The 120008-nt window shown below is 40.8% G+C and overlaps 2 protein-coding genes and 1 long non-coding RNA gene across 5 annotated transcripts; all 3 read right to left on the reverse strand.

The window, feature by feature from the left end:
* Positions 1–20964: 20964 nt before the first annotated feature.
* On the reverse strand, positions 20965–26606 carry LOC131495905 (ankyrin repeat domain-containing protein 26-like). Its single transcript, XM_058701084.1, has 3 exons — positions 26182–26606; positions 21335–21449; positions 20965–21173 (listed from the first exon to the last, which is right to left on the reverse strand). The coding sequence occupies exons 1-3, from the start codon at positions 26430–26432 to the stop codon at positions 20988–20990; spliced, it is 552 nt and encodes a 183-aa protein (XP_058557067.1). The 5' UTR covers positions 26433–26606; the 3' UTR covers positions 20965–20987.
* Positions 26607–50469: 23863 nt separating this feature from the next.
* On the reverse strand, positions 50470–58403 carry LOC131495950 (uncharacterized). The gene is made up of 3 exons (XR_009254196.1): positions 58050–58403; positions 51948–51992; positions 50470–50570 (listed from the first exon to the last, which is right to left on the reverse strand). It is a non-coding gene; the product is annotated as an uncharacterized LOC131495950 (long non-coding RNA).
* A 1053-nt stretch (positions 58404–59456) lies between these two features.
* On the reverse strand, positions 59457–95609 carry LOC131495893 (ankyrin repeat domain-containing protein 26-like). 3 transcript variants are annotated; one of them, XM_058701064.1, is made up of 8 exons: positions 88467–88867; positions 84223–84293; positions 83799–83892; positions 79640–79692; positions 79202–79295; positions 74940–74992; positions 74500–74593; positions 59468–59980 (listed from the first exon to the last, which is right to left on the reverse strand). In XM_058701064.1, exons 1-8 carry the CDS (start codon positions 88539–88541, stop codon positions 59681–59683), a joined length of 834 nt encoding a protein of 277 aa, XP_058557047.1. In that variant the 5' UTR covers positions 88542–88867; the 3' UTR covers positions 59468–59680. The 3 variants fall into 3 exon arrangements, with proteins under 3 accessions (XP_058557049.1, XP_058557047.1, XP_058557048.1); XM_058701066.1 differs by lacking the exons at positions 74500–74593; positions 74940–74992 and having other exon boundaries at positions 59457–59980; XM_058701065.1 differs by lacking the exons at positions 74500–74593; positions 74940–74992; positions 79202–79295; ... (2 more) ...; positions 84223–84293; positions 88467–88867 and adding exons at positions 92880–93002; positions 95082–95219; positions 95452–95609 and having other exon boundaries at positions 59471–59980.
* Between the last annotated feature and the right edge of the window lie 24399 nt (positions 95610–120008).

Genomic DNA, 120008 nt, shown 5'->3' on the forward strand with positions numbered 1-120008 from the left:
CTTCAATTTCCTTCATCAGTGTTTTACGGTTTCCAGAGTACAGGTCTTTCACAATTTGGACCCTGTTTTAAAAAAAGCTTTCTGTTCTCTATTTGGCCTCGACCTCTCCTAACCTGTGAAATCTCCAGGAAAGACCCAGTCTCAGTTTCCATAACCAAATATGACAGGCAGGGAATGCTCTGAAATGGTTGAAAATTAAATGTGTAAACGTTACCACAATGACTTCTCACCTCACATCTGTCAGAATGGCTCAGTTTCCACACACAGGAAACAACAAGGGTGGCTCAGGGTGTGGAGAAAAAACAACCCTTGTGCACCGGTCATGGGATGTAAATTGGTATCACCGCAGTGAAAGCCAGTATGGAGGGGCCTCAACAAATTAAAAACACAAATACCATAGGATCCAGTGATTCCACTACTGGCTATTTATTTACCCAAGGGAAATGGAAATACTAATTTGAAAAGATATACGCACCCCTATCTTTATTATAGCATTATTTACAATAGACAAGATATGGAAGCAACCCAAGTGTCCACCAATACATGAAGAGACCACACACACACACACACACACACACACACACACATACACACACACACACAATGAAATATTATGCAGCTCTAAATGGGAATGAGATCCTGCCATCTGCAACATCATGGATGTACCTAGATGGCATGAGGGTAAGTGAAATAAGTCAGACAGAGAAACACAAATTCTATATGATTTCACTTCTGTGCAGAATGTAAAAAGGGGAATAAATGAACAAACAGAGCAAAAGCAGAAACAGACCCATAAATGCAGAGATTTGACTCTTGCCAGAAGGGAGGGGAGGTGGGGGGATGGACAAAATGGGGGAAGGGGAGAGGGAAGTTCAGGGTTCCAGTTATAGAATGAATAAATCACAAGGCTCAAAGGTACAGCATAGGGAATCTAGTCAGTGGTATCCTAATAGCCTCATACATTGACAGATGGGAGCTACGCTTATGGCGATCACGGTGAAACATCCAGAGTTGTTGCATCACATATTACATTGTGTGTCACGTAGACCTCCGTTTTAGTAAACGTATCAAAGTTTAGGTTTCTATGTTATGAGTGGTAGTACTAACTAGAGATTGACAGACTCAAAGTTCCCAAGGCCAACTTTGTTCCCACACTGGTCTTGCCTTATTTAGGTCCATAATAACTAGCAAGACACTCCAAGCCTTCAGGGGCATTCAGCTACCCAAGGAGGGAGATTGTGATCAAAATGGTCCCGGTAGTTGTGCCTCTATTTCTCTATACGCTGCCTGAATATTTTCTTCCCTATGAGCTCCCACTCCTACATCACTCTTCGGCACGGTTCTGTGGCATTCCCCAACCTTTCAATCTTTAGCCTATGAAGCCATACACTCCTACAACAAGGATGGGCTCCAATGACCGAGGGTAGGAACCATGTCCTGCTCCTGGAGAACAAGCGAATTGGGAGTCTCACTCATCCACACAGTCACCTCAACATAGGCATGTTATCACCGATCCAGATGAAGCTCCCTTACTGATTTGACAAGTCAGACCTACCCCTGCCCAGCCCTACAAGTACATGGGAAGGGCATCACAGATTGAGGAAAAGAGGTGGAGTGAGGAGACAGCTTGCCTTGGGCCATACATCTCTGACGTTCGGAATCTCCACCCCCACCCCCAATTCCTTGAGAGGATCTAAGCTATCCTCCCTCAGTTGGGGTGGAAGTAGGGGATATCATATTTCTATCTGCTATAAACAGACTCTGCCCAGAAGCTCAAATGATTTTTAATCTCTCTCATCAGAAAATCTGAGGTATGCTCGCACCTTCAATGAAACCAACACACACAAAAGCAGAAACCTGGTCACGACCCTCTTGAACTCTCTATTTGAATATGTCTTTCTAAACAACTCCCCTAATCCTGGGTCCTTCATTCCTGTCATTCACCTTTATCTCACTTGGCATAACCCCCCATATTCTGACATCTTTTCTCAAACTCGTATTCCTAACCAACTCAGTGTTGTTCTCCTTGAAACCTGGTCTCCTCTGCTAATTCGATTCTTACCCTCCTTCATTGTATTCATTAGACCCACTCCCCAGGCTTCTATTATTAAAACAGTTGCCTGCAAGATCAAGACAAAAAAAGAAGGAAGAAAGGAAAGAAAGAAAGAAAGAAAGAAAGAAAGAAAGAAAGAAAGAAAGAAAGAAAGAAAACCAGAATTTAAGTCGCATTTCTGTCACTTATCATATCCCAATAGGTCACTTCAATCTCTTTTGAGTTTCAAATTCTCCAGGGAAACAACCATTGGGCAAGGAGGTTAAACATAGGTTGACACACCAGAGGGTGTTTTGAAGAATTAATCTCTGAGGTTCCCTAAATCTGGAGACTCTAAGTGCTTTTGATTTGGCCTCTGGAAAAATGGAGAGTCTTTAGTTGGAAGAAGTGGGGAAATTATTGGAAAAAAAAAAGAAGAAGAAATACCAAGGAAAAAAGAGAAGAAAGTCAAAAGGCAAAAACACAGTACAAAAAGTCATTGGAAAAAAAAAAAAAACAACTCCAAAAAACCAAAAAGCTTCCTAGAACTAGACAAGGATACTAGCCCAAAGGGAAACCAGCCTGGGAACTTAGGCAACAGAGAATCATAATGCAATATCCTCGAAATAGAGAGTGAGTTTAATTAATGTAACATGGTCTACAACTAGATATCCTTCCCTTACAGAAAACTCATTTGTCTCAAGAAGAGGGGATATCACTGCATCTAAGGAGTTGCCTGACGACATCTTGCTTTTTATGTAAAAGCCTTGACACCATGGCCATAGCTGACATCCACCCTAAAATCTCGGATGGTAAAAACAAGGGACTAGTTACCACTGCACTAATGACTTTTGTTGGCACTAGTGGTCAAATATATGAGGCCAAATGCTTGGACTAACCTGGGTTCTTAAGCAAACCCTAAATTAGTGTTCCGACATCATTACCTTTGACATTCTGAGTTGATCTGCCCTAGGATCTGTATCTTCATCTCGGTGCTGCTGAGGAACCAGGGCATGGATGTGGAAGCTTCACGGGCTGATGGGCAAAGCCCCTCAGCAACCCGTGAACTATGGAATCATGGTCGAGTCATCAACCTCCATGAACCACAGTTGACAAAGTAATAAAACGTAGGCTACAATAGCACAGCTACTTGGCAAAGCTATGCAATGACTATATAACGGAACAGATGTTACCCATAGGATATAGTGTCTGGTCCAGTGTAGAACACGCAACAACTGCTTTTGTTCTCTGCGTTCCCTTAGGAGACACATAATTTTCAGTTCATTCATTCCCTTTCCTTTCCTTTCATTATCCGTTTCATTTCATTTCATTCCTTTATACTTTGAGAGTGAGTGCCCACAGAAATCGGGAAAGATATCCCAAGGAGGCTGTCAGCGCAAAACCCGACGTGGGGCTTGAACTCGCAAACCTCAGTTGAAATCAAGAGTCACACCCTTAACCGACTGAGCCACCCGGGTGCCCCAGCAAATGTCATTTTTACAAATCCATAAAAATCCTACCTGGTTATAGAGTCTTCCTCAGCATTCTTATCTGCTCCTAAAGAAGAAAGCAAAATACATGTTAAATCAACAATCGAAAAATAGAGGAAAATTACAAGTGTACGGCTTATGATTTGTCAAAAATATTGCTTTCGGACCACACCTGGAAACCACACTACACTGAATGGTAATTATACCATTCGTAGGCTTAAAGCACTAAGAAATCTTACTTTCTCCTCTATGTTGACCAAAAGCAAGAATGGGTTTTATCAAAATTTGACACCTACAGGTGAACTTATGTTTACAATGGCCATCGCTGACTGACTCTGTGACACTAGTGGAAAATGGTGTCGTTAGGAGAATGATTATCACAAGCTGACAATGTCAAACTGAAACTAGCATGATTTTTCTGGACTTCCACTGCTATAGAAGTTAAAGGAGAGTTTTGTTTTTTTGTTTTTTTTGTTTGTTTGTTTTTTGCTGTAACACAGCAGAACTTCCCCAGCCGTTTAGTAGAGACTGTTCAGTTTTAGGATGAAACAACACCTCACAAATGTGCTCCATAGCTATTGTACTTTGAATCATGGCCAAACCATAGCAAACAGACTCTCCCTGGCCTTATTTCCAATGACAAGGTAAGTAGGAAGGATGTGGCATTCCAATTTGATAAAGTTCTAACTTCTCGAGACTGTCTCCTTCCATTGCTAGAGATCTAGACCCAATGAACATCACAGAGGATGATCCCAATGTCAGTGCTATGTAGCGGCTCATGATGTCATTTTTCTCAACCCTCCCCATTAGGTGACACACATCTAGAAAAATCATGCTTTTTTTCATGGAAGGCATATGTCATCAGATCCTCTACTGATGAGCAACAAAACAAAACAAAGTGCAAAGAATATCTTGAATGCCTACATTCAATTAGTGGGGAATTTTAATGTTCTAAACATTCAACGATATCCACTGTATGGTTGTTACTATATGACACTCTTTAAAGAGCAAGACTATGGAGGTAAGGGTTGGGGTGAATGTAGGGAAAAAGGGGCACACCCCCGAGGACTATTTTTTTAAAATTTTTTAACGTTTATTTATTTTAGAGACAGAACATGAATGGGGGGAGGGTCAGAGAGAGAGGGAGACACATAATCGGAAGCAGGCTCCAGGTTCCGATCTGTCATTCCAGAGCCTGACACGGGGCTCGAACTCGGGAACCACGAGATCATGACTTGAGCCAAAGTCGGACACTTAACCAACTGAGCCACCCAGGCGCCCAAGCACAGAGGACTTTTAAGGCAGTGAAACTCTTTCACACGATACCACAAAGGTGGATTCACATCATTACACATTTGTTAAAACTCTTAGAATGTATAACACCAAGGCTGAACACTAATGCAAATTAGAGACTTTGCCTGAAAATTATGAGTTAGTGTCCATATAAAATGCACCACTCTTGTCAGGGTGCCTCGGTGGCCCAATTGTTTCAGCGTCCATGTCTGGATCTGAGATCAGGTCATGATCTCACAGTTCATGGGATCAAGTCCTGCATCAGGCTCTGTGCTGACAGCACAGGATTCTTTCTCCCTTCTCCCTCTGCCCCTTGGCTGCTCACACGCATGCATGCTCTCTCACTCAAAACTAAACAAAGGAACTGAAAAATAATTCCTACTAAAAATGGACCACTGTCGTGCAAGATGTTAACAACAGGGGAGGCTAGGCATGTACGGGTGCATGGTATGGTATATGGAGACTCTCTGTACTTTCTATTATATTTTTCTGTTTACTTAAAACTGCTGAAAAAATAAGGCTCATTAAATGTAAAAAACAATCAAACAAAGTACAACAACCAAACATGGTATCCATTGAAGCTACTCTTAGCATATATTAACCATGATACAGTCACCTTGAACTGTATACATAGAGATCAAAGTAACATAATAGGGGTACTGTCTCCCATATGGAAGTATATGAAAATACATAAAGCAAAATACAAAAATACAAGTTATTTGTATATTTAGGCAAGAAAACAATTGATGAATATGACCAAATATAACTATAAACAGGGATTCAGCACTATATGAATCAAACCTGGGTTTTCCATATAATTGAGATTTTATTCTAATTTTAAATCAAAAATCATTATGCTGATCGTATCTAAGAATCATAATGAAAGCTTAATCACATAAAAAAAGATTATAATGACCTCATATTGCCCTAGTCTTTTTTGTACAAATACCTACTACATATGGATAATGAAACTGAAACCAGTACCATGTTAACCATCATTTTACTTGCTATTAAAATAAAAATTTAAGACACCACCAAAAATGAATTGAGCGCTGTAATCTCTATGCAGAAAAGGTTTCATCCAGCAGGCCGAAGATGGCTACCCTCAGAATATCCTACTTGAATGACTGGCCCTTGGTTGTTCCCTGGGATCTTGGATTTAAGGAAGGTTTCCACCATTCCCTAGCTCGGTAATAGAAGCTCACTGTGCCTAAGTGTTTGTAAAATCAGTGTGATTAACGCCGTACACTTGATTTCTTTTTGGAAACCTGGAATTTTGGGACATGCTAAGGAGAAGATGCCTATGTGATTAGCATTTGATGAAAACCTCGGGCACTGAGTATCCATAAGCCTCGTACTGGCAGACTACATTTCACTTGTGCTGTCCTAATTTGATGCTGGAGGAGTTAAGCACATCCTGATAACTCCATAAAGATAGGATTCCTGGAAGCCTGTGCTTGGTCTACTCTGGACTTCACCCCATGCACCTTTTGTCTGTGCTGATTGGCCTTTCTAGCCTGTCCCCATAACAAACCATAGGCAACAACTATATGCTGAGTTCTGTGAGATCTTCCAGTGAATAATCAAATCTGGGTGTCGTTGGGGTGCCTCTATCACAACTGCATTATATGAAATTTTATTATTTGGGTTGATGTCATACACGTCGTTACAGTCAGAAAGTTATGTCACAGAATACCTTTCCTGGAATCTCTTTTTCTTGGTATTTGCCCGGAAAATTCCTACATTCCTATATATCCATTTGAAGAAAGGTTTAAAAGGAATAGATGAAATCATGATGTCACAAAGTGTGAAACAAGCAACAATCCTATTTTACTCGGAAAAAAAAAAAGAGAGAGAATCCTGGTGGTTGCCACTATGTTCTACCATACACAAGTTCCTCTCAAATATGAAAAATCAGTTAATTTTTCCAACTAACTAGGACTTAGTTCATTTTTCTGGCAGATAGGAATGAAAAGAAGTAACAGGGATTGTTCTAGAAAAAACAGAACTATCAGACCCAGTATAAAAACATACTACTGATTATAGTTTTTTGTTTCTTTCCTTTCCTTAATTCTTAGAAAATTAAAAATATACTTCACCTATTAAAGGCAGTCATTGCCAAAATAATCAAAAAGTCATAATTACTGTGTCCTCATTCCTGCTGCTCTCCTCTGTTCATCTGATAAAGTCCTACACATTTTTCATGTCCAATTTACATGCTGGCACACAACCTGGAAACTTCTGAATCTTCTGAGAGTTCTCTCTCACCCCCTAACTTTTCATATTCAGGAATCACAGATTCGTATTAACTATACAGTTTCGGTCTCTGCTTTATCTTTTCCCTGCCATTGCCCTAGTCAAACATGAATTTTTAACTGATAATTTTCGCAGGGAAAAAAAAAGCCACAAAATATTATTGTTATTTCTTAAATGAATAAAAAAAATAAGCAAAACAAATGAGAAAGACACAAGGCCCTGAAAAAAAAATTAATGGAATAAATTGAACCCCCTGACGTTTTCAAACTACACAGCTGAAAGTTTCACAATGGACTAATACCAGGCTAAGAAAACAAGAGCTTCCTTTGCCTCCCAGTCTCTTTATGTGGTTTCCTATAACCTATCCTTCATATGAGGGTTCAGCAAGCTACGGCCACTGGTCAAATCCAACCTGCCATCTGGTTCTGTAAATAATATTTTATTGGGGCATAGCCCCATGTCTTCACTTACATATTGCTATGGCTGCTTTCACAAGGGCAGAGCTGAGAAACCACATCACCTAAATTATTCACTGGCTCTTTAGGAAAAAGGCTTGGTGATCTGTATTTTATGCCATAACCAGAGTGTCCTAACTCAAATCTAATCTTACTGGTCTTCTGCTTCAAATTCTCCAAAATCCCTGCATCAAATACTGCTGGTTCCCTCCCTAAGAGCCATTCCATATTCTTCATTCTTGCTAGAGAATCATAACTTTATTTGGATATTTATTGTCTCCATACACAGGGAAGGTGGCCTCACCCTGGCTTCAAAAAGAGAAAGGATTATTCTAAGCTAATCACAGTACCTGATTTACCAGGGACCAGTTTAGGAATGAGTATGTGACATAACCTAGTCTTTAAAATGTTAGAGGAAGTCTACTGCAAGCCTCTTCCTAGTGAAAAGAAACACCTAAAGAAAAGCAGTCCTTCCCACCCACTGGATGTTGCCATGTGAGAATATGATACCTGGAGCTGTTGCTAATTAGCCACCCCGGAAAGGAGAAATAAAAATACAAGCAACTCCAAAACTGGACAAGAGATGACTGGGATCCTGATGACATCACTGAACCATCAAAACATTTCTGGTTCCTACTGTTTTAGTCACTGTTAGAAGTCACCTATTATTTGCCGCTAAAAGCATTCTACAGAAGAAATTTCCCAAGGCCTATCGGGTAAGATCTACTCCTTTCTATAGCACTAACAAACTTCCATAAGCTTGTCTTACCTAGGTATTCACCTCATTTCCAACCATTCCCATAGCACACGTTTTCTACCAGCAAAACCCAACTGCTCCTAAATCCTGCTAAGTTCACTCGTACACCTTCGCCTCTGCACTGCTGTGTACTCCGCCAAACACGTAATCGTGATAGTTTACAAACATTGTCAAACATACAAATGTTGGTCCTTCTGCCTCTCTACCTGGCAAACTGAACTCTTCACTCTGCATGCTTACCATAGATTCTACCCAGTTCTTGAAAACTCGGATTCCTCACCGGGAACTTACGGTAACTGGAACAAATGCCAATACAAAATAACAATGATAATTATAAGCACTATGAGACTCTGGCACCCAGTAAGCACTAAATAGAGTAAATAATACAAATGGCAGTGGTAACAACAAAGTCCTGGGGTGCAGAGACTGGTTTTTGAATGTTTGTATTCTACAACAACAGGATAACACTTAGTAGCTAACAGGCACTTAAGAGTTACTTGTGAAGTGAACAAATGGACATGAATAAAAATGATTCCTTTGAAAATTATTTTTAAAAACCACAGAAACTTTTCTGTTTCAAAAACCGCAGGGACAGCTCTATTCTGTTATGAGCACCTTAATGATCCAAACACTGTCTGCTCGATCTCTGTCTTTCCTGTAACTTCCAAAACTAACCTACAGAAGTCCTTTGGTAACAGTCTACCAAGTTAAAGCTTTCTTCCTACTTTTCAGATTGTACAGTGCACTGGGTCCCACAACTAGGGAGCAACAGTAGCATTTTGTGTGTGTGTGTGTGTGATTGTGAAACATCTTTGTGCTGTTATTATAATTTCTGGAGCCCAAGTTGCCCTATTTGAATACTTGTGAAGATAAAATTTTGACTAATGGCAACAGAGTATCTTATTCTAACAAAATTACAGTGTCATGACAATTCTCCAACAAACAGAAGAAAACATTGTTCTAATGAAGTCAACATATCTCATTCTGGATTTGTTGTTGTTGTTGTTGTTTTTAAATGTTTATTTTTTTTGAGAGATACAGAGCATGCATGTACAGGGGAGGGGCAGAGAGAGAAGGAAAAGGGAAAATGCCACACAGGCTCTGAGCTGTCAGCAAAGAGCCCGACAGAGAAGTCTGACACAGGACTCCAACTCACCAACTGTGAGATGATGATGACCTGAGCTGAAATCAAGAGTTGGACACTTAACTGACGCAGCCACCCAAGCGCCCCTCTCATTCTGTCTTGATTTATGAGGAGTGAAGTTGATAATGATGAGACCTTGTTGAGACAATATGTGAAATAACCTATGCCTCTCAACAAGGCAGTGCTTTTCTTCGGTACTCCTGGAAGCTATCTATAAAAAAACAATCTCCTTGGGAGTGCTGCACACTAGCTAAGATTTTCAGTTCTTATTATTCGCCATTTGTTTATGGTACCAGGAAAGTACTGTAGAATTCCCAGTTTTAGGGCTGTTTTCATTTTTTAATGAGACAAATCGCTAGGTAACAATATTTTCTAAATATAATCCATTTGTAAACATTTTATAAAAGATCCATTTTTATAACAAGTGCAATTTGTTATAATATGTTTATGGAGGAAACATAAAACATGCTAACTTAAAAATCTTTTTTTCCTCTGGGCACCTGCATGGCTCAGTTGGTGAAGCATCTGACCTTGGCTCAGGTCGTGATCTCGCAGCTCACGAGTTCGAGCCCCACATTGGGCTCTCTGCTGTCAGCGGTGGAGCCTGCTTTGGATCCTCTGTCTACCTTCCTCTGTCCCTCTCCTGCTCACTCTCTCTCTCTCTCTGTCTCTCTCTCAAAATTAAATAAACAGTTAACAAAGCATTTTCGTATTTATTACACAAAGATGTCACATGGTATTTTAGGGGTCATGACTAAAATAATGAATTTCTTTTCAGATAATACTGCCTCTTATTTTCAATTACCTACAGTTAACTTCTTAAATAATTCTGAACATTAGACTATAAAGAAAGAAATTAAGAAAGAAAAAATATACATGCAATTTACACATTGGTGTTCTTTTCTTCATTGTTCTTTCATTATCAAAACACCCTTACTCTGACTTTACTTATGTTAGGACGACCAAGAGCAATTCACTATGTAAAGTCTTACCAGGATTGCTGTTTTGCAAAGAATTTTTAAGCATGATTTCTTCTTTATGTCGACAAATTATTTCGTAACTGCAATGTATAAAAAAGGGTGATAAATAATATTACTATTTTAACGCTGATATGAAAAACATTTACCAAATACATCAAATTCTTAGAGTATTTCAAATAATAACAGAGCAAATATGAAAACTTGAATTACCCCATATACTTCAAGTTTGTACGTTCTAGAAGCTTTTCATTAAGTCTGTACTTAAAGAAGAAAAAAACAGGAAGATGAACCAGTCATGAATTGAGGGCATTGTAGCTTAGTAAATTAGAACTAGCTTGCCAGGGGCACCTGGGTAGTTAAGCGTCCAACTTTAGCTCAGGTCATGATCTCACGGTTTATGGCTTTGAGCTCCACGTCGGGCTCTGTGCTGATAGCACAGAGCCTGGAGCCTGCTTCGGATTCTGTGTCTCCCTCTCTCTCTGCAACCACCCCCCACCCCAGCTCGTACTCCGTCTCTCTCTATCAAAAGTAAATACACATCAAATAGAAATGAGAATAATTAGAATTCGCTTGCCAGAATGGAAAGTGTTTGGAACTCAGAAGTTCTAGCTCTATAACCTATAGCTATTTGTTCTTGGAGAAGCCACTTCTCTTTGGCTCAAAATCTCCCTATATAAAAGAAGGGAAATTACTGCCTTATTTTACAAGGTTGATAAGAGGATTTAATGAGATATTATACCCAAAAGATGGCCTCTCAGGCCGCCTCTTAGGTGATGCTCATTACTCTGGGAAGGGCAAGATGAGACCTTCCCTGACTTCAGAAAAGATGCTCCACAGGATTTAAAGCAGTGGTCCAGGGGCACCTGGGTGGCTCAGTCCATTGGGCATCCAACTCTTGATCTCAGCTTGGGTCTTGATCTCAGGCTCGTGAGTTCAAGCCCCATGATGGAATCCATGCTGGGCATGGAGCCTACTTAAAAAAAGGCAGGGGTACAGATATGCTAACAAAGGGGAAAGAGAAGTCCGATCTCTTCCTGCAGCATCATTTGAACCTCTCTGACAGCTTAGAATGGTCCCAACTAACATCTTCTGGCAAAAAAAAAAAAAAAAAGACCAACAAGATCCTCAAAGGGTAACTCATAAGGAAAGTCTAGGCTAAGATATGGGTTCCACATAAGGTCTTTGAGTGCGGAGGGACAGGGGTGTATGGCAAAAGCCAGGAGGCCCAGCTGCCCAAACAGGGTGCTGGTGCTTTGGGATAGCTGCTGAGCATATGTGCATGTGCAGTGAACAAAGAAACTTTGTAGCTTTGAAATCTAAGTGTGGAACACCATGAAGACTGTAAACTCTGGATCAGCAAGGGAATCCTGGGAGTAAAGGTCAATCACGACCTGACTGCAGCACCAGCTTCAACAGCAATGCCGCAACAACAGAATCAAAGGAAACTGTAGAATGATCAGGATGTCCTTTTTTCCCCCTCCAAATGACTTGTGAAAGAGGACTCTTTGGTCTTAGGGTGCTCCTTAGGTTCTTGGAAAATTCAAGGGACAGAGTACAGGAGATAGCCCTCAAAGGAAAGTAGAGGGTCTTCTACAAAACTGAACATTTCAAGACCCAAGTTACTAGTTAGAAAACACAGATGTAACATTATTTGTGTCCCATGCAGAGGGGTTATACTTGAAATGAAATGGATAAGGTTAGGCTCCTGGAGGATAAAGGTCTCAAAAGTCCTGAGATAAAGAATCCTGCACACATTCCTACTTCCAACTAGCCTAGTCCTTTGCTTGATTTCTGGCTAATGTTGTGGACTAACCGACTGCCATTCCAAAACTGCCTGACCAAACTACGAAATCCCATCTGTTACATACGAAGTTAACAGTTAAATTATTTTAAACCTCAGTTTAGTAATAACTAGCATTTTAGTACAAACACTTACAGATTAAAACCCCTAATATAAGCATATTCATCTGCAGCCCATCCATATACATCTTGAGGAAAGGGGTCAATACCTTGCTGAAGAACAAGCCTGACTACATTTGTTGAGTCATAATTTACAGCAAGCATGAAGGCTGTTCTAAAATAACAGAGATGACTTCATTCTTAGGAATTTAGAGTTATTTCAACAGCTAATTTGATATACTTTATCAGGTTAATATCTTGCCTATCTGTTCAGAATCGACCATTTACATGTTTCAGTGTTCATCTATGTAAATGAGCTCCAAGACTAAAATGAAGGGACAAAAAGGAAGCTTCTTGTCCCACCTGGGTAATGTATTATAGAGTTGTTAATTTAAAGTCTTTTGATAAACAAAAAACTATGCTAGGTCACTTATCTGAATAGATAAAGATTTAAAAAAAATAATTCCCCACGTTTTCCTTAATCTGATACAGTGCACTTCAAAGCCATCTAGAGGTCGAGTAAGTATAAAAACTATCTGCAGGCTTGAAATGATAATATTTTAATGCAAATGCTAACAAAACAGGCATAATTATAGTTAACGATGCTGATAAGCATATGGTAGGCACTAAATTAAATGCTATATATATAAAATATGATTTACGCACAACCACCCTTGAAGGATATATTATTATCCTCCTTTTCATATCAGGAAACATATTTAGTGATGATACATAACACTCCCAAGGTCACAACACCTAGCCAGTAGGAAAGCTATGAATCAACCTAGTCTTGTGTGAATCTAAAGCACAGCTCTTCCTTCTTTATCACCCACCTATAACTTATCCTCATTAAAGGAAAAATCTATACGGTTAAAGTTATTTTTCATCTTTCTACTCCTACCAATTGAAAATAAAATCAAAAATACATATACTGTACATGAAAAAGGATAAAACCTGATGAGACTTGGTAATAGTAATCATCATTTAGAGATCACCTAACGACATCAGTATTACTCAAAAAAAAAAGCAATTTAAAGAAAAGTGTCATCCAAAAGACACAACAACTCCTATTTATGTTTAATATGCATCTTTTTTTAACATTTATTTGCTTTTGAGAGACAGAGCTCAAACAAGGAGAGGGAGAGAGAGCGGGATACACAGAATCCAAAGCAACTCCAGGCTCTGAGCTGTCAGCACAGAGCCCGGCGTGGGGCTCGAACCCACGAACCATGACATCATGTCCACAGCCAAAGTCATAGACTTAACCAACTGAGACACCTAGGCACCCCAATAAACATCTTTGAAGGAAAAATGTATATGAAGTAGAAATTCTTTTTTTTTTAAGTTTATTTACGATTTATTTTGAGAAAGAGAGAGAGTGCACACCAGACTGTGGGCAAGGGGCAGAGACACCGAGAGAGAGAGAGAGAGAGAGAGAGAGAGAGAGAGAGAGAGATTGAGAATCCGAAGCAGGCTCTGCACTGTCAGCACAGAGCCTGATGTGGGGTTTAACCCATGAACCATGAGATGATCACCTGAGCCAAAGTTGGATGCTTAACCAACTGAGCCACCCAGGTCCCTCTATGAAGTAGAAGTTTAAAAAATACCATAAAAGGGTTAAGAAGGCCAATATTGTGCCATTAAGTAAATTAAGAGCTGAGAGTCCACCCTTTATAAAACTAAAATGAAATCCCTTTAGTTAACACAAAATCATGTGGCAGAAAACAAACAAACAAACAAACAAACAAACAAACAAAAAACATTGCAGGAGCAACTGGGTGACTCAGTTGTTTAAGATTCAGACTCTTGACCTCAGCTCAGGTCTTGATCTCAGAGTCATGAGTTCAGGCCCAGCATTGGACTCTACGCCGAACATGGAACCTACTTAAAAATAAACACTGCAAATGACATGAGTCAACATCATCAAGGAATATGAATTCTGCTATACCCTGTTCTTCATGTTGCCCAGTCAGAATAATTGCTTTCTACCTAACTGGTGATGTGTTGACATTTTTCACTATATAATTATAAATTAATCTTCTTCTTCTGAAGTTAATCTTCCTGACTTGAATAATTATTACCGCTGTAGAACCATACTAAGGTTGAAAAGAAAACTACTGCACCTTTTTAATTTATCCTCTGCATGTATATTTGCTGCCTTTTCTACCAGAACTTCCACTATTTGCTGTTTGTTTTCATTTACGGCAACTAGAAGTGATGTGATGTTATCCTGTAAAAGAGCAAAAACAATTTAGAATTTACAAAATTACACCTTTCCATACGGAATTTTAAAACATACAAAAGATCCTCTAAACTGAAACATATAATACAAAAAGTAAATAAAAAATGGCCTCTTCCTTCCCACCACTGTGCTTTCACCTGCTGCTGCTTCTCTTTAAAATAGCCCTCCTCCACTGGGGCACCTGGGTGGCTCAGTTGGTTAAGTGACCAACTGCAGCTCAGGTCATGAGCTCAGGGTTTGTGAGTTCGATCCCTGCATTGTGCTCTATGCTGGCAGCGCACAGCCTGGAGCCTGTTCCAGATTCTGTCTCTCTCTCTCTCTCTCTCTCAAAAAGAAATACACATTAGGGGCGCCTGGGTGGCGCAGTCGGTTAAGCGTCCGACTTCAGCCAGGTCACGATCTCGCGGTCCGTGAGTTCGAGCCCCGCGTCAGGCTCTGGGCTGATGGCTCGGAGCCTGGAGCCTGTTTCCGATTCTGTGTCTCCCTCTCTCTCTGCCCCTCCCCGTTCATGCTCTGTCTCTCTGTGTCCCAAAAATAAATTAAAAATGTTGAAAAAAAAAAGAAATACACATTAAAAATTGTTTTTAATAAAATAGCCCTTCTCCACCTTCTTCAACAGATCATATGAAGTCATTCTCTTAAACTCACTTCAAACACTCACTGGTTCCAAGACTGTTGCTTCTATCACAGTACTTATCATGGTATACTGTATTGTTCCCTATCTAAACCAAGAGCTTCTTGAGAGCAGGGGCTATTTCTTATCTCTGTATCTCCAAACTCCAAAACACAGCAGTATATGATTTAAGTACTTTTACTGAATTAATAACCTAAATGATCATCTCTGGAGTAGTGTTTCTTAAATTATCTTCCAAAGAATACCTACTTTGCCAGAAGGTAAGTACTATGTCCCAATGGAAATATTTCATGATCATCTATGTTTGAGAAATATTATAAAACTGCATTATATGTCTGGCATTACAGAAATCCATGTAAATCTGCTCAGTCCCCATTTGACAATCCTTTTTGTGGCAAACATTCACATTTGAGGAATCAGAGTTTCAGGGATATAGTTTGGAGAGATTTCCGATAAAGGTGAAGCTTTTCCCCAAGTTATACAAACTTGCTTGTCTTCTGTCAGTGGTATCAGGATCCACTGACATCCGAGATGTCAACATAAGGCATCACTGCTCCAAATGGGTCACTAAGGAGATGGGCTCAGAACTCCAAGAGTTAAGCCTCAAATGAACTTTGATTACTTAATATTAAATAGCCCATGGTCTTTCTCCTATTATAAAATGCTAAATTTTTATCTTAACTGTTAGGAAGCTCCATATGAAATTTTATTGTCAATTATAATAATCCTGGGACCCTAATATGTATCTACTTCTAAAAAAAATTGTTTGTATTCTAGTTGTATTCCAGTTTCCACTGGAATAGCTACTTACTTTATATTTTAGGCAAAATATAAATTAGAAATAAAAATGTAATGGCTTATCAATAAAAATTCAAACACTGATTTATACAGATCATTTTTAGCATAATGAAAGTGACTACATTATTTGCATTTTTAGGGAACAATGCTGAGGAGAAAGAGAATATTGTCTGCAATAGGCATAACCTATTCAACTGTAACCATGATTAATCTAATACAGTTTGCAAATATTCCAATAGGAATATGATTATTCAAATTTTGTTTCTTTTAATGCTTATTTATTTTTGACAGAGAGAGACAGAGCATGAGCTGGCGAGGGGCAGAGAGAGAGGGAGACACAGAATCCGAAGCAGGCTACAGTCTCTGAGCTGTCAGCACAGAGCCCCACACGGGGCTCAAACTCGCAGACAGCGAGATCATGACCTGAGCCGAAGTCGGACGCTCAACCGACTGAGCCACCCAGGCGCCCCAGGAATACGATTATTTATAGTATACAGAAGGAAAAAGTGTCTTGTTTTCAAACTAACTTATGGGGCACCTGGGTGGCTCAGTCAGTTAAAAGGCCGACTTCGGTTCAGGTCATGATGTCATGGTTTGTGAGTTCAAGCCCTGCATTGGGCTCTATGCTGACAGCTCAGCCTGGAGCCTGCTTGGGATTCTGTGTCTCCCTTTCTCTCTGCCCCTCCCCCACTCATGCACGTGCTCTCTCTCTTTGAAAAATCAATAAACATTAAAAAAAATGAATAGAATACAAAAACAACTTAGAAAGTCTAACCTGGAAAATTCAATCCTATTCCGAAGACACTAACATAAAATACAAAATATATATTATAAATTAATATGGATTGCCTTGAAACCCTTGAAATCTTTATCAAAATAGACCATAAAACAGAGGCGACTGGGTAGCTCAGTCAGTTAAGCATCTGACTCCTGACTTTGGCTCAAGACATGGTCTCATGATTCATGAGTTCAAACCCAGTGCCTCCTAGGGATTGTCTCTCTCTTTCTCAAAATTAACTTTAAAAAAAATTACCAAGATTTCTTTGTGTCCAAAAGAGATCTGATTAGCACAGTCTAATATATATATATATATATATATATATATATATATATATATATATATAAATATATGTGTGTATGTTTTTGTGTATATCACAGAAATATATGATATATATATGTGTATATATATATATATATATATATATATATACACATATATATAATAAAACAGTAATTGTAAACGCATTGCTTATGGAGGCAAAGTAGGTGACTTGAGTAAGTGAAGAACCTAAGTGGGGACAGTAGCAAACTGTAGACACACATACCTCATATAAAAAGGTCAGCCGCTGAAATGCATACCAAACAGTAGTATGGGCTCAAAGTACCAGGTATGATTCTATAAGAAGTGTCTGATCCAGATTTCTGCATGAGTGTCATAATTTTAAATGTTGACTCAATTTATGGAGGAAACGAAACACATCCAGGGGACAAATTTAGTCAATAGCCCACGGGTATTTTGGTTGTGCATAAAGCAAATATTTGTATGTAAATCTTTCCTGAAGTATCAGTATCACATTTTAGCAAAAACTTAGGCCCCGACATGTAATAAAAATTGCTATTAAGACTCATAAGAGGGTAGGGGAGCCTGGGTGGTTCAGTCGGTTGAGCGTCCGACTTCGGCTCAGGTCACGATCTCACAGTCCATGAGTTCGAGCCCCGCGTCAGGCTCTGGGATGATGGCTCAGAGCCTGGAGCCTGCTTCCAATTCTGTGTCTCCCTCTCTCTCTGCCCCTCCCCCATTCATGCTCTGTCCCTCTCTGTCTCAAAAATAAATAAATGTTAAAAAAATATTTTAAAAAACAAGAAAAAAAAAGACTCATAAGAGGGGAGCCTGGGTGGCTTAGTCACTTGAGCATCTGACGCTTGACTTCAGCTCAGGTCATGATCCCAGAGTTGTGGGACTGAGTTCTGCATCAAGCTTGGCACTGAGCTTGGAGCCTGCTTGAGGTTCTCCCTCTCTCCCTCTGCCCTTCTCCCCCACTCACACTCTCTCTGTCTAAAAGAATCACAACAAAAAGACTCGTAACACCCACTTTAAGAATTTTTCCAACGCTTCTTAAAACCGCAATCTATCTGTGTTTAATTCTCCCAGACTGTTAATCAAATAGACAAATTAGTTCACAACTATGCCAAAACTAAATTATGAAAACAATTCCCAACTGCATTGTCACTAACTACATTTCCATGTTTAAAACTACCATTTGGATTATACCAGGGCGATATGAATTTAACAGACATCATAAGACAGTCGGTCACATAGCTTCAACTAATAAAGAAGATTGAAGATTTTATCCTATTGCAATCAGGAAAACACTGCTTGTAATAACCAAATGGCTATGAATATGAGAGAGAGAGAGAGAGAGAGAGAGAGAGCAAGCATGAGCGAGTGGGGGAGGGGCAGGGAGAGAGATTCTCATGTGTCTCTGCACCATCAGTGCAGAGCCCAATGTGGGGCTCAAACTCACAAACCATGAGATCACAACCTGAGTGGAAGTCGGTCACTTAATCAACCGAAAAACCTGTGTACCCCTGCATTCAATAGTTAGCTTTTTTAAATTTTTTTTAAATGTGCACTTTTTGTGGAAGAGAGAGAAAGAGCACGAGCAGGGGAGGGGCAAAAAGAGAGGGAGACTACAGAATATGAAGCAGGCTCCACGCTTTGTCTAAGCTGTCAGCACAGAGCCCAACACGGGGCTAGAACTTGTGAACTGTGAGATGATGCCTGAGCCTGAAGTCAGACACTTAACCGACTGAGCCACCCACACACCCCAGTAGTTCTTAACCAAGAGTTGTAGCACAGTCTCAAAAAAAATATTTCTAAATATCCATGTCTATGTATACATGTTACTAGATTTACTCAAACTCTTCAGGGGAGAGTTTAGGCTTGTTAAAAAAAAATTGAAACTTCCCCAGGGCACGGGGATTCACCACCACAATTCTAGCTGAGAGGTGGTGCAGCAGACAATCACATCAGTCTCATCTATGTGGCCAACTCCCTCTATCATTTAAATATTTAGCCAAAAAAATGACTTATCAAAACTGCATTTAATTTCCCTGAGCAGAGGTAGAACAGGGACTAAATGTAAAGTCCAAATGCAACTTGATTGCATTACTTTTAAACTTCTTACTTCCAATCAAGATATTCTAGATTTCAGAGCAGAGTTTAGACTCTTACCTAAGTGGCTGTTTCTGCCAGAATAGGATTATATGACAGTTAATTATTTGTTCTTTTTTCTCCTTGACCACTTAATCAACCACCTGTTCACTGCCAATCTGATTTCCTCTGAGTCCTCCTACACTTGGTCTCTAGGCAGGTTTGCAACTCACTCTTTCCCTAAGTAACAATTATTCCCCTCAAACATTGAAGACTCCTTGACTAAACGTATAAACTGAAGGGGAAAAAAAAACAATAAAACAAACAACCTCTTCTTGATATTTTCTCTCACTTGTCAAATTTCCAAATTGGCCCACTTAGTTCTGACTGCTCCCTCCTTTCCCCTTTTTTCTCTTAAGCCTTGGCCAATAAAAGATAAATCCCATTTTTATAAATCACTTTTTTATCAAATAGGAACTTGTCAACAGCAGCAATATTTTTTATTGTAAAATGCATTTCTTTTCTTTGAGTTTTAAGACAAAGCCTAGGGCAAATTTTGCTTTCCTGTGTTGTTTTTCACTAATAAAAAAAATTGGATGGGAAAAATATTTGAAAAAAAATAAGTTTTACCTTTAACAAATATATTGTTTTCATAAATATTTGCCATAAATACATAAAACAAAGCAGTATTCTCTGTTTCTTTAGAAGTATCCTTATTTAAAATGAAATCGTAGGGGTGCCTAGGTGGCTCAGTTGGTAGAGCATCCAACTTTGGCTCAGGTCTTAATCTCATGGCTCATGAGTTCATGCCCTGCATTGGGCTCTGTGCTGACAGCTGGGAGCCTGGAGCCTGCTTCAGATTCTGTGTCTCCCTCTCTCTCTCTGCCCCTCTCCCCCTCTTGTTCTGTCTCTGTCTCTCTCTCTCTCTCTCTCTCTCTCTCTCTCTCTCTCTCAAAAATAAATAAAAAATAATAGGAAGAAAGAAAGAAAGAAAGAAAGAAAGAAAGAAAGAAAGAAATCTTAGATAAATAAGTTACTGCCAAATATTTTCATTCAGGGAATCCTTGAACTTCCGAATACGTAAAATTGACCCTGCCCATGTCAACCAAGGGTGTTCCTCTAGGGGCTTCAGCAGTGAGAGGTAATGCATGTCAAAGAAAAGGAAGGTGGGCCAGCAAGTGTGGCCATCATCTACTCCCCATGTACAGCTACAACCCTGCTGAGGAGCTACACAAGGTTGAGCAGGAGCTACTCTCTGAAGTGGGACACCCCAACATGGTACATGGCTGGCCGAGTGGCTACCAACACAAGTAGATGCCTTTGCTGGATGTCCAGACATGACCTGACCCCAATGCCCTCATCTTCAGAGCACCGGGGCCTGCAGTGCCCAGCACCTACAACCTGTTGCTTTCTCCTCCCGCTTGCACACATCCAAGCTCTCCCTGCTGGGTCTGGGTCTCCATTCCTCCTCCCACCTATCCCCAGCAGCACCCCTTGCCTAAGCCTCTGCATAGCACCCAGCCTCCATCGTCGCCTCACTCCCCTCTAGACCTTTAGTCCTTTATGGGCTCTGAGACTACCATCCACTTGTAGGCACTAATGGAAACATTTTCTTTCTGGGGTGGAAGGGTGGCTGGGAGATACAACTTTGCCCTTTCTGTGGGCACTACTTTTTTCTAGCCCTCCCTGACTTGGCATTGGAGTTATTTCCATGATGAAAGGGCCTGATATATAGAATTCAGTGAGTGAGTATGTGTGTGCATGCGTGCATGCGTGTGTGTGTGTGTGTGAAATAAAACATTTTGTGGCTAAAATATTCACGTGTATATATAAAATTTCAAATAATGTATAAATTAGTTCTTTACCTTATTTCTTGCTTCAGTATTCGCATTGTATAGCAGCAGCTTCTCTATTATGGATATATTATCACCAAAGGCCGCATAGTGGAGAGCAGTGTTGCCACTCACATCCCTAATATTTGGATCGGCACCATTTTCCAATAGTATGTTTACACATTTCTCTTCCTGGCACTGTACGGCCTGTCAGTGATATGCCAAGAAACAGAGTGTAAATTCTGAGAATTTAAAGTAAGCATGCCACAGGTTTCACCAATTCGTTTTGTTTCAAGGCAATAATTTCATTTTCATTCTAAGTAATGACATCAAATCTATCTCAGGCAGACATAGCTGGTACTACATACCTTCATGAGAGCTGTCCTGTTTTCATGATCACAGAGGTTAAGATGACATTTCCTCTCTACTAGGAGGCTCACCACTTCTGGATGGCCATTGGCACAGGCCAAATGGAGAGCAGTCCTAAAAAAGTGAGAGGACTTTTTAGGAAATGATAGTGCACTCTCTCAAAACTTGCAGTTAATTCAGGAAATTGTAAACATTAAGTAGCATGTTATTCCTATGCCTCCAAAACAAAGATTCAGTTTTCCTCTGGAGAAAGTACAATATTTAGTAGTGATTACTCATCACACTAATAAAAGAGTGGCCTGTTTGAAGAGAAAGAGCATGACCTGGGGATTCAGCTCCACTTGGGTTTGAATCCTAGTTTAACTCTGTCACTCACTAGTTATTGCTTAGACTTATCCTCAATGTCCTCAACAAAAGGGGATAAAAATAGTAGTTGTCTCGTGTCATCTGGCTAGCTCAGTCTGAAAAGCATGTAACTCTTGATCTCAGGGTCGTGAGTTTGAAGCCCCACGTAGGTGCAGAGATTAGTAAAAAAAAAAAAAAGATAATAAAATGAAATGAAATGAAATGAAATGAAATGAAATGAAATGAAATGAAATGAAATGAAATACTGAGTAGTTATCTCACAAGACCTCGTTGTGATGCTTAAATGAGGATCTATGCAAGTATTTAGAACATTTCCTAGCACAAATAACATCTCAATAGTTGTTGGATAATATAATTAAATAACATCTCAATAGTTGTTGGATAATATAATTTTTACCATTACTACTGCTTTACATAAACAACACTTCAATTAGGTACCTTGATACAATTACACCTACTTTGCAGATATGTTTTAAGGATTAGCAAGAATACTGCGTTTCAATGATTCTAAGATGCTCATTTTGTCACATTTTAATATCTCTGATATTGGAATGCAATTTATAACTCAAAATGTCTTACAACTGTAAATGGCAGGACTTTAAAAAAATAATTGGCATATAAAATAGTGGGACACCATAGAATCTTGGTGCCTTCCATTATGTGAAATGATGGTATATACAATAGGTCTATTGCAGTTCTAGTCATATGATTGGCACTTAAATAAATTTTAGTTCTGAAAAGCATTATAGGAAAAGAGGACTAAATTAACAAAAGGAAAACATTTTTTAAGGACTCCTTACTTTGCTTCTCAAGAAAGTTTAAGCCACAGGAAACTCAGGATTCCAATGACTAGGAACAGCTCATTTTATTAAGTATTGAGGTCTACAGATTGTACGAAAATCAAGTATTTCCAGTGATCAATATTAGTACCTACTACTATCGTAAATTTCAGAAGGGCAGGTAAAGGTTATCTTTTACAATTTCCTATCTTCAGAAACTTTGACAGGAAAGAGGAAAACTTCCCATTGAGAGTAAATCCTAATACTTCAATGTAAAATTTCTCATCTTAGGGGTGCCTTGCCGGCTCAGTCAGTAGCGCATAGGACCTTGATCTCAGGGTTGTAAATTTGAGCCCCACGATGGGTATAGAGATTACTTAAAAATAAAATCTGGTGCAGAGCCTGCTTTAGATGCTCTGTCCCTCCTCTCCTTTTCCCCCTCCCCCTGCTCATGCTTTCACCCTCAACAATAAATAACACTTAAAACATAAAGTAAACAAGATAAAAGCTGGGGCACCTGGGTGGCTCAGTCTGTTAAGCGTGCAGCTCTTGATCGGGCTCAAGTCACGATCTCATGTTCACTGGCTCAAGCCCCATGCTGGGACTCTTGGAAAAGTGTATTGGAAAAGTTCCTGCTTTCAGCACGGGGCCTGCTTGGGATTCTCTCTCTGTCCTTCCATTGTCCCCATCCCCACCCCCACCCCATCCTTCTCAAAAAATAAATAAATAAACTTAAAAAAATAAAATCTTTAGAAAATAAATAAATAAAATTCCTCATCTTGCTCATACTGTGCAAAATGAAGTCTTTGTGAACAAAAGGATCTTGGGTAGAGTATGTCCGCTAAATAATATATGTGCAGGTTCTAGGTGATAAATAAATGGATGGAAAGAGTGGATAAATACATTTGGAGAGTTCAATATTTTTAAAGAAAAGGTATATAAAGGAAAGCATACTTCTGAAACAGTAAATAATCACTTATATCTGCTAAGTCTTATTTTTTTCATAAGCACACAACTAATATATTTTATTTTCATGATTAATATAAACCATTTACCTATTACTCGTAATAAAGCTACCTATAACAGAAAACATATGTATATGCTTAATATATGCATAATAAAATCTACAAGTGCAAATAAAAATACTCCCTTTACTTCTGAAGAGGCCAAAAGTTGTCCAAATATGCCAATCCTCAAAAATCATTTTAATTAACTCACTTTTCTTATTTTACATCCAAAAATATTTTTTAACACAAAGTGAGAAATTATTTTTATGTATATAAGATCAATATTCTTGCTCTTCTCCAGGATTACTTCAACGACAATAAACCCTTTCTGTTGATAATAAACTTTTAATAGGACCTTTATACACCTTTTCCTGTAGAAAGCACAGATTTTCTTTGAAGGCAAAGAAAAATGCATGTAAATACAAAGGCTCAGAAATAACAAATGTCATCCCATTTTGTGCATATTTGGGCTTAACATAAAACCGTAGTCTGCTTGTGTGTACCTATGATCACACTGATTTTTGTTCTCACTTAATGATCAACTAAAGCACAGCTCTGCATCTCTGTGTATATCTATTATCTATGCCACTTTCAATGATCACATATCCATCTTATGGATGTAATGACATTTACTTATAAAAGCCATTATACGAGTTCTTCTTAATACATTGCTATTTTAAATAGTGCTGAGAAAAGCAAAATGTATGTCATTTATCTCTAGTGATTTCCTAAAGATATTTTAGTAGAAATAAAATTGATGGGTAAAAGGAATACATATTTTTTAAATGTGGTACTTACACGAAATTGTCTATTGGAAAGTTGAAAACAACTTAAACTTTAGCGGCAGTATAAGCACCATCACTCTATTTTCACAAAGGTTGTAGATGGAAAACTGTATTTCAGTCGCTTTTTCACTTAAATTTCTTTTTTCCCAGGGACACTATATTTCCCTATGTCCACTGGTCCCTTGTAGATATGCAAAGAAATACTTTGCACGATTTCAAATTACAGGTTTTTGTTCATTTTGATTTCAAAGACTTCTCTGTAAAACGAAGATAGATTCTGTTGTCTGATACAAATATGTTGTAAATATTTGCAAGTGCATTGTCTTTTATTTTAATAATATTATTTTCTGATAGAGGCTTTTAGTTTTTTATGTTGCTAAATCAATCTCCAGAATTCTTGATATAAAAAAATATTTTTTAATATTTATGTATTTTGGGGAGACAGAGACACAGCGTGCAAGCAAGGGAGGGGCAGAGAGAGAGGGAGACACAGAATCTGAGCTGTCAGCACAGAGCCTGAAGCGGGGCTCGAACCCACAAAGCACGGGATCATGACTCCCAAAGTCAGACCACTTAACTGACTGAGCCACCCAGGGGCCCCATTTTTTTTTTTTTTTTGAGAGAGAGAGAGAGAGAGAGAGAGAGAGAGAGAGAGAGAGGCAACACAGAATCCCAAGCATGCTCCACATTGACAGCAGGGAGCCCGTCGAAGGACTTGAACACACGAACACCTGAGATTATGACCTGAGCCGAAATCAAGAGTCAGAGGCTTAACTGACTGAGCCACCCAGGCACCCCCCAAAAGTCTTGCTTTTCAAGTCATTCTTAGGATGGGTAAATAGGCATTTGTAGGATTTTTTTCTGTTACTTTTCTTATTTTGCCAATTAAAATTTTTAAATTGACATCCCATCTGGAACTTAATTTAGGGAGATAAAATTCTAACAAGTTTTCTCCAAATCGGCTGTTTCTCCACTACTTACGAATAGTTCACCTTTTCCTACTAATATGAAATGTCACCAGTATGAAATTCTAAAGTCTTATGTATATTTGAGCGTTGGTCATGTTCTACACTGCACCACTCCTTTATCTGTCTTTTCAGCTGTGTGTAAATGAATAATTTGAGGAAATTTCAGGTATATTTTGATATCTGGAAGGGCAAATCTACCTCCTATATAAAAACATAAGTTCTTAGGTTAATTCCAGTTTGTTAACATACAGTGTTCTATAAATTTCAGATGTACAAGATAGTGAGTCCAAAACTTTCCTTAATGACATCACAAGAAGAGCATGTGTAGCTCAAAATTCTTAAAACCAGGATGCTTTCATTTGCTTTACCTAACACTGACAAATACAGGAAGGGCACACATTTTGAGAAAAAGGAGTCCTCCTATTCAGAGCCATCTTCCACTTCAAAATGTCCTTCCAAGGTCCCTCAGGAAATAGCACACATACCTAAGTGTACACAGACATAAACTGGATACTGGATTTTGTCCCAAGAATTTCTAGCCCAGAAGTTGATTACAGGAATTATTTCTCCCATTATGCACTTTTCTGTGACGTTATGGTATGAAAATGAGTCCATTACAAACAACATGTTGTCGACACTTAATTTCGTGTGTATTACTATTGAAATTTGGGTAAATCATGTCAAATTTGAGAGTCAAGTGGTCTATTCAGGAATTACGGGGTACGTGCCAGGGCAGCTGAAGACTGTTTTTGCCGCTCACGCTGTTGGCCTGGTGCTAGACCACATAGGGTTCCCACGACCGAGGGGCAGCGGGACCTCAGGAGGGAAGAGAACCCAGCTCCCCGAGGGAGGGCTCGGATGCACAGGTAGAGCTAGGCCAGGTGTGCTCTTCTCCCAGGTCCGTCCCGCCTCCTCCCTGCCAGCCTCCAAGCCCCTATTACCTGTTCATTTTGTCTCTATCATCCACGCCATTTTCCGCGAAGAACAGAATCTGCTGCACTTGCGCTGCGTTGCCCACACAGGCAGCCTTGTGGATCTTTCTGAGATCTCTGTCTTGGACATGGTAACCCAGCAGCAAGTTGTCAATTCCATTGTTCTTCTGCCCAACGCCCCTGCCCTGCCTCTGCAAGCCAGAAGCGGAGCCCAAGGGCGACATGCCCTTCTCCCTCCCGAACCCCCAATTCCTCTTCATTGTGAAGCCTGCGGGCTCCACAGAGACTTCACCCCGCCCTCCCTTTCCACTACCTCCCGAGCCCAACACTAGCGCCGGAGACAGGCCAAACCCGCCTGGCCACAACACCCCAGCAGTGAGGATCCGCCTTTTGGTAGCTGCCACTTCTCAGTAACCGGCAACAAGAAATACCGCCAGACACAAGCGCGCTTGCGCACTTCAGAAGAGGCATCCACTGCGCATGCGCACAGAGGCCTAACTGTCAACGGTAACCAAAGCTCCGATGCCCCCCACCCCCCCCCCAGGCCCAGCGCCGCGCAGCGAACAGAGAGGAGGGGGCTCCGGTGGGGGGTGGGGCGGGGTCCAAAGCCGCGGAACCCAGCGGGAGCCAGCACCTCTGCTCGCCACGCTCGGGTCTCGCCTCGGCACCCTTCTCGCCCCACGCGCGCCTCCCGAGGGGCCCCTTCCCCGCGCCGCAGCCCAGGGTGCAGCCAGGCGGCCATGCCTGCACCGTGGGAAGGGGTGGAGGTGGGGCGTGAGGCGGGGATAGGGGCCGGGCCGGGGCCGCGACGCCCGCGAAGCCTGGAGCCCGCTGCAGCCGCCACCGGATCCCGGGATGGGACGAGAGACTGCGGCGGAAGCCAGCATCTCCCAGCCTGGGGCTCCGGGGGCCGCGGAGCCACCGCCGCCGCCACCGCCGCCGCCACCGCCGCTGTTGCCTCCGCTGCTGAGACCAGGCTGGAGATGGGTGAGTTGACACTGGCGTCACGGGGGACCCGCGCCACAGCCCCTCCATCCACGCACTCCTAGCCCTCCGCCTTGAACTCCGCGCTGACGGCACAATCCCCCCCCCCCACGCTTTCAGGGCTCCCACAGCCCCCTCCCTCCCTGAGCATGACCCTAGGGGCGGGAGCGGGAACCCCGGGCCCGGGGGTTGGGGGCTTCGATACAGGGAGGTGGGGGTCGGATGCCAGGGAGACTATTGGGCTCCCACTCCCACGCCCAGGCCCAGCGTGGCACTGTGAACGGAGGTGGGGGGGCTCCGGTGGGTGGTGGGGCAGGGTCCGGAGCTGCCAAGCCAGGCGGGAGCTGGCACCTCTGCTCGCCGCGCTGAGGCCTGCCTTTGGCACCCCTCTCGCCACATACGCCCATCCCAGGTGGCCCCTTCCCCGCGCCGCGTCCCAGGGTGCAGCCTGTCCGACGTGCCTGGACTGCGGGAAGGGGTGGAGGTGGGGCCGGGACGCGGGGCTATGGGCCGGGCGCGGGGCCGCGATGCCCGCGATGCCGGGCGCATGCCTCAGCCTCCGCCCGAGCCCGGGATGGGGTCAGAGGCTGCAGCAGACGCCAGCATCTCCCCGCGGGGGCCTCGAGGTCCGCGCAGCCATCGCCGCCGCCGCCGCCGCCGCCGCTGTTGCCTGCGCTGCTGAGACCAGGCTGGAGATGGGTGAGTTGACCCTGGCATCCCAGGGAACCCGCTCCGCAGCCCCTCCATCCATGCCCTCCTCCTGGCCCTCAGCCTCCATCTCCGCGCTCCCGGCACAACCACCCTCCCACAGCATCAGGGCTCCCACAGCCCACTCCCTCCCTGAGCGTGACCCTTGGGGCAGGAGTGGGAGCCCCGGGCCCGGGGGTTGCGGGCGTGGAGACAGAAAGGTGAGGGTCGGATGCCAGGGAGACTATTGGATGCCAGGGAGACTATAGGGCCCCGGGCCTACAGGGGAACTGCGAACAAAAGGCAGGGGGCTCCGGTGGGCTAATGGGGTGGGGTCCGGAGCCGGGGAGCCTGGCAGGAGCTGGCACCTCTTCTCGCCTAGCTCCGGCCTCCCTTTGGCACCCCTCTCGCCCCACACACCCTTCCCGGGGGGGGGCCCCTCCCCCGCGCCGCGTCCCAGGGTGCAGCCTGGCGGCAGTGCCTGGAAGGCGGAAGTGGTGGAGGTGGGGGCGTGAGGCGGGGATGTGGGCCGGGCGCGGGGCCTCAAGGCCCACGATGCCCTGCGCTCGCCCCAGACTCTGCAGGAGCTCGAGATGGGGTGAGAGGCTGTAGCAGACGCCAGTATCTCCCCGCTGGGGCCTCGAGTGCCGCGCAGCCATCGCCGACGCTGCTGCTGTTGCCTCCGCTGCCGAGACCAGGCTGGAGATGGGTGAGTTGACCCTGGCGTCCAGGGTAACCCTAGCCGCAGTCCCTCCATCCCCGCACTCCTGGCCTTCCGCCTCCATCTCTGGGCTCCCGGCCCAACCCCCACCCCGCCAAGCCCTCAGGGCTCACACAGCCCACTCCCTCCCTGAGCGTCACCCTATGGGAGGGAATGGGATCCCCAGAAACAGGGATTGGGGGCATAGAGACAAAGATGTGGGGGCGGGATTCCAGGGAGACTACTGGGCTCTGATGCCCCCTCACCCAACCAGGCTGGCCCTAGGACCTTTCCCAGGCCCTGGAGGGCAAAGCCTCATGCCTTAGATCCCCTCCCTAGGCCTGGGCAGGGGCGTCCCCTAGGCGCTGGGCTCAAAAGGCTCTTTGTGAGCTGTGCCCCCCACTCCCCAAGCCTCCAGCTTGGGGGTCGTGGAACAGGGCGAGGCGGAGGCTGGGACTGTGGCTGCTCGTCTGGACCAGGCAGAGGGGCGTGGGGAGAGCACCCTTAGTCCTTTCGTTGGGGTTGGGGGGGCGTGGCGAGGCTCAGTTGCTTTTCACTGCACTGCAAAGGGTGGGGAAGGGAACCTGGCCGGAGGAGGGCTCTATCAATATCTGCAAATAGTGAGTTCTGGAAGCTGAGTTGGGGAGGGAAGCTTGGATGTAAGTCAGAATGATGACACCTGAGCTGGAGTGCCATGAGAAGCAGAGGTGAGTCTCAGCCAGCCCTAGTAGCTGGAGGTCACGTGACTCTCCTGGCTCTGGAAGACTCCCTAGAAGGCCTGTGGGCAGGAATACTACCCCAGAGAGACCCCTCCATGGCCCCCCAGAACTGGCACTGCCCCATCCCCATAGCACTCCTTGCCACTCCTGGGACACCAGTCCTGACCTGCCTTGATGAGGAGCTGTGGATACTGGCGGGTCACCTCCCCGGGCAGGGCAGGTACTGAAGATCCAGGCCTCCAGGTGCTGAGGAGATAGGCACAGGGTCTTGGGAAAGTTTGGAAGAGGTTCTGCCAGCCCAGGGAGGAGAGAGAAGTTGCTGGAAGAGTTGGCTTGCTCAGAACTAAAGGGAAGGGCACTCTAGGTAGAGGGAATGGCTGGAACAGAGGCTGTGAGATGTGAGCGCCTGGTCGGGGTGGAGTTGTGGAAGGGGGGGCTAGTCAGGTATGGGAGTGACCCATGTGAACGAAGGGAAGGAGGGCCAAGTGGAGGTGAGGTGTCAGGCCATCCCAGCGATCTGGCACAAGCAAGCTCCCAAGGACAGCGAGGAACTGATGGGGCGGCAGTGCTGCCATCTGGCTCAGCAGCCCCTCTGGAGTCTGCCCAGGGTCCCTGCTGTGGTCAGGGCTGCTTGGCCCACATCTGCTGGTGGCTGGACCACCCCAAGCAAGTCTGCTTTCTGAGTCTCAGTGTCCACATCTGTCAAACGGGGAGACTCCTCCACAGGGTTGTGGGGAGATCTGCATGAGGTGATGAGTGTAGGGAGCCCAGCCCCTGAGAAGGCCTCGGGAAATCCTTGGCCGCTGTGCCAGTATGTTTACCTGGAAAATGGGGGCATTGATGTCAGCTGGTGGGCCAGTCTCAATTTACCCTGTGGCGATGAGGATCCTGTGAGGGCTGGATGTGATCCAGGGAAGCCAGGGCTGGGGGCACTGTAAGTCCGTGTGCTCATGCTATTCTGGAAGAAGAGAGAAGCAGTGGGCGGCGACCGGGGTGGGGTGGCCCTCCTTGTGCCCCTATAGGCACCTTAGCCATGGCATTCAATGGACCCTGCTGTGTTCCCCAAGGCCAAAGCCTCTTTTTTCTCCATGCTGCACGATGCACCCCTTCCTCCTAGTCAGCCCTAGGCCTGCACATGGGGGACCAGAGCTCCCTTCCAGAAGGATCTTCAGACACTGAGACCAACAAACACAATATCTTCCTGCGAGGGGCACTGTCATGGGCAGCCGGGTGGAGAGGACACAGACCTTAGCCCCAGGAGAATGGAATCTATTTGGGCAGCAAAACCAGTCGGGCCTCCATGGTCTTGCGTGGCCCTGTGCTGGCTGCTTAGGGGTGTGTGTGGGGGGCCGGGATTGGGGGGATGGGGGACTGGGCGTTGCAATAATTGCACCATGGGACAGTCAAGGGCAGAAGTTAAAAGCAAGGACTCCAGATCCAGTGGCCCAGGTTCAAATCTCAACTCTGCTACTTCTTACTGTGTGAATGTGGACTGGTGACTCTGCCTCTCAGTGCCTCTATTTCCTTGCCTGTAAAATGGGAACAAGGCACACTAGTGCTATTTGAACAGCTTGGTTCTGTTTCTAGTGGGCATTTATGCCCCCTCTTCCAGAATGGGTCTCCCAGTTCACCCCTGCGTCCAGGAAGATTACACAGCCTGCTCCAGTAGGCTATCATCTCCCTCTTGTGTGTGAGTCCCTATAGGCGGGGGCCTGCCTTTCTGTGTCCGTTGCTTGGGCAGGGGGCAATGGTGTGCTGGCAACAGGCCCTCTGGGAGAAAAAGGTACCTGATAAACAGCGTTGGCAGGTTTCCATGGTGTAAATCTTCCAGCAAGGCCTATTTGAGGTTACCAACAGCTTAACCATCTCGCAGTGGGAGCTGGTCCATGCCAGCTTTAGCACCCAGGCATTCAGTAGGTGCTTAATAAATGATGGTTGAATAAGGAGAGAAGGCTCCAGAGACTTGGAGAGCTGCCAGGCCATACTGTAGCTGAGAGAGGGAGGCATCCGACAGGCTGAGGCCAGGAAAAGAGACCACTCTGAATAAGTAACCCATGGTGAGATGGAGGGCAGAGGGGAAGGAGGACTGGTGGCCTCCCTTCCTGGGAACCTCTGCACCTCTGACCCTGCGTCACTTCTGTGCTGGATCCTCTTGACCTTAGCCTGGTTTGGGCTGTCTGCACAGCATGACCTAACTGGATCCCAAACATTAACCTGACAGAGCTCTGAGAAAGGGTCCAGACGGGTCTCAAATGTCAGATTCTATTCCCTTGCTTATGCTGTTCCCTCTGCCTGAATGTCTGTTCCACCCACTTCTTCCTATGTGCCCTGAAACTCTGTCACCCTTCAAAAGCCTCCACCCCAAATCCCACAGACCCTCCTCCCCTTCTGCTGTTTCTCTGGCCTTACAGCCCCTCTCTTGTGCACCCTGCCTGCCCATAAAAATATTAGTAGCTAACATTGCATCTGGACAACAACCTGTGATAGAGGTACTGTGATAATCCCTTTTGCAGATGGGGCAATGGAGGCTCTGTCTTGTTATCGACCACCCATCCTTTGCCTCTCGGCTTGAGCATCCATTCGTTGTGCAGAGAGGCTCCTTGCTGTGGGCTGGGCAGAGCACCACTTCTCTTTCTTCAGTGTGTTTGCTGTGGCGTGTTCCACTAGACCGTGAGTTCCCTATCCTATAGGAGCTTGAATGAATGAAAGAATGAATGAATGAGTGAATGACTTTCAGCCCCAGGGAGCATCCCTGTTCTTTTACCCATTCCTCCTCCCTTTCCATCCCTGTGGGAGGAGACTGACCCTCCAGAGGGCATCCTGACACCATGGAGGGATGGTCACAGGGACCCTGCTTAGCCACACCTGCCAGAAGGGAAGGGGAAGTGAGGCTTTGGGCGGGGCTGAAAGCAGGCATGGTAGAAGGGTAGTGGACCACCCTCCTGTGGTCTAGAGTGGGGCTGACATGGGCCCACAGCACTGCCTGTAACCCAGGAAGTTAACGGGGTCCCAAAATACTTTTTCTTGCACCGCCCCATGTGGAAATTCCCCTGTTGGCCCACTTATTTTTGTTTTATCTAGAAAAATAAAGTTGGAAACAATCATTCACACACCCTAATTACTCCATTGCTTTACGAATTTAGAGCCTGTTTGGCTCTAGACTTTGGCTCCTGCTGAAGGAGGAATCCCCTGGGAGGGGCAGGGTGAGGGCCAAGGCAGGAGACCAGAGCTTGCTCTGACGCTGGGGCCTCCTCGGGGTCTGCCCTCCAGTTGCCCTCTCCTAGCAGGCTGGGAACTTCCCAGAAGCAGCAGCCCAGATGGGGGTCTGAGCAAGGGAGGGTGGCCAGAGGCAGACTCCAGGATTCTGGTTGACTGGGGCCCATAAAGGATGACTTCCCAGGCTCAACCTCTGAGTCATAATAATTTGCTGCTATTTATCGAGCACTTACTATGTGCTCGGCGCTGGGCCAAGCACTTTGTCGGCATCATTTCAGCTATGCCTGCTAACTTCCCTTGAAGCAGGTACTATTATTCTCCCCTTTTGGCAGTTTGAGTGTGCCTGGGGCCCGGGGCACAGGGCCGGGAAGTGGTGGGGCTGGGATTGTATCCAGCCTAAAGGACCCCCATAGCCCGATGGGGCCCCTTGGATAGGCGCCTCAGTCACTCAAAAGGGAACGGTCTCTGAAGCCTGGACGCCCAAGACAACCACGTCACTGGTGTCCTGGCCTCCAGGCCACCCTCCTTGTGGCCCTGATTGCCACTCCTTTCTTCCCCATAGTCCTGGGCTCTGTCTATGGAAGCCCCATGTGGCCTCACCTGGGTGGCTTGGGGAAAATACAGACTTCCTAGGCCCTGCCACACCCCGCTGAGTCAGAGTCCCACTACGGGAGAGGGGGCTGGAAACCCAGATTTTAAAATGTTGTCCTGGGGATACAGAGGCTTGCAGACTCCCAGAACCACTGCCCGGCCCAGTGGAGTTCAGGCTGCTTTAAGAGACTCCCTTGCCCTTAACCCAGATCCGTATGACCCTGCCCCCGCTTGTGTTCTCAGCCTCTGCCCCCTGCTACCCTAACCCAGCTCTGTACACACCACACCACACTGACCCCCCACGCCCCAATTTGCCTTTATCCAGGCACCTGCTGCTGCTGTTCCCTTCTGGAAACAGGTCGCAGCTGGCCACAGACCCCACAGAGCTTGTTTAATACTCTGGGCAGGTCGATCGTGGCCCCACTCTTGCTAACCCGGGCCTGGCACACAGCCTGGGGGAATCATGGTGGGTGAGCGATGGTGGCCGGGGAAGGCGGAACAAGGGAGGGCTGCCCATGACACGTGGGGCTTCTAGGCTGGGCACACAGGCACTCTCTGGGGGCCGGCACGTTGCCTAACATGCAAAAGGCATTTGATGACTGTTTCTTAACTGCTTAATGAATGGTGCTGGGTCGTGTGACAGGTGAGGGCCACTTCCAGAAGCAGTGCAGATTGGCCGGTTTAGGCAAAAGATGGAGAAGGTGCCTTCCGGGCCATCTCTGAGGACCGTGAATATTAATGGTCCGAACTCATTTATGGCTTGGATGGGAGTGAGGGGCTGGTGCTTTCTTGCTTGATTTCATTTCAGTATCTCAGGAGCCCTGGGAGGGGGTGCTGATGTAATCCTTATTTCGTTCAATGGAAACTGAGCCCTAGACAGGTGACTTAGTAGGGTCACACAGCTGGGAGGGGTCCTGCAGAACGGAGCCTTGCCCATTGTGTGAAAAAAAAAATAAATGAGTCTGCACTCTACAGTTTCTGAAGCAGTAACACATTATCTCAGTTGGTTCTAGCTGTGGCTTGGAGGTGTGGCTCTACATTTTCACCTATGCCCACATCCCAGGGTCAGAAAACCTGCATCCAGGGGCCTTCTGTGTCTGTAAGGGGTGGTGGTGGGAAGAGATCCTGCCTCCGGGCTGGCAGGAGAGAGAAACAAAGAGGCAGTGTTGAGGGCTCTGGCACATAGTAGGTGTTTGGGAACCCCTGTGGTCAGTTCAGGCAGAGCCAGCTCTGGTCCCATCTGGACCTTGGAACAGCCCAGATCAGTCTCCAGTCTTTGAGCCAAGGCCCACAGGGTGTGGATGACGGGTCCAAGGTTATACCTGCCATAAGGACTAGAGCAGAGGGTGTGAGGCTCCTCCACCAAGGCGGAGAGGTCCAGGGAATGGGGCAGGGGCATTCTGTGTGTGCGGGATGACCTCTGTCAGAGCCATTAAACCACAGAGCCTGGCCCCAAAGGGCCCCCAGGCAAACCCCCTCTCAGGGGTGTCCAGGACTGCTGTGGGGCCTGGCATATTATTGCTGTCACGGAAGTTCAGGGCCATACCTGAGTAGGGGCAGTGGTCCTACAGCCACCAGTGGGGGATGTAACAGACTCTGTGGTCTGCCTCCAGGCACTGGCATGTGGGGAGGGTGAAATGCACCAGCACCCCATCCAGACTAGAATCCAGGTGCTGGCTTCCCCCACACACACCTCCGCCACCCCCGCCCCGCCCCGCCCCGCCCTGCCGCTGGGCTTTTGCAGTTGCTATCCCTCTGTCTGCAGTGGCCTTCCCCTCCTCTCCTGGCAGGTGCTGGATCATCCTTTAAGACCCCACCAGGAAGCCCTGCCTGACTCCAACCCCAAGGGCCAGGCTGACCCACCCTGACAGGATTTCCATCTGGCTGCTCCACAAGATGCTGAGAACCTTGAGGGCCTGGTCTGAGATGCCAGTGGAGTGGACAGGGAAAACAGCTGTAAGGCGCAGCCCAGTTCAGGCAACTGTCCCTGCAGCCCAGAGAGGAGACCACGCTGGGGAGCTAGCCAAACACGTCCATTTCACAGAGGAAACATTGAAGGCCCGAGGTGCTTGGGACTGACCCAGAGCACCCTGGGGAGTGGTTGGTAGTCCCTTTGTGGCTTGTAAGAGGAGAGCCCAGGGCTATGTGGCCGTACCCCTCCCCCACTCCGGTCCCCGGCTGGAACATTTGTCTGCAGGATCCAGGTCAGGTCTGAGGGGGATGGGAAGAAGCCCAGGAGAGCAAAGTCCCCAGGGCTCAGGTCTGCACTAGGTCTTCCCATGTGGAGGACAAAGCTCCTTAGAGAAAAGGCTTGCTGTCCAAAAGCTGGCAGGAAATCCACATCGATAGCTCATTCTAGCAAGAAGGTGCACGGGAAAAAAAGCCTGTGAGAACTTAGGCCCAAATGTTAGGCCAGGGATGGTGGGTGATATTACCCTTCTTTCGCTGTGATTTTCACATTTCCTAGGTTGTAGGTGAAACCTTTATAGCCAGAAAAATGAAGTTACCATGTAAAGGAGAGAGGTCTAAGAAAAGGTGCCCTGAGAGCAGCCAGCTCCCCATTCATGAGACTCTGGGGTCACCAAGTGTCAGTGGCTTCCAGAGGGACCCTGGCCCCGGGCCCATCCCCCAGAACAGGCGTGCCTGGGGCAGACAGCTTAGCCTATGTGTCTCTCTTTCTCGGGATTGGGGTCAGAGAGAGTCCAGACCTGGGACTACTGGGATGTAGCACACCCAGAATTCCATTCAAACCTCTGCTGTCCTTTCTGTCGTGTGGGTTAGGCCTCAGGGCCCTCGCCTTCCCACCTCCACCTGGAAAGCCACCCCACCCCAGGCTGCCCTCTGCCCCTCCCAGCCAGAGGTGGCCCTAAGGCTATTTGCTTCACCTCCATCTGGGTGCCCAGGTGGGTGTGTAGCACTGTTGACTGCCTTCCTTACTGACTCCGGCCCCGAAGTGCCTTTCCAGGGGGTCTTCCTACAATGTAGTCAAGTTCGACCTCGTGGAAATGGTCTTTGGAATCACAGCTGAGCCTTGATCCTGGGTGAGGATTCGATCTCCATCTCCCCCATATACCTAGTACAGAGCACCCATTCATTCGATCAGCTATTATTCAGCCAAGTGCCAGGGCCCAGGCTAGGTGCCAGGGGCACAGATCTGCTAACTTGAGGATGTGACGTGTCTGTGTTTTTGAGCACGTGTTTTGTGCACATCACCTGCACGCACACACAGCGTGAGCATCTCTGTCATATGTGAACTCTTGTCTTTGAGGCTGTGACAGTGTGTAATCCTGCTGGGACTCTGGGCACACCTGGTTAATTCATTCTGCAAGTGTTTAACAGACACCCACTAAGGAAGTACCAGGCTCTGACCCCAAAGAAAAATGACCCAAGGTCTCTGTCCTCGGGAAGTGCCATCTTGGGGGCTGTCGCCGTGCGGACTCGTGGGGGCAGAAGCCAGCAGGGCTGGGGGTGGTCAGAAACGTGGTCCTGGAGACACAGGGAAGAGTGGGGAAGAGTGTTCCTGCCCAGCTGTGAGTATGATCTCCAGTATCCCCTTCAGCCCAGTGACCTGGGGCCTGGGACAGGCCTCCCCAGCTATTTTCATGCCCTAAAGCAGCCCTGAAGGCCGACGGAACTGGAGCTTCAGGTGGTGACCTGTGGGCCCCGACTGCTGGGGGCTGGGAGAGAATACAGGGAATGAAAATGAAGCATGTGGGCTGGAGAAACTGCCTGGGCTGCAGACCTTTCTGAGAGGCGAACTTGGGGACCAGGCACCAGAACACAGCACCTGGAAAGTAGAACCCCATGATCCAGACCAGAGAAGCGGGATCACGGAACTCAGAGGAGGAAGATGGAGCAGCAGACCTAGAATGTGGGCCTTCTAGAACCTGGAACACTCAAGTCAGCCAGAAGCTGGAAGATCCAGTCTGTGCCCCTGATGGTCAGTGGGGGAAACTGAGGTCTGGCAAGAACGGGGAGGTCTTGAGCATTGGTGAGCTGCAGTGGCATGCACGTGGTCTCTGCTGAGCCAGGACCTCTCCACAGCTCGCTGCTGCCTGACCTGGTGCGAGTCCTGTCCCCTCTGAAAACCTCAGTTTCCCCCTCTGTGAAATGGTCACGTGATGGTAAGACAAGATGGAGCACTTCACCTGGTGCTCAGGCTCTCCCGGCAAGCTTAGTGGCATTGCTAAGGCCTGGACCCTGGCCACTTGACTCCTGAATGACTCTGTCCCCTTGTGGTGATGGTCTGGTCACTGCTGTTCCTTTCTCTTCTTTCTCGCACTCAGTGGGACATTTGGGCACTTGCGGCCCTTTTCTGGAATGCTCTCAGGATCTAGCAGAGGGAAAAGACTAATCAGAGGAGCAAGAACAGACTGACGGCTCCATATGAAGGAGCAGGGGCCCGGTGCCTACAGCCCTGCATGGTGCCCTGTGCCATTTGGTGAGGGCTTCTTGAGTGTCCCCCGGTGGAGACAGTCGGGTCCTGAGCCGAGGGCACCACGGACCCTCGAAGGCAGGGGTGGGCAGAGGTGCATTGGGAAGGGAAAAGAGAAAGGGCTCATTGTTCCAGCTACACGGAGGCTCCCCAGGCGCACCTGCTCCAGGCCACCTCTCCTGAAGGAGGTGGAATACCTTGATCGGGCTCCCAGAGAGCCGGAGCTGTAGGATCTGGGCCAGGAGCAGCCTGGTCACTTCCCCAGATCCCCGTGAGGCGGCATTACCAGCCCCCGCTTTTCTGCCTCCAAGAGAGTAGGATTCCAGAGTTGGGGGCGGGGGGCAGAGCAAGGGTCCCAGCCCATCCTTTGAGCCAGCAGCAGCCGGGCATGGTGCCAGGCACTGATGGGGTGAACCAGGGGTGAACTGAGCACCCAGAGGTGAACTGAGATCCCTTCCTGTTTCCCCTCCTTCCTTGCCGGTCTCCTCCGGACCATCAGCCGTCCTGCTCAGAGCGCTTTGAAGGCTGGAGCCCTTCCCCATGTCTCCGCTCTCCACCACTTCCCTCCCATTGTGGGGGACCTGTCGAGTTCCTGTACATGAGCCACCTCATCGGGGTGTGCCTTGCCCAGGCAGGACTAGACTTTTTACAACCCCCGACCAGTTGTGAGAGCCCAGCAGCACTGACTGCAGGTGCAGGTATGTGGATTTGGGGGCGGAGGGGGGGCTGTCGTCAGCACCTCCTTTGTATCAGGGTCTGTCCTGGGGCCCCAGGAGAGTTGGTCAGCACTGTACAGTTTAGGGTGAGGAGCCCTGATGTGCAGGCCAGGGGTGAGGGAGCTCAGTCCTTCGTCAGTCGGGGAATTGCAGTTCAGCTGAGCCTACCTGGGCAGGGAGTGAAAGATTACACAGAAACTTGGAGCCTCCTAGAGGATTTGGACTTTATCCTGGGAGCAGGTGTTCCAAGCTGAGAGGGACAACATCAGATGTGGCTTTTGCTTGGCTCCTGGGGCTGAAGCCAGGAGCCCCTTCCCTGGCAAGGCTCCTGCTGTTGTCCAGGTGAGCGGGGATGGTGGCGCAGGCAGCATGGGACAGTGGCACAGGGGGCCGGGTGGGATGACAAGTACCTGGGCATCGAAGAGATGTGCCTGGCGATGGGGAGCTCGAGGTCAACGAGAAGCCAGATTCAGGATGACTGCCGGGCTCCTGGCCTGGGAGACTGGGTGGATGGTCACATCTCGGGTTATCAGCTCAGGTTTTGGGAAACAGTATTTGAGCGAGTTCTTTGTGCCTGGTTTTGCGGCGGAGGGTCCCAGGCAGGATGGGAGCCGACTCTGAGCCCAGGCCTCTGCCCTCCAGCTTGGCCCAGACCCCGCCTGGTCTGCTCCTCTCTCTCCCTTCACCCTACAGGCACTTTAGCCTCTTGAGTGCATGGCTGCACTTCACAACTGTGCCCTGTACACATGGGCGAGCGCCACTCCACTCCTGCTGCCTGGGTACACAGGGACTGTCCTCTGCCCCAGCACGCTGACCCTGTGCATTGATGTGTCTCATCCACTCGCTGTGCAAGGGCATCTCCCCCAGGCCGCAAGGCTCAGCTCCTGGAACAAAGCCTCTCCGCACTACAGCTTGAATCTGTCACCCTCCTGGCCCTGTGCTGGAGCAGGCTCCAAGAGGACAGAAGAGGGCTGGGGCCCACCCTCCCCTCCCCTCTCCCACCTCAGGCCTGTGGGCTAGAGATGGAGCTGAAGCTCCGTGCTGAAGTGGCCCTTTGCACATTGTCCCCCTGGAGGATGGGGGAGCCTGGTGGGAGGGGCTGGCACTGCCAGACACCCTGTGCTGATCTCAGTGGCAGTGCGGATCCAGATGGGGAGTGCGGGGAGTGGGGGGTGCGGGTTCTCTGGGGCTGGGATCAGGGGAGAACACCCTGCCATGTATGGGCTCGCACTGGCCGGGCCTGCCACCCCACACTAGATGGTACTTGTCATCACTTCTCAGGCAAGGTGTGTCTTCAGACACCAGTTGTTTAGGGAGTGTCTGCTCGGGGCCAGGCTTTGTTCTAGGGGGTGGGGCTCCACTGTGACCGGTGACCGCTGACTGAGGCTGGCAGGCTTAAGATGACCCTGTTCTGTTGACACTCTGAGCGCCAGGGTGTGGGTGGAGGAGACAGACCACGAACAGGTAAACAAGGAGACTGCTAGCTTCCGCTGTGAGTGCTGGGGAGCAGAAGACCTGGGCAGGGGACAGCCGCTGTAGCTGGAGGGCCAGGAGGGCCCCTCTGAGCAGGCAGCCACATTCCAGGCCAAGGAGCAGCCAGTGGGAGGACACTGAGACGGAAAGGTGGAGACTGTGACTGGAGCCGAGTGGACGAGGGCGGCGAGGGCAGCAAAGATTTGAGGACCAGATTGGTGGGGTCTGTGGGCCCAGAGAGGAGGTTGGATTTCATTCTGAGGGAGACTAGTGTGCAGTGGGGTCGAGGGGAGGGTCTTGTGGGAGGAGGTTGGGTGGGGTGGGGGGAGGGGGGATGTGCCCTGGTGGGAACTTTGCAGTGATAAATTTGTGGGGCCCAGTGCCAAATGAAAATGTAGGCCCTGAGGGGTGCCTGGGTGTCTCAGTGGTTTAAGCATACGACTCTTGATTTCTGCTCAGGTCAGGAGTCCAGGGTTATGGGATTGAGCCCTGCGTCTGGCTCCGCATTGAGACTGGAGCTTGCTTAAGATTCTCTCTCTCTCTCCCTTTGCCCCCCTCCACTCTTGTGTGCGCTCTCTCTCTCTCTCTCTCTCTCTCTCTCTCTCTCTCTCTCTCTCTCTTTCTCCCAAATAAAATAAACTAGAGGCACCTGGGTGGCTCACTTGGTTGACCACTTCAGCTCAGGTCATGATATCGAAGTTCATGAGTTTGAGCTCTGCGTCAGGCTCTGTGCTGACAGCTCAGAGCCTGGAGCCTGCTTCAAATTCCGTGTTTCCCTCTCTCTCTGCCCCTCCCCTGCTCACACTCGGTCTCTCTCTCTCTCAAAAATAAACATAAAAATATAAAATCATGAAAAGAAAAAAAAATGAATGAAATCACAACTATATTCAGTTAATCTGAGAAATGCAAAGTTGGTTTAACATGAGCAAATAATGTAATTCCACACATTAACAAATACTTTCTTTTATTTTTTTATTTTTACTTTTTAAATTTATTTTTTTATTTTTCAGAATTTACATCCCAATTAGTTAGCATAGAGTGAAACAATGATTTCAGGAGTAGATTCCTTAGTGCCCTTGCCCATTTAGCCCATCCCCCCTCCCACTACCCCTCCAGCAACCCTCAGTTTGTTCTCCATATTTGTGAGTCTCTTCTGTTTTGTCCCCCTCCCTGTTTTTATATTATGTTTGTTTCCTTTCCCTTATGTTCATCTGTTTTGTCTCTTACAGTCCTCATACGAGTGAAGTCATATGATTTTTGTCATTCTATGACTGACTAATTTCACTTAGCATAATACCCTCCAGTTCCATCCATGTAGTTGCAAATGGCAAGATTTCATTCTTTTTGATTGCCGAGTAATATTCCATTGTATCTAGATACCACATCTTTATCCATTCATCGATCGATGGACATTTGGGCTCCTTAGCATACTTTGGCTATTGTTGATAGTGCTGCTATAGACATGGGGTGCATGTGTCCCGTCGAAACAGCACACCTGTATCTTGTGGATAAATGCTTAGTAGTGCAATTGCTGGGTCGTAGGGTAGTTCTATTTTTAGTTTTTTGAGGAAACTCCATACTGTTTTCCAGAGTGGCTGCACAAGCTTGCATTGCCTCCAACAGTGCAAAAGAGATCCTCCTCCACATCCTCTCCAACATCTGTTGTTGCCTGAGTTGTTCATGTGAGCCATTCTGACAGGCATAAGGGGGTAGCTCAGTGTGGTTTTGATCTTTATTTCCCTGATGATGAGTGATGTGGAGCATTTTTTCATGTGTCAGTTGGCCATCTGGATGTCTTCTTTGGAGAAGTGTCTATTCATGTCTTTTGCCCATTTCTTCACTGGATTATTTGTTGTTTGGGTGGTTGAGTTTGACAAGTTCTTTGCAGATTTTGGATACTAACCCTTTATCTGATATGTCATTTGCAAATACCTTCTCCCATTCTGTCAGTTGCCTTTTCGTTTTGCTGATTGTTTCCTTCTCTGTGCAGAAGCCTTTTTGTGTGATGAGGTCCCATTAGTTCATTTTTGCTTTTGTTTCCCTTGCCTCCAGGGACGTATTGAATAAGAATTTGCTGCGACCAAGATCAAAGAGGTTTTTGCCTGCTTTCTCCTTGAGGATTTTGATGGCTTCCTGTCTTGCATTGAGGTCTTCCATCCATTTTGAGTTTATTTTTGTGTAAGAAAGGTGTAAGAAAGTGGTCCAGGTTCATTCTTCTGTATGTCGCTGTCCAGTTTCCCAGCACCACTTGCTCAAGAGACTGTCTTTATGCCACTAGATATTCTTCCCTGCTCTGTGAAAGATTAGTTGGCCATACGTTTGTGGGTCCATGTCTGGGTTCTCTATTCTGTTCCATTGTTCTGACTGTCTGTTCAAGTGCCGGTACCATATTGTCTTGATGATTACAGCTTTGTAGTATAGGTTGAAGTCTGGGATTGTGATGCCTCCTGCTTTAGTTTTCTTTTTCAAGATTTCTTTGGCTCTTCGGGGCCTTTTCTGGTTCCATACACATTTTAGGATTATATGTTCTAGCTCTGTGAAGAATGCTGGTGTTACTTTGATAGGGATTGCATTGAATATGTAGATGGCTTTGGGTGGTATCGACATTTTAACAATATTTGTTCTTCATATCCAGGAGCATGGAATCTTTTTTTTTCCATTTTTTTTGTGTCTTCTTCAATTTCTTTCATAAGCTTTCTATGGTTTTCAGTATATACATTTTTCACCTATTTGGTTAGATGTATTCCTAGGTATTTTGTGGCTTTTTGTGCAACTGTAAGTGGGACCGATTCCTTGATTTCTCTTTCTGTTGCTTCATTGTTGGTGTATAGGAATGCAACCGATTTCTGCGCATTGATTTCATATCCTGCAACTTTGCCGAATTCAGGAATCCATTCTAGCAGTTTTTTGGTGGCATCTTTGGGGTTTTCCATATAGAGTATCGTATCATCTGCGAAGAGGGAAAGTTTGACCTCCTCCCGGCTGTTTTGGATACCTTTTATTTCTTTGTGTTGTCTGATTGCAGAGGCTAAGACTCCCAATACTATGTTGAGTAACAGTGGCGAGAGCGGACATCCCTCTCTTGTTCCGACCTTAGAGGGGAAACTCCCATTTTTCCCCACTGAGGATGATATTAGCATTGGGTTGTTAATATATGGCTTTTATGATCTCGAGGTAGGCTCCTTCTCTCCCTCCTTTCTTGAGGGTTTTTATCAAGAAAGGATGCTGTATTTTTTCAAATGCTTTCTCTGCATCTATTGAGAGGGTCATATGGTTCTTGCCCTTTCTTTTGTTGATGTGATGAATCACATTAATTGTTTTGCAGATATGGAACCAGCCCCGCATCCCAGGTATAAATCCCGCTTGGTCGTGGTGAGTAATACTTTTCATGTATTGTTGGATCCAGTTAGCTAATATCTTGTTGAGAATTTTTGCATCCATGTTCCTCAGGGAACGTTGTCTATAGTTCTCCTTTTTAGTGGGGTCTCTGACTGGTTTTGGAATCAAGGTAGTGCTGGCTTCATAGAAAGAGTTTGCAAGTTTTCCTTCCATTTCTATGTTTTGGAACAGTTTCAAGAGAATAGGTGCTAACTCTTCCTTAAATGTTTGGTAGAATATCCCCCTGGAAAGCCATCTGGCCCTGGACTCTTGTTTTTTGGCAGATTTGTGATTACTAATTCAATTTCCTTACTGGTTATTGGTCTGTTCAAATTTTCTATTTCTTCCTGTTTCAGTGTTGGTAGTGTATATGTTTCTAGGAATTTGTCCATTTCTTCCAGATTGCCCATTTCATTGGCATATAATTGCTCATACTATTCTCTTGTTATTGTTTTTATTTCTGCTGTGTTGGTTGTGATCTCTCCTCTTTCATTCTTGATTTTATTTATTTTGACCCTTTCCTTTTTTTCTTTTTTGACCAGACTTGCTAGTGGTTTATCAATTTTGTTAATTCTTTCAAGGCACCAGATTCTGGCTTGATTGATCTGTTCTACTGGTATTTTTCTGTTTTTTGTTTGTTTGTTTGTTTGTTTGTTTGTTTTGATAGCATTAATTTCTGCTGTAATCTTTAGTATTTCCTGTCTTCTGCTGGTTTGGGGTTTTATTTGCTGTTCTTTTTCCCGCTCCTTAAGGCGTAAGGTTAGGTTGTGTATCTAAGATCTTTCTTCCTTCTTTAGGAAGGCCTGGATTGCTATATATTTTCCTCTTATAACCACCTTTGTTGTGTCCCAATGGCTTTGGGTTGTGGTGTTATCCCTTTCATTGACTTCCATATACTTTTCAATTTCCTCTTTAACTGCTTGGTTGGCTCATTCATTCTTTAGTAGGATGTTCTTCAGTCTCCAAGTATGTGTTACCTTTCCCAATATTTTCTTGTGGTTGATTTCGAGTTTCATAATGTTGTGGTCTGAAAATATGCACGATATGATCTCAATCTTTTTGTACTTACTTAGGACTGATTTATGTCCCAGTATATGGTCTATTCTGGAGAATGTTCCATGTGCACTGGAGAAGAAAGTATATTCTGCTTGTTTAGGATGAAATGTTCTGAATATATCTGTTAAGTCCATCTGGTCCAGTGTGTCATTCAAAGCCATTGTTCCCTTGTTGATTTTTTTTTTTTTGATTAGATGACCTGTCCATTGCTGTGAGTGGGCTGTTGAAGTTTCCTACTATTATGGTATAACTATCGATGGGTTTTTTTATGTTTGTGATTAATGGATTTACACACTTGGGTGCTGTCACATTTGGCGCATAAATGTTTACAATTGTTAGGTCTTCTTGGTGGATAGACACCTTGATTATGACATAATGCCCTTCTGCATCTCTTGATACAGTCTTTATTTTAAAGTCTAGATTGTCTGATATAAGTATGGCTACTCTAGCTTTCTTTGGTTGACCATTAGCATGATAAATGGTTCTTCATCCCCTTATTTTCAATCTGAAGGTGTCTTTAGGTCTAAACTAGGTCTCCTGTAAAGAGCATATAGATGGACCTTGTTTTCTTATCCATTCTGTTACCCCATGCTTTTTGATTGGAGCATTGAGGCCACTGACATTTAGAGTGAGTACTGAAAGATATGAATTTATTGCCATTATGATGCTTGTACACTTGGAGTTTCTGTGGTGTTCTCTGCTCCTTTCTAATCTTTGTTGCTTTTGAGATATATATATATATATATATATATATATATATATATATATATGCATATATATGTATGTATGTATGTATATATTTTTTCAACTTTTCTTCCCTCAGAAAGTCCCCCTTAAAATTTCTTGCAGGGCTGGTTTAGTGGTCACAAATTCCTTTAATTTTTGTTTGTCTGGGAAACTTTTTCTCTCTCCTATTTTGAGTGACAGCCTTGTTGGATAAAGAATTCTTGGCTGCATTTATTTTTTTATTTTATTTGTTTAATGTTTATTTTTGCAGAGAGAGAGAGAGAGAGACAGAGACAGAGCATGAGCAGAGGAGGGGCAGAGAGAGAGGGAGACACAGAATCCGAAGCAGGCTCCAGGCTCTGAGCTGTCAGCACAGATCCCTTCACGGGGCTCGGACTCACAGACCACGAGATCATGACCAGAGCTGAAATCGGATGCCTAACCGACTGAGCCACCCAGGTCCCCCTGCATATTTTTCTGATTCAGCACCCTGAATATATCCCGCCACTGCTTTATGGCCTGCCAAGTTTCTGTGGATAGGTCTGCTGCAAACCTGATATGTCTTCCCTTTCAGGTCAGGGAACATTTTTTTTTCCCTTGCTGCTTTCATGATTCTCACCTAGCCTGAGTATTTTGTGAATTTGACTATGATAAGCCTTGTTGATGGTCGGTTTTGTTGAATCTAATGGGGGTCCTCTATGCTTCCTGGATTTTGATGTCTGTGTCTTTCCCCAGGTTTCGTAAATGTTTTCCGCTATGATTTGCGCACATAAACCTAATACCCCTATATCTCTCTCTTCCACTTCTGGGACCCCTATGATTCTGATGTTGTTCCTTTTTAATGAGTCACTGGTTTCTCTGATTAAATTGTGCTCTTTTGCCTTAAGCTCCCTCTTTTTTTTCTGCTTCGTTATTCTTTATAATTTTGTCCTCTATATCGCGGATTCTCTGTTCTGCCTTGTCCATCCTTGCCACCACTGAATCCATCCGTGATTGCAGCTCAGTTATAGTATTTTTAATTTCATTCTAGCTATTTTTTACTTCTTTTATCTCTGCAGAAAGGGATTCTAATCTATTTTCGACCCCAGCTAATATTCTTATTATCGTGAATTTAAATTCTGGTTCAGACATCTTGCTTGTACCTGTGTTGGTTAAATCCCTGGCTGTCGTTTATTCATGCTCTTTCTTTTGGGGTAAATTCCTACTGAATTCTGTGGTTTGGGTTGTGCAGACTGTTGTGTTAGTCCTCCAATCAGTGTTCTAGGTGTGTAGGATGGTTTCGTGTTGGCCTGGTTGTATTTCATGGATGGGAGACACACACAAAACTTCCATGCTGTTCCGCCATCTTGGCCTCTCCCCCCATTCACAAATATTTTATTTTATTTTATTTTATTTTTTTTTTATTTATTTTTGGGACAGAGAGAGACAGAGCATGAACGGGGGAGGGGCAGAGAGAGAGAGAGACACAGATCAGAAACAGGCTCCAGGCTCCGAGCCGTCAGCCCGGAGCCTGACGCGGGGCTCGAACTCACGGACCGCGAGATCGTGACCTGGCTGAAGTCAGACGCTTAACTGACTGCGCCACCCAGGCGCCCCAACACAAATATTTTAAAAACTTATCTCAGGGTGCCTGAGTAGCTCAGTCGGTTAAGCATCCAACTTAGGCTCAGGTCATGATCTCACAGTATATGAGTTTAAGCCCCACGTGTTGTTCGCATTAGGTTCACCACTGTCAGTGCAGAGCTTGCTTCAGATCCTTTCTCCCTCTCTCTCTGCCCCTGCCCTGCTGGCTTCCTTGGTCTCTCTTAAAAATAAACAGTTAAAAATAATTATCTCAATAGATGTGAAATAAACATCTTTTAACATTCCATATTCATTCATGACAGAACTTAGAAAACTAGTATTATAAGGGAACTTGCTTAATATACTTGTAGCAGAAAGACCCTAAGTGACCCCATAATATCTGTCCTTTAGTGTTGTCACCTTTTCTTTATAATTCTTTTCTCTTAAGATCTGTGACTTGACTCTAGCTATTAGAATATGGCAAATGTAGGGGCGCCTGGGTGGCGCAGTCGGTTAAGCGTTCGACTTCAGCCAGGTCACGATCTCGCAGTCCGTGAGTTCGAGCCCCGCGTCAGGCTCTGGGCTGATGGCTTGGAGCCTGGAGCCTGTTTCCGATTCTGTGTCTCCCTCTCTCTCTGCCCCTCCCACGTTCATGCTCTGTCTCTCTCTGTCCCAAAAATAAATAAAAAACGTTGAAAAAAAATTTAGAATATGGCAAATGTAAAGGAAGGTTGCAGACATAATTCAGTTAATTCAGAGTCAGTCAAAAGAGGATTATGCTAGGCAAACCTGATCTAATCACGTGAACACCCTCCAAGGAGGACTGAGCCTTCTCTGAAGTGACATTCTCCTTGCTGGCCTCCTAAACTAAGTGGCTGTATTGAGGAAGTCTACGTGGCCAAGAACAAGGAACAGCCTTGCTCTAGGCTGAATATTTGTGTCCCCACTCACCCGAATACATGTGTTAACTCTTAATGTTCATCGTGATAGTATTTAGAAGTGGGGGATTTGGGAAATGATGAAGTCACGAAGGTGGAGCCCTCCTGAATGGGATTAGTGCCCTTATGAAGGAGGGCTGTGAGAGCTCCCTTGGCCCTGCGCCAAGCAGGAAGACCAGAGTCCATGAACCAGGAAGCAGGCCGTCACTGTACACTGAATCTGCCAGTGCCTTAATTTTGTACTTCCCAGCCTCCAGAAGGGTGGAAATAAAACTTTCTTTTTCATAATCCTATGGCATTTTGTTAGAGCAGCCAAAAGGACTAAGACAAGTGTCTGGGAACGCTTAGGACCTAAGCCTCCAACTAGCCTCCAACTAGCAAAGAGCTGTGGAAATGAGTCCAGTCATACAGTCACAAGGAAATTCTCTTAAAAACAAACTCAATGGGCTTGGAAGCAGATTCTTCCCCATTGAAGCACCCAAATGGGGAAGCGTAGTCTAGCAGACACCTTGGCTACAGCCTTGTGAGAACCTGAACAAAGGACCCAGCTAAGCCATTGCTTAGCTTCTGGCCCATAAAAATGTGAGATAAATGTGTGTGGCTTTAAGGCGCTGTGTTGATGGTGATCTGTTGTAAACGGCAAGAGCAAACTAAGAGACTAATAAGACATAAACTTTTAAAAACCCCACTATCTACATAGTTATAGGAAACTACTTTTACATGTTGCAATTTCAAGAAGACATGAACACTCACTATCCTCACATTTACTCAACATCATTCTTATAGTAGGAAACAAAAAAAAAATGAAAGCTCTAGGAATTGGAAACAAAAATGCCACTATTTATAGATTATATGTCGCTGCATGTACCAAATACAAAGGAATCTGCAGATAAAACACTCGAGTAAGAAACAATATATTGTGGGGAATAAGCTTAGACAATTAAAAGACTAAGTGTTTGGAAAAATCAGTATAAGAAATGTCTTTCCTTACAAACTGTTGACCGATTCGATGCAATTCCAATGAGAAACAGCTTTGGAGAGCTTGCCAAGTTGATTATAAAAGACCTGTGGAGCCCTTCCTTCCTTTCTTCTTTCTCATCCCCAACACTTTAGTTCCCAGTCCTAGAAACAGAGGCATGGAGTTGGGGTCCAGAGTGAGGTGTTGGAGCTTAGAATGGGAAGGCATTACGTGCGGTAAGGTCACCCTGCACCGTGTTGGAGCTCAAGTGACAGCATCCCTGAAAAGTGAATGGTATAGAATAATGAAGTATCACAGACTCAACAGGGTAGGGAGGCATCTGCACAGGGGAAGAATAGCCCAGTGTGGGTTTTCAGAACCTGCAGGGGGCAAATCATCTGCAGAAGACGTAGCCTGGCACAGGGTGTCTGAGAAAGGAGATATTTACGTATCTCAAAGTACTTCCCCATAAAATACTAAATAATTGGAAAGTGGAAAGTTAACATTCCAGGCGAGAAACCTGGCAGATACTACCTCCGGTGGCCAACATTAACATCACCAGTATGGGGACAATTCAAAATTGTAGGTCACATGATAGGATGCAAAGAGTAGGTTGTAGTGATACTCTTGCTAAACATGTATGGTCTGAATTTTACCATAAGGAAACCTAAGAAAAATCCACGTTGAAAGACATTCCACATTACTGGAATTTACTCGTCAAAAGGTTAAAAGTCATGAAAGTCAAGGAAAGACAAAGGAACTGTTCTAGAGTGAAAGAGACTAAGACATACAACTGAATTCAATACATGGCTCTGAACAGGACCTTCCTTGGTATAACGTATACTACAGATAAGTGACCAAACTTAAAAAGAATTATGAGGGGGCGCCTGGGTGGCTCAGTGGGTTAGACGTCCGACTTCAGCCCAGGTCACGATCTCACGGTCCGTGAGTTCGAGCCCCGCGTCGGGCTCTGGGCTGATGGCTCAGAGCCTGGAGCCTGCTTCTGATTCTGTGTCTCCCTCTCTCTCTGCCCCTCCCCCGTTCATGCTCTGTCTCACTCTGTCTCAAAAATAAATAAACGTTAAAAAAAACAAGAATTATCAGGAATAAATGATAGAATTATACTTAACCCTTGGACAAAACAGTTTTAATGGGTGCACTGACTGCACACAGATATTTTTTTCAGTACTGGAAATGTATTTTCTTTTATAATTTTCTTCATGGTATTTTTTTCTGTAGCTTTATTTTAAGAATAGAGTATGATACATATACAAAAGATTATTGGTAGTAGTAGTGGTTAAGTCTTTGGGGGTCAAAAGTTGTTCATGGCTTTTTGACTGTGGAGGGTGGGGTCAGAGCCCTTAACCCCATTGTTCAAGCATCCAGTGTATTAGAGTTAATGTTCTGATTGTGAAGGTTGTATGGTAGTTATGTGGAATGTACTGACTTGTAGGATTTAAATGCTACAGGAATCAGGCATCCCATTAGCAATTTACTTGCAAATGGCTTTGGGGCGGGGGGGGGGGGGGAGTTCTTTTTTTTTCTCTAATTTTTATTTTCTCTAACTTTGTTTCTAAAAAGCAAATCAAAAATAAATAAATAAATAACTAGAAAAGGTGAAAAGCCTTTGGCAAATCTTATTTCTCCATGTGGAAAGAGCTACGAATCAGTGTTTACAATTAAAATCATAGATAGGTTTTATGGCACTATAAAAAAAATGTAATATGTACAAACATTGTCAATAGCCACAGCAGGAATACATCAAAATAATGTCTAAATCTTTAGGCCCACATATAGTCATAAAAATTGGAAAATACAAAAAGCCATCCATGAACACTACTGAAGTATTAATGACAACTTGGTTGTTTGGGTGCTGTTCAAACCGCTGGTAGTGGAGCGGTCTGATGTATGTAAAACCCTCTAGTGCTGGTTTCCACGTACAAAATGTGCTTAAAAGTTAATGGGATGCCAAGAAACATAGTTTGAAATATTATAAAGATTTTCATTACACACATATGAAACAAAAACTTTTTCCTTTAATCAAGATTTTGCCGTATAGTGTGTTCAATTGGGAAGCAATGAAAATGTTTTGTAAGCATCCAGTAAATTTTTTCTATTTATTTTTCAAATTGTATAATTTTTGTTCAAAATCTGTACATATTCTCGTGGCGCTTTCCATACTGGATCTTGATTTAGAATTGAATCATCAGTAGATACTAAAGGATTTCTACAGGATCCTCATTCAAATTCGGTAGCAGCTGAAAAGGAAAAGAAAGAATTATTTTCTTTCTCCAAAATAATTTTCAACTACAAGTGATTAAAAAAAAAAGAAGAAGAAGAAAAGAAAAAAAAAAGAAAAAGACAAAAAGAAAGTTGGGGCCTTTATGATGTTAAGAAAAATGAAAAATACCTATGTACAACTGCAATATGAAACCCAAGATTAGTATTAAATATATTTTGCTCAGGGTTGCACACTGAATTAATTGCTATTGTGGATACATATCAGAGTTTCTGGTTTTTTCATTACAAGGTGAAATTACAAGATGAGGACACAGTCCACCCTGAACAATCATAAACTATAAACTGAAAAATCAAACAGGCATTTCCAAACAGAGCCAAGTAAACAGATGTAAGTGACAGGTATAAAACACAGCACTACTGGAACATACGGAAGGGACATCCCAGTTTTTTGTCAATATTGTCTGCTCTTTGGTGAAGGTGATATGTCAGCTGATACCTGAAGGACAAGGAAAAAGTATGCTAGGTAGAGGGAAGAAGCACATACAAAGAGCTAGAAGTGAGGAAGAACACTTGTGCAATTATGAGTAGTTTAGTTTGACAAGGTGCTAGAGCAAAGCAGCAGAGTAGGGCAAATAGTGAGAGACAAGGCTGAATCATCTGGCAAGAAGCAAACTGATTTGGGTGTTTTCATTCCATGCTAAGGAATTTGAAGTTTTACCCGAGGGCAAAAGCAATGACAAAGTCAATGAGTGAAGATTGAAACCCGTTACCTGTCAAGTGACAGCTATATGACCTCTAATTACTTAACCAAGCATTACTAAGACGACTTTGGATTTTTGGGTCTTCTATCACTAGCAGAAACAACAATTTGATAAAGCACACCTTTTCTGAGACTTGTGCAGGTTGACAGTTCCACAGGGATGGCACCAGTGAAGGAAGATTGTCGCCAGAAATAATAACAGATATATAGACTTAGGGAGATTGAAAAAACTTCTTTAACGTTTATTTTTGAGAGAGAGACAAACCACAAGCGGGCAGGGGCACAGAGAGAGGGAGACACAGAATCTGAAGCAGGCTCAAGGCTCCGAGCTTTCAGCACAGAGCCCTCTGTGGGGCCTGAACCCACCTGAGCTGAAATCAGTCGCCCAACCGACTGAGCCACCTGGGTGCCCCTAGACTTGTGGGAGATTTTAAAAGAGCTATGAAACATGAGGACTAAATGAGGAGGAATTGTGTTCTTCATTATGCTCATGCTTTTACATTTTTTATTAGATATGTACAAAAAATGTGAATGTAGTATCTATTATCCAAACAATGGAAAGGGATGACATTTACTATTTATAGTTTAGTTCAGAAATCAATGATATATAACTTCATACATTTTGGCAACATACCTTCTTCTAGTGCTCTGGTTATTCTTTTTCCAACTCCCGCTGCATCTGAAATAAGCCAAATATTATTTAGAATGTGTAAGGTAAACAAGACATGGTAAGAATTATATATAGCTTACGACATGTGGTCTTGAAATAATACTTGTAGAGATTAAACCAAAGTTAGGGATTGCTTAAATAGAAAAACTATCACATGAATAAAATAAATTCCTACCTATTTTATTTTAGTTTTAGATAACGGAGAACAGATACATACACACACACACACACACACACACACACACGTGTATATGTATACACGTGTATATGTATGTATAATACATATGTATTATATATATGTATACATATACACGTGTGTTTGTATACATATATATAATATGTGTATATTATATATATAATACATTATGTGTATTATACTAATACATATAATATGTGCATATTATATATATATGTATATATACATATATATATAATACTATTTAAGTGAATGTGATAAAAAGCACAATCAATATTGATCTATTGAATGTGTATAATCTCTGAAACGTGATGTTTGGTCTTACTGGTACAAAAAGTTTAAACAAGAATCATATTGTATACTGAATTATTACTTGGAAATGATTAGAAAAACTGCCATTTATGAAAGTTTAATCAGTTTTTTACCTTAATGAATAGTTCCTTAAAATGGGCTTTCCATTTTTTCACTTTTAGAAAAACAAAATTTGAAGGAATGCTTTTTGCTATTAATTTTTCAGGACTGACTCTTAAATACATATAAAATGAAAAAAGTGGGACTGTCTTACTGTCATGTGGAAATTCTACTGGCAAAAAATTGAGTAAAAATATTTTGCTATCTGTATTATGACTAAAACACTTATTTCTTTTCATATGCACACAAAGATTTCAGAAAATCTCTTTGAAGAAAGGAAAAATAGAGGGTTACAACAGTTTTCAAAGTTAGCTTCTGATGTATAACTTTCTCCATTAGAGATAAGGAAAACAATATACAATTTTCAATTGTAACTTTGTTTCCTTTCTCCAAATTAGGACCAAGTTTTGAAACACTTGACTTATTAAAGTTATGGTTATCCACTTATGAAATGTGTACGAATATTTAAAACTATAGGTGACCCTTGAATAACACAGGGGTGGGGTACAGTCAAAAACCTGTATATAATTTTTCATCCCCCAAAACTTAATTACTAATAGCCTACTGTTGACTGGAAGCATTACCGGTAACATAAACAGCCGGTTCATACATGTTTCGTACAGTAGAATAAGCTAGGGCAAAAAATGACATTAAGAAAAATGGAAGGAAGAGGAAATACACTTACAGTACTGTACAGTATCCAAAAATAATCCATGTGTAAGTAAAGTAGACCCGCACAGTGCAAAACCATGTTGGTCAAGGGTCAACTGTATATTACAACTGTTCCTGTCTACAATGTTCTTATTTAGATCTTTCTTAGACAAGGTAGCCTCTCCCTGAATGCCCCAAACAGGCTCCAAAATAGTGTACAGGACATAGTCAACACTGTGGTGATAAAGATTCCAATGTCTTTACAAATTTAGGTGTGAGGACAAATGTTTTGGCTGACATATTTCCCAATATTTTCAAAGACTGTTTTCCCTAATACCTTTTTTATAATTGAAGTATAGTTGACATACAATGTTACACTAGTTTTTCAGTATACAAATTCAGATTGGACAATTGTATACACTATGCTAAGCTTGCTACCATACGTGTAGTTACCCTCTGTCACCATACAACATTGATACAATATTATTGAGGATATTCCATATGCTGTATTCTTCATTCCTGTGACTTATTTACTTTATAACTGGAATTTGTACCTCTTACTCCCCTTCACCTATTTTGCCCATACCTCTCTACCCACCTCCCCTTTAGCAACCACCAATTTGTCCTCTGTAGTTATGATTCTGTTTGTTCACTTGTTTTGTTTTTTTTTTTGTACTCCACATGTAAGTGAAATAAGATAGTATTTATTTGTCTCTCTCCGAATTATTTCACCTAGCATAATACCCTCTAGGTCTATCAATGTTGTCACAAATGGCAAGATCTCATTCTTTTTGATAGCTGAGCTATATTTCATTGTATGCATATTACACATTGTCTTTATCCATTCATCTGTCCATGGACACTTAGGTTGCTTCCCTATTTTGGTTATCGCAAACAATGTTTCCATAAACATAGGGATGCATACAACTTTTCAAATTAGTGTTTTCATTTTCTTTGGGTAAATACGCAGCAGTGGAATTAATGAATATCTATTTTTAAGTTTTTGAGGAACCATAACACTTTTTTGACAGTAGCATTATATTCAGGCCTTATAAAATGAATGGGACAACATGACTATACCAGACTTATAAAATTAATAACTCAATACCAGATGATGGGAGAAGGCTTTATTCAAACAATTTTATATTACCATTAATAAATACGATATAAAATATAAACCTCGTTTTCTATATGACATGACTTAAGGAGCTACCAAGGTAATGTTGCATCTTTTCCCCAAAAGCTTTTTTCCTAAATATTTACCTTTGTGACCTTTATATTTTTATCTAAGTAAAAACTGTGTTTCGATGGTGAAAATAGCTTTCAAGTCCATGAATAAGAACACATGTGTACTTTTATGTATACCTTTCCATTGATCAGAAATATAAGAGGGTGAGAAAATTATACACAGAAAAACTATATATCAGCAAATTTTAATTCAAAGAACATTTTTAAAGGATTTTTAATTAGAAGGATTTTCTCATTAACTGTTAACATTCAAATATGGCCCATAGAAATCTAAGGTTCGGTTGGGGACACTGCAGGATTGAGGGACAAGGAAGTCACAGCCGTAGTCTCCATCTCTCCTTTAGTTAGACAGCTCTACTTCTCTCTGTTTTACACAATACAGTTTAATGCAAAAAACAAAAAACAACGTTCTATTCTTTGAAAAAAATTATTTTGAAGGTATAAAAGTCACTAATTTAGTCAAAATCCCGAATTTTGCGTAATAGACAAATAGGGCTCAGAGAGAGTGTACTTTGCCTGAGGTCATGAAACCAACTAGATGCAGACCAGGAATACACTTGTGGTCTTACCAAGCCTAGAGTTCTATGCCAGTTACTTCCTCATAGTCAGGAAAAATACGTGTATTTTAAGTATGACTCAGAGAAAATGAATACATAAAACTTTGTCATGTGGTTCAGTAATGCTTAGGTATGAGGTACACAATAGTAGCTCTCTAACTAAATTACAAATTTTAAAGTCATGAATGAAAATAAAGGAACAGAAATTATGTTAACTTCTTTTAGTAGCAGTCAATTTTTAAGCACAACTTTTCTTTAATTTTTTTTAATGTTTATTTACTTTTGAGACAGAGAGAGACAGAGCATGAATGGGGGAGGGTCAGAGAGAGGGAGACACAGAATCTGAAACAGGCTCCAGGCTCTGAGCTGTCAGCACAGAGCCCGATGCGGGGCTCGAACTCACAGACCGCGAGATCATTACCTGAGCCGAAGTTGGCCGCTTAACCGACTGAGCCACCCAGGCGCGCCAAGCACAACTTTTTTAAACCACAGGACAGAGAACTTGAAAGAGAAAATCTTTAGGTGAAGCAAGCAAGCTGAAACTGAGGAAATTCTTCCTGAAAGCATTATTTATTCTTTCCAAAGAAAATTTGGTTTATCAACATCAATCAACCAATGAGTGAACCCATGGTGTGGTTATTTATAGCAAAATTTGAAACCCAACACAGATTTCTCTTTCCCATCTAGCATGCTTCTGCCTAACCTCTCATCATTCGTTGGTATGTACAAAAGACACAATTGACTTTATTAATAATTTAAATCCAGTCGGAAATTATAGGTGAATCTTCACTTCTCACATGTGGACTTATCTCTCTCTCCCTCCCGACGGGAAAGGAGACTTACCTAACAGGTGAATTTGGGAGAAGGAGCTAAGCAGTGCTGATGTGTTTCTGAATCTCCTCTTTGAAAAGATGAAAAGATGTGCCTGCCCACAGTAACATGAATTTGGGTCTGCTCTCAGCTCTGTGGTAAGCACCCTGCCCCCGGGGTGGGTGTCAAGCATTTGTTTCCTCAATTTACAACTGTGTGGGGAAGTGCCCAATTTGGGAGGAAGCCCAATGTGGCTAACATAACCTAAATCATATCCTCCAATTTGTTAGTGTGTATTAGTAATAAAGCTACTAAGTTTATCTCCATCTCCCTGTCTCCTGTGTTCTGAATTTAGAAAGAAAAGACCAGGGTTACTTGCCACCTACCCAGTGTCACCTGTCACAGCTCCACCGAGAAAAATGACTAGACAACACTTACAGAAACATTCTCTTCTTCCTTGACTTCATAACTAACGTACATTGTTCAAAAGCAACGCCCACTCGAAAGAGAGAAAAAGTTGATAGGAACCATTTTAGGAACAAACATGGAAAGTCAGACAAACTGAGGACACAGAGGAGTACATTCCAAATGAAAGAACATGAGAAAACCTAAGAAAACAACTAAGTGAAACAGAGATAAGTAATGTACCTCATAAAGAGTTCAAGGTAATGGTCATAAAGATGCTCAGTGAACTTGGGAGAAGAATGAATGGATCCAGTGATAACATCAACAAAGAGACAGAAAATATAAAAAAGAACCAATCAGATCTGAAGGATACAATAACAGAAATGACAAATACACTAGAGGGAATCAACAGCAGATAAGAAGATGCAGAAGAACAGATCAACAATTTGCAAGACAGGGTAGTAGAAATCATCCAAGCCAAAAATAAAAAATAAAAAAAAAAATTAAAATGAGGCTAGGTTAAGGGACCTGTGTGACAACATCCAGTGTAATAATACTTGCATTCAAGGGCTTCCAGAAAAAGAAAAGAGAAAGGGGCAAAGAACTCATTTGAAGAAAAAAAGGTTTCATTTTAAAAATTCAAATATTTGCTTGATTTAGCTATTTATAAAATGCTCTACAATCACTCATCAAGATATTTTATAAAAATAGAAACAAAGGTGGTATAAGTCAAAAAAAAGGAAAAAGAAAAAAGAGTGCCATAAATAAGAAAGCAATTAAAGATGTATTCTCGTGTAAGAAAATAGCAAAATTTTAACTTAAAAGAGAAATTAATCTTTTTAGTGTTACAAGTTGATTTAATTCATAAAAAGGACTTACCATGGATTCTTTTTTTTTTTTTTAAGTAGCCTCCATGCTTAGCGTAGAGCCCAATGCAGGACTTGGACTCATGACCCTGAGATCAAAACCTAAGCTGAGATCAAGAGTTAGACGCTGAACTGACTGAGCCACCCAGGCACCCCCATGGATTCTTTTAAATAGTAAACATTCATGTCGTTAAGTGTTTGGAGGACGAACATTCACTGACATACAGGGGTGCAAAAACTGGATTATAACAAAACGTTCAAATGTTTATGAACCACTGCCAACTGAAAATAAGTCCAAGCATCTAAGTGTACCTATGGTTAGCAGGCAATCACATTTACTTTCTAAAATCAAATTTAAATGAAAGCTTTTCAGGAAATTTTACATGGGTCAGTTTAGTTGTATTTACTGAATACAGTTAATACTAGGTGTCTCTTGTGGTGCATCTGTGTGGCTCAGTTGTTTTTAGTGTCCAAATCTTCATTTTGACTCAGGCCATGATCTCATGGTTTTGAGACAGAGCCCCACATTCAGCTCTGTGCTGAGCATGAAACCTGCTTGGGATTCTCTTTCTTCCTCTCCTTTTGCCCCTCCCCTGCATGCACTCACTCATTCTCTCAGTAAAATAAAATAAAAATAAGTATCTCTTAGAAATGAGAGATCAAGGGACTAATATTATATATATTATATATTATATTATAATATATATTATATACATTATATTAATATTATATATATAATATATTATATATATTATATTATATATATATATATAATTTTACCTCAGTTCTTTCTTAGCACATATAATTATGACTTTTACTTCGTATGTATTAGTTACTTAAACAACTCAGAATTTCACCAAAATAAAAGTAACTATTATATCAGATATCTGAAACCCAAAGTAAAACAGATAATATAACTAACCTTCCACAAGGAAGTCTCTCAGTAGTCATATGACGGCCGTGGGTTCAAGGTAGGAATCACTAAGTTTCCTCCTGGAGTAAAGTTTCCATTGAGCACTAAATTATTTTCAAAATGTCCACAATAAGGTGGTTCCAGGCCTGGGCTCATAGTAAGGGTCCTGAGTAAAGTTTGGTGCTGCTGTCTCTCCACAAGAAGTTTTGTATTGCTCTCTGACAGTCTCTCATTAGTCCTGTGAAGATTAAAAAACACAAATACATTTTCTTTTTCCCTAAATCATTCCTAAATGACATACATTTTTTTAAGTTTCCATAATAGTAAATAGCATTTGCCATTGAACAGTGTTTTAGCACTGAACATGTGACAGAGCACACCTACTATCTAAAATTGTACTTTTAAAACTGTTCTAAAGAAATACTTTTGTTTCCAGGGGGATTCCTAACAATTCAAATTAGGGAAGGGAAATAAGTGGCTATCAGTGATGTACATGGCTTAACAAATAATACTTGCTGTCTTCTGGGATGGCTGTACTGACAGGATGCTTCAGGATACCATTATATATACACACTTATATTTAGTAAACCTGTTTACAGATATAAAACTAAACCATCCCTCAAAGACATTTTCAAGCATTTTCTTTCACCACTCTTGTACATTTCACTTATTATCTCAAAGAAACTGAGCATTTGACACTGAGGAATCATGAGACCAACAATCTCTAGGGGAGATAGTAGATGACAGACGTGTGATCAGAAAGAACTAAAACAGCTACAGAGGCAATTAGCTTATAACAGTTACCAAGGCACTGGAGGCAGAATCTGCCCTTTCTGTCTTCAGTCTTCCACATATCTCCCTTCCACCATGGTGCTCTTTTTAGCCATTTTGGGAATTATACTACCCTTCAGCCCTGTGTGAGTCTTTCTGTATTTCACCTGTATGCCTTTATGTAATGTAGAAAAAGCATAAAGGATAGTTTTTCTCAAGGCCCACTCTAGTAATCATACCAAAGATCACAATCAAGAGAATAAATGTACCAAGCTGCCAGGATGAATAGTAGTAGTAGTACTTGACCTTTTAGGTTAAAGATGTAATCTTCCAAAAAGAAACTCATCGACATTTCTATTTAGGGTAATTTAGCTATAAACTGAATAACTAATTATACCTGTTTCCTTTAGTTCGGAGTCAATGATTCAGAGAGCAATTTTAAATGAAAAAAAGCTCAAATGTAAAATATTTATCATATCATAAATATCATATCATATTTATCATATGATTTATAAAATTAAAGTTGAATCATTCTTGTATTAGTATTCACACAATCTGATAATTCAAATAGTAGAATCAATGACAAAATTTTAAAAGTCAACAATAAACTTAAGAATAATCCAAGTACAGTGCAATTTTTAAATCATTTTTCTTTTCCTCTTCATAGTGAGACTAGTTGTTTAAATCATCATTTTTTCTTATCCTCTCGATTTAGTAGGAATAATGATGAAAACTGAAATCTTTAAAGGGGGGAACAAATGCCTCCAGAAATCTACAAATTACCATAAAGCAAGTAGAGGAAACCCCTACAATACATCTATCCAAAATGTAATTTGCAGTGAAATGAATTACAGCACATTACAGATCAATCAATTAACCTGTAAAAACAGGTTGACTTCGTGTAATTTTTCTTCTATGTCCAGTCGTGCTCTTTCTTCAATCTCCCGTTTATACTGTTCCACTTGACTGCATTCTACCATATTCATTTCCATAAATTGTTTCAATTTTACTACTTCTTGCTGTAACTTCTTGTTATTGCTCTCTAGTTTTTCACGTTCTTCTTCGAAAGATTTCATTGATAATAACTCTTGTTGAAGAACTTGATTTTTTGCATCCAGGTGTAGACATTTTGAAGATGTAGTTTCCAGTTCTGTTGTAAGGACATCAGCCTGCATGAATAAAACACTATAGTTTGGAAGGGAGTGAAAAGAGTCTAACTCAAAACTACTATGAAAAAAAATGTTTTTTTCAGATTTTAAGTAATCTCTATGCCCAGTGTGATGCTTGAACTCACAATCTCAAGATCAAGAGTAACTGAGCCAGCCAGGCACTCAAATTTTAAATAAACGCATTTGCAATAAAATGTTACCTGTCTTAGAATGTGGAACCTTAAACAACTCAGAAAATCAAGAGCCAAGTTAAAGCCATCAGGTGTTACTGAAATAGATCTTTGCTATCATTCTCTTTACTACACAACATTTGCACTCAATTCTATACTTTTATTTTCTATGATTTTTTCATATCTTTCTTTCATAAGTCCCCTCTTAGGAGAAAGTCTCTTGGCCCTTCCCCCATCTTAACACTCCATAACTTTTAAAGAAGTTTTAGCAATATCATATTGACTTATGTATGCCCACGTCAAAAAATACGTCCCAAGATAAGACTCTGGAAATAAGACTCTAATTCATGAATCTATAAGTAATGACTCTAACACCATGGTCTGTTTCTGAACTGCAAATGTTTTATGCTAATTTGAAGTGCATTCACAGGAGAAATGATTCTCCAGGATGTGTTAAGAAATCACATCTCCCAGTATAAAACATTAATTGGATGATCCACATATTTTTTGAAGCAAAAAAATATTTAATTCAATACTGTTATCTTGTAATCCGTTGTTACTTTCCAGAAAATAAGAGATCATACTAAACAAAAACAACCACAACAACAAAACTGGTGGAGTTTCAGTGATGCTGAGTTGGGAAGGACTTCCATCCATTCTATATGATTGGTAAGACAAGGTGAATGGATGTGGTGGTTTAATAAATTCGTTGATACTTCTGTGAAAATTCCTCCCCTTAAATATATGCTGGCTTCAGTAACTGGTTTCTAGTGAACAGAATATGCAGAACTGCTGGGATTTTTTTTAAAATTTTTTTTAACATTTATTTATTTTTGGGACAGAGAGAGACAGAGCATGAACGGGGGAGGGGCAGAGAGAGAGGGAGACACAGAATCGGAAGCAGGCTCCAGGCTCTGAGCCATCAGCCCAGAGCCCGATGCGGGGCTCGAACTCGTGGACCGCGAGATCGTGACCTGAGCTGATGTCGGACGCTTAACCGACTGAGCCACCCAGGCGCCCCAACTGCTGTGATTTTTAAGGCCAGTTTAGAAAATGTGATACAGCTTCCATCTGACTTTCTTTCTCTAGGGAAGCTCACCCTTAGAACCCAGCCACCACGTTGTGAGGAATCCTAGGCTACCTAGTGAGTCTTCGTGTAGATACTCCAGCTGAGACTAGCCAACGTCCTAGCCAAAGGCCAGCCTCAACAGCCAAACACGTGCGTGAACAAGCCTTTAGATGATTCTAGTCTCCAGCTTCCAGTTATGCCAGCTGATGCCAAATGAAGAAGAAATGAGTTGCCCTACTCTGCTTTGCCTAAAATAAGATTGGTGAACAAGAGAAATGCTGTTTTGAACTACTAGGTTTTGAGGTGGCTTATTATGCGGCAGTAAATTGCTACCACAGATACTGATACTAAAAATGGTGTGCTGCTATTCAAAAAACCCTAAAAGTAAACTTCCTTTGAACCAAGAGTAGGTGGAAGTGGAAAGATGTAGAAAAGCGTAAGGATGAGACCCAAAAATGGCCTCCACAAGACTCTTAGTGGAACCCTGAAGGCCTATGAAGAGGCTGACAGCAAGGGTCTCTAAGCAAGTGAAGAAAATGACACTGGAGGAAAGGAAAGTCATGCTACAAAATACCTGAAAGTGAAACGGATAGGAAAGAGAAACTAAAGAAAGACTATGCAACTGAAAGGAACCAGGACTTACAGGGTTCAAGTATCTGTTTCTCCTTTACAGCCTCTCTACATGTTGAACTGTCAAATAATGCTAAAATAAAGAAATGGCTTTTGGGTTAAGAAAAAATCCAGGGTGCTACCAGGAAAACAGGAAGATTTAAGGTATGCCTCCAATTTCTTTAAGGATCTTAAGAGTGTAAGATTTTTTTTTAAAGTAGGTTCCACACCCGACATGGGTGTGGAATTAGCATAAACTCAGCACCCAGAGATCAAGTGTCACATGCTCTACCAACTGAGCCAGCCAGGAGCCCCAAGAGTAGACGAATTTTAAAGGCATTTTCCTATAAGAGCTTCACAGGAAACTGAAGCGAAAAGCTTATCTCAAAAGGACTTGCAAGGGTCGCTTTGCTAAAACACGACATGAAATCCAGTAATATTTACAGAAAACTAAAAAAGGTAAGAGATTTATAGTAGCAAACATACTATTTGCTACCTTGGACTAAAAGGGGCCAAATAGTGTAAAATGAAAAGAGGCCTTTGGGTCTTAGAAGTCCCACAGGGAGGAAGCAGGATGAAAAAACAGCTGCAAATACAAGTCATTCCTTATGAAAAGGAAGGAACCAAGAGTTTAAAGAGTAAAGAAAGGGAAGAGACATGGAGGAAGTATTCCCGTGGTTAGGACTAAGTCCTAACTTAAGAACTGACAGCATGCATCAGGCTATATTTCAAAACTCTTATGGACTATGGTGCTTCCCATCTTCTTTTTCTGAATGGGAGAGTCTTCAGCAGTTGACTAGAATGTTCCATTTGTGAGTGGTAAATAACTGTCTCTTTCGTTCTCAAGTCCTCATATTGAGAACCCTTGCAATCAAGGGGCTATACTTGAGATACCATAACCCAGGCAGCTTATCCCCACTGCACCTGATTAAGATGGTAAGATCTTGGACTCAAGCCCTGAAGCTGATGCCATGATAACTGAGACTTGCAGGAGGTATTCGAGGGGGAGGGGAGTGAATGTATTTTTCAGGTGGGAAGAATACAAACATTTGTGGCCAGCGGGTAAATTATACTACTTTTTAAAGGTGTCCATAGGTTTTAAATATTAATTCCATTAAAAAAAAAGGCCATGGAACAACCTTAGTGACTTGCTCCTAATGAACAGAATATGTGACTATGATCCTGTGTGTATTCCAAGCCTAGATGACAAAAGGCGATACAGCTTCTGCCTTGCTCTGTATCTCAGGCTGCTTACTTGGAATCTAGCTCCCCATCTAGTGAGGAATCCTAGGCCACAAAGAGGGTCTAGGTGTGTCAGTTTGTTTCTGCTGCCTCCTGAAGTCCCAGGCAACAGCCAGCATCAACCACCAGACGTTAGTGAACAAATCTTCAAATGGATCCAGCCCCAAACCTTTCAGTTGCCCCACCTGAAGCTGAGCAGGGCAGAGACTACCTGTCCTGGCCACACTTTTCCTAACAGATTTGTGAACAAAATAAATCTAACCTTTGGGGAGTTTGTTAAGAAAAAAACAAAAATGATAAATTGAAAAGTGGATAAAAAAAAGATATAAGACACATAAACTTGTATAGGAGAAATTGGTCTCCATTAAAGTAGGACATAATAAATGTTAAGATTAATTTATTAACAACCAATGGTGCTCATGAGAAGCAGATAACTAGAAGCAAGGTCTAAGAAATTTTTCTCTCAGTTTTTCCCCAGCTAGGATCATATTAGCTGTTCATTTTCCATATATGGCCTTTATTATGTTGAGGTATGGTTCCTCTAAGCCTACTTTGTTGAGGTTTGTATCATGAATGGATGTTATAGTTTGTCAAATTCTTTTTCTGCATCTATTGCAATGATATGACTTTATGCTTTTTTGAAAATTAATATGAGATATCACATTCATTGATTTGCAAATATTGAACCACCCCTGCAAACCAGGGATAAATCCCATTTGGTTATAGTGAGTGATTGAATGATTTTTTTATTTTATTTTATTTTATTTTTTTATTTTTTTTATTTTATTTTTTTTTATTTATTTTTTAATATATGAAATTTACTGTCAAATTGGTTTCCATACAACACCCAGTGCTCATCCCAAAAGGTGCCCTCCTCAATACCCATCACCCACCCTGCCCTCCCTCCCACCCCCCATCAACCCTCAGTTTGTTCTCAGTTTTTAACAGTCTCTTATGCTTTGGCTCTCTCCCACTCTAACCTCTTTTTTTTTTTTTCCCTTCCCCTCCCCCATGGGTTTCTGTTACGTTTCTCAGGATCCACATAAGAGTGAAACCATATGGTATCTGTCTTTCTCTGTATGGCTTATTTCACTTAGCATCACACTCTCCAGTTCCATCCACGTTGCTACAAAAGGCCATATTTCATTTTTTCTCATTGCCACGTAGTATTCCATTGTGTATATAAACCACAATTTCTTTATCCATTCATCAGTTGATGGACATTTAGGCTCTTTCCATAATTTGGCGATTGTTGAGAGTGCTGCTATAAACATTGGGGTACAAGTGCCCAACATGCAGAAGGTTGAAACTAGACCACTTTCTCACACCATTCACAAAAATAAACTCAAAATGGATAAAGGACCTGAATGTGAGACAGGAAACCATCAAAACCTTAGAGGAGAAAGCAGGAAAAGACCTCTCTGACCTCAGCCGTAGCAATCTCTTACTCGGCACATCCCCAAAGGCAAGGGAATTAAAAGCAAAAGTGAATTACTGGGACCTTATGAAGATAAAAAGCTTCTGCACAGCAAAGGAATGATTTTTTTAATGTTTATTTTTGAGAAGGATCACAAGCAGGGGAGGGACAGAGAGAGAGGGAAACACAGAATCTGAAATAGGTTCCGGGGTCCAAGCTGTCAACAGAGCCTGACACTGGGCTCAAACCGATGGACCATGAGATCATAACCTGAGCTGATGTTGGATGCTTACCTGACTAAGCCACCCAGCTGCTTCTGCCCCCGGTGAATGATTTTTTAATGTATTGTTGGATTCAGTTTGCTTATTTTGTTGAAGATTTTTGCATGTTCATCAGAGATGCTGGCCTGTAATTCTCTCTGTGGCGTCTTTATCTGGTTTTGGTATCAGGGTAAAGCTGGCATAGAATGAATTTGGAAGTTTCCCTTCCTTTTATGTTTTTCTGGAACAATTTGAAAAGGACAGGTTAAATTTTTTTTTTTTTTTTTTTTTGTATTAGCTCTTCTTTACATGTTAAAATTTACGTCTGAAGGCATCTGGTCCTAGACTTGTGTTTGTTGAGAGTTTTTTGATTCTTGATTCAGTTTCCTTGCTGGTTATTGATTTTTTTTCAAATTTTCTATTTCTTCTTGTCTTACTTTGGTAAGTTATATATTTCCAGGAATTTATTCATTTCTTCTAAGTTGTCCAACTTGTTGGCATACATTTTTTCACAATATTCTCTCATAAATGTTTGTATTTCTGTGGTGTTGGTTCTTATTTCTACTCTCACATTTGTGGTTTTATTTTGGTCTTTTCTATTTTCTTGTTGATTACTCTGGCTAACACCTTATCAGTTTTAATTTTTACAAAGAACCAGCTCTAGGTTTCATTGATCTGTTCTAGTATTTTCTGTTTTCTGTTTGTCTATCATTCATTTCTGCTTTAATCTCTTTTTTTAAATTTTATTTTGAGAGACACCACACATGAGTGGGGGATGGGCAGAGAGAGAGAGAGAGAGAGAGAAAGCAAAAGAGACAATCCCAGACAGGTTCCATGCTGCCAGCAGAGAGCCTAACACGGGGCTCGATCTCACAACTGTGAGATCATGGCCTGAGCCAAAATCGAGAGTCAGACACTTAACCAGATAAGCCACCCAAGGGCCCCTGTTCTGATCATTATTACTTGCTTTCTTCTGCTGGCTTCAGGCTTCATTTGTTGTTCTTTTTCTAGCTCCTTTAGGTATAAGGTTAGGTTGGTTGAATTTTTTCTTGCTTCTTGAAGTAGGCTTATATTGCTATGTACTTCCCTCTTAGGACCACGTTTGCAGCATGTCAAAGGTTTCAGACCATTGTTTTTTTTTTTGTTGTTTTTGTTTTTTTTTTTAATTTCCATTTGTATACACGTAATTTTTTAAGTTTCTTCTTGTATCTCTTGCTTAACCCATTCCAGTGTAGTAGCATGTTATTTAACCTGCATGTATTGTTTTTAATAATTAAGGCCTGTTTTTTGTTTGTGATCCATTCTTGAGAATATTCCATGGACACTTGAAAACAACGTGTATTCTGTTTCAAGATGGAACGTTCTGAAAAAATCTCTTAAGTCCAATCTGGGCCACTCTGTCATTCAAAGCCATTGTTTCTTTTTCTTTTGTTTTTTTTTTTATTAAATATATGAAATTTATTGTCAAATTGGTTTCCATACAACACCCAGTGCTCATCTCAACAGGTGCCCTCCTCAATACCCATCACCCGCCCTCCACTCCCTCCCACCCCCCATCAGCCCTCAATTTGTTCTCAGTTTTATTTAAGAGTGTCTTATCCTTTGGCTCTCTTCCACTCTAACCTCTTTTTTTTTCCTTCCCCTCCCCCATGGATTCCTGTTAAGTTTCTCAGGATCCACATAAGAGTGAACACATATGATATCTGTCTTTCTCTGTATGGCTCAAAGCCATTGTTTCTTTGGTTGTTAAGATCTGTTGATGTAAATGGGGTGTTAAAGTACCCTATTACTGTCTTATTATCAATTAGTTCCTTTATGTTGGTTATTGTTTTATGTACTTGAGTGCTCTTGTGGTGGGTGCATAAATGTTTACATTTGTTAGATCTTCTTATTGGATTGTACCCTTTATTATGATATAGTAGCATTCTTTGGCTCTTGCTGCGGTCTTTGTTTTTGGTTGTTTATTTATTTTGAGAGAGACAGAGTTGGGGAAGGACATAGAAAGGGGGAGAGAAAATTTCAAGCAGCCTCCATGCTGTCAGCCTGGAGCCCAACATGGGGCTCAAAGCCACCAGCCATAAGATCATTACCTGAGCCAAGACCTAGTCAGTTGCTCAAATGACTGAGGCACCCAGGTGCCCCACAGTCTTTGTTTTAAGGACTCTTTTGTCTAACAAAAGTATCGCTATTTTTTTTCTTTTAACGTGATAAATTTTTCTTCATCCCCTCGCTTTCATTTTTTTTTAATAGAATTTATTGTCAACTTGGCTAACATACACTGTGTATAGTGTGCTCTTGGTTTTGGGAGTAGATTCCCGTGGTTCATCACTTATAGACAACACCCAGGGCTCATCCCAACAAGTGCCCTCCTCAATGCCCACCACCCACTTTCCCTTCTTACCCACCGCCCCCATCAACCCTCTCTTTGTTCTCTGCATTCAAGAGTCTCCTATGGTTTGCCCCTCTCCTGCTCTGTTTGTAACTATTTTTCCCCTTCCCTTCCCCCACGGTCTTCTGTTAAGTTTCTCAAGTTCCACATAGGAGCAAAAACATATGATATCTGTCTTTCTGTGACTTATTTCATGTAGCATAATACCTTCTAGTTCCATCTATATTGCAAGAGATAGCACGATTTCACTCTTTCTCCTTGCCAGGGAGTATTTCAGTGTATATATAAACCACATCTCTTTATCCATTTATCAGTTGATGGGCATTTAGGCTCTTTCCAGAATTTGGCTATTGTTGACAGCACTGCTATAGACATTGGAGTACATGTGCCCCTATAAATCAGCATTCCTGTATCCTTTGCATAAACTCCCAGTAGTGCTATAGAGGGGGCGTCGGGTAGTTCGATTTTCAATTGTTTTGAGGAACCTACGCACTGTTTTCCAGAGCGGCTGCACCAGTTTGCATTACCACCAACAGTGCAAGCATCCCCTCACTTTCAATCTGCAGGTGTCTTTATGTCTAAAATGAGGTTTTTATAGGCAGCATACAGATGGGTCTTTTTAATCCATCCTGTCACCCTAGGTCTTTTGGTTGGGAGTGTTTATTCCATCTATGTCCAAAGTAATTATTGACAGGTATGTATTTATTGTCATTTTACTACTTGTTTTGTGGTTGTTTCTGGAGATTTTCTCAAATCCTTTATTGTTTTTCTCCCTTTGATGTCTTTCTAATTTGCTTTAATGATATATTTGGATTTCTTTCTCTTTATTCTTTGCATGGTTATTAGTGGGTTTTGGTATATGATAAGCATTAATTTGTATATCACCTCTTCTGCGTGTAGCAGTCTATATTAAGTTGATGGTCACTTAAGTTAGAGCTCATTTTTTTTCTCCTCCCCATGTTTTGATAAGCTATTATATTGTATATCCTTTTGGGGGGCATTCCTTGATATTTTTTTTACAGAAATATACATTTTTACTGCTTTTACATTTCCTTCCTTTATACTGTCACTTTTGATCTCTCCTTTCCACTCAGAGTCCCTGATAATATTTCTTACAGGCTGATTTAGTGGTCACAAACTCCTTCCATTTTTGTTTGAGGAATTCTTTATCTCTCCTTCTATTATGAATGATAGCCTTACTGGATAGAGTATATTTGGCTGCAGATTTTTCTCATTCAGCACTTTGAATATATCATGCCATTTCCTTCTGCCTTGCAAAGTTTCTGTTGAAAAATCTCCTGCTAGCCTTGTGGGTTTTCCCTTGGAAGTGAATGACTTGTTTTGCTGCTTTTAAGATTTGTAGCAGTGGGGCGCCTGCGTGGCTCAGTCGGTGAAGCATGACTTGATCTTAGCTCAAGTCGTGACCTCGCAGTTCGTGGGTTTAAGCCCTCCAGTGGGCTCTTCATTGACAGCACAGAGAGTGCTTGGGATTCTCTGTCTCTACCCCTCCCATGCTTGTGTCTGCGTTCTGTCACGGAAATTAAAAAAAAAAAAGCAAAAAACAAAACACTAAAAAAAAAGATGTTAGCAGTATATTTTGCAAATTTAATTACAACATGTCTTGGGTGTTGATTTTGATGGAAGTTCTCTGTGCCTTCTGGATGTGTATGTCTGTTTTCTTCTCCACATTAGGGAATTATTCAGTTATTGTGTCTTCAAATCAATTATCTGTCCCCTTCTTTCTGTCTTCTTCTTCTGGGACTCCTATCATATGAATGTTTTTACATTTGACGGAGTCATCGAGTGTCTTAAGTCTATTCTTGCATTGGATAATTCGTCTTTGTCTTCTTCAGCTTCACTGCTTTCCATTACTTTGTCTTCTAGGTCATTAATTTGTTCCTCTGATTCTTCCAGCTTGCTGTTCATTTTTACTGCCCTCTTCATCTCTGATACTTGAACTCTTTTATGTCTGTGGTAAGGGTCTCTCGGATGTCTTCCATTCTTTCCTCAAGTCCAGTGAATATCCTTATGATCATGGTTTTAAATTCTCCATTAGGCGTGTTATTTACATCTGTCCCATTTAGGTCTCTGGCCATGGCCTTATCCTGTCCTTTCATTTGGGATAAATGCCTCTGTCTTTTCATTTTGTCTAAATATCTGCCAGCTTCTGTGTGTTAGAGAAGCCAGTTATGTCACCTGCTCCCGAAAGTAATGGACTTAGGAAAAAGATGTCATGTAATGCCCAGGGTCTAGCACTTCAGGGAGTGTCACCAGTGTGTGCTGCATGCGGTCTGCTGTTGTGTTCTGGCTATGCTATCCTTCAGGCCAGTCATCTGCAGAGGCTCTCTTTGCCTGGTCTGGTGAGTGTTTGGTCCCTGGCCTGAACATAGCGAGTTTTAACTAGGTGTGCTCTGGTCTGCTTAGGAAATGAGACCTGTCACCACCTCTCCTGGAACTGAGGCCAAGGGAAACTCTCTGGTTGGGAGATGTGGTGTGGGCAGGCATTTGTCCTTGTCTTCTGGGGGAGGGGTAGCTGTGCTGGAACTCAAGCAAGAGTGATTGAGAAAGGTAGTTCCACCAGAGTGCAAGGGGGTGGCGTTTGGTGTAAGCAAGTTAGGTACCCAGTGTTAGCAATGCACTGCTTCTTACAAGTGGCTTTATGTTTGTGGTGAGGGGCAGGAGAAGGAGATGGTGCCAGCCAGCGGCTTTGTTCCTACAGACAGGTCTCTCTGAACTTTGCCTCTGAGGGACGTGCTCTGAGAAGAGCAAATAATCTCCCCACTGTGTGCCCCAGGCACTCTTCAGACCACTCTACCCATGCTATATGCTCCCATGTTGTTTGCCTGCCCTCTGTCCATGAGCAGTGCAGTACCTCAGGGCTCTAAACCAGCTAAACCGGATTCCCTTTAAAACTCCAGACTTTACGCACTACTGGTTGCAAGAACTCACGAAATTTTTCCAAGCCAGTGGCTATGGGGAAATGTTCTCTTTGTGCATTCCCTTGTGCGTTCCTCTCTCTCACCCTTACCCACAACCTCAACTCCCTCCCCTCTGCAGAAGCCAGGATCTGTTTCTCTTCTAGACGACATTTCTGCATCAAGGACCTTCTTTGATGTGGCCTCTTCTCTCCCTTTTGTTGTGGAGTTTGTTCTGTCAGTCTTCAGGTCAATTTCTGGGGTATTTAGGGTGAGCTGATTGTTATCTAGTTGTATTCGTGGGATGAGGCAAGCCTAGAGTCCTCCTACTCCTCTGCCTTCTTCCTATCTCTAAGATCTTTTTCTAAGATTCCCTTCAATTCCAACAATTCTTACAAGTAGGAAGGAATGCCTCTTTAGAATGTCCCCTCAAGTTAAGGTAGAAACACAGAGACATACGATTTGAAGCACAATAGTTGAAAAACTAGAAAGAGTCAATTTGATAACCAAAATTGGGCCTTTGATCTGATTTAAATTAAAGGAAATAGGCAGTTTTGAGTATTTTTTAATCCATTGAATGCTCAATCTTCATTCTCCTTTCCTCAGTGAGGAAATAAAGAGAATATTATGGAATCATTTTTCATCTTTTCAGTAGCAAAACAAATGCACTGTCCTTTAGCACTACTTAAATTAACTGCATATTCTCCTTTACCTTACTCCAACCTTCTTTGTGTGGGGAGGTAAGATCACTTCATCTTTGTGTTGTCCCACAATGCTTCTCCATATCATACAAGTTGGCTTCAAAAGTTTGTTGTCATTCAAATTACCAATCTACTATTTGTCTCTGATAAATCAACTTAATACTACCTCACTTTGTACAGCTGTATTATTTGAATGATGTAATGTTTATTCCATTAATTATACACTGAGCTAAAACATATAGCTATGCATATCTTTCTACTTCAGTGAAAGAAGGGGAAACAGGCTACCGTGTTTTCCAAGAATGTAGGTTCTGTGCCAAGAACAGGATTAACACCAGTGTTACACACAAGAACTAGGTCAGAAGAGGATCTCATTGTGAATTGTAAGATGATGGGTTAGCAAGATTGCTTAACAGGAAAGAGGAATAGCCCAGAGTTAATCTTTTCCTTCCTAGATGGTGAAAACTATGGATGAGTCTATGCATTATAATGAGATAATAAAACATAATGAAGTAAACGGTAGACTGAGTCAAGAGATCCTATGGCCAAGATATGATGGAAATGAAAGTGGGCAGCACTGACTGAGACACTAAAAGTTTGCACAGGCGGGGAACCTGGGTGGCTCAGTCAGTTGAACCTCAACCTCTCAGGTCATGATCCCAGGGTCATGGGATCAAGACCCCTGTCAGCCTCCACACTAAGCGTGAAGCCTGCTAAAAATTCTCTCTCCTCTCTTCTCTCTCTGTCTCTCTCTCTCTTTCCCTACACAGCCCCTCGTCCTGCTTGTGCACGCTCTAAAAAATATATAAATATAAATAAATAAATAAATAAAAGTCTGAACACACTAAAGAAAGAGCATTTTATGTTTTTGAGCCTGACTTCACATCGAGTCATGGGGTCAGCAAGGCATAGGCTGGCGAAAGGGTCCTTCAAGAAACAAAAATCTCTATAGGAGCAAAGTTCAGTTCTACTACATTGACTTTTTATTATTACATAAGTGACTGGTAATTTGCAAGATAACACGGAAAAAGTTTTCATAAAATTTGATATGGTACTGGCATAAGGACAGACATATAGATCAATGTATTAACATTGAGAATCTAAACATAAACTCTCACATTATAGTGAACTGATTTTCCACAAGGGTGCCAGACAATTAAATGGAATAAGACTAGTCTTTGTAACAAACGGTACTGGGACAAATGGATATCCACATGCAAAGCAATAAAATCAGACCTCTACCCCATAGCATATATAGAAAATTAACTTAAAATCTAAGAGCTAAAATGATAAAACTCTTGGAAAAAAGCTTACGTGTATGTGTTTGTGACTGGATTTGACAATGATTTCTTAGACATGACACCAAAAGACAAAAGCAGATTAAGTTTATTTCATCAAAATTAAAAACTACTATGTTTCAAATATCACCATCAAGAAAGTGAAAAGGCAAGTGACTAAATAGGAGAAAATACCTGAAAATCCCATATCTGCTAAGGGATTTGCATGTAGGATATTTAAATAACTCTTCCAATAATGAAAAGACAATCCAATATAATAACGGGCAAAAGAATGGATTAGTTCTTTAAAGACGATACAGAAATGGATAATAATCACGTTAAAAGGGAGATGTTCGGGGTGCCTGGGTGGCTCAGTCAGTTAAGCTTCTGACTTGGGCTCAGGTCACGATCTCACGGTTCATGGGTTTGAGCCCCGCATCGGGCTCTGTGCTGACAGCTGGGAGCCTGGAGCCTGTTTCAGATTCTGTGTCTCCCTCTCTCTGACCCTCCCCTGTTCACGCTCTGTCTCCCCGTCTCAAAAATGAGTAAAACGTTAAAAAAATTAAAAAAAAAAGATGTGATATATATATATATATATATATATATATATATATATATATATATTCATTCCATGGAGTATTACTCGGCAATCAAAAAGAAGGAAATCTTGCCATTTGCAACTACATGGATGGAACTGGAGCGTATTATGCTAAGTGAAATTAGTCGGAGAAAGACAAAACTCATAGGACTTCCCTAGTATGAGGACTTTAAGAGACAAAACAGATGAACAAAAGGGAAGGGAAACAAAAATAATATAAAAACAGGGAGGAGGATAAACACAGGAGACTCATAAATATGGAGAAAAAACTGAGGGTTGCTGGAGGGGTTGTGGGATGGGGGATGTGCTAAATGGGCAAGGGGCATTAAGGAATCTACTCCTGAAATCATTGCTTCACTAAATGCTTACTAATTGGGATGCGAATTAAAAAAAAATAAAACTAAAGATACAACAAAAGAGTAACGCCCCCCCACACACACACACACAATTTTTCAACCCAGGAAGCCTCTGGTTGGGGATTCAGGAGATAAGGACCTTCTAGAGAAGTCAGAGCTATGGACTGAGTTGGCTGAAAGCTATCTAAGTTTTTGTTTCACAGGGAAGACCTTAAAGTGGCAGACAATTTCATGCCATAATCTAAATTCCTTTCTAAAGGGATACACAGAAAATCCCTCGTTATTCTTTAATAAGCTTCACCAGTTTCGGATATTCTTACAAATTTTAGTTTTTGAGACTTTAAAGATTTCTTTAGGACACAGTAGCAGGACAATGCCTAGCACTCTCATTCATAGAAGACTGATCAACAGAGAGTCATGTTACTCGCATGAAAAGTTCCCTATTACTATGTGACTCATTTATAAGACGTCTAGAAAAGAAAATAATTTTCAATGCCTCTTCAGCAACAAAAAGGACCAGTCAAGAGAATGTTCTAATTCCTCTGACGGGTATAGCTGTCTAATGAAACTTGCATGTATATTATATAGCTTTTGCGACTGACAGAAACGAGTTGGTCAGTGTATCTCCCTCATTGCTCCCACTTAGGATTTACAATGAGAATCCTACAAAGGAGGGTGTGTGTTCGAGGACATTAACTGTTCTGCTTGGAAAACAGTTGGGGTTTCACTACATATCAATAAATGAGAATCCTGAATGGCACATTAGTCTTTTCTGAGATTGAATTGTGAAATCTGTGAAAGGCTGATTAACTCAAGTGAGTGGAAAAAGATAATGAGTTTCTGAACTTGCAATGGTAGGAGCACTATGTTACTAGGTAAGGCCCTGACAGAGCAGCCATTTCTCCTTTTTCACTGGCATTTCTTTTCCTTTACAAAATCCAACAAAGAGAAAAGTCCATTCCTTTGAGAAGGACGTTTGCATAACGACCTGCTAGTCATTGTTGATGAAGAGAATAAGTTGCAAACTTGTAATTACAAATTACAACAAATCATCATTAAAATAACCCGTTCTCAAACTCTCACTGAAGGGTTGAGACTACAAGAGAAAGTCAGAATTCAAGATGACATGATCACTCAAAGCGTGCGGAAGTTTGAAACACGCTGAAAAATATTAGCAGGGACTCTCACACATCTGTATGCCAACGTTCACAGCAGCATTATTAACAGTAGCCAAAAGGTGGACTAAACCAAACGCTCACTGTGGTATATATAAAATGTTGCTTTTTTAGACTCACAATGTTTTTATGAAAATGTCACTATAAACATCATTACTTTATGAGTTCAATCAACTTCATCTCTATAGAAAAATTCCATCGCTAATAGCAAGTAGGAACAATATCAACCTAACATTTTGATCAGTGAGATTTTTCCATATGATCCAAAACATTCTTATGTACTACACCTATTGAAATAAGGATTCCTTTTCAGTAGGACAGACATCAAGAGACTGACTTACTAAACTTGTCCTTAACAAGTTGCTCGGAAGATTGTGAATTGGGGCCGCTTGCTGTTTGATGGTTCCTTCTGGCCTGGCATGTTGCACTTCTAGCCTAAAATGCAGATCTTAAGGTAATTATTCTCACAAATAAATTTACAAAAATACCATATAATTTCTGACAAATGAGGGGATTACAGAAATTCTTAAAATTGTATCAAGAGGAAGATTTGGCAATTGAGCCATTTTTCTCATTGTCTTTTGTGGATAAGGTGCAAAATTGAGATATAATGTGCCACAATTCTGCATTTCAAAATAACTAAAAGCTGGAATTTGTATCCAGTTTAACAAGGATATACTGGCATAATGAATACATTTCTCATACTACATTGCTTATCTGTTTTATAAAAATCAAGCTATTTTCTTTGAGGATTAAATTATACTTTTCCATATGATCTTACATCTTCTCAGCATATCTTATGGCCTCTGCATGTTGATCCTTTGCTTCTTGCAACTAAAATAAAGAAAACAATATAATTTTAACTACTGACAATCTAGTAGAAACAATCACCTGTTTCTGTAACTAAATGTTTTTATTTTTTTACTTGAGAGAGAGAGAGAGAACACACACAAGTGGGGAATAGAGGCAGAGGTAGAGACAGAGAAAATCGTAGGCAGGCTCCAAGCTCAGGGTGAAGCCTGATGTGGGGCTCGGTTTCATGACCGCTTTCATGATGTGGGGTTTAGGATCATGACCTGAGTGGAAATTAAGGGTCAGGACACTCAACCACCTAGCCGCCCAAGTGCGCCTGTAATTAAATCTTATTGGACCCAGCCAGGCTCTCCGCTACATGCTGATTGATGGCTACTGTTAGATCGTAACAATAAAGTTGAGCTGCTGCAACAGAGACTATGGCCTACAAAGCTGAAAATGTTTCAATACTCTTCTAGAATAATGTACCAACCTTACTCTGCTACAAAATCAGAACGTTTTTAAATTTATTTAATTATATATGAGCAGATAAATGTACAAATGTATCTACTGGTGAAATGGAGGAAATATAGGAATTAACCTTATGGTAAACATTTCTGTTTTCATATTACAAACACTGCATCAACTATGATTTTACATATTCACATAGGTGAATGACATTTCTATTCTTGTGATGATAAAACTGAACATGCTGTATTCAGTGACAACAAGATATTTCATGGAAGAGTTTGAGAAGCAGCATCCTAGTAGGAGTCAGAAAGCCTGGGTATGAATTCCCAATTCTGCTCGTTATGAGCTGTATGACCTTGAGCACACTACCTAAAACTTCCGTGTCTCAATCTCTGCATCTGTAAAATGAAGTTAATGACAGCACCTACTGGGGCACATGGGTGGCTCAGTTGGTTGAGCGTCTGGCTCTTGATTTCGGCTCAGAACATGATCTCAGGGTCATGTGATTGAGCCCCACATCAGGCTCTGCGTGGACAGCGAGGAGACTGCTTGGGATTCTCTCTCTCTCTCTCTCTCTGTCCCTCTCTCTCTCTCTCTCTCCCTATCTGCCCTTCCCACAATCTCGCTCTCTCTCTCAAAATAAAGAACCTTTAAAAAGTTATTTCAAAATAAATAATAATAGTATCTACCCCACTGGGATGTTGGGAAGCTTAAATTAGGAAATAACAGGTGAAAAACTTAGAAGGGTACGTGGCACATAGTCAGCTCTAAGTGTATGCATTTAGCAAGATTACTTTTGCTGTATTTTGCATTCCAATACATTGAGATAGTTAAGGCAGGTGGCATGCCAATACAAGTGGTCCCCTATACAAATTATACTGAAGTCATTCTTCATACCACTGCAAGTGGCAGCAAATGGGGACCATGAGGCCCAGAATCTCTCCTCAGTACTTCACACAACTTTCGCCAATGCCACTAGCAAACAGTACTTTTTTTTCCCCCACTTATAATACTTTTAACTAACTCCCTCTCTATACTACTCAGTGGACAATACTCACGGACTACAGTACAAATAGCACCTCTTAGATTGAGTAATAGATGATTTACATGACCATCAGAGGCAGGGGAAAGCCACTGACATGAATATAATGGAGTCTTGCTAAACCAAAGTTCCTCAATCATTTCATGCCCATACTGTTTATGTTAGGCTGCTTTACTGGGTACTCTGATGAGGAGATTAAGGCTTTGTGGTAACAGCATAACAGAAAAGCTGGCCCCAGAGCTTTACAGTTGGTAAAGTGCTACAAATCTGTAAATCCTAGCACTGGGTGCATAAGGAAAAAAAGATTTCAATTTCTCCTTTTCTAGTAACCATTTGCTTAACTTTTGAAGCTCTGTCCATCTATCACGCTGCTTCTCCCCTTGCAGTGGACTCGAACATTCTTTAATGTATCGTCTCATCCACAGAATCAACTTTTCTTCACTTATTTCCTTCTTTTACACTAAAATCTAACTTTCACTCCTATCATTCCACTAAGACATTTTGAGGGTCATCAAGAACCTCTTTTTTAAAAAATTTTATTGGGGCGCCTGGGTGGCGCAGTCGGTTGAGCGTCCGACTTCAGCCAGGTCACGATCTCGCGGTCCGTGAGTTTGAGCCCCGCGTCAGGCTCTGGGCTGATGGCTCGGAGCCTGGAGCCTGTTTCCGATTCTGTGTCTCCCTCTCTCTCTGCCCCTCCCCCGTTCATGCTCTGTCTCTCTCTGTCCCAAAAATAAATAAAAAACGTTGAAAAAAAATTTAAAAAATTTTATTAAGGTCTCTATCCTGCTTCACTTTTCAGCAGCAGCTGAGAAAAATGACCATGCCCTCCCTCTGCTCTTTTAACCACACCTTTACCTAGGCCCTTTTACCTAGGCCATGTGTCCTTTTCGCTCTTCCATGTAGGTGCTCATAGACAACATCCTCAACCGCACACTCAAAAATCATTACTTGACATGGAGTACCTTTGTAGACAGCTAATCGTGTACATTTTATTTGGACTCTTTTCTGTGTTACTTTGAGTGTGTTTTTCTTATTGAGTCTTAGGGAGCACCCTTACCCTTAGGATACTGACCAGCATACTTTGTCTCACTTTTCTTTGTAACACGACATTTATCACAAGGGCTGGATGATCACTGGCTTGCCTTTGTTTCCTTTTGAGTAACTTCTTCGTCCATAGAGATTTCAACTTATGGAAGTCTTCTGAAGTTCCTTTCAGATGCATACTTGACTATATTGTTAGGAAGGTTAAGTTGGCTAGAGCTACCTCTTCTTCCCAATCCAGATTCTTCACCTCAAAATTGTGTGCATCAAATGCCTTCACCCAGGTAGCCCCTGGTTTGGGGATTCAGGAGATAAGGACCTTCTGGAGAAGTCAGAGCTATGGACTGAGTTGCCTGAAAGATAACTAAGTTTTTGTTTCACAGGGAAGACCTTAAAGTGGCAGACAATTTCATGCCATAATCTAAATTCCTTTCTTTACGGATCTACACTAAATCCCTCGTTATTCTTTAATAAGCTTCATCAGTTTCAGATATCCTTACAAATTTTAGTTTTTGAGACCTTAATGATTTCTTCAGGACACAGTAGCAGGACAATGTCTTGCACTCTCATTCATAGAAGACTGAAAACAGAGTGTCATGTTACTCGCATGAAAAGTCCCCTATTACTATGTGACTCATTTATAAGACGTCTAGAAAAGAAAATAATTTTCAATGCCTCTTCAGCAACAAAAAGGACCAGTCAAGAGAATGTTCTAATTCCCCTGATGGGTATAGCTGTCTAATGAAACTTGCATGTATATTATATAGCTTTTGCGACTGACAGAAACGAGTTGGTCAGTGTATCTCCCTCATTGCTCCCACTTAGGATTTACAATGAGAATCCTACAAAGGAGGGTGTGTGTTCAAGGACATTAACTGTTCTGCTTGGAAAACAGTTGGGGTTTCACTACATATCAATAAATGAGAATCCTGAATGGCACATTAGTTTTTTCTGAGATTGAATTGTGAAATCTGTGAAAGGCTGATTAACTCAAGTGAGTGGAAAAAGATAATGAGTTTCTGAACTTGCAATGGTAGGAGCACTATGTTACTAGGTAAGGCCCTGACAGAGCAGCCATTTCTCCTTTTTCACTGGCATTTCTTTTCCTTTACAAAATCCAACAAAGAGAAAAGTCCATTCCTTTGAGAAGGACGTTTGCATAACGACCTGCTAGTCATTGTTGATGAAGAGAATAAGTTGCAAACTTGTAATTACAAATTACAACAAATCATCATTAAAATAACCCGTTCTCAAACTCTCACTGAAGGGTTGAGACTACAAGAGAAAGTCAGAATTCAAGATGACATGATCACTCAAAGCGTGCGGAAGTTTGAAACACGCTGAAAAATATTAGCAGGGACTCTCACACATCTGTATGCCAGCGTTTACAGCCGCATTATTAACAGTAGCCAAAAGGTGGACTAAACCAAACGCTCACTGTGGTATATATAAAAATGTTGCTTTTTTAGACTCTCACAAAGTTTTTATGAAAATCTCACTATGAAAGTAATTACTTTATGAGTTCAATCAACTTCATCTCTATTGAAGAATTCCATCGCTAATAGCAAATAGCAACAATATCAACCAAATATTTGGATCAGTGAGCCTTTCCATGTGATCCAAAACATTCTTATGTACTACTACTAGTGAAATACGGATTCCTTTTCAGTAGGACAGACATTAAGAGACCGACTTACCAAACTTGTCTTTAACAAGTTGCTCTGAAGATCTTGAATTTGGGCCGCTTGATGTTTGATGGTTTCTTCCTGTCTGGCATTTTGCACTTCTAGCCTAAAATGCAGATCTTAGGATAATTATTCTTACACATAAATGTAAAACAATACCATATAATATCTGAACAAATGAGGGTCTTACAGAAATTCTTTAAATTGTATCAAGAGGAAGATTTGGGAATTGTGCCATTTTTCTCGTGTTTTGTGGATAAGGTGCAAAATTGAGATATAATATCCACAATTTTGCATTTCAAAATAGCTCAAAGCTGGAATTTGTATCCAGCTTAACAATAATATACTGGCATAACAAGTATATTTCTCGTACTACACTGCTTATCTGCTGTATAAATAATCAAGGTATTTTCTGTGAGGTTTAAATTATACTTTTGCATATGATCTTACGTCTTCTCCGCATATCTTATGGCCTCTGCCTCTCGATCCTTTGCTTCTTGCAACTAGAATAAAGAAAAAAAATAATTTTAACTACTGACAATCTAGTAAAACACCATCACCTGTTATTGTAACCAAATGTAATTTTTTTTTGACTTAGTGAGGCAGAGAGAGAGAGAGAGAATGCCCAAATGGGGAAGGGAGTCAAGGGAAGAGACAGAGATACTAGTAAGCAGGCTCCAAGCTCAGGGTGAAGCCTGATGTGGGTCTCAGTCTCATGACCGCTCTCATGATGTGGCGTTTGGGATCATGACATGAGCAGAAATTAAGAGTCAGGACGCTCAACCAACAAAGCCACCCAAGTGCCCTTGTAACTGAAATCTTTTTGGACCCAGCCACACTCTCCCCTACATGCTGATTGATGGCTACTTTTAGGTCAAAACAGCAGGGTGGACCTGCTACAACACAGACTGTGGCCTACAAAGCTGAAAATGTTTCAATATTCTTCCAGAATAGTTTACCAAACTTACTCTCTTACAAAAACATAACGTTGTTAATATTTATAAATTATATATGATCAGATAAACATACAAATGTATCTACTGGTCAAATGGAGGAAATATAGAAAATTACCTTATGGTAAACATTTCTGTTTTCACATTACAAGCACTGCATCAACTATGATTTTAAATATTCACATAGGTGAATGACACTTCTATTCTCGTGATTGAAACTGAACATGCTATTTTCAGTGACAATGAGATATTTCATGGAAGAGTTTGACAAGCAGTATCCTAGTAGGAGCCAGAAAGCTTGGGTCTGAATTCCCAATTCTGCTGGTTATGAGCTGTATGACCTTGAGCACACTACCTAAAACTTCCATGTCTCAGTCTCTGCATCTGTAAAATGAAGGTAATGACAGCACCTACTGGGGCACCTGAGTGGCTCAGTCGGGTCAGCGTGTTGCTCTTGATTTCTGCTCAGGACATGATCTCAGGGTCACGTGATTAAGCCCACATTGGGCTCTGCGTGGACAGCAAGGAGTCTGCTTGGAATTCTGTCTTTCTCTCTCTCTGCCTCTCTCCCTCTTTCTCACTCTCCCTACCTTCCCTTCCCCACAGTCTGTCTCTCTCTCACTCTATCTCTCTCTCTCTCCCTCTCAAATTAAGGAACCTTAAAAAAGTGATCTCAAAATAAATAATAATAGTATCTACATAACTGGGATCTTGGTAATATAAATTTAGGAAATAATACAGGAACAACTTAGAAGGGTACGTGGCACATAGTCAGCTCTAAGTGTATGCATTTACCATGATTACTGTTGATGTGTTTTGCATTCCAATACAATGATATAGTTTAGGCAGGTGGCATGCCAATACAAGTGGCCCTGTGTACAAATTATACTGAAGTTATTCTTCATATCACCGCAAGTGGCAGCAAATGGGGAGGATGAGGCCCAGAATCTCTCTTCAGTACTTCACACAACTTTCGCCAATGCCACTAGCCAACAGTACTTTTTTTTCCCCTCTTATAATACTTTTAACTTACATCCTCTCTATACTACTCAGAGGACAATGCTCACAGAGTACAGTACAAATAACACCGCCTAGACTGAGAAGTAGATGCTTTATATGACCATCAGAGGCAAGGGAAAGCCACTGATATGGAAATAATGAAGTCTTGCTAAACTAAAGTTCCTCAATCATTTCATGCCCATACTGTTTACGTTAGGCTGCTTTAGCAGGTACTCTGGTGAAGAGATTAGGGCTTTGTTCTAACAGTATATCAGAAAAGCTGTCCCCAGAGCTTTGCAGTTGGTAAAGTGCTACAAATCTGTAAATCCCAGCACTGGCTGCATAAGGAAGAGAGATTTCAATTTCTCCTTTTCTATTAACCATTTGCTTAAGTTTGAAACTTTGTCCATCTATCACGCTGCTTCTCCCCTTGCAGTGGACTCGAAAATTCTTTAATGTATCATCTCATCCACAGATTCAAGTTTTCTTCACTTATTTCCTTCTTTTACACTAAAATCTAACTTTCACTCCAATCATTCCACTAAGAAAATTTGAGGGTCATATAGGACCTTTTTAAAAAAAAAATATTAAGGTATTTATCCTGCTTCCCTTCTCAGCAGCAGCTGAGAAAAATGCCATGCCCTCCCTCTGCGCTTCTAACCCCACCTTATTTATGAAGGAGGGCAACCCCTGACATTAAATCCTTGCCCCTTGCTCTCTGTGTTTTGAATTGCTCTTAAGGCTTCACAACCAGATTCTCTAATTCACATTTCCAGCTTTGGCCCTTTTACCTAGGCCATGTGTCCTTTTCGCTCTTCCATGTAGGTGCTCATAGACAACATCCTCAACCGCACACTCAAAAATCATTACTTGACATGGAGTACCTTTGTAGACAGCTAATCGTGTACATTTTATTTGGACTCTTTTCGGTGTTACTTTGAGTGTGTTTTTCTTATTGAGTCTTAGGGGGCACCCTTACCCTTAGGATGCTGACCAGCATACTTTGTCTCGCTTTTCTTTATAACACGACATTTATCACAAGGGCTGGATGATCACTGGCTTGCCTTTGTTTCCTTTTGAGTAATTTCTTAGTCCATAGAGATTTCAACTTATGGAAGTCTTCTGAAGTTCCTTTCAGACGCATACTTGACTATATTGTTAGGAAGGTTAAGTTGGCTAGAGCTACCTCTTCTTCCCAATCCAGATTCTTCACCTCAAAATTGTGTGCATCAAATATCTTCACCCAGGTAGCCCCTGGTTTGGGGATTCAGGAGATAAGGACCTTCTAGAGAAGTCAGAGCTATGGACTGAGTTGGCCTAATGCAATCTTAAGTTTTTGATTCGCAGAGAAGACCTTAAAGTGGCAGGTAATTTCATGCCATAACCCTAATTCCTTTCTATAGTGATGTACAGAAAATCGCTCGTTATTCTTTAATAAGCTTCATCAATTTCGGATATCCTTACAAATTTTAGTTTTTGAGACCTTAATGATTTCTTTAGGACACAGTAGCAGGACAATGCCTAGCACTCTCATTCATAGAAGACTGATCAACAGAGTGTCATATTACTCGCATGAAAAGTTCCCTATTACAGTGTGACTCATTAATAAGACGTATAGAAAAGAAAGTAATTTTCAATGTCCCTTCAGTCATAAAAAGGACTAGTCAACAGAATGTTCTAGTTCCCCTGACGTATATAGCTGTCAAATGAAACTTGCATGTATATTATATAGCTTTTTTGACTGACAGAAACGAGTTGGTCAGTGTATCTCCCTCATTGCTCCCACTTAGGATTTACAATGAGAATCCTACAAAGGAGGGTGAGAGTGTGAGGACATTAACTGTTCTGGTTGGAAAACAGTTGGGGTTTCACTACATATCTATAAATTATAATCTTGAATGGCACATTAGTCTTTTCTGAAATTGAATTGTGAAGTCTCTGAAAGGCTGATTAACTCAACTGAATGGAAAAAAAAATGAGTTTCTGAACTTGCAATGGTAGGAGCACTATGTTACTAGGTAAGGCCCTGCCCGAGCAGCCATTTCCACTTTTTTACTGGCATTTCTTTTCCTTTATAAAATCCAACAAAGAGAAAACTCTATTCTTTGGGAAGGACGTTTGCATAATGACCTGCTAGTCATTGTTGATGAAGAGAATATGTGGCAAATTTGTAATTTTAAATTACAACATATCATCATTAAAAGAACCTTTCTGAAACTCTCACTAAAGGGTTGGGTTTACAACAGAAAGATAGAATGCAAGATGAAATGATCACTCAAAGACTGGGGACATTTGAAATACACTGGAAAATATTAGCAGGGACTCACACATCTGTATGCCAATGTTCACAGCACCTTTATATACAATAGCCAAAAGGAGGACTAAACCAAATGCTCACTGTGGTATATATAAAATGTTGCTCTTCTTAGATTCTCACAATATTTTTATTTAAATCTCACTACAAACATCATTACTTTATGAATTCAATCAACTTCACCTATATAGAAGAATTACATCACTACTGGCAAGCAGGAACAATATCAACCAAATATTTTGATCAGTGAAATTTTCCATATGGTCCAAAACATTCTTATGTACTTCTACTAGTGACATAAGGATTCCTTTTCAGTAGGACAGTCATTAAGAGATCGACTTACCAAACTTGCCTTTAGCAAGTTGCTCTGAAGACCTTGAATTTGGGCCGCTTGATGTTTGATGGTTTCTTCTTGCCTGGCATTTTTAACCTTTAGCCTAAAATGCAGATCTTAAGATAATTATTCTCACACATAATTTTAAAACTGTATCGTGTAATTTCTGAACAAGTGAGGGTATTACAGAAATTCTTAAAATTGTATCAAGAAGATGATTTGGCAATTGTGCCAAGTTTCTAGTTGTGTTTTGTGGTAATGGTGCAAAATTGAGAGATAAGATGCCAAAATTTTGCATTTCAAAATAGCTCAAAGCTGGAATTTGTATCCAGCTTAACAATGATATACTCGCATAACTAATACATTTCTCATAGTACACTGCTTATCTGCTTTATAAATAAACAAGTTATTTTCTGTGAGGTTTAAATTATACTTTAGCATATGATCTTTAATCTTCTCAGCATATCTTACGGCCTCTGCATGTCGTTTCTGTGCTTCTTGTAACTAAAATAAAGAAAAAATAATAATTTTAAATACTGACAATCTAGTTGAACACCATTACCTGTTTCTGTAACTAAATGTTTTTGTTTCTTGTTTTTTTGTACTTGAAAGAGAGACAGAGAGGGAGAGAGCACACACAAGTGGGAAGGGAGTCAGAGGGAGAGACAGAGAAAAAGGCAAGCAGGCTGCAAGCTCAGGGCGAAGTCTGATGTGGGGCTCGGTCTCATGACCGGTCTCATGATGTGGGGTTTGGGATCATGACCTGAGTGGAAATTAAGAGTCAGGACGCTCAACCAACTAAGCAGCCTAAGCACTCCTGTAACTAAAATCTTATTGGACCCAGCCACACTTTCCTCTACATGCTGATTGATGGCTACTTTTAGGTCATAACAAAAGAGCTCAGCATGTACAACAGAGACTATGGCCTACAAAGCCGAAAACATTTCAATACTGGTACAGAATAGTTTACCAATCTTACTCTCCTACAAAAACATAACGTTGTTAATATTTTTAAATTATATATGATTAGATAAACATACAAATGTATCTAATGGTCAAATGGAGGAAATATAGGAAATTACCTTATAGTAAACATTTCAGTTTTCATATTCCAAGCACCATATCAACTATGATTTTCAATATTCACATAGGTGAATGACATTGCTGTTCTCGTGATTATGAAACTGAACATGCTATTTTCAGTGACATCGAGATATTTCATGGAAGAGTTTGACAAGCAGAATCCTAGTAGGAGCCAGAAAGCCTGGGTCTGAATTCCCAATTCTGCTGGTTATGAGCTGTATGACCTTAAGTACACTACCTAAAACTTCTGTGTCTCAGTCTCTGCATCTGTAAAATGAAGGTAATGACAGCACCTACTGGGGTACCTAGGTGACTCAGTCGGGTCAGCGTCTGGCTCTTGATTTCGGCTCAGGACATGATCTCAGGGTCACGTGATTGAGACCCACATCCAGCTCTGGGTGGGTAGTGAGGAGCCTGCTTGGCATTCTCTCTCTCTCTCCCTCCCTCTCTCTCTCTCCCTACCTGCTCTTCCCACAATCTCTCTCTCTCTCCCTCCCTCTCTCTCTCTCCCTACCTGCTCTTCCCACAATCTCTCTCTCTCTCTCTCTCTCTCTCTCTCTCTCTCTCTCTCAAAATGAAGAATCTTATAAAAGTGATATGAAACATAAATAATAATAGGATTTACTTCACTGGGATCTTGGGAATATAAAATTAGGAAATAATACATGAACATCTTAGAAGGGTACATGGTACATAGTCAGCTCTAAGTGTATGCATTTAGCATGATTACTGTTGCTGTATTTTGCGTTCCAATACAATGAGATAGTTAAGGCAGGTGGCATGCCAATACAAGTGGTCCCCTATACAAATTATACTGAAGTCATTCTTCATACCACCGCAAGTGGGAGCAAATGGGGAGCATGAGGCCCAGAATCTCTCCTCAGTACTTCACACAACTTTCGCCAATGCCACTAGCAAACAGTACTTTTTTTTCCCCCCACTTATAATACTTTTAACTAACTCCCTCTCTATACTACTCAGTGGACAATACTCACAGACCACGGTACAAAAAGCACATCTTAGACTGAGTAAGAGATGCTTTACATCACCATCAGAGGCAAGGGAAAACCACTGACATGGAAATAAACGAGTCTTGCTAAACCAAAGTTCCTCAATCATTTCATGTCCATACTGTTTACATTAGGCTGCTTTAGCAGGTACTCTGATGAAGAGATTAAGGCTTTGTGGTAACAACATATCAGAAAAGCTGGCCTCAGAGCTTTGCAGTTAGTAAAGTGCTACAAATCTGTAAATTCCAGCACTGGCTGCATAAGGAAGAAAGATTTCAATTTCTCCGTTTCTAGTAACCATTTGCTTAACTTTTGAAGATTTGTCCACCTATCACGCTGCTTCTCCCCTTGCAGTGGACTCGAGCATTCTTTAATGTATTGTCTCATCCACAGAATCAACTTTTCTTCACTTATTTCCTTCTTTTACACTAAAATCTAACTTTCACTCCTATCATTCCACTAAGACATTTTGAGGGTCATCAAGAACCTCTTTTTTTTTTATTTTATTAAGGTCTCTATCCTGCTTCACTTTTCAGCAGCAGCTGAGAAAAATGACCATGCCCTCCCTCTTCTCTTTTAACCACACTGTAATTCTGAAGGACGGCAACCCCTGACATTAAGTCCTTGCCCCTTGCTATCTGTGTTTTGAATTGCTCTTAAGCCTTCACAACCAGATTCTCTAATTCACATTTCTAGCTTTGGCCCCTTTACCTAGGCCATGTGTACTTTTCACTCTTCCATGTAGGTGCTCATAGACAACATCCTCAACCGCACACTCAAAAATCATTACTTGACATGGAGTACCTTTGTAGACAGCTAATCGTGTACATTTTATTTGGACTCTTTTCTGTGGTACTTTGAGTGTGTTTTTCTTATTGAGTCTTAGGGGGCACCCTTACCCTTAGGATGCTGACCAGCATACTTTGTCTCACTTTTCTTTATAACACGACATTTATCACAAGGGCTGGATGATCACTGGCTTGCCTTTGTTTCCTTTTGAGTAACTTCTTCGTCCATAGAGATTTCAACTTATGGAAGTCTTCTGAAGTTCCTTTCAGATGCATACTTGACTATATTGTTAGGAAGGTTAAGTTGGCTAGAGCTACCTCTTCTTCCCAATCCAGATTCTTCACCTCAAAATTGTGTGCATCAAATATCTTCACCCAGGTAGCCCCTGGTTTGGGGATTCAGGAGATAAGGACCTTCTAGAGAAGTCAGAGCTATGGACTGAGTTGGCTGAAAGCTATCTAAGTTTTTTTTTTTTTTTTCCCACAGGGAACGCCTTAAAGTGGCAGGTAATTTCATGCCATAACCCTAATTCCTTCCTATAGGTATCTACACTAAATCCCTCATTATTCTTTAATAAGCTTCACCAGTTTCGGATATTCTTACAAATTTTAGTTTTTGAGACCTTAAAGATTTCTTCAGGACACAGTAGCAGGACAATGCCTAGCACTCTCATTCATAGAAGACTGATCAACTGAGTATCATGTTACTCGCATGAAAAGTTCCCTAATACAATGTGACTCATTAATAAGACGTCTAGAAAAGGAAGTAATTTTCAATGTCTCTTCAGCCACAAAAAGGACCAGTCAACAGAATGTTCTAGTTCCCCTGACGGGTATAGCTGTCTAATGAAACTTGGATGTATATTATATAGCTTTTGTGACTGACAGAAACGAGTTGGTCAGCGTATCTACCTCATTGCTCCCACTTAGGATTTACAATGAGAATCCTACAAAGGAGGGTGAGAGTGTGAGGACATTAACTGTTCTGGTTGGAAAACAGTTGGGGTTTCACTACATATCAATAAATGAGAATCCTGAATGCACATTAGTCTTTTCTGAGATTGAATTGTGAAATCTCTGAAAGTCTGACTAACTGAAGTGAATGGAAAAAAAAATGAGTCTGAACTTGCAATGGTAGGAGCACTATGTTACTAGGTAAGGCCCTGACAGAGCAGCCATTTCTCCTTTTTCACTGGCATTTCTTTTCCTTTACAAAATCCAACAAGGAGAAAAGTCCATTCCTTTGAGAAGGACGTTTGCATAATGATCTGCCGGTCATTGTTAATGAAGATAATAAATTGCAAACTTATAATTACAAATTACAACAAATCATCATTAAAATAACCCGTTCTCAAATTCTCACTGAAGGGATGAGATTACAAGAGAATGTCAGTATTCAAGATCAAATGACCACTCAAAGATTGGGGATGTTTGAATCACGCTGAAAAATATTAGCAGGGACTCACACATCTGTATGCCAATGTTCACAGCATCATTATTAACAGTAGCCAAAGGTGGACTAAAACAGATGCTCAATGTGGTATATATAAAATGTTGCTTTTTTTAGATTCTCACAATGTTTTTTATGAAAATCTCACTATAAAGGTCATTACTTTATGAATTCAATCAACTTCATCTATATAGAAGAATTACATCACTAGTAGCAAGTAGGAACAATATCAACCAAACCTTTGCAGCAGTGAGATTTTCCATGGGATCCAAAACATTCTTATGTACTACTACTAGTGAAATACGGATTCCTTTTCAGTAGGACAGACATTAAGAGACCGACTTACCAAACGTGTCTTTATCACGTTGCTCTCAAGATCTTGAATCTGGGCCACTTGATGTTTGATGGTTGCTTCTTGCATGGCATTTTTAACCTGTAGCCTAAAATGCAGATCTTAAGGTAATTATTCTCACACATAAATTTAAAACAACAACACATACTTTCTGAACAAATGAGGGTATTACAGAAATCCTTAAAATTTTGTCAAGAGGAAGATTTCGGAATTGTGCCATTTTTCTCATCGTGTTTTGTGGATAAGGTGCAAAATTGAGAGATAATATGCCACAATTCTGCATTTAAAAATAGCTCAAAGCTGGAATTTGTATCCAGCTTAACAATGATATACTGGCATAACTAATACATTTCCCATACTACACTGTTTATCTGCTTTATAAATAAACAAGTTATTTTCTGTGAGGCTTAAATTATACTTTTGCACATGATCTCTCATCTCCTCAGCATATCTTACGGCCTCTGCATGTCTTTCCTGTTCTTCTTGCAACTAAAATAGAGAAAAAATAATTTTAACCACTGAAAATCTAGTAGAACACTATCACCTGTTTCTTTAATTTTTTTGACTAGAGAGAGAGAGAGAGAGAGAGAGAGAGAGAGCATGCAGAAGTGGGGAAAAGAGACAGAGGGAGAGACAGAGAAAATGGTAAGCAGGCTGCAAGCTCAGGGCGAAGCCTGATGTGGGGCTCTGTCTCATGACTGGTCTCATGATGTGGGATTTGGGATCATGACCTGGGTGGAAATTAAGAGTCAGGACCTCAGCCAACTAACCCGCCCAAGCGCCGCTGTAAGTAAAATATTTTTGGAGCCAGCCACTCTCTCCTCTACATGCTGATTGATGGCTACTTTGAGGTCATAACAAAAGCGTTCAGCTTCTACAACAGAGACTATGGCTTACAAAGATGAAATGTTTCAATACTCTTACAGAATAGTTTACCAACCTTACTCTCCTACAAAAACATAACATTGTTAATCTTTTTAAATTATATATGATCACATAAATGTACAAATGTATCTATTGGTCAAATGGAGGAAATATAAGAATTTACCTCATGGTAAACATTTCTATTTTCATATTCCAAGCACCACATCAACTATGATTTTACATATTCACATAGGTGAATGACGTTTCTATTCTCATGATTATAAAACTGAACATGCTATTTTCAGTGACAACAAGATATTTAATGGAAGAATTTGAGAAATAATATCCTAGTAGGGGCCAGAATGCCTGGGTCTGATTTCCCAGTTCTGCTCATTATGAGCTGTATGACCTTGAGCACACTACCTAAAACTTCCATGTCTCAATCTCTGCATCTGTAAAATGAAGGTAATAATAGCACCTACTGGGGCACCTGACTGGCTCAGTTGGTTCAGTGTCTGGCTCTTGATTTCAGCTCAGGACATGATCACAGGGTCATGTAATTGAGCCCCACATTGAGCTCTGCATGGATAGTGAGGAGCCTGCTTGGGATTCTCTCTCTCTTTCTCTCTCTCTCTCTCTCTCTCTCTCTCTCTCCCTTTTCCTCTCTCTCCCTACATGCCCTTCCCCACATTCTCTCTGTCTCTCTCAAAACAAAGGACCTTAAAAAAGTGATCTCAAAATAAATAATAATAGTATCTACCCCACTGGGATGTTGGGAAGATTACATTAGGAAATAATAGATGAACAACTTAGAAGGGTACGTGGCACATAGTCAGCTCTAAGTGTCTGCATGTAGCATGATTACTGTTGCTGTAGTTTGTGTTCCAATACAATGTGATAGTTTAGGCAGGTGGCTTGCCAAAACAAGTTTTCCCCTATACAAATTATACTGAAGTTATTCTTCATTCCACCGCAAGTGGTAGCAAATGGGGAGCATGAGGCCCAGAATCTCTCCTCAGTACTTCAAAAAACTTTGCCAATGCCACTAGCCAACAGTACTTTTTTCCACTTATAATCCTTTTAACTTACTTCCTCTCTATACCACTGAGTGGACAATGCTCACAGACTACGGTACAAATAGCACCTCTTTGACTCAGTAGTAGATCCTTTACATGACCATCAGAGGCAAGGGAAAGCCACTGACATGGAAATAAACGAGACTTGTGAAACTAAAGTTCCTCCATCATTTCATGTCCATACTGTTTACGTTAGGCTGCTTTAGCATGTACTCTGATGAAGAGATTAAGGGTTTGTGGTAAAAGAATATCAGAAAAGCTGTCCCCAGATATTTGCATTGGTAAAGTGATACAAATCTGTAAATCACAGTTCTGGCTGTGTAAGAAAGAAAGACAAATTTAGCGTGCTTTTTCATAGTGAGAGGGAAAAAAAAACTAAACATTTGATTGAACACTTCTCCTCTATTTGATTAAGTGCTTTCATTAATAGTTTTACTTATATAAGTGTGTGTGTGTGTGTGTGTGTGTATAGAGATATACACACATTTTTTAACGTTTATTTTTTGATACAGAGTACGAGTCTGAGTGGCTCAGAACGTGAGGGACACAACGAATCCAATGCAGGCTCTGCTGACAGCAGAAAGCCCAATTCAGGGCTCCATCTCAAGAACATGGAGATCATGACCTGAGCCAAAGGCAGACTCTAATCCGACTGGAGCCAGCCAGGCACCCCTCAATTTAGTATTTCATTTCTTAGCATACATTTAGAATAAAAGCTTTGCTATACCAATGTTTTCAAGAAGAATTTATTGATACGGTATAAAGTAATTAATTTTATTGGAAAAACTGTTAAGTTAAAGTATTTTCAATTTATACAAGGATAAGTATCACCCGTGTCAAATATTACTATCCCTTAAATTTATACTTAGGAAGATGAAATTACCTGTCATGAAAAAAATAAAAACAATGTCAAATAAAGGACTAAATTGTTCTGCACAGGCTAGATGACAAGTGTCAAGAGAGTTAAAGCTAATGGGAGTTAGAACAGTCAGAGAAAATTCATTGGAAAGGAGACTGTGAGCCAAGTCTGAATAACATAGGTTTACTCAAGAGGAACAGAACTAAAAAGACAGGACAGCATGAGTAACGGCTGAGAGATGGTAAAATCAACCCGATTAACTCAGAGGATAAAATCTGATGGCAGAGACATTAAAAACGGATATCCACACAAGAACTACGTAAATGTTCATAAGCAGCCATACTAATAGGCAAGAAGTGGACACAACCCAAAGGTCCATCAACTGATGAATGAACAAGGGCCTTAGCCCACAATGGAGTACTGTTTGACAATAAAAAGAAATGAAGCACTGATATAAGCTGTAACCAACACAGATGAACCCAGAAAACATTAAGTAAAGCTAGCTAGTCCCAAGGGACCACACGTTGTGTGACTCCATTTATATGAAATATTCACAAGAGGCAACTCCATTGAGAGACCAAGTAGTAGACTGGTGGTTGCCTGAGGCTGGGGGCAATGGTAAGGGTTTCCTTTCAGGATGAGGAAAACATTCTACTTGATGGCAGTGATGGTTGCACGAGTGTACACAGAGACAGTGAACTGTGCGTGGCAAATGGGTGACTTTTATGGTATGTGTATTGTACCTCAAAATAGCTTTAAAAAAAACCCAATGGCAGGACACAGAGAATGTTCTTAATTCTCGCTTTTGGGCGTCCATACTACACATGATCAGAATATTTCCGTGCTTTGACAATATGTCTAAAAGGCAAAGAAAATGAAGGAAATGCCGAAGTTCAAGTGGTTTGTTAAGTGATCTTTCTGTACAAGTCATCCTGAAATCAATATACATTCTTCTCAAAAGTGAAGATGAGAACTAAGATAATTATCTGAATCATTCCATTAAACATTATCTTCTGATTTGATCCAGCTTGCCTCATCATGGTAATAGAGATATCATTAAAAAACATTGTTTAGTATGGGACAAAGTCTCTTGGGGCACCTGGGTGGCTACGTCAGTTAAGCGTCCAATTCTTGCTTTCAGCTCAGGTCATGATCTCACGGTTCATGAGACTGAGCCTCACATTGGCTCTAAACTGACAGCATGGAGCCTGCTTGGGATTCTCTCTCTCTCCTCTGTCTGCCCCTCCCCTGTTAACATGCATGCACACACTCTCTCTCACTTTCTCTCTCAAAATAAATAAATAAACTGTCAAAAAAATTTAAATTAAAGAAAGAACGAAAAAAGTCTCTCAATTTCTCTGAGGAAGGATACAAAAGCCTCAACTTTCCTAAAAGTAAGTATTATAAGAAAACAATGTATAACACAAATAGGAGAAGGAGAGGCAGAAGTTTATGAAATAAATGCATTGTAAAGATACTAAAATCATAATAAATTAATTATAATGAAAATACCAAAGAAAGCGGTCCATGGAAATTGGTATCCTAAAACACTTTATATTATTTAACTAGCTATAAGTTAGCTGTTGACAGGTTACATTTACTACATACCTGACTTCTGATTTGACCTAATTTCTTCTTGAGATTCCGTGTTTCATCTTCCAGATGAAGATGTGACATAGACTGTTTCTTCAGAGTATCAGCCAGTTCTTGTTGAAGTTGTCTCACAACTACCTAATAAGACATTTCTGTTACTGATTTTCTAAATCATCTTATTATTAAATTATGTTAATAATAGACAACTCTCACATACGTACTTTGAGAAATATCAACACATACATCAATTCACCGTCTTTTTGTAACACATACACATTCCTGTTCACTGAATTCAGTTAAAGACACTAAAGGTGTTATCTCCCTGTCTACTTCTGATTGTTTATGGTGTCTCTTTCCAGTCTCAGCACGACAATTTTATCCTGCAACATGTGGTTTTTATGCAACCGATCTTGTGTTTTCTCATGATTATCAGAAAGCTAAGTAAAACCAAAAACATTTTCAGATAGCACTCAATAAAATGGCATTATCATGATTTTCTTTTAAATGAAAGCATAATCTATGTTTAAACAATGAAAAGGTTTCAGGGGGTGCCAGGGTGGTTCAGTTGGTTGAGTGTCTGACTCTTGATTTTGGCTCAGGGAATGATCTCACATTCTGTGGGTTTAAGCCCTGCATCAGGCTCTGTGCTGACAGTCAGGAGCCTGCTGAGGATTATCGCTCTCCCTCTCCCTCTCCCTGCCCCTCCCCTGCTTGCATTCTCTCTATCTCTCTCTCTCTCTCTCTCTCTCTCTCTGTCTCTCTCTCTCTCTAATGAATAAAGAAACATAGGAAGGAAGGAAGGAAGGAAGGAAGGAAGGAAGGAAGGAAGATTACAGTAAGTGAATATCCAACTGGAAAAAAAATAAAGTTGGCTCCAAATCTCAAATTTTATACAAGCGTAAGTTCCAAAAAGTTCAGAACTTTAACTGTAGAAAATGAAGGCATGAAAGTAAAAAAGAATTTGTGAGAAAAGTGTTCAGAATCTCAGAATTGGAAAAGCCTTTCTCTGATTTACAACAAACCAGAAGGCCTAAAATAAAAGATTAATAAACCCGACTACACTTAAAAATTGAATTTACAGTAGATATCGAACACAGAGACCCCACAGTAAAATCCTTAGCTCTGCATATACTCGGACAGATTAAATTTCCTAAAATTCTTCTTTCCTGAGAATATTTCATAGGTATCTACTTTGCTACCATTTCTATAGTCAGTTATAAGAATTATATCTATTGATAACTGAAAAATCTAGGCACTGTACTATAATAGAAACACTTCTACACACATCAATGAACTCATTTGGTTATCACAATTCTAGAATGGAGAGATTAAAATGGTGAGCTGTAGGACTCTCCCCAGGTCTTCTCACTCCACAACAAGTGCTCTTGCACCAACCACTGCCACTTCTCTAGTGTAAATACACAAGTACGAAAGAAGTCTTGTATTTCAAAATACTCATAGGAAATAAGGTGAAATTTATACATCTCTTAGAATACCATGAGATTATTTACTGCTACAATAACTTGTATTGCCTCTTGTTGAAAACAGTAATAAATATAAAAGAGGGGAAATACACTCAGCTATTTTATTAGGAATAAAATACCTATCAATAAATTATCATTAAGTATATACCACAGCATACCATTGTTATCAAAAGTTCCTTGTAATGAAATAGGATGCTTCTTGAAGCAAAACTGTTACTTTTCTCAAAAGTAGGAGACTTGATACCGAAAATATGATCAGTGAACTGGCTACACTTGCCCTCCTGTCCATTAGCGGAAGTGTTCAACTAACCTAGTAATATATCAAGGCAGTGAAGTAACTGTTCAAAACCAAAACACATGTTGCTAGTAGCAATAGTTTTGAGATTAGGGAGAGCTCATCAATTCCTACAGAAAGTAATAAAAGCCTCTCCCTTGGATGAGGACATTATGAATGTCACTATTTGTTGCAGACAAATGCATTTAATCAAGAATATTATTTTATCCAGTGAAGCAAAAATGCCACCATCCCCCATGACCCTCCTCAAAATATATGTGCTTTTAAAATCCTCTATAGTTTCCATGATGAACACAGTTCAGTTTCATATATACATACATATATATGTACACATATATATACATAACACACACACCTAGAAAAAAGTAATAATAACTCAAAAATAGAATATATACAAATACATACACACATGTACTTCAAAATAACTAAAGAAGATACCTTAGAACTAGTTTTCTTATGAGCCATTTCTAGCTCCTTTTGCTTGTAAAGGTGATTGTTTAGACTTCCATCTTGTAAGACTCTGGCCTTCTGATCTGGAGAAAGTTGCCACTGAGTGTCACTGCGCTCTTCTACAACCTGGAGACACATTTCATTATGATTCTGGTCTCATACCGTTAAAAAAAAAAAAGGTCAAAAGCTGAAGTGGAGAACTTTAAAAAAATGTTCAAAAGAACATAATCCCATGTTTTAATTTATTTTAAACCTAAATAATATATCTTGAGTCAAAGGGATACTATAAAATATATATGTATAATATTACACTATGTAATATGGATGGAAATACAGTTTTTATCAAAAACTGATTTACCTGATTTTTGGTGGCCTTCAATTCCATGTTTAGCGTTCTAAGAGCGAGTTCAACTTGTTGTTTTGTTTCAACTTCTTTCTTATATTCGTCTTCTTTTCTTCTTAACTTTTCCCTAATATTTTCATATAACATATCAGCATTTCTTCTTTCTTCTTCTTCTTCTTCTTCTTCTTCTTCTTCTTCTTCTTCTTCTTGTTTTAAGGTACATCTGCCATTACATGTGCTTCTTTTAAAATTTGCTTTGTTAGACATAAAAAGTTCATTTGATGATCTGGTTCCACAAATGTTGGCTTATTATCCAAATGAAAAATTTCTATGTTTTCCGATTGTTTTTCTTGTAGGGCTCATGTTTTTAATTTGTCACTTCAATCTCTTCCAAACCATATATACAGTTGAAAAAAAGCCAGGAGAAAGCATTATGCAACTTCGTTAGTTTCAGTCAGTAATAACTCTGGTAGATGTTGTAGGAAAGGAAGTTTGAAATTATTCAGGAAAGTTAGAGTTGAAAATTACCCCCTTTCCCACAGGTATAATTATTCCTCCATAGGACAGATAATTCAGTTTCTCATTAAAAAGAGAAGTTGCTGTTTACAAGCAAGTTTATCAACTCACTGGAAATGAAATCTCCACTTGATGAAACCTTACAGGTACCTCCAAAAATGATGTGCAGTGAAAGAGAGCATCTGTGGATGTTGTTTACACAACATACATGTGCAGATTACTGTCGTCCAAGACTACGCTGACTAGTCTAATATCTGTTGCCTATGCTTTTTGTTTCTTCTTCCACAACACTTGCAACTTACCTTGTTGATGCATACCTACTTTAGGAATCACTTAAACATCCATTCTAGAACACGACAGGATACGTATTAATTAAGTAAACAATAAAGAGTAATATGACCTTTCAGCATACACTTTTGAATTAATTTTATCTACCTATGACAGAGATGTTGAAAAAACTTATCAGTAATCACTTTCTGTATTACTTTTTTTTAGTTTATTCATTTTTGAGAAAGGGAGAGCCCATGCAAACAAAGGAGGGGCATAGAGAGAGAGAGGGAGGCAGAAAATCCAAAGTGGGCTCTGCACTGACAACACACAGCTCGATGTGGGGCTCGAACTCACGAACCCTGAGATCATGACCTGAGCCAAAGTCGGATGCTTGACTGACTGAGCCACCCAGGCGCCCCCATTTTACTTTGTTTAAATTTTTTATTGAGAGAGAGATGACGCAAGTGAGCGAGGGCAGAGAGAGAGAAAGAGAGACAGAATCCCATGACGGGCAGACCGAGAGGGAGAGACAGTGAGAGAAGAGGAGCTCACCTGAAGCGGGGCTCGTGCTCACCCAAAGCCGGGCTCGAGCCCACCCAAAGCAAGGCTCAAACTCACGAGATCATCACCTGAGCCGAAGCCAGATGCTTAACCAACTGAGCCACCCAGGCACCCCCACTTTACCTTTTAACCCCTGCATGTTAAGAAGCAAACGGAATCAATTTTGGGGAATTTTACTCTCTTGAGAAAAATGACCATTTTATACTCTGTTGGTAGGTACAGAAAGTAATATAAACTTTCCTGAGAACAATTTAAAAATATGGATCAGAGACCTTTTTTAAAATTTTTATACCTTATCCAGATAACATTATATTGAAGAATTGATTCCAAGTAAGTAACCAGACATGTAGAAACAGATTTCTATAAAAGACATTCTTGACAGCATTAATTAAAATACAGAAAGATGAAAAACAGGCAGAATTCAATCTCTTAAATAATGATGTTTCTTGGACTATGGTGGACTTTTATATGGCCATTAAAATTGTGATTTGGAATATACATTAAAGTATTAGAAGTATTCACTGTTAAGAACTTGCTGTGTTTTTTCCAAGAATCGCACACCTCACAACACTAAACAAGTATTCTTTCCAGAAAAATCCCATAAGGTAAGTCAGCAATTACAAAACTGCCTCTACACATCTTTGGGAAAAAAGGAAACAGTTGAAATATTTCCTTAAAGCCAAGATGCTGTACCTCAAACTGCAGAATTCACGTTCCCATTCAACTTTTTGATGCTCTAACCGTGATATCATGTCTTTGGTTTCTTGTAGCTCGTTTTGTAGTGCACTAACCATTTTTTCCATTTTTGTCATTTTTCCCATAAGAAGTTTACAGTGATTTTTGTTAAGTTTCCTTAATTTCTCATAGGAAACACGTATATCTTGGATTTTCAAGAAGCCAGCATAATCTGCATCAGAGAAGAAACAGAAATAAAATAGATGAGTACTTTTTGCATATACAGGCCTGTGCATCTTCAATTCACTCATTCAAACATTGAATAAATATATACCTTCATTGGAAGATGTTATACTCAGCTCTACACATACAATAGAGAAGACCCCTGGCTCTTGATTAGCTTAAAGTCTAGTGAAGGAGAAAGACAACTCAAACGGTAATTCTAAATTCAGATAGTTCCTATTAGAAGACAGAGTTCTGTGATCATAACTTGATCTAGATTGGGCCCAAGGAAGATAGATGTCCCTGAGGAAGAGATAACTATACTGAGGAATGAAGGAGGAGCAGGAGGCAATTAAGCAAAGGAGGAAGACAAGCACTCTCGACAGTCTAGAGCATGTGCTGAAGTTCCACTGTAATCTACTTCTGGACAAGATGGGGTAACACATACTGATTGATCTTCCTATCTTCCTACCTGAAGCAAGCAAAAACAAAACAGACAAAATACAATTTTAACATGATTTTCAAGACACAGATCTTCAGAAAATGAAGGACAATGATCCCTGAAAACAAAACACGTTAGCCTAACACGTATGCCCAAACTCATTCCCTTGAGAGAGTTTTCAGGCTACGACACAGGAGACATAAATTATTTAAGTAGATTTCACCATACTCCTTGTGTCAAGGTGGCAAAACTGAGAGTGTGGTGAAGTCAAGACAGATAGAGACGACAGGTCAGCATCCAGGAGAGGAGAAAGCAGGACACAGAAAGAACCCTGGGCATCTGCACAGGGTCCCCTTTGGCTATTCAGCAGAGTAACAACCAGTGCATACATGGTTGTTACTTCCTAGTCATCAAGGGAAAAAAATCTGAAAAGAGTAGAGGAAACACTGCCTGGTGCTCCCACAGCACGAGGGACAGTGTCTATTCACATTAGCTAAGATAGAAAAACTCATAATTTGCCTTAGGCTGATCACCACTCTGGATTCAGCCAATAATTCGTAAGAGCAAGATTAAAGGATCCAATTGTTTGTAAGTAACTTAACTATATCTCCAAACAAAGCATGAAAAGATAACTAGAGGCATAGAAGCTATAGTTTTAAAAACCAAATAGCACTTACAGAGATGTAAATTATGTTAGCCATGAACAATACGATGGGTAGGAATAAACACATATTAGACATCACAAAACAAAAGACTGAAGTTTAACATTGGAAACCTGGGAGAAAACTTCAACTGGGAAATATACAATTGCCCAAAGAGGCAGGGGAAAGGGACAGGAAAAAAATATGGCCCAAATCTTCCTAAATTTCATGAAAACTATAATCCCACTGACCCAGGAAGGATCTGTCTAGGAAAGAAGAAATGGAAGTCAACTCTTGTAATTTGCCTAAACTCTATACGATGTGGTATAACATTACTGGAAGGGAGACTGTGATGCTGAAGCCATAGACTATAAACCCTAAACCAACCACTAAAGCAGCAAAACTGAAAAGTTCTAGCTAGGAAGCCTAAATAAATAAGTGAAAAAATGAATACATGAATAAATGAATACGTGAATAAATAAATAAATGGATAAAACTGAATCATAAAAATTACTCGATTAAAAGAAAGCAGAAAAAGAAGAGAACGGGAACAAGGAGCAGATAAGACAAATGCAAATCAAACAGCATGATGACAGATTCAAATCAACTATCTCAAAAATCACAGTAAATGGCCCTTTGTAGCAACGTGGATGGAAGTGGAGAGTGTGATGCTAAGTGAAATAAGCCATACAGAGAAAGACAGATACCATATGTTTTCACTCTTATGTGGATCCTGAGAAACTTAACAGAAACCCATGGGGGAGGGGAAGGAAAAAAGAAAAAAAGAGGTTAGAGTGGGAGAGAGCCAAAGCATAACAGACTCTTAAAAACTGAGAACAAACTGAGGGTTGATGGGGGGTGGGAGGGAGGGGAGGGTGGGTGATGGGTATTGAGGAGGGCACCTTTTGGGATGAGCACTGGGTGTTGTATGGAAACTAATTTGACAATAAATTTCATATATTGAAAAAAAATCACAGTAAATGAAAACGGTCTAAAAGCCTCAACTAAAACGCAGACTGTCAAAATGGATAAAAAAGGAAGACTCAACTATATGCCACCTATACAAAATGCACTTTAAATGTCAAGACAGAAATTTGTTCAAAAGATAGAAATATGATATGCCACACTAACACTTGACCAAAGAAGGCTGAGCTAGAGTGGCTATATGAATAGCAGACAAAACAGTTTCAAGCAAAAAAATCATTACCAGCAGTAAACAGGTCATTATATAATCATAAAAGGGTCAATTAAGAGCAATCTTAAATGTTCATGTATCTGTTAATAGCTTCAAAGTACATGAAGTAAAAATTGATAGAACTGAAAATAGAAATAGGCAAATTCACAATTATAGTCTGATATTTCAATAGGCTCAACATCAGCAAGGGCATAGTAGACTTGGCCACCACTATTCTTCTCAAGGATCTATGGAACACTTACCAAAAAAGACTATGTTCTGGGTCAAAAATAAGCCTTAATAAAAGGAAGAAGTCAATAGGCCTGAAGTCATAATAGTGTGTTCCCTGACCACAAAACAATCAAATCAAAAACAAGCACAAAAATATCTCTGGAAAATACTCAACTGTTTGTGAACTACAGAACACTTCGAAATATCCCCTGGGTCAAAGAAGTAATGAAAAAAGAAAAAAAAATAGAAAGGATTCTGAACTGAATGAAAATGAAAACATAGTAGAATTTGTAGTGCTACCCTAGTAGCACTCACATGAAGACTGATAGCACTGAATGTATACATTAAAAAAGAAGAGGGAAGTGCGGTGCTCCTTGCTGCCTTTGTGGCTCCTCCCCCAGCTTCCCAAGTGCCCCGCCCTGCCCCGCCCCACCCTGGCAGTGGCTGGAGAGCAGGTGTTTTGTTCACAGGCTCACAGCAGGCACTTGGCCTTGTGGGGGCGGGGTCCGCCACCTGCCGGGAATTGAAGGTGGGGGAGTAGCTGTAGGAGGCGACCCCCCTAGACTGAGGTGGGCATGGGCCGGGCCCCAGGCTCTGCTGGAGCGGGAGGCAGCGGCAGTGGCAGAGGCATGGCCTTCTGGAAGGGAAATCCCAATGCCTGTGCACCTGTCTCTCCTCCCTTCATCTCCGCCCCTGCTATGAGTTTTGTGTTCTAGCTCCCCACCTTTTTCTCACTACCTACATCATCAGCCTTCTGACTTCGCTTCCCAGCTTCTTGCGACCCTTTCTCTCACTTAAGCTTCAGTTACTCAGGCTCTTTTCACCCTAGTCCTGCCAGAGACTTCATATGCCAGCATTCTCTTTCATGGGATGTCCCCATCCTTCCCCTCTCCCCACATCCTATTCTGGGCTGATGGCAGCCAGAAATCCTTCCTATTGCATTTACCGGCAGTTTCTACCTGGCCCTGAAGCTTGGCGCAGATCAAGTCCACCACACCCACGCTGAGAAGGACCCCTAGGAGAACCACTTGTCCCATGGTGGTATTGGACAATATGTTCTCGATTTTCCTCTGGTTGCTTATTTTAGTCTGAATATTTGTTACCTCCACCGCTATACTTTACAAACGTATGTTTTGGCTGCATGACAAGGAGTTAGAAATGAGCCAGAGACCATTCGCAGGTAAGGAGAAGATTTAGACATTTAGGATTAAAGGAAGAAAGGAGAAACAGAATGTTAAGAAGGTTAGATTCCTCAAAGTATTTTGATATCTTTTGTGATCTGAGGAAGTGGAGATTACTGAGCCTACACAGATTGACATTTTGGGAGAAAATTTCATGATGCTTGATTCGCTCTTGGAGTAACGTGAACACAAGTTCTCAAACCTGCATATCCTCTCAGTTGGAACCAGCTGTATATATGAATGTTCACTTTCATCAGAACTTGTATCAGAGAAAGAATGGGAGTCTGGTTCAATGAAAATGACTACGTCCGGGACCTGAAAAGGGTCATTCTGTTTCCTAATAGTGTATATGGCCATTTTAGTGGGCACAGATCTGGATGTTTACAGTTTACTTGGAGTATCCAGGACTGCAAGCAGTAGAGAGATAAGACAAGCTTTCACGAAGTTGGCATTGAAGCTACATTGTGAAAATGTCGATAATGACCCAAAGCAATCTACACATTCAGTGCAATCCCAATCAACGTTGCACCAGCATTCTTCTCAGAGCTAGAACAAACAATCCTACAATTTGTATGTAACCACAAGATCCCAGATAACCAAAATAATGTTGAAAAAGAAAACCAAAGCTGGAGGCATCACAATCCCAGACGTTAGCCTCTACTACAAAGCTGCGATCATCAAGGGAGTATACTATTGGCACAAAAAGAGACACAAAGGCGAATGGAATAGAATAGAGAATCCAGAAATGGACCCACAAATGTATGGCCAACTAAACCTTGGCAAAGCAGGAAAGAGTATCCAATGGAAAAAAGATAGGCTCTTTAGCAAATGGTGCTGGGAGGGCTGGACAGCAACATGCAGAAGAATGAAACAGGACCAGTTTCTTACACCGTGCATAAACTCAAAATGGATGAAAGACCTCAATGTGAGAGAGGAAACCATCAAAACCCTAGAGAAGAACACAGGCCACAACCTCTTTGACCTTGGCTACAGCAAATTCTACTCAACACATCTCTGAAGGCAAGGGAAATAAAAGCAAAATTGGACTATTGGGACCTCATCAATGTAGAAAGCTTCTGCACTTCAAAGGAAACGATCCACAAAATTAAAAGGTACCAACGGAATGGGAGAAGATATCTGCACATGACATATCGGATAAAGGATTAGTATCCATACTCTAGAAAGAATTGGCCAAACTCAACACCCAAAAAACAAATAATCCAGGGAAGAAATGGGCAGAAGACATGAATAGACACTTTTCCAAAGAAGACATCCAGAAGGCCAACAGGCACATGAAAGAATGTTCAACGTCACTCATCATCAGGGAAATACAAATCAAAACCACATTGAGATACCACCTCACACCGGTCAGGGTAGATAAAATTAACAACACAGGAAACAACAGACATTGGTGAGGATGTGCAGAAATGGGAATTCTCTTGCACTGTCGGTGGGAATGCATGGGTGGTGCCACTGCTCCGGAAAACAGAGTGGAGGTTCCTCAAAAAGTTAAAAATAAAATTATCCAACAACCCAGCAATTGCACTACTAGGCATATATCCAAGGGATACAGGAGTGCTGATTCATAGGGGCACATGTACCCCAACATTTATACTATCAACAATCACCAAATTATGGAAAGAACACAAATGTCCATCAACTGATTTATGGGAAAAGAAAATGTGGTTTATATATACAATGGATATTACTTGGTAATGAGAAAGAATGAAATCTTGCCATTTGCAACAACATGGATGGAACTGGAGGGTAGTATGTGAAGTGAAATAAGTCAGTCAGAGAAAAACAGATATCATATGTTTTACTCATATGTGGATTTTGAGAAACTTAACAGAAGAACATGGGGGAATAGAAGGAGGAAAATAGTTTCAAACAGAGAGGGAAGCAAACCATAAGAAACTCTTAAATACAGAGAACAAACTGAAGGTTCATGGAGGGGTGGGGGAAGGGGAGAATAGGTGATGGGCATTGAGGAGGGCACTTGTTGTGATGAGCACTGGGTGTGGTATGTAAGTAATGAATCATGGGAATATACTCCCAAAGCCAAGAGCACGATGTATACACTGTACGTTAGCTAACTTGACAATAAATTATATTTAATTAATTAATTAATTAAACTACAGCCATGTGTGTTTGTGGGGGGGGAATCTAACAATACGCTAAGGGATAATTTGTTATTACCAAATGGGGTTTATCCCAGAAATGCAGAGTTGGTTTAAGATTCAAAAACCGTATCTATCTCTGTAGATAAAATAAGTTCCTTGTCAAAATTCAACATCCATTCCAGATAAAAACTTTCGGCAATCCTGGAATACAAGGGAACTTCAATATGATTTAAAACAAAACAAAACAAAACAAGTCATGATAACTCTATAGCTAACATTATAAACAATGGTGAAAAACTGAATGCATTTCCTATAAGATCAGGAAGAAGACAGGAATGACATTCACTGAATGACTTCTTCTGTTCAGCACTATACTAGCAGGTCTAGCCAATGCAATCAAACAAGATAAAGCAACAAAGGACATCCAGATAGAAAATGAAGTGAAACTGTCTCTACTAGCAAGGACATGGTCACAAAATAGAAGTTGGCAATCTCCAGCCTATGGTCCATGTTACTTGTTTTGGTAAATTAAATTTTATCAAAATACAGCCATGTCCATTAATTTATGCAGTATCTATTGGCTGCTCTTATAGTACAATGGAAAAGCTGATTAGTTGTGACAGAGAATGTATTGGCTACAAGTCTACAATATTTACCATTGTTAGTAAAATAGTAGTTAAAAATGAATTTTATGACCTTTGCTTATGTAGAAAATCTGACAGGATTAAGAAAAACGCTACTAGATTTAATAAATGAATGTATTATGGCACATGGATGACTCAGTCGGTTGAATGTCTGTCTCTTGATTTCAGCTCAGGCTATGATCCCAGAGTCATGGGATGGAGCCTGATGTCAGGCTCGCACTGAGCATGGGGACTGCTTAAGATTCTCTCTCTCTCTCTCTCTTTCTCTCTCTCTCTCTCTCTCTCTGCCCCTCTCCCCTGCTCATGTATTCTCTCTAATATTAAATATATCCATACATATAAATTTATCAAGGTTGGAGGATACAGAATCATTACACACAAATCAACTGTATTTCTATATATTAGCTATAAAGAATCAAAAATTAAAATTTCAGGGCATCTGGGTGGCTCAGCTGGTTAAGCACTGGGCTCAGGCTCAGGTCATGATCTCACCGTTGGTGCGTTCAAGCCCCACGTCGGGCTCTGTACTGATAGCTTGGAGCCTGGAGCCTGCTTCAGATTCTGTCTACCTCTCTCTCCGCCCCTCCCCAACTCATGCTCTGTCGCTCTCTCAAGAGTAAGCATTAAAAAAAATTAAATTTAAGATGTATTATTTACAATTGCACTTAAAATAAAAAAATAATCACAGTTAATATCATAAAAGACAGAAAGACCTATACATTAAACACTACAAAATATTACTGAGAAAATTTTAAAAGACCTATATCAAGGGAGAGATATATACTCTGTTCAGGGGTTAAAAGATTCAATAGAGTCAAGAAGCCAATTCTCCCCAAATAAATCTGTAGATTCAACATAATCTAAACTTAATTTCCAGAAGACCACCAGAGTTGTGGTTTGTTTGTTTGTTTGTTTGTTTTAAGAAACAGACAAACTGATTCTAAAATTCACGTGGAAATGCAAAGGATCCAGAGTAGCGGAAGAACACTGAAAAGAACAGAGCAGGACGACAAACACTACCTGATTTCAAAAATCCTTATAAACTGGCAGTGATTTAAACAGCATAATATTGGTACAAAGATGGACAAAGAGATCAATGAGACAGAATAGAGCCCATACATAAAGCCACACATATGTGGCCAACTTATTATGACAAAGGAACAATGGCATAAAGTGGAGAAAACACAGCCTTTTCAATAAATGGTGCTGGAACAACTAGATATCCATATGCAAAAGAATTAACTTGTATCCATACTCTGTTTCACAAATAAAAAAAGAATATAAAATAGGTCATAGATCTAAATGTAAGACCTAAAAACTATAAAACTTCTAAAAGAAAGCATGAGATAAAAGCTTTGTGACCTTGTGCTATGCAAATATTTCTTAGATATGAAAACCAAAAGCAAGAATCATACAAGAACAAATGAATGTGTAAACTGGACTTCACCAAAAAGAAAAACTGCTCTTTAAAAACACTGTTGAGGGGCGCCTGGGTGGCGCAGTCGGTTAAGCGTCCGACTTCAGCCAGGTCACGATCTCGCGGTCCGTGAGTTCGAGCCCCGCGTCAGGCTCTGGGCTGATGGCTCGGAGCCTGGAGCCTGTTTCCGATTCTGTGTTTCCCTCTCTCTCTGCCCCTCCCCCATTCATGCTCTGTCTCTCTCTGTCCCAAAAATAAATAAAAAACGTTGAAAAAAAATTTAAGAACACTGTTGAGACAAGGAAAAGTCACAGAGTGGGAGAAGAAAAACCTTGCAAAAAAAAGAGAGGTGAGAAAGGAACTGTACCTAGCTCTTTCCACCATCTTTCTGTGCCACCATCATGATGCAAGTGAATGTCGTGGCAGATGCTTCCCAAAGCATAACAATACTGAAAAGAGAAGCAAACGCCAGGTTCTTACTAGGCCATGCTCCAAAGACATTGTCCACTTTCTAACTGTGATGATGAAGCATGGTTACACTGGTGAATTTAAAATCATTGATGATCAAAAGAGTTGGGTAAATTGTTGTGAAACTCACAGGCAGGTTAAGCAAGCATGGAGTGACTGGCCCCAGAATTGATGGAAAATGCAAAGATCTAGAAAAATGGCAGAATAATCTGCTCAGTTTGGTTTCATTATACTGACCACCTCAGCTACAGTCATGGACCATGAAGAAGGAAGATGAAAACACACAGAAGGGGAAATCCTGGGATTCTTTTTCTAGGATGTAATACATATGTGAAAATAAAATGCCTCAGTGGAAACAACAACAACAACAACAACCACAAAAAAAAGAAAACAAAATAAGGAACTGTGTCTAGAATATACAAAGAATTCTGAAAACTCAACAAGTAAGAAAACAAACAAACAAATTTTTAAAACAACCAAAGATTTGGACAATTCAAAGAAGATACACAGATGGCAAACAAGCACATGAAAATATGCTCATCAGTTATTAGGGAAATGTATATTGAAACCATAATGAGATATATACTAAATATCCATCCGAATGGCTAGGATTCAAAAAGCTGACAATACTAAGTGTTCATGAATATGTATGTAGGAATTGGTGCTCTCACAGACTGCTGTTGGGAATGGAAAACCGTACAACTCCTTTAGAAAACAATTTGGCAGCTTCATAATAAGGGAATATGAAGGGACATGAGATTTTTAAGGGTGATGAATATGTTAACTGTCTGGATTATGGTTATCGTTTCATACGTGTAAACATATGTCAAAACTATCAAATGACACACTTCATATATGAACTAAACTTCATATATGAACTAAAAATGTTGGAAACGAAAAGCTCTTTCACAGGAAGAAATGTCTAAAACAGTGGATAAGACACAGACGGAAAGAAGGATGTAAAACAATACAAGATGAAGCCAGAGGACTGTGGCCTTTAACCTAATAGCAATGAGAAGTACTAGCTAAGCTTTAAGCAAGGGGGTACCATGATGAAAGACACATTGTTTTAAAACATATACTAATTATGGTTGCAGTGTAGACCAAGGTCCTGGGAGGTAGAACAGCAGGGAAAACAGTCCTGAAGTTATTTCAGTCATCTAGGAGAAAAATAATGACCTGAACTGGGTGAGGGCACATAAGAGAAGCAGAGTTAACAAACACATTAGATGTGCCATTCCCTCTAAGAAAGGTACAGTAGAAATGATGACTCTTTGGCTGAGAGGATACAATAGTTCTGCTTTTATTTTAATATAAAACATATTTCTGAGATGAGCAGCTCTATAATACAGCAGTGTTCTATGGTGCAGTAGTAGGCAAGGTGTGCACATATTACTACAGCAATATACGTACCTTTACAATCCATGCCAAGTTGTTCAATCAGCAACATGAAATTCTTAGAGTAAGGCAACTCACAATGCTCTGAAGCTGCTTCAGATGACTGAATGAAGTCGACAAGATCATCCATAGAAGTAATTTGCTTTTTGACCTACCAATGAATAATACCATTTCAAAATGTCCCCCAAATATTTATAAAATATACTAGTTGTAGAGAAGTGATAAATAGCCATCTTTTTATAAAAGCAAAAACAGGGGCACCTGACTGGCTCAATCGGTTGAGCATCCGACTCCATTTTGGCTCAGGTCATGACCTCAGGGTTCCTGAGTTTGAGTCCCACGTTGACCTCCACAATGACAGCATGGAGCCTGCTGGGGATTCTCTCTCCCCCTCTCCCTCAGCCCCTCCCCTACTTGTGCGTGCTCTCTCTCAAAATACATTTTAAAAATAAGTGAATGAACATTTAAAAGCAAAACCATAGAGACTTTTTAAAAGAACGGATTTTTATCAAAAAGACACTGTTATCCATAGCTAGTATTTCTAAATAACTTTCTCACAGCAAATGTCTCTACAACAAAGGAAGATTTTCTATTTTTTCACTACATCTTTCATAAAGTAATTTTTTGCCACTGAACAATATTCCTAACAAATATGTATCAAAATAATATAATAAAATAAAAATAAAACAAATAATAAATAAAATAAAATTACATTGTCTCTTTTGCTTACCTTGTTCTTTTTCTTAGAAATTTTCTTTGCAGGTCTGAAAAAAAAAAACAATTCTTTTCAGGCAAATATTAAATACTTAAAATACAAAGCGTATCTAAACCTATTGTTTCTGATATAAAATCTCTGCATTTGAATCTAATTTTCTACAAAGGGGATTAAACAACAGAGTAACATTAAACAACATAGAAAACATACTACTGCTAATGTTAACAAGGGATTAGGTGTATCCAGTTGTAGTATATGTGCTGCTGAAGCAAGCACAACAAAGTACTAAAGTTAGGTACTAACTAACAAAAGCAAAGGAAAATCCTAATGCTACTTGCATTATTTGATAGGAATGATACCATTGTTTGTGTTGTTGTCATTTTACTAAAAATAAACTTTTACTGGCACTAAAACCTACTTGGAAAGTGCAAGTTAAGTCCCTATATGAAAGAACCCCTTTTTAACAATCATGATATTAACGTGTTGAAGATTCACTATGCAACTACTCTCTAGGCATTACTATGAGCACTTTACATGTCTTCAAGGTATTTGAAGCCCCACAACAATCCTATGAAGTAGGTTATTATATTAGGTATTTTACACAGGAAGAAAATGAGGCACAGAAAGTCGAAGTGACTTTCCCAAGAAGACCTCGTCGCTGGCCAAGAACAGACCCTGAATTCAAACCCAGGAATGTGCCTTCAAAGCATGTGTTTTATACTATGTGGTTAAAGTAATACTCCAGTGTTTCTAACTAATATGACAGCAAATGAATCTATATTATGATTCGATTTCTAGCTATAGTGATACATAACAATTTCTGAATCTTACACATTTTTTAAGAGACTTTATACTTGGCAAGATGAGAAATCTACTTTCAGTAAACTAAAGATTTGCTTCTTCTAGAGAAGTTCCTCAACAGGCATTCATTCATTCATTCATTCATTCATTCCACTGTTTAATTCCACATTTAACACATACTTATTGAGCATACAATCTGTGTCAATGGCACTGTTGGTACAGGAAGCATGGTTTTGGTAATTTAGAGCTCTCTAGTCCAAAAGGAATAATCTGTTATGGATTACTAGTTTCTTTTCCAATTGTAAATAAACAAAATCTTCCCCTTTCCCCAGAACCTAAATAATATTAATTTAATAGAACCAGATACTTTAAAGTCCCTAACACAATCATAGCTATTTGTGATACTATCAAAGGCACTGGATATGTAAAATCATCAAGGAAGGATTAGTTTTATTCAGAATGGCCTCAGTGTTTGCATACATTTATGATAAGTGTGTGTGTGTATACAAATATATACATATAGAACTTATACACATATACTTATATATACATATATAAGAAATTATACATATAATTTGTATATTATGCATATGCATATACATAAAAATATAATATGTATATTATACATATAATATACATATAATAAATATACATATACATACATATAAGAAATTATACAGCCATATATATAAATATATATTTAATTAATTAATTAATTAAATTATTAAATTAAATTGATTTACTTATTTTAAATTATTTAATTATTTAATTAAATTAATTAATTTAATAAATTAATTAATTTAATTTAATATATTTTATATATATACATATATACAAATATATATATATATATATATATATATATATATACTTGGATACATACATATATATTTTTAAATCTGCACATTCAATTGTATGAGAATACCCCATTGTGGAACCAATTCAGAATAAATCAACTTCTTGCACAAAATCACATGAATAAGAGTAATAAAGACAATTACTATAATTTTTAAAAGATAATGTAATACAATCAACAAACTTCCTAATGTTTGCAAATGCAAACAAAATTAAATTAACTAACCATGTCTATCTCTATTGATCATTTCCAACAGAATACATTCTCTAAAAGCTCCCATCTTAAAATAAAAAGAGAAAGAAAATGCCTTTGCAATTCACATTCTTTTTCAGTTATCATCCATTTCTCTATTACCTTTCCCTATTAAAATGCTGTAAGGAGTTGTTTACACTTACTCATCTTCCATGCTTCATGGTGACTACTCAAACTGCTCCTTGACAAAGTCATTTACCCTCATCACAACTTTTCAAGCAGTGTGTTTGATATGTTGAGTATTTCTTGCTTTAGCTTGGACCTACCTGCACTACAGCATTTTATTTCCACAAAAGGTAATCACTGCTAAAATTCCTTCACAGGCACATAAAGAATCTATAGATTTTACCTGCTTTCATGCTGATCCTTTTCACTGAAATGGCTGCCATCATTCTTTTGTAGTGGACCACCAGTTAGGGAATCTGCCTTCTGCAACACTGGTGTGATCACAGATCCTTTTGATGTCCCTTTTTCATTTTCACCTTTCTTTAACTTCTTCACATGTAAACCAGGTTCCCTCCTTAAAAAAAAAAAAACAAAGCCATTAAAAAGCCATAAAAAAGCCAATGTTTTCTAATAATTTTACTGATAAAGAATAAAAAGACAATTTTCATCAAGTTCTGAATTTTACCCATCTGACTTAATTTGATTAATTCAGAGAACAGTGCTGAAGTACCAACCGTACAAAAGGAAATACTCATCTGTTGCTTCAAACACAGGTAAATATACAATTAGAATACAATGTGATTTGTAAGAATTGACATGTGAAAAGCTGTAAGTGAGGACGAGAAAGGCTTTACTGAAGAGGGAAAATAAACAGCAGAGGTCGCCAGGGAAAGAAACGGGAGAAAACCATTTTCTTAGAGATTAGAATGTGAGCACAAAAATTACACAGATGGCATCTAGGTGCCTTGAAAGGAAAAAGTATAAGCTTATAGGAACTTGGAAAAAAAACCATAAAATACATGGAAGCAAGTAGTAAGAGATCAGTCAGGAAAGAAATTCTGAAGAACCTTGAAGGTTACACTAAAAAGTTAGAGTTCATTTCCTAAAGGCAGTGACTCTGAGACATGGGAGTAATAACTAGATGTGTGCTCTATTTTGGGCTTTGCTTTGAAATATAAGAATGCTTAATTTCAACAAAGTTTTAAAGTAGCAGGAGGTCCATATAACATGAAAGAAGAAATCAGGGAAATATCTTAGGGGAAAAACTACTTTTAAAATACCCATATGGGGGCGCCTGGGTGGCGCAGTCGGTTAAGCGTCCGACTTCAGCCAGGTCACGATCTCGCGGTCTGTGAGTTCGAGCCCCGCGTCAGGCTCTGGGCTGATGGCTCGGAGCCTGGAGCCTGTTTCCAATTCTGTGTGTCTCCCTCTCTCTCTGCCCCTTCCCCGTTCATGCTCTGTCTCTCTCTGTCCCAAAAATAAATAAAAAACGTTGAAAAAAAATTTAAAAAAAAAAAAAAGAAAAAAATAAAATACCCATATGTCAGAGCGATATCAGTATCATAGCTGAACAAGATGTACGTTGTTGCGTCTCCCCACCTACAACAAACTGGCATCTCATCCACCCACGGCCAAAACTGCCTTTGCAGGAGCTGTGGGGATCTAGCACCGTATTCCAAGGGACCGAGGACAAGTCTTGCCTACCCGTGCATCAGGTAACAGGCAGACATACTACAGTCTAATCTGTGGACCTAGCAATAGCCCATAAAGCGCCTCCAGCCCCTCCCTCTCAGCCACATCGGTGAGCCCCTCCCTGGAAAACACTCTCTAAGATAATCACCCGTGGATGAGAGAGCCTTTTTGGAAAACCAGGTGTCCTGCAGAGAATTTCCAGCATCCCACCGGAGCAAAAAAATCAGGTTTGGACACACTGAAGAGGTAGTCATTAAAGATTGGAGGAGGTGACTGCTACTTCAAATGCAAAGACAGCAATGCAAAACTGCAAAGAATATAAAATATCAAGGAAATGTTATACCATCAAAGGATCACAATAATATTCCAGTAATCAATCGGAAACACAGGGAGATCTGTAATTTAATCAAAAGAGAATTCAAAAATAGCAGTTTTAAGGAAACTCAGTGAGTTACAAGAAAAACACAAAAAGCCAATTCAATAAAATCAGAAAAACACTCTATGAATAAAATGAGAAGCTTAACAAAGAGCTGGAAATAGTAAAAGCTAACTAAACAAAAATCCTGGAGCTGAAGAGTATAATGAAGGAGATGAAAAAAGCAAGAGTGATCACTGACAGGAAATGGGTCAAGCAAAAAAAAAAAAAAATGTGAATTGAAAGACAGGAACTCTCAGATTATCCAGTCAGCAGAGAACAAAGTCAAAAGAATGAAAAAGAGTGAGGAAAGACTATGTGACTACAAGTGAACCCTCATAAGGCTATTAGTTTCTCAGCAGAAACCTTACATTCCAGGAGGCAGTGGGATTACATATTCAAAGTGCTAAGAGAAAAAAGACTACCAATCAAGAATACTTTACTCAGCAAAATTATCCTTCAGAAATCAAATCGAATAAATACATTTGATACACCGCATTAACAGGATAAAAAAATCATATCATCATCCCAGCATGGGAGAAAAAAGCATTTGACAAAATTCAACATCTTTTCAAGATAAAAACTCTCAACAATGTGGGTACTGAATTATCACACCTGGACATAATGAAGCCCAATATGATAAGCCCATAGCCAACATCATATGCAGTGGTAAAAAACGGAAAGCTTTTACTCTAAGTTCAAGAACAAGGCAAAGTTGCCCACTTGACCACTCCTATTCAACAGGATAGAGGAAGTCCTAGCCAAAGCAGTCAGGCAAGAAAAGGAAATAAAAGGCATCCAAATCAGAAAAGAAGAAGTAAAACTGTCTTTGTTTACAGATGATATGTTCTTATATATAGAAAATCCTGATGATACCACCAAAAAGCTGTTCCATGGATGAAGGATACCAAATCAACATAAAGATGCAGGGGTGCCTGGGTGGCTCAGTCAGTTAAGCTTCTGACTTCAGCTAAGTTCATGATCCCATGGTTTATGGTTCAAGCCCTCTATTGGGCTCTGTGCTGACAGTTCGAAGCCTGGAGCCTGCTTTGTATTCTCTCTCTCTCTCTCTCTCTCTCTCTCTCTCTCTCTCTCTCTCTTTCTCTCTCCCTCTCCCCTGTTCACACTCTGTCTCTTTAGCCTCTACTACAAAGCTGTGATCATCAAGACAGTATGGTATTGGCACAAAAACAGACACACAGACCAATGGAATAGAATAGAAACCCCAGAGGTGAACCCACAAATGTATGGCCAACTAAACATTGACAAAGCAGGAAAGAGTATCCCATGGGAAAAAAAGACAGTCTCTTTCTTCTGGGAGAACTGGACAGCAACATGCAGAAGAATGAAACTAGATGACTTTTCTTATACCATACACACAAATAAACTCAAAATGGATGAAGGACCTGAATGTGAGACAGGAAACCATCAAAACCCTAGAGGAGAAAGCAGGAAAAAAAACCTCTTTGACCTCCGCCGCAGCAATTTCTTATTTGACACATCTCCCAAGGCAAGGGAATGGAAAGCAAAAATGAACTATTGGGACCTCGTCAAGATAAAAAGCTTCTGCACTGCAAAGGAATCAATCAACAAAACCGAAAGGCAACCGACAGAATGGGAGAAGATAGTTGCAAATGACATATCGCATAAAGGAAGGGCTAATATCCAGAACCTGTAAAGAACTCACCAAACTCCACATCCACAAAACAAATAATCCAGGGAAGAAATGGGCAGAAGACATGAATAGACACTTTTCACAAAGAAGACATCCAGATGGACAACAGACACATGGAAAGATGCTCAACGTCACTCCTCATCAGGGAAATACAAATCTAAACCACACTGAGATACCACCTCAAGCTGGTCAGAGTGGCTAAAATGAACAAATCAGGAGACTACAGATGCTGGCAAGGATGTGGAGAAACAGGAACCCTCTTGCACTGTTGGTGGGAATGCAAACTGGTGCAGCCACTCTGGAAAACAGTGTGGAGCTTCCTAAAATAATTAAAAACAGAACAACCCTAGGACCCAGCAATAGCACTGCTGGGAATTTACCCAAGGGATACAGGAGTGCTGATGCATAGGGGCACATGTACCCCAATGTATACAGTAGCACTTTCAACAATCGCCAAATTATGGAAAGAGCCTAAATGTCCATCACCCGAGGAATGGAGAAAGAAGATGTGGTTTATATATACAGTGGAATACTACTTGGCAATGAGAAAGAGTGAAATCTGGCCATTTGCAACAACGTGGATGGAATAGGAGGGAATTATGCAAAGTGAAATAAGTCAGGCAGAGAAAGACAGATACCATATGATTTCACCTATAGGTGGATCCTGAGAAACTTGACAGGAGACCATGGGTGGGGGGGATGGGGAAAAAAAGTTACAGAGAGGGAGGGAGGCAAACAATAAGAGACTCGTAAACACTGAGAATAAACTAAGGGTTGATAGGAGGTGGGGGAGAGGGGAAAGTGGGTGATAGGCATTGAGAAGGGCACCTGTTGGGATGAGCACTGGGTGTTGTATGGAAACCAATTTGACAATAGATTATATTTAGTAAAAAAAAATTACAAAATCAGCATCAAGAGATCCGTTACATTTCTAAACAATAACAATGAAATAGCTGAAAAAGAAATATAAGGAAAAAATCCCCTTCCCCAAAGCATCAAAAAGAACAAAATATTTTGGAATAATTTTAATCAAGGATTTCTGAAAGATAGGTACAGTAAAAACTACAAGACATTGGTAAAAGAAATAGCAGAGACACAAACAAATGGGAAGATACCCCGTTGTTATGGATTCGAAAAAGTAGTATCATTAAATATCCACATTACCTGAAACCACCCACAGAGTTAATGCAATCCTTGTCAAAATTCCAATGACCTTTTTCACAGAAATAGGAAAAGCATTCCTCAAATGTGTAAGGAACAAGAAAGATCCCAAATAGCCAAAACAATCCTAAGAAAGAAGAACAAAGCTGGAAGCATCACACTTGCTGGTGTCAAACTATTACAAAGTTATGGTAATAAAAACCGTATGAAGTTGCACACACACACACACAAAAAAACAAAACACAAAGATGAATGAAACAGAATCAAGAACCCAGAAATAAACCCATGCATAAAGTCAACTAAAAACCCATGCATAAAGTCTCTTTGTTAAGAGACCCAAGAATACTCAAAAGAGAAAAGGTAATCTCTTCAATACATGATGGTGAGAAAACTGGCTATTAACATGCAAAAGAATAAAACTGTGCCTCTACCTTACACCACTCACAAAAGTCAACCCAAACGCAAATAAAGACTTCTATATAAAATCTTAAATCATAAAACTCCTAGAAGAAAACAGAGGATAAAAGCTCCTTGACATAGATCTTACGAATGATTTAGGATAGGACATCCAAAGTACAAGTAATAAAAGCAAAAACAACCAATGCAATCAACAATGTTTCTGCACAGCAAAAGAAACAAGCAACATGACGGAAAGGCAACCTATGGAAAGGATGAAAACATTTGCAAGCTACAAATATGAAAAACGTCAATATCTAAAATGTGTGAGGAATTCGTACAATTCAACAGCTAAAAACAAATATAATTAAAAACTGGGCAAGGCACCTTAAAAGACGTCTTTCCTCAAAACATATTCAAATGGCCAGGGGTACACAAGAAGGTGCTCGATATCACTATTCATCAGGGAAATGCAAATAAAAACTGCAGTATATAGATATCACTTTGACCTATTAAAATGGCTATTGTCAAAAAGACAAGAGATATTGTTGGCAAGGATGTACAGGAAAGGGATTCCTTGTACTCCTGTAGGACTGTAAATTGGGACAGCCACTATGTAAAACAGTATGGTGGCTCCTCAACAAACTAAAAATAGAACCTCCATATGAGCCAATAATCCCATTTCTGGGTATATATCTTAAAGCCATGACATCCTTATCTTGGAGAGATATCTGCAGCCCTATCTTTATTGCAGCATTATTTACAATAGTCAAGAAACTTGGGGCGCCTGGGTGGCTCAGTCGGTTAAGTGGCCAACTTCGGCCCAGGTCATGATCTCACGGTCCATGAGTTCAAGCCCCACGTCGGGCTCTGTGCTGACAGCTCAGAGCCTGGAGCCTGTTTCAGATTCTGTGTCTCCCTCTCTCTGACTCTCTCCCGTTCATGCTTTGTCTCTCTCTGTCTCAAAAATAAATAAACGCTAAAAAAAATTAAAAAAAAATAGTCAAGAAACAACCTAAGCATCCATCAGTGGATCCATGGATTAAAAAAATATGGTATACAGTTACAATGGAATATTTTCAGCCACAAACAAGAAGGAAATCCTGCCATTTGTGACAACATGAGTGAAACTTGAGGGCTTTATGCTTAGTGAAAAGAAGTCAGACACAGAAGACAAACACTGCATGATCTGACTTATATGTGGAATTAAAAAAAAACTGCACAAGAAACAGAACAGACTGGTGGTTGCCAGGGTTAGGAGGCTGTGAGAAATGGGTAGATATTGGTCAAAGGGTACAAACTACCTGTTACAAGATTAATAAATTCTGGGGATTTAATGTGCAGGATGGTGATTACAGTGAACAATACTGTATCATATCATTTGAAAGTTGCTACAAGACTAGATCATCACAAACAAAAAATGATATTTATGTGAGATGATGGAAGTATTAACACTATTGTGGTAATCATTTGACAATATAAAAGTGTATCAAATTAATACAGGTACACCTTACAGTTAGTTACACAGATGTATGTTACTTATATCTCATAAATCTGGAAAAACTTAAAAAATTCAAAAGTACTCATATGTTATTATCTATCACTCAAAAATAACAATCATCTGATTAGTTGTGCTTTTGTTTAAAAAAAATGGTTTGCAGCGCCTGGATGGCTCAGTACGTTAAGTGTATGACTTTGGCTCGGTTTGTGATCTAAGGGTTTGTGGCTTCAATCCCCACATCGGACTGTGTGCTGACAGCCCAGAGTCTGGATCCTGCTTTGGAATCTTTGTCTCCCCCTCTCTCTGCCCCTCCCCAACTCTCACTTTGTCTCTCTCCAAATGAAGAAACATTTTAAACAATTAAAAAAATGATTTGGTAAATTTTGTATACTTTTAGCCTAATATCTAATCCTGATAGAAAAAAATGGGGGATTCACCAAAAAGAAAATTATAATTCTGTTTTCATGGACTAAATGCATGCAACAGAATATTATTACCATACAGCTACGTACATTTCCAAAAATAATGAAATTTCCCACAGATTATTTAAGACTTAAACATGAGCCCCGAAGAGCACCAAAAACAAAAACAAAACTAACAATTTTTTTTCAAAAACTGTTATACAGATAACTTTCTTCGTGGAAATAACATCCAAGAAAAGAAGAATCTTTCTGAAAGCAATTGTCAAACAATTCCTCTCAACTCAAATTTCAAAAATGAATCTGTAATTATAGAATTTGAAATAGCTTTCATTTTGAACCCAGTCAATAGAAGCAACTTTTAAGTAGAAAACATCTGGTGAAAGCCACCTCAAACTTAGAAAAAACAAAACAAAACAAAACAAAAAGAAACCCTAACACGTAGCCATGGTAACAAGAAGCCACCAGAATCAGTTTTAAATGTGTTAATCAATGTGCACCAGCCCTACTCACCAACCAATCCATTTCAGCTCCTTCCTTCTGGAAGACAGCAAATAAAGGACAAAAATGACTCCAATACACATGCTTCAGCGTGGCAACCAATCCACAACAGTATCACCCAAATAAGCATGGTGCTTCAGATGATGACAAACCATTTAATTTTCTGAAAGTCCCCCCATCCTTAAACTCCACTCTTCCCCAAACCCTGTATAAGAATAGCAGACTGCTCTGTTAGAAACGACTATACCTAACCAGCAAAGCTTGCTCTTATTTGTAAGTGATCAATTACAACTTCATCTTTTTATTTCAGATATTGAGGGCTCATAATCTTTGGCAAGAATTTTTAAAGTCCTATAATAATTTGCCACCATATTTTAGTTTCCTTAATAAATATAAAGGAAGTTTGCTATTCCTTTGATACATTTCACCATAATGAAAACTAACATAAATACAACTAAAAGAATAAGTAGCAAGTAAACACAATATTGGGCCCCCTAAAATCCAAAAACTGTATATAACTGGCAGGTTTACTTGTCAGAATGAACCCATGCCAAACTTTGTCAAGGTGGGGACTAGTATTATGTTAAAAACTATACACACAAGTTAAACTCCGTTCACTCAATAAACATTATTGAAGAAGTACTATATAGACTAGAACATTTTCTAGGCACTGAGGACATGGCAATGAACAGATAACAATCCTACTCATGAGTGAAGTAAACATACAATAACAATAAGCTACACAGGCAAAATATACAGTATTAGAGGAGAAAAACTAAAGCAGAGAAATCACATTTTGATGTGTTATAGGGAAAAGGGTAGTTGAAGTACTAGTCAGGATGGCCAAGAAAGGCCGTGCTGAGAAAGTGACTTTTAAGCAAAAACCTGAAAGGAAAAACAAACAACAAAGGAAAAATCAAGCCATGAGGTATCTGAGGGAAAGCATTCCAGACAGAGTCAACAGCAAGTACAGAAGTATGTCCAAAGTACTTAAAGAGTAGTGAGAAATCAGTATGGCTGGACAGAATGAAAGGGGTAGAAAAGAGTTCAAATCAGAGAGAGAGAAGGAGACACCTGATCATATACAGGCCTTGTCGGCATTAGGAAGAGTTTGGGCATGTACTCTGAGTGAAATGGGAGGCAATTCGGCTTGGAGCAGAGGAAGGACACAATCCGACTTATGTTTTACTAGATCCAATGTGTTTAGAATTAACGGAAACAGAGGAAAAACAAAAGAAGAAACAAACAAACAAGAAGACCATTTAGTTACCTATTACACCAATATAAACAACAGATGATAGTCTCTTGGTCATGGAAGATGTGTTTGGATTCTCGATATATTTTTTTTTAATTTTTTTTCAACGTTTTTTTATTTAATTTTGGGACAGAGAGAGACAGAGCATGAACGGGGGAGGGGCAGAGAGAGAGGGAGACACAGAATCGGAAACAGGCTCCAGGCTCCGAGCCATCAGCCCAGAGCCCGACGCGGGGCTTGAACTCACGGACCGCGAGATCATGACCTGGCTGAAGTCGGACGCTTAACCGACTGCGCCACCCAGGCGCCCCCCCAATAGTTTTTTTAAATATATTTTCTACTTCCTTGTCTCCCGTATATGGGTAACATGCAAACATGCAGTCTGATTCAGTGGTCTCCTGTTACAAGGTCGTGAGGGATGCTGTCACATAGGCGTTTGGCCAGGTTGCCTTGAGGTTTTTTTGTTTTGTGTTTTTCTTTCCTTAGGGAGGGGACTCTACCACAAAACAGGGTTCCTGTTTTTTAAAAAAAGTGGTGGGTCAGATTTGGCCCATGGGCTGTAGTTTGCTGATGCCCCACAGGTCTAGAGCAAGAATCTGCTTGCTTCTGGTTGAAGAAAGGTTTTCAGCTTTGTCTTGCTAACTCAGTCACCCTGCTTTTCACCTTACAAAAACTCGTTGACATTTCTCCTCTGCTGCTATCTTTTCTCCCACTCACTTTATCCCTGTGGCATTTACAGCTGTTTTCCCCCTCTGTAGTTATTTTCACGTTGTTTTCAGTAGCAGAGACAAATGCATGTTCGTTAGGTCCACAAGTTTTTAAGCTTTTTCTTTCAAAATAATTCCAAACTTAAAAGTTGTTGCAAGAATGGGACAAAGAGCTACCATACACCCTTTACCCAGTTACAAATTGTTAATACTTTACAGCATTTCCTTTATAATTTCCCCCTCTAGATACAACCATTTCAGACCTGGTGTTCTATTCACTACTCCTTAAATACTTAAGTGTAGTTAAAAAAATTTTT

The sequence above is a fragment of the Neofelis nebulosa genome, chromosome 15, assembly GCF_028018385.1.
Source record: "Neofelis nebulosa isolate mNeoNeb1 chromosome 15, mNeoNeb1.pri, whole genome shotgun sequence".
In the NCBI taxonomy this organism is placed as follows: Eukaryota; Metazoa; Chordata; class Mammalia; order Carnivora; family Felidae; genus Neofelis; species Neofelis nebulosa.

Excerpts from the sequence above, each read along its gene's own strand:
- LOC131495905 (XM_058701084.1), bottom strand. The coding sequence starts at position 26,432 with ATGAAGAGGAATTGGGGGTTCGGGAGGGAGAAGGGCATGTCGCCCTTG. Across the intron at positions 21,450-26,181 it reads GATAGAGACAAAATGAACAG|GACTGCTCTCCATTTGGCCT; the intron begins GTAATAGGGGCT and ends TCACTTTTTTAG. Across the intron at positions 21,174-21,334 it reads ACAGGACAGCTCTCATGAAG|GCCGTACAGTGCCAGGAAGA; the intron begins GTATGTAGTACC and ends TATCACTGACAG.
- LOC131495893 (XM_058701064.1), bottom strand. The coding sequence starts at position 88,541 with ATGCAAGAAGCAACCATCAAACATCAAGTGGCCCAGATTCAAGATCTT. Across the intron at positions 84,294-88,466 it reads ACGTGATAAAGACACGTTTG|TTACAAGAAGCACAGAAACG; the intron begins GTAAGTCGGTCT and ends TCTTTATTTTAG. Across the intron at positions 74,594-74,939 it reads ATAAGATATGCTGAGAAGAT|GCTAGAAGTGCAACATGCCA; the intron begins GTAAGATCATAT and ends TCTGCATTTTAG.